The sequence below is a fragment of the Myodes glareolus genome, chromosome 12, assembly GCF_982192425.1.
Source record: "Myodes glareolus chromosome 12, mMyoGla1.1, whole genome shotgun sequence".
In the NCBI taxonomy this organism is placed as follows: Eukaryota; Metazoa; Chordata; class Mammalia; order Rodentia; family Cricetidae; genus Myodes; species Myodes glareolus.
In genome coordinates, this window is record NC_142037.1 from 36,022,713 (window position 1) to 36,165,889 (window position 143,177).

At 43.8% G+C, this 143,177-nt stretch overlaps 4 protein-coding genes and 1 pseudogene across 7 annotated transcripts; 1 reads left to right on the forward strand and 4 right to left on the reverse strand.

Moving 5' to 3' along the window:
- Positions 1 to 673: 673 nt before the first annotated feature.
- Positions 674 to 6,559, reverse strand: Fgf17 (fibroblast growth factor 17). Of its 2 annotated transcripts, none has more exons than XM_087912207.1 (5): positions 6,270 to 6,559; positions 6,073 to 6,109; positions 3,309 to 3,453; positions 2,945 to 3,051; positions 674 to 1,474 (listed from the first exon to the last, which is right to left on the reverse strand). In XM_087912207.1, the coding sequence occupies exons 1-5, from the start codon at positions 6,302 to 6,304 to the stop codon at positions 1,181 to 1,183; spliced, it is 618 nt and encodes a 205-aa protein (XP_087768333.1). In that variant the 5' UTR covers positions 6,305 to 6,559; the 3' UTR covers positions 674 to 1,180. The 2 variants fall into 2 exon arrangements, with proteins under 2 accessions (XP_087768333.1, XP_048277714.3); XM_048421757.3 differs by having other exon boundaries at positions 3,309 to 3,486.
- Positions 6,560 to 11,436: 4,877 nt separating this feature from the next.
- On the reverse strand, positions 11,437 to 19,530 carry Npm2 (nucleophosmin/nucleoplasmin 2). The gene is made up of 9 exons (XM_085698105.2): positions 19,068 to 19,530; positions 18,558 to 18,750; positions 18,360 to 18,442; positions 18,144 to 18,266; positions 15,676 to 15,769; positions 14,484 to 14,644; positions 14,253 to 14,293; positions 11,793 to 11,826; positions 11,437 to 11,689 (listed from the first exon to the last, which is right to left on the reverse strand). The coding sequence occupies exons 2-9, from the start codon at positions 18,613 to 18,615 to the stop codon at positions 11,645 to 11,647; spliced, it is 639 nt and encodes a 212-aa protein (XP_085554231.1). The 5' UTR covers positions 18,616 to 18,750; positions 19,068 to 19,530; the 3' UTR covers positions 11,437 to 11,644.
- An 8,686-nt stretch (positions 19,531 to 28,216) lies between these two features.
- Positions 28,217 to 97,140, reverse strand: Xpo7 (exportin 7). 3 transcript variants are annotated; one of them, XM_085698705.2, is made up of 28 exons: positions 97,105 to 97,140; positions 72,215 to 72,361; positions 69,379 to 69,472; positions 68,145 to 68,311; positions 66,934 to 67,026; positions 62,727 to 62,831; positions 60,979 to 61,144; positions 59,664 to 59,737; positions 57,848 to 57,967; positions 56,536 to 56,682; positions 54,950 to 55,122; positions 52,556 to 52,749; positions 51,831 to 51,936; positions 49,346 to 49,481; positions 48,766 to 48,839; positions 47,539 to 47,622; positions 46,609 to 46,669; positions 46,133 to 46,241; positions 45,146 to 45,252; positions 41,760 to 41,848; positions 40,374 to 40,481; positions 36,796 to 36,878; positions 36,210 to 36,424; positions 35,706 to 35,844; positions 33,741 to 33,901; positions 32,431 to 32,529; positions 30,666 to 30,793; positions 28,217 to 29,764 (listed from the first exon to the last, which is right to left on the reverse strand). In XM_085698705.2, exons 1-28 carry the CDS (start codon positions 97,123 to 97,125, stop codon positions 29,671 to 29,673), a joined length of 3,294 nt encoding a protein of 1,097 aa, XP_085554831.2. In that variant the 5' UTR covers positions 97,126 to 97,140; the 3' UTR covers positions 28,217 to 29,670. The 3 variants fall into 3 exon arrangements, with proteins under 3 accessions (XP_085554831.2, XP_085554833.1, XP_085554832.1); XM_085698707.2 differs by lacking the exon at positions 97,105 to 97,140 and adding an exon at positions 72,874 to 72,977 and having other exon boundaries at positions 66,961 to 67,026; XM_085698706.2 differs by lacking the exon at positions 97,105 to 97,140 and adding an exon at positions 72,874 to 72,977.
- LOC125392514 (small nucleolar RNA SNORA70) lies at positions 83,869 to 84,033 on the reverse strand (annotated as a pseudogene).
- A 21,119-nt stretch (positions 97,141 to 118,259) lies between the features above and the next one.
- On the forward strand, positions 118,260 to 122,453 carry Dok2 (docking protein 2). Its single transcript, XM_048422000.3, has 5 exons — positions 118,260 to 118,442; positions 119,395 to 119,676; positions 119,903 to 119,990; positions 120,698 to 120,882; positions 121,453 to 122,453. Exons 1-5 carry the CDS (start codon positions 118,371 to 118,373, stop codon positions 122,065 to 122,067), a joined length of 1,242 nt encoding a protein of 413 aa, XP_048277957.1. The 5' UTR covers positions 118,260 to 118,370; the 3' UTR covers positions 122,068 to 122,453.
- Positions 122,454 to 143,177: the final 20,724 nt, after the last annotated feature.

Genomic DNA, 143,177 nt, shown 5'->3' on the forward strand with positions numbered 1-143,177 from the left:
GCGGTTTTACGGCTTCCACCCTCGCTCCCCCCCCCCCCCCCGCACACCTGGAAGCCTCTGGGAAAGCCCACCCCAGAAGCTCGGTGGGGGCTGGGCGCCCTCCCCCTCCACTCCCAGCCTGCGACCGCCTCTAATTGAGGCTTGCCCTCAGGTGTGGCCCCCGCCTCCGCCCCCAGTGGGGACCGAGGAGAACAAGGGGACACATTCTCGCCCCCACCCGCTTCCGCTCGTCCCAGACCTCCTCCCCCTCCCAGCCCTGCTCACCGGAAAAAAGCAATCTTGCTCCCCGCGAGGTGACTTCTGGCGTCCCCGGGCCGCGCTCCTGCTACCACCTCCCCCCTCCCGCGGGCCTGGGCCCCACAGGACACCTGTCCCGGCCAGCGGCCGCTCAGGGAGGCGCCTAGGGGTTGGGTTTTCTTCTCTCCTACAGGTAGCAGGGACGCGTCGCCTGAGCCTGGACATCGGAACGCGCGGAGGGAGGGGCCGCCAGTCCCCGCGTCTGGGCCTCCCGGCACCGCACAGCGGGACGCGCAGGCTGCAGCACCTGTGTGCCCGGGTGCCCATCTTTCCCAGCTAGCACCTGGCTTCTCGGTGCCGCCAGCACCAGACACTTTGCGGTTGAGTTCTGTGGTCTGATTGCCCACCTTTCTTCAGCGGACCCGGTTGCAGGAAAATGGTTTTATTCTGGGGCTTGGGATGGGAAGGCAAGCCTGGGGCGAGAAATAGGAAGAGTGGCTGGCATTGGTTTCTCTCTTGTGTCTCTGGAAACAAAACCAAAAGTCCCTTCTTACTGTCTGGGCAGGAGTTTGGATATTTGGTTCAAACTGAGCGAGATTCTGGGAGCAAGATTTGAGTAGTTTTCTGTAAGGCCAGTAATCTGCTGACCTACACACTTGTTTAAGGCGGTCGCTGGGAGGCAGGCATTTTAGGTCAGGGAAGACCCTACTTCTTTTTCTAGGATCTGCCCCTGGCCTCAAAAGAGCCTGTTCAACAGTGTGGTGCCCACCCTGGGGTGCACAAGTGCTGTCTCTTCCCAGCTGGGAATCAGATGCCCTCTGGGTCCTTTTAGGGTCTGGCTCCCCACCTTCCACCCCAGTCCCCATCTTTGGATGAGTTAGAGAAGAGAGAGAAGGCTGCCGAGGGGGCATCTACCCAACACTGCTCACTATGGCCTCCCTGACTACGTTTGGGGCTGGGGCCTCCGAGTACGCTTGGTCCTGCGGGTGGGGGCCGAACCCACGAACTCGAACTGCTTCTGCCTGTCCGCATGGTTGGGAAAAGGCAGCTGGCCCTGGTAGAGGCGTTTGATGAAGTGGGCCTCACGCTGGTTCTGGCGGCTTCGGGAGGCCTGGCGCGGCCGGCCCTGCCGAGTGAAAGCCATGAACCAGCCCTCGTGCCGAGCGTTCTGGAAGGCTGTGTAGTTGTTCTCCAGCACGATCTCAGTGAACACGCAGTCTTTGCTCTTCCCACTCGGCTATGGAAGAAAGAAGCAGAGGAGGGGAGTTTGTCCACTCACCCTGACTGAGTTGTTCGCCTGTGGGTCTATTTGGGTAGGAGCCACGTGGGAGCAAGGAGCCATTTGTGCCCCCAGGAAAGTGTCTGGGGAGATGGGTACCTCTGCTAATGAGGCAGCTGTGAGCATTGCACACAGGCTGTGGTTGGTGGACGTAAACCATTCGGCATTTAGGTCCCTTGAGGAAGCGCTAAGAAAACATTGAATCTGTTTCTTCAAATGCTCAAGATCAGGGTAGTATGCAATTCAGGGCTGGGGGTGGGGTGGGGGGCCTGGACGTGGCTTGTGAGGATTCCATCGTGAACTGTTACAGGGTGGAGAGAGGGGTCAGAAAGAGCTGGTGGGACACCTGACCCCACATGCCTTCCTTGCCTTCTTACGGGTGAGAAGGGAGAGGATGCCTGGTGAGAACCAGTCAGAGCTGGAGGAAGTCAAGACCGGGCAATTCTAAAGGAAGCGCTGTGCTGCGTACCCACAGTGCTTTGCGGCTTTACCCGCAAGTGTATCTTGCGGGTCACATCCATGAAACCCACTGAACTTGGGAGAACTTCTACCATACGTGAATGCCCTGACTTGCAACCCTTATCACGGTTTAGCCCCCTCCACCCCGACATGGGTTGCCACTCCAGCACACCACGGTACAATATCATGTAGTGGATAGATTCTTCCTGACGGCCGCTGGGGAAATAGTCCCTACATCAGCACCGGGTTCCCTGTGGATCCTCTGTCACTTCAGCCGACCAGGAGCCACAAGGACTCCTTTAAATAGCGTCTGGGGGTGGGGAGGGAGGGCTGGAGAAAAGGCTCAGTGGTGAAGATCACTGGGTGCTCTTCCAGAGGACCTGTTTCGATTCCTTGTACCTACATGGAGGCTGAAAAGCGTAACTCCAGTTCTGAGGGATCAGACACCCTCTTCTGGACGCTGTAAGCGTGCGCTGCATAGACATCCATGCAGGCAAAACACCCACACACATAAGAGAAAAATAAATATCTTAAAAAATTAGTAGAGATCTGGAGAGATGGCCCAGTGGTTAAGAGCACTGACTGCTCCAGCAGAGGACCTGGGCTCAGTTCCCAGCACCCACATGGCAGCCCACAACCATCTCTACCTCCAGTTCCAGGGGATCTGATCCCTTCTTACCTCCATAGGCACACATGTGATACACAGACATGCATGCAGATAAACACTCATACACATAAAATAAAAATACATAAATCTTTAGAAAGATTAAAAAATGAAATAAAGATTGAGGGATGGGGTGGTTGTCAAGAAAATAAGGCCTCATTCTGTGGAGCAGGAGCCACCCCTCCCCCTTTAGCCAGATGGGCTAGGTCACTGGCAAGAGCAGGTCCATCTCTGCGACCTTGCCTGCCCTTATTCCAGTATGGGAGACTCATCTGTCTGCTGCCCTGTGCCCCGGTTCTCCTCACCTTCCCAATCAGCTTGCCCCTCTTGTTCATACAGATGTACTTCTCGCTCTCCGCCCCCTTGATGCGGACCCGGCTGCCAAATGTATCCGTCTCCACGATGAGCTTAGCTATGGTGAGGGAAAGGAAGAAAGGCCTTTGTCTATTGGCTGTTGGCTCACAGACTGTGCAAGGGTTACCCCCGCCCCCCAAGCAGTCTGCCCTTCAAAGTCAGACCAAAGGGATAGTGTACAATCAGGCTTGAAGGATCAAGAGACTTACTCTACCCACCCACCATACCTCAAATCCCCTAACCCGGGAGTTGGGAAGAAACCAGGAGGCCAGGCTGGGCAGGGTATAAGTGGTCTGGGCAAGGGTTAGGTCTTACCGAACTTGTTGCCATCCTCGGCGGTGGCGGAGATGCGTCGCCCGGTGACCTGCACGTGCTTGCCGCTGGTCCGGCTGTAGAGCTGGTACTCACGGATTTGCCGCCTGCTCAGCTGGTCGGTCATGGCGCCCTGGTCCCTCACGTACTGGTTAAAATTAGGAGACGGGTGATTCTCCCCCTTTGCGGTTACCAAGGGAAAAATAGTGTCAATTTGCTTTGGGTGACACCACCATTGGTCCATCTGGGGAGAGGGGTAAAGAGGGAAGTGAAGTGGGCTTGGCCCTGGGCCCTGCAGTGTAGGGTACAAGGCTAAGAGTGCCTCTGTCCATGATTGTCCCAGGATGCTGCATGAGCCAGCTGTGACTTTTGGGGACTCGTGGCTGGTAGTCTTGGGAAACACAGTGAGACAGCATACATCCGCAGTCATAACAGGCTGCTAGAAGAAACCTTCCAGGTTGCGTGTCCTGTCCCCATGTTCCATAGAACAGGTACATGGGACACGTAACCCAAAGCCAGAACTCCTTTCTCTTTCTCAGGGGTCTTGGTTCCATTAATCAGGACCACTAGATGCCCCTACCCCACCCCACTAGCCTGGAAAAGTCCCAGAGCCAGCACATCTGCACAGAGCAGATGTGTTAAATACGTGGGCTTTACCATTGGAGGGCGTTTCTTGGCCTCTTAGGTCCTTATTCATAGTGTCCTAGAAGATCTCCAGAGAGAGAGAGAGAGAGAGAGAGAGCAAGAAATACTTCCCTAGTGTAGGGGGGTAGAGGCAGCAGTAAATGGGGTACTAGTGACTGCTCTCCTGCTTCCCTGCTGGCCTGGGGCATTTTCCTAGGCATTGAGTGGCCTGCCTCCTTGGGTGGTAAATGGGGCCATTTTGACCATACACCAAGCCCGTCCGGTGCCACATTTCCACCCTGGAGCTTGCCCTAGCCAGCCTTACCTGAGTGGGACAGCAACATTACTTACTGCCCTGTTTCCTCCAAGGTGCCCTTGAGGGTGACGTTGCCGGCTGCTGGTTATAGCCTCACCTCAGCAGGAAACCTTTCCCTGTTCCTAATGCTCAGCTCCAAGTGTAATTATCTCAGGCCTGATCCAAAACAGAGCTAGGACCAGCTCTGTATGCATTAGGGGCTACTCTCTCTTCGACAGGGGGTGGGGTATATCGGGGTGGTGGTAGTGAAACCTTAACATCACGGCCAAGGTACAACCTACTCAGAGTTGACTCCTTCTGGCTCTTCTGTCTCCAGTTCTGAAAGGCCAAGAGTTGCCAGAACTCTGGGAGAATGGGAGCATCTTAGGGACCGACCATGCATCCCACCCTAGAGAAACGAGGCTAACATCTGTGGTGGAGAGTACGCTGCTTAACCCTCACAAGGCCTCCCTGCCAGGAGTGAGTTCCTGTCTATCTCAGCCTTAGCCTTCTGGCCCAGGTTCAGGATGTCCGCCCCACTTGGCGGGCAGCCTTCTCCTGGCAGTCTCTTCCAGGTCAGGGGCAGATAGCAGCCCCCCAAACCCCCTCCTCTACTTGTCCCCCTTCAAGTCTTTCACAAAAGTAGCCCACGCCCTCCCCCACCCCCCACAGCCCACAGCCCACAAGTCCCTCTCCCACAGGACCTTGCCTGTTCCTTTCATGTCCCCGCTGTGGGGGGACCTCCCCTTCCACCACGGTAGACAGCTGCTTGTCAGACAGCCCCTCAAGCATGGCTGTGGTTCAGCCTGTTGCCCCCCCTCCCAGGGGGGTGAGGGGGCACTTCAAGGGGGGAAGGACAGCCTTGCCACCTTCCCTCAGTCCTGAATGGGGCCTCAGCCAGGCCATAAACGCCCAGACCAGCAGCACCATTGTGCTAATTCCCTTTCCAGAACAGGTTGGACCCACCCCCAGCCCCCTCCCTGCCAGGCTGGGGGCTTTCTTCTTGCTCTCCCTAGATGTGTGAAGCAAAAGGGGGAAGGAAAAAGGGGGGTGTTGTCTCTCTCCCACCCCCCCACTGCTTCAAAGGCAGCCCCTTCCCACTCCAGAGAAAAGGCATTTACCTTAAAAAAAAAAAAAAAAAGTCCCCAGTGGATGGGAAGAGAAACAGGCCTCTGGCCTGGGAACGCCAGGCCATCTCTCCCCAGAGCGGTTCTGGACCAGTGCATTTTAATAGCTGCATTTTTATGGAGGATCACAAAAAAGGAACTGTGCCTTGTCTCGGGCTGGGCTGGGGGCTTGGGGGTGGGAGGTGTGTGTGGGGGGAGTGTGGAGAGGTAAGCCCCGAATTCCATCCCAAACAAACCCTTAGGCTTGACCTAGGAACTCTAGAGGTAATGAGACCCTGGGCACCTACGGCCCAAGCATGTAGGGAAGAGTGGATGGTGGGTGAATGGACCAAACAAGTGGTTTCAAACCCAAACCCTTCAGGTACCCGCGGCACACAAACCTCACCTGAGCAATCCTCTCCACTGGCTTCTAACCGCCCCAGGGCTCTATCCCTCAAGTCTAAACAACACACTGTCCATAACCATCCAGAAGTCCATCACAAAGGGATGGAGAGAGGGGAGACCCAGGAAAAGCCAGCAAGCAGGGTGGTTCCGAGGGCCCAAGAGGCAAACCTCAGTCTATCCGCCACCCTGTTTGTCTTTTGCCAACCCATCTTCTGACCCTCCAAACCCCAGCAGTTGCTGGGTTGGAAGAGGCCAGTCCTGCCTCCCCACCTCTGAGGTGAGGTGAGAAAGGTGTGTGTGGGGCGCGGGGTGGGGGGAGCTAGGCTGGGGTGCCTACCTGCGTTTGACAGCAGAGAGTCAAGAGCTGCAAGCACCTGTTTGAGGAGGCAAGGCAGTTCCAGGTGTGAACACCCCGGGCACACCCGTCCCCCACCTTTGTCTTGCCCCACCTGCCCGATGGTTAGTCCCAGGGAGGTATAATTTTCCTGGGGCTGGAAATGGCAAAAGAACTCCAGTCGCAGGCAGCACACTTACAGAGTAAGGTTAGGCAGCAGGCGGGCGGCTCCCATCGCCGGAGAGACTTCTTGGGGCGGTTGCCCCTCTACCCCCCAAACTCAGGAGCGGATGTGGGCAGACGCCTGGGGTAGAGTCCCAGAGAAACCCAGGTCTCTCGGAGCCACAGGTTTTCGGGGATGAAAGGAGACGGAGGGAAGGAGGAAGCTAGCGGAGGGGAATGCGGGGGAGGGGGGCGTAATTGGGAGACTGAGGTGCGAGGTGTCCACCTTCCGGGCCAGGGAGGCTGCGAAGCTGAGCTGGTCCGATTGGCGTACTCGCACCCTTGGGCTGCCAGCTTCGAGCGGGGGTCCCCGGGCGCAAAGGATGGAGCTGCGAGAGTGTCCTCTATCAGGAGGCTGGCCCCTGCGATCTCTTCTGATTTTTTCCTGACCCGCACGGACCTGCCGGCCTCGGTGAAGTGCGGGGCGTGGGGCAGGCACAGGGAGGAAGGCGCCTTGCCCTCCCCCTCTCAGGGTCAGCCGCTCCCGCCCTCAGGTTTGATGCCCCAATCTCATCTCTTTAAGAATGAGCTGCAGGTACCGAGCTGGGGCTGGGGTCTCGAGTTCTGGCTCGGGGTGGGAATTCCCAGAAGCAGCCTTTAAAGGAGGAGCCTCCCTCCAGGGAGCAGGGGTGGGCTTGGCTTGAGAGACTGCTGGCTTGGCTTCTCTGCTGTCACCCCTTGCCACCAGGAAAGAGGGGTAAGGCTACCAACAGTGGGTGCAACAGGTTGGGGCCAGAGGTGGGGCGTCAGGTGTGGCTAGGGATCTTGGAAGGTCACAAAAACTGGTCTGAGACGGAGACCCCAAGAAGTGGGAGTCACTTTTGCCTGGGCCTGTGCAGTCGCCTGTGGACAAATGGGACAGTCAATGGAGGGAGTACTGAAGGGCCAAATGCGATGACGGTGAGCCAGTGTGGAAAGCTCGAAGACGTGGAAACCCCTTACTTTGGGGTTGAGACTCAGCCTTAGCCTCCCAGGTCCCATCTACCAGTGTCTCCTAGCAGTTGCCCGGGATGTCGTGCTCAGCAGTATGGACATAGGACCCCTAGTCCCACGGAGCTGGGGTACCCAAGCTATTAACTGCAGTTTGCTGATAGGAAACAGGCCCACAGGGAGGTAATTTGTTCAGAATAAACCAGCTGCTGATTGAAGGAGCTGCATTTCCAGAATATGGTCTCTTTCTGTTCCCTGGAATTGTGACCTCATCCCCCAAGGTCCAGCCTTCCAGCGGCCTTATTTTCACTATAGGGCTCAGAGACCTTACTGGATTTCCTTTTCTTTCCTTCCTTCCTTCCTTCCTTCCTTCCTTCCTTCCTTCCTTCCTTCCTTCCTTCTTTTCTTCCTCTTCCTTCCTTTTTCTTTCTTTCTTTCTTTCTTTCTTTCTTTCTTTCTTTCTTTTTCTTTGTTTTCTTCCTTCCTTCCTTTTTCCTTTTTTTTTCTTCCTGAGACAGGACCTCACTAAGCAGCGTCAGCTGGCCTGGAATTCACTGTGTAGACCAGGCTTGCCTCCAGTTCACAGACACCCACCTGCCGCCATCTCCCGTGTTGGGATTAAAGGTGTGCACCACCGGATCTGACAGGCTTAACTGGATTGTAATGTGGCAGACAGCTGAGGTTCTGAGAGCTGCTGACCACTTCTCTTCTTACAGAAAGGTGGGCGGGTGGTGAGCTGGAAGGAGGAGATCGACCGGCTGAATGAGCTCTGGCTCCCTGGAGTTCAGAGAGCCTTGGAGGTGGATTTATTTTTGCCCTTGCTGATTGGTAAGGAAGGTGACACTCTTTCCCTAGCTCCCTTCTCACCTCTCTGAGTTCTAGCAATCCACAAAGTGATCTGGGCGTTTGCTCCTCCTCTTCCCCCACTTCCCAAGCAAGCTAGAAGATACTTTCTTTCCCCTGCTCCCCTCCCAGGGGCTCAGTTCAGCTCTATCTGGCTGGGTCCGTTAGAGTTCCACTTTCTCTTCTGCAGACTCAAAATGCCTCTGCAGGGGTCTGGGGGTGTATTTGAAGAGGAGTGTGAGAAGGTGGGAATTATCAGGGAGAGTCAAGGGATTTGGAATCAAATTTAAAGAAAATTAGAGCTGGGGGTTGGCGGGGGATGTAGCTCAGTTGGTAGAAGGCTGGTCGAATGTTCATGAAGTTTTGGGTCCCATCCTTAGCACTGCTTCAACCAGGTGTGGTTGCACACCTGCAATCCCAGTGCTCCAGAGGTTGAAAGCAGCTGGGGGATCAGTTCAAGGTCATCATCATTCTCGGCTACACAGCAGGTCTGAGACCAGCCTGGGACATGAAACCATATCTTAAAAAAAAAAAAAAAAGGTCAGAGCATGGTGATACACACACCTTTAGTTGGAGCACTCTCAAGCCAGAGGCAGGGGGATCTCCTGAGTATGAGGCCAGCCTGGTCTACAGAGCAAATTGCAGGACAGCCAGGACTACAAAGAGAAACCCTGCCTTCAAAAAAGAAAAGAAAAAAAAAAAGTCAAAACTAGAAGGTCAATGATACCTCATCTCTAACAGGATGTGTGGCTGGGTCAAGGGGCTAATGACCCAGTGTCTAGCACGGTACAGTGCAGCAACACAGTCTGATGTTCTTAGAAGCAGCTCCAGCCTGCTCACCTCTCGGTACCCGCTGGGCACACCTCCACCCCCACCCCATATGACCTCATTCTCACCCAGACCCGCTAGCTCCTGGGCAGGGTGTTTAAAGGCCTCTCCTCCATCTGAATTCAGTTCAAGGCATCAGGTGGGCTGATGCTAAAGAACTCAGGAACATGGAGGAGACGGCTAGAGATTTGGAATTCAACGGGGGTGGTGCCATCTGGAAGCAGAGGACAGGCACAGGCCAGGGCATCAATACCTTGTGTTCTTGAGTTCACTCACCAGGAGGCAGTGAGAATTCAAGGCTTCTGAACCTGAGCACCTGTTTCCGGTCACTGGGAATAGGGCCTGTTGTCACTCACTCACTGGCTAGCCCTTCGTGCAGCCGAAGTCTCCATGGTAACAGATGCCAGTAGTGAAATTTAGTCTTGAGGCTCAGCCAGAGTCTGGTACCAGCGGGATATAGGGTAGCCTGCTTTATGTGAAGCATCCTTGACATCTCATCCCTTGTCATTTGGCGCTTTCAGGCCTGGCTTTCAGGTTTGCTCTCCTACTGTCCTGGGGGAGGCAGTAGCAGGCCGAGAGAGAGAGAGAGAGAGAGAGAGAGAGAGAGAGAGAGAGAGAGAGAGAGAGAAAGAGAAAGTGGGGACTGGGTTCTGGAGCTAATCCCCATCCCTTGCTATGTGACTTGGAAAGTTCATTTCTCTGGCTCCAAGCTCTATTTTAGAAGAAGAAATGGCTGCCATCACGAATGTCAGTTGAGACAAAGGACTCCTGTTGCCAAGGAGGGGAAAGGGAGACAATGGCTCTCTCTGTGGTTCAGCCTCAGTTTACCTAAACTGTGACAGACTTGACTCCGCGGATGGAGGGCACTGAGAGGTGCTAAGCAGAGCGCTAGGGGGCTGCCAAAATTCTAGTCAGTCTCCACCCCTCAGTGCCAAGTCCAGCATCCCCAAGTCCAGTCGGGGCTGTCTCCCCCAGCTGCTGCAGCACCGACCATCCTCTGCAGACCTGCCACTGGCCTCAGCCTAGCCATCCTTCCTGTAGGAACACTGGGGTTGGGGATAGGGTCAGGGCCAAGGGCACCCCTAGCAATGTGGGCTGATACCTGACCCGACTACAGGCCTGCAGATCCAGGCAGGTGGTCAGTGCTGTACCTGTTGGTCAGCCCCATGTGTGGAACGGGTGTATTTAAGTGCCCCTACATGTAGAGCCTTGCCTGTGGCCGCAGGAGGGTGAAGTCCCTGCCATGTCCTCCCCTGGCCATGACTGGGCTTCCCTCACACAGAGGACTGCCCTCTAGCTCCCTCCCTCAGCTCACAATCTTTCCTGCACACTGTCAGGAAACCCTCACATGGCTGGAGTGGTCACGGCAAAGCTTCTGGGGCCGGGCAATCTCGCTCCTCCTCCTGCTGCTCCCTGACCTAGGTGCAGGCTGCTAGCCTCTCGGCTTTGCTTTTCTCCTTTAAGAAGTGAAGCTAATATCACCCACATGGGAGGATGGTTGTGATGGCTAACGGAGCAAGTCTGGGACAGCCTGTATACCCTGGGCTTGTAGCCCCTGTTGCCATGGCTGCCTTCCTTCTGGGTGGACGCTTGGAGCCGTCTTCTGCCTCAGGTCAGCCGGATTCACAGGAACAGTCTTGTTAGCTTCCTCCATTCCCTTCCCCATTCCCTTCATGGCAGCTGCCTGTTCCCAGGAACCTCCTCAGGTTCTCTTTATTCGCTGGGTTCCTCCCTCCAAAGCTTTTCCCAGGAACTGAAATCATGCTGTTGGCTTTGCGCCCCCACCAGGCTGCAGGTGATTTGGAAGGGGGTGGAAGTGGGCAGTTAGCGTGGCTTGCCCGTAGTTGTGACTGACACCAGCGAGCCGGCGGGATGAGCATCATCTGCACCAAGGGCCAAGGAGTGGAATAGGAGTCAAAACCACCTCCTGGGACGCATACGTGGGGACAGCTCTTCCAGCTTGTTTCTGACCCGGCTGATAGGGATGCCGGGGTGGGGCAGGAAGAGCACAGGTTCCCCCACAAGCACAGCCTCTGGGATTGTCTTGTGTCTCACTCAGATCAGGGATGAAGTCTTGACCACCCTCTGTGAACAGGCTCCAGAGCTACCTCTCCAGAGCTAACGAGGCTAAAGAGCCAGAGCCAAGCAGTAGCCACCCACTGGTTGGAAGCTGGCCTCACCTTGTGACAGGCCTGTGTCCTGCTAAGTGTCATATGGGCCTAGTCTCAACTGTAGTAGCCTAGATTGCCCCCCCAGTGGGTGTCCCATTGGTGACAATTGCCTGCTAAGAGAGAAATGGAGCAGTTTGCTACCTTCCTGTTAGCAAAAGCTGGTTGGGCCCCAGAGTTCTGTACTTGCAAACCTCACCTATCCCAGCTCACAGAGGACAGGGCAGAGGCCAGATAACTAGGCCTTCACCCAATCCTGGGGCGGAAACCAGGAAGAGCAACATGGGGCCAGTTTCTTGCTCGCGGTTGCCCTCTGCTGGGCACTTGAGCTAGTGCAGCGGCAAGGAGACCCACCCAGGGAAAAGGCAGAGGGAGGTTCTGACCGTGCAATTTTTATTGTGACTTAGGCATGCTTGTGGGGGTTCTTCTCCAAGAGCCTCTTGAAACAGAAAGGCCGGATTGTAGGGCTCCTGTGTGGCCCCCACAATACTATCACATTAGGTTCAGATGGAGGGGCTGGACACCTGCACCAGAGCACAGCGGTCGTCATCTTCCCTGGGACTTGGGAGATACCAAGGTGCTCTTCATTTCTTGGATGCTGACTTCCTAGGTTTGGGTGTAGCTTTCCCCTGTGCAGATAAGGGAGACTGAAGAGTCTCTCTCCCTCCTTCCCTCTCTCCTTCCCTCTCTCCTTCCCTCCTCGGCAGCCCCCCCCACCCCCCCGCTTCTCACCTTCTTCCAGGGGCTCTTTTCCTGAGGGCTGGGCCTGGAAAGGAATAAGGACAGAGTGGGCGAGAGAGAGAGGAATTTTATGCCATAGATGAGCCCTCTCAATAGCTGCAAGCAGGAGCAGAGCTGGGGCAGCTCATCTAGAGAGGGGCGGACTCAGAGAGCGAAAGGTGCCGATTGTCCCTCTACCTGGCCACCCCTCCTGCTGTTCTGTCCCCTCCTGTGCTGATTTTTTTTTTTTTTTTGTAGTGCTAAGGATTGAACTTAAGGCTTTATGCATTCAAAGGAAACACTCCACCACTGAACTATATACCCAATCCACATCTGAATCTAATTTTTGGCGGTGTTGCGGGAAGGGAACAGACAAGATTTCTCGCATGCTAGGCAAGTCCTCTGTCGCTGAGCTCAGCCGCAGCTTTGCTTCTTTCCTTTTCTCTTCTGTCTCTTTAAGAGTGTTTTCTTCTTAGACTTCTATTGTTTTTCTTTCAGGTATAAAAAAGAATATACCGTTATCGCCTGGCGGTGGTGGTGCACGCCTTTAACCCCAGCACTCGGGAGGCAGAGGCAGGTGGATCTCTGTAAATTCAGGGCTGGCCTAGTCTTTAGAGCGAGTTTCAGGACAGCCAGGGCTATAGAGAAAGAGAAACCCTGTCTTGGAAAACAAAACAAAAAAAGCCTTTTTTTTCATAACAGGAGGGGGATGGTATAAAAGGGATGGTTAGGGGGTATGGGGGTATAGGTTCAATAGGCAATATATATACTTAAATGCATTTTGTTTGAGACAGGGTCTATCAGTAGCCCTGGACATCCTTCCTATATAGAAGACCCAGCTGGCTTAGAACTGATACACCTGCTTCTGCATCCTGAGTGCTGGGATTAAAGGCATGTGTTACCACGCTCAACCTTAAAATGTTTTCGTCTTTTCTTTTTCTTCCTTCCTTTCAATTATAGGACAGGCAGATTGAGACTGTTTTGCTAGACTGTGTTGGACGGGATCTTGGTACAGTTGAGAGGCTTGTTGACATGATTGACGTGGGGGTCTCTTGGGTGGGGAATGAAGAAGATTCGTCCTCAGAGTTACAAACCAAAGAGAGTGCAGAACTCCCGGGGATTCTGAAACATGCCTGGGGTGTGTGTCATAAGTAGCTTGTCGATGGTCCTGCTTGCTGCGCCGCCATTCCTGGCTTTCATCCTGGAGATGGGTCCACTCTTGCCTCGGGACTGCAGTGCCGATGGAAGCAGAGAGGAAAAGTTTCCACCTTTCAGTTTTTTTTTTTTTTCTCAGAATTTGCCATCATTGCATCCAATCTGCCATTCACCCCTTTAAACAGCTCGAGTGTTTGATCTCGACAAACCTCAGGTACACCGATCTTCACACGCACCCTACCATCCCCCATGGCGCTGGCTGGTTAGCAGAGGGTGCCTCCACAGCCTTGGGAACCTCAGGGATTTGCCTTGGTTCCTTCTCAGGTGGAGGTCTCTAGTCTTGGTGGCTTATTGTTCTGTGTCCTGAGACTGGTGTTTTATTGAAATTGGTTTTGTCTGGATGAATAAGTAGTCCCTTAAATACACTTTAGAGAAGAGCTGATATATTACATTTTTTTTTACTATAAAAATAATGTTAACTTCATCCACTGCACATAATTTAGCAAACAGACATGAGGATAAATTACTTATGCTTTTCATTACTTTCCAATGTTAATCTTTTGTATAACTTTGGCCAAGCTGTTTCTAAAATACAAGACATCAAATGAACACAAATCCATGCTCTGTTCTCTTAATTCTGTCCCTTGCTAGGTTGTTAGCATGCTTCCAAAGACAACATATGTTCCATTTGCCTTACTCCACAGAGAAGAAAAAAAATAATGAACAGGAGACCATTTGGTCAACTCTCATTGGCTGACATTTAGAATGCCACTATTTCCAGGATGGTCAGGGAAGGCCAGTTTGAGTTTGATTGTAGATCTTAAACTGTTTCTTTTTCTTTTTTCTTTTGGGTGGGGGAGTTACCTCAGGTTGAGTCAGGTCAGAAGGATTATTCTTGTTTTAAGGGCTGTATCAGCCTCCAGAGCTGTTGGATCCCCACGTCCGCATGTGTGGAAACACATTGCCTATAGCTGCTCCCCAGGACTAGCTATCTCACGGAAGAACTTCTGCTGTTTCAGCTGGGCCTGGTACCCAGGCCTGTCATTCCAGTTCCCAGGGAGGTGGAAGCAAGAGGATCACATGTCTATGGCCTGCCAGGGCTATATAGCGAGTTCAAGGCCAGGCTGGGCAGTTTACTGATACTACTGATACCCCGTCTCAAACAAAACAAAACACCAAATGAAACAAAACACCAAACCAAGCCAAACACAAAGTTTGGGGCTGTAACTCAGTGGTACCCTGTTTGCTTAATGTGCCAGAAGCCTTGGTTGCAATCCTTGGTGGTGATCATGGTGGGAAATTAACAGTGTGAGTTACCTCTTTACTGCTTCCTCCTCTTCTTTTTCTACCTTTTTTTTCTGGAAATAAAAACCAAGTGTTATTTGGAGCGTTAACCCCAAGACCTAGAACCAGAACACACTCGAGCACTGAGCAGTCCCAACTCAGACCCGCAGAACTTGAGTGGTGGTGGCCTTAGCTGGCACCAAATGCCCAGCCTGGGAGGCCCAGCTCGGATCCTCGTGCCCCATCTCATTCCTTTCCCCCAACCTTAGCCAGGCTTGTCTGCTTGTGGGGAGCAGCCCTTTTGACTTGTTTGATAGGCGTCTCTTCTATTGATATATCCAAATCCACGTCTTCATCTTCCTCTTCCTCCTCCTCCTCCTCCTCTTCGTCCTCTTCCTCCTCTTCCCAGGGTAGGTCTGAAGTCTCTGTAATGGCATGGGAGGTAGGCAGGGATAGGGCAGGGTGGGGAGAAAGCAGAACATCTGAGTTGATGCCTGGCTCCTTCCCCACCATCCCTTCCTGCTCTGAGTTTATCCCCACGTGAGCATGCGACCACCTTCTGCAGCGAGCCATATCCTTTCTGTCCCTTCCTCCAGTAGGGCCCAGGGTGAAGCAGGGGACAGGAAGTCTCCATGCAGGCTAGGGGAAGGAGGGCAGGCAGGAGGAGGATGTGTATTGAGAACTGACTGGGACAAGGCTAAAGGTGGACAAGCAGGGGAGGGCGAGGTAGACGATGGGGTTACAGTATTGCTTGGCTCTCCAAGGTTCATGTACTAGAAACCTGGTCCCCAGTGTGCCATGTTGAGGTGGTGGAACCTGTTCAGAGGTGATGTCTAATGTGAGGTGGATCTTCTTGGGTTTTTGTTTGTTTGTTTGTAGCCCTGGCTGTCCTGGAACTCACTGTAGACCAGGCTGGCCTCAGACTCAGAGAGCCACCTGCCTCTGCATTCTGAGTGCTGGGATTAAAGGGGTGCAGTACTATCACCAGGCTGTGAGGGGGATCTTAAAAGGTGACAACATGGCAAGTGGCTTGTGTTGTTGACCATGCTACCGCTATAGCTTCATGCCTACTAGTAGCCAATCTTTGACATACTCCCAAATTCTAGTTCGAGTTAAGAGTTTCTCTTTTTGGAGCTAGGGTCTCGCGATGTAGCTCAGGCTGGCCTTGAGCTGAGATTCCAGGCTGTGTCACCAAGGCCAATCTTGGAAGACCCTGCTTATCCTGCAATATTCTCTGAAGCTGAAACAGGGGCCACACTACTCTCAGACACGGCTCAGGCCTGAGGCCCACAGCAGACATGGAAAGGCAAGCAAAGAGTTAAGGCTACAGCCTTGCCACAGCCTTCTAGTTTAGTTCACTGGCAGTCATTTGCCCTTGGAGGGGTTGTAAAAAAAAAAAAAAAAAAAAAGCCAAGACTCTCCTAAGGCCTCAGGTACCCAGGACACCTCAACTTACCATAACATTCCTGACCGCTGAGGAACACAGGTCCTGAACCAGCCCGGAGCCGGAAAGTCACTGGAGGGCAAAGCTCCACACCTGTCATTGTGACCTGTAGTGGGAAGGGACCTCAGAGCAATGTAGAAGGGGACCTCAGAGCAATGTAGAAGACACAGGTAACTCAACCTGGTCACACCATGATGTCATCCCAGCATTGAAGAGGCAGAGGCAGGAGGATTTTAAGTTCTAGCCGGTCTGGGTGACATGAGTGAGACCATCTCAAAACAAAACAACCCCAGACACAAAATGATCCTCTTCCCAATACAGCCACAGTGTGAATTAATCTCTTTTCTGTTTTTCACTGAAGAAAAGAGAGAGAAAAAAAAAAGCTGGTTGTGGCACACACCTTTAATCCCAGCGCTGAGGCAGAGGCAGGTGGATCTCTGTGAGTTCAAGGCCAGCCTGGTCTACAGAGCAAGTTCCAGGACAGGCAGGGCTACACAGAGAAACCCTGTCTTAAAAAACAAACAAAGAAACAACAACGTCGAAAAGGAATTCAGTGGTGCACACCTGTATCCCAGCACTTGGGAGGAGGGACAGCCAGAGGACCACTGATCGTTTGAGGCCATTTTGGACTGGGTCTCAAGGAACAACAGGAACAACAAAACGGAAACAAAGGAGAGGAAGAAGTGAGATGGCTCAGCGGGTGGATGTTCAGTGAGGAAAGGGCCCTGCTGAGTAAGCCTGGCAGCCGGAGCTCAGGCCCTGAACTCACAGCAGGCTTGAGGGGAGAAGAACTCCACGAAGCTGTTCTGATAGTCACATGTGCACTGTGGCATGTTCACGCCCCGCAACCCACCCCAGAGGAATCCTTAAGTAAAGAAAGATGTCAAGCTGGGCTCGGGTGGCAGAGGCAAGCAGATCCCTGTGAGTTTGAGGCCAGCCTAGTTTACAGAGCAAGTTTCAGGGCAGCCGTAGCTACACAGAGAAACCCTGTCTCCAATCCCTGCACCCCACAAAAGATGTCAACATATTAAAGTGAATCAAGAATATCAAGAATTCACATGATTAAGTAAAGGACCCAAAAGGCTCAAATGCTATTCTATCAACCTAACGGTATGTACAGAGTGATGGGATGTGGAGGAAGGACCTGGGATCAAGGGAGTCAAAAACATTTGAGGGGCTGGAAAGGCCTCTGTGGGAACCAGGTTCAAATGTGTGTGCAGACATATGCAGGCAAAACACTCACACAGGGAAAACAGAAATAAGTAAAAACATCTTCTTTAAAAAGCAGTTGATGACGTTTAAACTCCCTATTCATGAATAAAAATAAAAGCTTTTAAGTCCAGGAGGACTAGATGGAGGCTTCATTCATTTGGTGAAGGGTATCTGTCAATCCCCTCATGGAGAGTCATCTTAAATCAAGGAAGAGGAGAGGTCACCAGCTCACATTTATCTAATTACAGTTCCCAATTACTCTGGAGATTTGGCTTTACGGTGAAGCGAAAGTTAAACCCATTTGATGGAAAACACTTGAATTCTGAATTTTGATCTTTTCCTAGGCCAGTGATAATTGTGATACGATCCTGTGGAGTCAGGGCCGTGGCAAAGAGCTCCACGACGCCCCCCCCCCCCTCGCCCTGCTTTCTCAAAGGCGAACACACGATGCTTCCACAGCAAGTCAGGGGGCTGAACTAGGGTGTGTCATGGGGTGAGCATAGTACAGGCTTTGCCCAGTCGTGAAAGTTTTCAACTTACAAACCTAGTTTTAAGTCAGGGAGTATTTGTATTATACCAAAAGTCCTAGCCCATGGAGCAAGGCAGTGAGGTTTTCGGAGAGGGAAAAGGGCCCGGTGTCTTGGCACATATCTGTTATCTGTAATCCCAGCACCAGAGAGGGCGAGGCAAAGAAAGTTATAGTTTTGTGGTTATGAGAGCCTGTCTCGAACACACAAGGGCAGGCGAGATGGCTCAGCAGGTGAAAGCCCCTTGCTGCCTAAGTCTGGCAACCTGAGTTCGATTCCTGGAACCCACAGCAGGAGAGACTCAGCTCCTGGAAAACTGACCTCTGATCGCCACACGTGCTACGGAAACACACACTTGCCCCACCCCCGAGGAATTTTTAAAAACCTTCAGACTACAACCCGGCCATTATTCACGAATAATGATTCATTGTGTACAGCATGCGATTCATCGCTAGAAGGAAGAGCATCTCCAGACACACGACCCAAAAGCAGCTCCCAACAATGTCTTGCTGACTAGTAGTCAATCGCTCAAACGTGACACTATGGGAAAAGATATTTGGCTTGTTCCTGTTTGCTTCTGGGAAGCAGGAATTGGGATGGCTGTCCACTGTGGTCAGGGCCATGCTGCCTTCCTAGCATGGCTGTAAGCCCAGGGCATGAAGGCACCTACGTTTATGTCCAGGCCCCTTGGAGGGTGACGTTGAGCAGATAGCTTCCCTGGGCCCGAAGGGAGAGACTCACCATAGGCAGGACAGAGGCCTTCAGGGACGCAATGGTGACTGGCGATTTTCTGTCTTCCTGGCTTGCTGGGGGCAGGATTTCCACGCGATTCACCTCCTCTTTGGCTTTCTCCCCCAAGCAGATCTGAGAAGGGGATGATGGGAGAAAGCTGTTACCTCTTGAGACCAGAGAACCGCTCCTGTCCCAGCCTTCCTTCATTCCTGGGGAGACACCCACCGTGCTGAGCAACAGTTTACAGCTGTCCTTCTCCGCTTGGGGTTTAAAGGTGCAAATCAGCTTGTCCTGATTGAGCTCACCACCTACATGGAGAAAAAAGGCAGCGTGGGGTTGGGAGGCTCGTGGGCTCCCCCACATCAGGGGCACAGTTCACCAGCAACCCCATTCCACCTTTGCTGGGGACAGTCTTACCCTTACCCCAAAGTATGGTCTTTGATGTGTTTTCGGTCACACTGCTGGTGCTTTGGCGACTCATGGAGCTCTCCTGGGTAGCTTGATGCAGGTGTTGGGGGACAGAAGCGAGTCAGTGGTAAGGCAGGGTCCTGAGTCTCTGCTTCGGAACGCAACTATTTTATCTCCTGAGTAATGCAGAAGCTAAACTCACAGCCCTCTGTAAGGAAGACTTGCTTGAGACCTGGGGAATTATGGCTATAGCCGGTAGCCATTGAAAACCCCTAGAGGCCAAGTCGTCCACCCCTGCCGCCCCTCTTCCCCAGGGACCTGATCAGAGCATCCCCAGACCTGAGACAAACACTCAAAACAGCAGCGGAGAGAATGGTGATTTTGTCTAGCCCAAGTTCGGAAGCTTGCAGAGAGACTATCTGACAGCCTTGGGGTCCCTCCCAGAACCCCAGCGTGGAGAGGGAGCAGACACCAGGGTTGTGTCCAGTTGGCTCCAAGTCCAACTCATCCCCTGCTCAGGCTTACTGTGCTCCAGGCGTGTCCTCATCTGACGTCATAGATTCACCTAAGAGACCCGCTTCCCACACCAGGCTGTTAAGAAGCCTAGGGAAGAGGAGGGGAGGGACCCAATTAGCCTTAAAGAGGTAGCCCTTCTTCCTTCCTTAGTCCCCTCCTGAGCTGGAATCACCTGGCATTTGATTGTGGAGCATCACCTCCAGTGTTTCCCATTGAGCTGGTCTAGGTGGGGCCAAGAGAATTTGCATTTCCTACCAGTTTCCAGGTGAAGCTGCTGCTGTTGGCTTAGAAAGAGGCCCAACGCCAGAACCACTGTTCACAGCCAGTGGGGACTTGCTGAGCTGACCAAGAGAGAGGGTATCTTTGCTACTTGGGGACACTTGGTTTTCTGGCAGGAAGCACCGGCAATGACGACCATCCTACGTTTCTACCTAGAGGGTCTGAAAGTTGTAAGGCGCTCCACCTCTTTGCCAACGTGTGGCATTGCTGGCGTTCTTAAATTTCGCCATCCTAGAGGGTATATTTCTTTTTTTTTTAACATTTATTTATTTATTTAGTATACAATATTCTGTCTTTGTGTATGTCTGCAGGCCAGAAGAGGGTACCAGACCTCATTACAGATGGTTGTGAGCCACCATGTGGTTGCTGGGAATCGAACTCAGGACCTTTGGAAGAGTAGGCAATGCTCTTAACCACTGAGCCAATTCTCTAGCCCCTAGACAGTATATTTCATTTAGTTTTTCTTTCCCTCCAAGGAAATGTTCTCCCACTGAGGTTATCTTCAGCCTGGTGGTGGTGTTTCATTGTAGTTTGCCATTTGCATTTCCTTGATGATAAAGGATGTTGAATATTAGTGATTATTGGTTATGAGCAAACTGACGTTTTCAAAATGCATGTTCAGTTATTAAAATTGAGTTATTTGAGATTATTTTCTTATTGAGTTATAGAGGCTCTTTTTAAAAATTTATTTAACTTTATTTTATGTGCATTGGCATCAGATCTCCTGGAACTGGAGTTACAGACAGATGAGAACTGCCATATGAGTACTGGGAATTGAACCTGGGTCCTCTGGAAGAGCAGCCAATGCTCTCAACCACTGGGCCATCTCTCCAGCCTCCTAGAGGTGCTTTATATATACTGGATATTTGTTTTGTGTTAAATATATGTATTCCAATTTTTTTTTCACTCCAAATCATGTATAGTCTTTCTTTCTTTCCTTTCTTTCTCTCTCTCTCTCTTTCTTTCTCTCTTTCTACCTTCCTTCTTTCTTTCTTTCTTTCTTTCTTTCTTTCTTTCTTTCTTTCTTTGTTTGTTTTTGTTTTTTGAGACAGGGTTTCACTGTGTAACAGCCCTAGCTGTCCTGGAACTAACTCTTGTAGACCAGGCTGGCCTTGAACTCAGAGAGATCCGCCTGCCTCTGCCTCCCGAGTGCGGGGGTAAAGGCATGTGCCACCACCGCTTGGCTCCTTTTTTTTTTTTAAATGTGTAGCTGAGGCTCGCCTCGAACTCATGATTCTCCTGCCTCTGCCTCCTTCAGCAAATCCTACCACCATGCACCACCACAACCAGCTCTTTCCTTCCTTTTTGAGACAAGGTCTTGTTATGTGGCAAGGCTGTTCTTGAACTCAAGATTCTTTTGCCCTTTCCTCCCAAGTGTTGGGATTATAGGCGGGACCCACCACACCTGACTCTAATTTTAGCTTTGACTCTTAGTTGTATGATCTATTTTGGTTAACGCTAGGCATCCATCCTGGTATCCACTAGCCGTTTGTCTCTGACTCCAGTCCCTGGAAGATAAATTCCCAGGAACCCTGATTTAGTCACCCCCATGCAAAAATATACAATCTTGGCTGGGTGTGGTGGCACAGGCCTTTAATCCCAGCACTTGGGAGGCAGAGGCGGGCAGATCTGTGAGTTCAAGGCCAGCCTGGTCTACAAAGCCGGTTCCAGGACAGCCAGGGTAACACAGAGAAACCCTGTTTCAAACAAACAAACAAAAAAACAAGGATACATATATAGTTGTGCTATAACTGCTTTTATACTTCTGGAACCTGCTGCTGTAGGCATTCAGGACTATTTTGTGGTCACCTTGACTACTTGTTCTTGACAAGAGAACAGCTCCTGCCGCGTCTGTGCAGATGCTCAAGGTTGTCTTGTGGGTTTTACCTTTACAAACCCTCCCCTCGGGGCTGGGAATTTATCTCAGTGGTAGAGTGCTTGCCTAGGAAGTGCAAGGCCCTGGGTTCGGTCCTCAGCCCCGGGGGAAAAAAAAATTCTCTCTTCACCCCCTTTCAGGAAGCAATCTCAACATTGGCTCAGAGATTGTTGTCTCGCTAGCAGCTTTAATAAATTGAACCAATCGTAATCCGGATTGATTTCCCCAGAGGTCATGACCTCCATAACATCTCCCGATGTGAAGGATGGCCTTGAACTTCTGGCCCTCTGCTTCCAGAGTATCTGGGACGCCAGACGCGTGCTATTACATCAGCTTGAGTTCGTTTTTATTACTGTGGTAGGAAAGGTTCAATGTTGACGTCTCGCCTCCTGTTTCTCCCCCAAATGCATATCCAGCTCCTCTAACACCAATTCTGAAAGAGCCCATCCTTTCCTCTTCCCTTGGCATTTTTTTATTTTATTTACTTATTTATTTTTGGTTTTTCGAGACAGGGTTTCTCTGTAGTTTTGGACCAGGCTGGCCTCGAACTCATAGAGCTCTACCTGCCTCTGCCTCCCGAGTGCTGGGATTAAAGGTGTGTGTCACCACTGCCTGGCCAAAACTTTCAGATTTTATTGAATACAGAGATCAGGCCTAGAGGATGTAATTTCATGGTAAAGTGCTTGCCTAGCATGTGTGAAGCACTGTGTTCTGTCTCTATAACAACAAACCACCGAAAAGCCCACCATGAAGACAATCGACATCACAGTGATTTTGGAGTCAGCGAGTTATGAACACGTCACAGTCTAAATCCATCTTGGCATTATTCAATAGCTTTTAGCACAGAGATAAAATTATTCATATATATTTCATGTTCTTGGATGCCATGAAAAATTTAATATTTTTAGTACGTACCGATAACCTTTATTTACCCCATCAGTGATTGAAAACAAATTTAGGCAGATTGAGGGTCTTGGGAAGGTTAAACAAGCATGGCATAAGACTGGCTTTTGTAGGAAAGAAAGGGAACTGGAGGTTTTCGTTCCCTAGGTGATGTGGAAGCGACATGTGGGAGAGGAACAAATGAGAAGAAAGTGTTGCACGGAGAACCATAACGAAAGCCATTGTAGAATAGCCAGGAAATAAAAAAAAAAATCTGTGAGCAAACAACTGACTTTTAGGTATCTTTTGAGTTCCAGTGGGTTTATTATTATTATTTATTTATTTTTTGGGGTTTTTCAAGACAGGGTTTCTCTGTGGCTTTGGAGCCTGTCCTGCTGGAACTAGACCAGACTGGCCTCGAACTCACAGAGATCCACCTGCCTCTGCCTCCCAAGTGCTAGGATTAAAAGTGTGCACTGCCACACCTGGCCTACCTCCTTCCTCCCCTCTTCCCCTTGCTCTTTCTGTCCAAGACACAATATGTGTGTGTGTGTGTGTGTGTGTGTGTGTGTATATATATATATATATATATATATATATATATATATATATATATATATATATTTCTACATTGACCTTGAAGTTTGAAACTTCCTGTCTCAGTCTTCCAACTGTTAGAATTTCAGGTCACTATTACCACAGATAGTTTTTTGCTTTAAGGGGAAAGATTTCATTTTCACCTTCAAATATGCTGTTGGTAAGATTTTTGCATACCTTTTAAGTTAAGAATGTGTGTTGGGATTACACTCAGTACCACATAGAAGGCCCTGGGTTTGTTCCCCAATATTGCCACTCACAAAAAGATTCTATTCGTTCTTTGCTGAGTTATTTTTGAGATAAGGTCTCATATATTCCAAGCTGGTTTTGCACTCAGTGGGAATAATCTTGAACTTCTGATCCTTCTGCCTCCACTTCCAACGTGAATCCCTATGGTGGACTTTATGTTGCACTAGGGGCTGAACCCAATGCTAGGCTAGTACTCTGCCAACCAAGCAAGACATCATGAATTTAGAATTTCATAGCCAGGCAGTGGTGGCACACACCTTTAATCCCAGCACTTGGGAGGCAGAGGCAGGCAGATCTCTGAGTTTGAGGCCAGCTTGGTCTACAAGAGCTAGCTCCAGGACAGGCACCAAAAATTACCAAGAAACTTGTCTTGAAAATCCAAAAAAAAAAAAAAAGAATTTCATCACATTTTACTTCTATATCTGCTGAGATGATCTCTATTTTTTCCTTAGTTTATATGGTATTACGTTTGTGATTTTTATAGAATATTTAAAAAAATTATGTGGATGGTCTTATTCTTTTTTTAAAAAAATATTTATTTACTCATTCATTATGTATACAGTGGTCTGCCTGCATGTGTGCCTTCAGACCAGAAGAGGGCACCAGACCTCATTACAGATGGTTGTGAACCATGTGGTTGCTGGGAATTGAACTCAGGACCTCTGGAAGAGCAGGTAGTGCTCTTAACCTCTGAGCCATCTCTCCAGCCCCGGTATCTTATCCTTGAAAGTTAAATCAAACTTGCATCCTAGACTCAGTGGCACGTAATCATGTCGTATTATTCCTTTTTACAAATTGTTGATTTTGACACGTTTACATTTTGATAAGAATGTATCTAAATTCATATTACTCTAAAAGCTTTAGATTAAAAATAATTTATCTGGATGGATGTTTTGTAAGTCTGTGCACATCTTGGCTCGAGGTCAGACCTATTAAAGGTCCCTGAAACTGGAGGTTTGGACGGTTGTGAGCCACCATGTGGGTACTGAGGATTGAACCTGGGTCCTCTACAAGAGTCCCTAGTGCTTTCCAACTGCTGAATCATCTCCCTAGATTCCTAAACCTTCTTTTACTCTTTTATTATTATTTATTTTATTATTTATTAGATCCCTAAACGTTCTTTTATTTTATTCCTTAATGTCTTTTGGTCTTTGTATTTGAGGAATTTTTGCTTAGTAAAATGAAGTTTTCCTCTTCTGAATTTCTCTGATTGGTATTTACTTTGCACAAATGTTTTGACATCTCCAGGAGTGGGGTCTTCTCTCAGGTTCATGTACTACGCTCTACATTACAACCCGCACCTTGGTTTTTGCCCAGTGCTGCCTCTTTCCCAGTCAGCTGCGCTCCATTCTCGAAGTAGGGAATTAGAGAAGAATCATTCAGATCCAGGGCGTCACAAAGTTGTGTTGACCCGCCTCTCAAGATTCCTCCACTTCTCACAGTCCTTGTCTGGGCTCACACCTCCTCTCCGTTAGGCTGGTTGGTTAAGGAGACTGGTTATAGAGCTGCTTTGCTGAGGTGTCTTTGGAGGTTTAGAAGCCGGTCTTCGGATCAAAGCCCAACCTCTTGCAGGCCAATTCTTCACTGAGACAAAAGAAGGTTGCACTATCTCTCTGGCCATATTATCTCTGCTATTCAACAGAAGGTGTTTCACGCCTTTCTGTCGCGCCTTCTTGGTCTGGTCAGGGCAGGGCTTCCCTGGGAGCAGTACTAAGCAGAACACCCCGCTGAGCCTGCTACTTCCTCTACTGGTTCAGCACTCCAACTTTGGGACAGGGACCCTGGGACTACCGCTGCGGATAGAATGAGGACGATATGCAAATGAACTCAGATTTCTGCCAGCACAGGGCCCAGAGAAAGGTCTTCCCAGCGCTGGTTAACCCCTCGGTAGCGGCTAGAAACCACCGAGTGCATAAGTCCTTACTGCGCGTGCGCGGAACAAGGGCCGGATCTGATCTGGGGATTCTGCGCGGCCCGGTTGCAACCTAGGCGCGGCGTCTCCTTTTGACGCAAGGAACGCGCGGGATTACTTCCGGGGCCGCGCATCTGCAGGTTTTGGTTCCAGCCGCTCTGCTTGGTGTCAGGTGCGGCGGGTGAAGCTGGGCTCTCCGCAGGGACTTCACTCACTTCCGTACCCCTTTTCACCCTCTGCCTACTGTCTGCAGCAAACTGCGTCCCATAAGCCACATCCTCGTTATCCATCATGATGTGACCTGATCCTTTGGTCCTGGCTTGGAAGAAGCACATTTTGGTTGCTGGGACAGATAAGGGACAAGATTAGGATCATCTCAAACAAGCGTGCCCTGACACTTTAGGGATGGAGGACTTTTGGGGCTCTGGGCCTGCAGATAAGCGAAGAGCACAGTCTACTGGCAAGTTGGCTTTGCAGACAAAAAAGGCACGTGGAAGGGTATGGCTGTGAAGGCCGCTGTTGAACTTGTCTAGAGTGGAACGGTTCTGCTGCAGTATTTATAGCCTGTCAATAAAATTTGTAATTCAATATTCTTTGTGACTCGTGCCCCAGATTGGATTTAAGAGGTGGTTAATCAGATGAAGTCATGGCCGGCTGTGTTCCGTGTTTCTGCTTCCCCTCTCGTTATCTTCATCTTCCAGTTGAATTGGGCTTCGGACGATTTACCACTAACTGCTCTTGAGAACTGGAGGGAGGCATGTATTTTTGACTCTTAAGACTATATTCTCGCCCTTAGTAGTTGTGGGGAGTACCTATTGTGTAAGTGACTCTTTTAAGCCCCCCCTTTTTTCCTTGGTGGGAGTTTTGGGGTGGGCAGAGGCACTCATAATCACGGATCTAACTCTTCTACAGCTCCCTTACTGCGTGGATTACAGGTGTGCACCACCATGCTTAAGCTCCTCTGAGCTTTTCCTAAGACTTTGTCCATTAGCCATTTATTTGAAAAATTTGAACTACAGCCAGGTGTGGGTGGCGCATGTCTTTAATCCCAGCTCTTGGGAGAGAGGCTGGTGGACTTGAGTTTGAGGTCAACCTGGTCTAGAAAGCAAGTTTCAGAACAGTCAGGGCTGTTACACACACACACACACAAAACCGTCTCGAAAAAAAATTAATTACAAAAATTTACGTATATATGTGCATTTGAGTGCAGGGCCTGAAGTTGGAGCCTATGGAACTGAAGTTACAGGCAGGTGCTGGGCGTGAACTCGGATTGTCAGCAAAAGCAGTAACTGCTTTTGACCATGTCTCCAACACTGTTCTCCCAGGACAGGATATTTCAATTTGTAGCTGAGGCTGGTTTGATATTCATGGGAATCCTCTTTCAATTGCTGTCCTTACAGGCATGAGCCACCATGTCTGGCTTTTACTCTCTCTTTTTTAATCCTATTGGCTTGTCCTCTAGACCTCGAATCCCATTGCTTGACTGGCGTAACTTGTGGTTCAGTAGTAGCGTTAAGTGATTCTTTTCTGCTCAGACTGCACTCTTTTGTAATCCAGGGATGAGATGGATTAGATCATTAGGTGTTTCTGTGTGCTGAGTGCTTTATGAATAGTCTTTAATTCAAAGTGTAAATATGGGTGCTGTAGAGACGGCTAAGCAGTTAAGAGCCCTGGCTGCTCTTCTAGCAGTCCTGAATTCAGTTCCCAGCAATCACATGGTGACTCACAAACATTTATATTGGGATCTGATGCCCTCTTCTGTCATAGTCATATATGCAGACAGAGCACCTTTGCAGACTGTCCCTTTCCATTAGAAAACTGACACTCTGTAAAGTCATTACTTCTTAAAATTTCAAAGCCTACCAGGCATGGAGGCACATGATTATAACACCAGTACTTATGAGACAGAGCCACAGAGGCCCAGGAATTCAAGGCTGGCCTTGGTTACAAGTTTGAGGCTAACCTGGTCTACATGAGAACATGTATCAAAAACAAAATTTAAAAACCTAACATTTCAAGTCCGAGTAAGATCCCTTCCTTGGTTTGCAATTTAGTAGAAAAATATTACCTTTATTTCGGTGAACAAATACATATGCACACAATAAAATTTAAAAATCAAAGTACAAGAACACCTTTGTACTTAGGTGTTCATAAAAGCTGACTCTGGAATCACTATTTAGACACTTGCTCTGAGTGCCCAGGGACAGCACAGATACCCACGTAGTTTCTATGACTAAGATAGAAAGTTAAAGACAGCTGGATTTCATATTAGGTTGGATCCTATGAAACTATTAAAGTGTGTGTGTGAGAGAGAGATCGAGATCATGACCATGTAGCCCAGAATGGCTGTGCAGGGTAGCCTTCTTGGACTACCTTGAATTCTTCCTCATTTTCATTTTTTTTCTGTGTATGTTTGTGAGAAAGACGTCGTCCTGCCTTGATTTACTTGCCTTTGCCTCCCAATTGCTGGGGTTAAAAAGGCATTCAATACCACAGCAGGGCGGAAACTTTTGTCAGTTGAAGAGTAACAACCTTAAGGTTTACAAAGTTTGGTGGGGCTGTGGAAGATGTTAACCATAGACACTCTGCTGTGATACAACAAAGACACTATCATCCCTAGTGAGTTTCTTGCCTTTGGGATTACTTTGTGGGAAAGAAGAAAGGACACTGGGATTTTGTTGACCAACTGTTACCTCAAAATTCTTGCCACTCTACTTGCCTTATAAACATGACAACATAGGTTTTTGCCTTTTAGGAATAAGCAGGCAGTACCATCCTCCAAAGGCTCAAACAGCACGAAAGGCACTAACTAGGTACGTAAGGATGTGCACAGGATTGGCATTTGGGCCTGTGTAGATAAGATACACACAACTGTCTTGTACTTTCCTGACAAGTACATTTCCTGGCAATGGAGATCCCTCATACTGAAGGCACTGTGCAGCACAGCGCATAAACCCCAGAAACTAGTGTTCGTTATTTGCTTGATCTAGCCTGTGCATTCTGTGGTATTTCAGGGGAAACATCTGCACAGCCTGTATCAGAGAAGCAGAGGGAAGAACTAACAAAAAAGGAGCTTTCTTCAGCTACTGCTTATATGCAGGTAGTCATTTCATTACCTGGTAAGAGGAAGAATGGCTTCATTTGGACAACTCTGGAGAATATAACACTATATATCAAGTATGTCAGCTGAACCAGTCATACTTGTTAAAGAATTGAGTCAAATACAGTCTGAGTTAATTTTATAAGGCAGAGGGACTTCTGTATCCACTGCTTTTAGAAAAGAAAGCATGGTTGTTTAAATATCTCCACATGTTTAATTGAGACACATCCCTGGACACACTACACTTGACTGCTGAAACCATGTCAGTAGAAACCACTGAAGTTTATTGGCGGTCACAATGCTTACACTGTATGCAGCAAACACCCTTACAAGTCTATCCGCAACCTGATCACGCAAGAAAAGATTCACCACACAGTCGCCAGAGGAGAAGGAAAATCAACAGGCTTGTTTGTGAGGGTTGAAGAAAAGAAAAATAAAACCTAATTGATTAATGTCCCATGGGTAAGAGCTGAACTAGAGATGTGTACAACTAGCAGCAACAGTTGTGGAAAAGTACAAGGCATAGCTTTCTCCATTGAATTTTCCTCTGTAGGTTCACTTTTCTTTTTTAATATTCAAAACATTTATTATGTTTTTTATTTTATAAAAATGTATATTTTTCAAGGGAGAATGTTAAATACTTCATGCTAGGTAGACCTTGTTATTAAGAACCCCTCCTCTGTAGTAACTTCCTCCAGTTCATACATTCATGAGTGCAGGGTACATACATAAATATCCACACATACATCCACACACACTGCCTCAAGGGCTGGGGAAGACAAAGTTATGGCCACACACATCAGGCCTCTGGTGGACTCATGCAAATTGCTCAACAAGAGAGCAAATGGCTCAATTCTCCATCGTCTCCCTTACAGAGACCAAGAATCCTAAAACATAAATCCAACTTTTAACAGCAAGAGGCATCTGTCTGAGGATGAGGGTTAGTAAAATGGGAGAAAGGATGGAGATAAGCAGATCAGAAATTTTTATGGAATTATTTGTCACTGCAGGAGGCTGGGGGACCCAGGGCAGCATCCATGGATGGGAGGATGGTGCTCCCCACATGGCTCAGAGTTCCTAATAACAAGGGTTAATACAGCAACAGGAACGCATCATTGGGGATGGGAAAAGGGCATTAAGAAAAAATATACATTTGGAGTTTTTCCTTTTTTGCCTCTCTACACTGTGTCACTAAATATATCTCTGCACTTTCACACATCCTTGTCCAATAAAGCTTCAGGCCACCACAATACACATTTTCTTCACTCGCCACACATAACCCCTCACATCAGCATTGGTGCACTAGACTCTGTAAAAATTTTTCAGTCACACTTGTTTTTAAACTTGAGTCAATATAAACCTTGTTCAAAATGTTATGAAAAAATGTACATGTTTATACAAGGCAGGTTGTGGCAGGACACTGGGCTCTCCCTGCTTGGATGGCCCCAGGAGGGGGCTGGAGTCTCAGATGCTTATATCTTTGTCTCCTCCCACCACCCTTCCCACCCAGTCCCCCAGGAACCAGCAGTGCCCTGCCCCTTAGTGAGTGCACGCACACCCCTGTATTTCCTGGGGAAATAGCTAGTTGACCGTTGCCATTTCCCCCACACCTCTGGAGGAAGGAGCTAGGATCAGTCAGGCCCTCTCCCTTGCAACTGTTCAACCTCTGGACCAGACCAAAGGGACGCTGCTCTGTACAGGTAGAGTCCGAGAGTTGTCAGCTCATCATGTCATTGCTATTCACTCCGTAAGTGGAATTCTTCATTGAATCGTTGACTTCTCGACGGAAAGCTGACAGGTTCTGGGTGAACCTGCAGAGAGAATGCATGGGGTGGGGGGAGGAGGCAGAAATGAGGTCTTTGCCTGAAATGTTTTTTTCCTAGGCATAGAAATAGCTACTGAGAAGCAGAACACGGGAACTGTGTCTAATCAGTTAACTTTAGCCTTAAGACTATTAGGGAAAGGTGGCCTTGTTTATGCTTCTACTTTTTCCTGGCAACTTCACAGCAGGCCAGAGATAGTCAAACCGGAGCTGGGAGGGCCACACTGGGCTCACGGTAGCACCACAGGCAACAATAACTGTGCGACAGGAGATGGGAATTAACCTTAGGAAGCTTAGTGCTAAAAGACCAGGAACATAGAGCATGTTGTACAATATAGAAGCTGCTAACTACAGATGGCTAGTAAGCCAGTCAGACTGTGAGCCGAATCAAACTTAATAATATTTAAATTTGATTCTCCATTAGTCTAATGAATTTTATGTGAAAATATTTTCATTAAAATTAAATAATGAAGATAATCTAGATAATTAATTAAGTTCTTAGAAAACTTCGAAATATATTTGGCATTACCAGGGTACAGGAATCTATCAATCTGTGTCAAGTTTATAAAATGTAATTCAGATTAGGTGATTCTGACAAAAACTTAGCATCTCAGTTCAGGTATGTGTAATCTATATATGGCTCTAAAGATTTAGTAAAATAAAGTTTACATCTCAATTTCAACATATACTGACATAACTTTAGACGTTTTGGGTTAGTTGAGTTACTAACAATACTCGTCATGGAGAAATTCGACACGCAGTTTGCCTCTCTACTAGACAAGCATCGCTTTAGGTAGACCACATGTGGTGAGCAGAGATGTTTATGGAACTGTCCTTGTTTCAATGGTTTGAAAAACAACAGCACTTCTTGGCAAGATCCAGATAGTTACCTGTCTCTGTTTTTCGTCAGAAGATTCCGCTCAATGCCTTCCATCAAATTTTCAAAACACAGATGCATGGCCTGCTGTTTCTCTGGCGGTTGGCTATTGACAATGCTATTTCTTAGGTCAGAAAAATACTGTGGGTCAAGGAGCAAAACAGAAGGTGAGAGAAGGCAGATGAATGTTCTCCAAGGAAGGTAATGTCTACCACAATTCAATTTACATTGTAAAACTCAAGCCCTTGACTCATCACAACCCTGAACTTCTAGATCGATCTCCACTTCCCAAGTGCTGGGGTTGTAAGTGTGTGCTTACAGACCTGGCTTCAGACCCCCTTTCAGGGAAATCTCAGGGCTGAATCTAGAGCTTAGGTCTCAGCTGCTTTGATGTCAGGGACAACTTTCCCCTTTAAAAGGACGAGTCTCACTACTTAAGGAAAGTCTTCCTTCATGTAGTACAGACAATAAAAACTCAGAGATAGATACCAGGGTTTAACTTGAAAACCAGAAAAGCAAAACAGCTAGGCCACTACCGAAGTCTCACCTCTACCAAGGCTGGATGACCTCAGACTAAGCGGCCTAAGCCTCTCTATCCTCTCACTTTATAGTCCCTCTAGTGCTAGGATTAAGGGCGTATGACTCCCCAGTACTGGGATTAAAGTGAAGGCCACCACCACCTGGATCTGTTTCTGTATTGATCTTGTGTAGCCCAGGGTGGCCTTGAGCTCACAGAGATCCATCTGACTCTGCCTCCCAAATCCTGGGATTAAAAGTGTATGTCACCATTGCCTGACCTTCAGTGGCTTTAGCTTTGCCTCTGGTTTTCAGACAAGATTTATCAAAATACAAATAACATACCATTATACCTCCATCCTTTCCATTAGGGGGCACTTGTGGATTTTTTTTTTTTTTAAAAAAAAGACAGGGTCTTATGTATCACAGACTGCCCTCAAACTCACTGTGTAGCTATGAATGACCTTAAACTTTTGACTCTCCTGCCTTCACCCCCCTAATGTTGAGATTATAGGAATAGGCCACCAATCTACTGTGCAGACTTCAAGAGGCAAGTAGGAACAGGACATATTTAGTCAATAGCCCCCTTGCCAACTGACAGCCATGTGAAGACTTATTACTGTATAAACCTCTGGCTGGGAGAAGAGCTGGCTTTCCTACCTTTCTATTATTATTCTGTATGTGTATGTGTCCCGGTGCCCTCAAATAACAGGCAAGTATCAGATTCCTTGGAGATGGAGCTACAAATGGTTGAGTGCTGCCTGATGTGGGGCTGGGAGAACAGCATACACACGCATCACTGAGCATTCTCTGCAGACCCTTTTTCTTTTTGAGCCAGGGTCCTACTATCTGGTTGTCTTGTAACTTGCTGTATAGACCAGGCTGGCCTTGAACTCAGATTATCCTGCCTCTGCCTCCTGAGCACTGGGATTAAATTGTTCACTACTACATCTAACAGCACACACATACTCTCTCTCTTAAGAAGGGGTGGTGGCTGGAGAGATGGTTCAATAGTTAAGAGCACTGGTTGTTCTTCTGGAGGACCTTGGTTTGGTTCCCAGCACCCATATGGCAGTTTACAACCAGGTCCATGGGATCTGATACCCTCTTTTAGCTTCCAAGAGTACCAGGCACAAAAATGGCACATATACATACATGCAGACAAAATACCCATATACATAAAATAAGGAAAGACTGAACTTAGGCTGTCAGGGCTGGTGTAAGTACCGTATCTCCTGAGCCTCTTGCTGGTCTTTGCCTACCTTTTCATTAAGCAGTATCAAGCCAAGTAGAGGTCGAGACATAGACCACTGATTCCTACAGTCTTCAAAGATGATGATGTTCAGCACCGTGGACAGCATCTAGAAGCAAGAGGGCAGAGATCTAGTTAGTGTGCAGCTAGCTACTAGATGTAGGAGGACAGGTTCCAAATAAGCTTTTTCTATGCAGGGTAAACTAGCAAAGTATTTGTGAATTTTCATTTTGGTCTTTTGTTTCAAGGAAAATTTTTATGGTAAAATTTTATTTATATGTGAAGTCTTTCCCTGTTTACTCTGACTTATGGGGAATAGGATGGGGAGAATTTAAGCAAGCAGAAGCTCCCTGTGTATTATTTTCCAAGTACTGGTTTTAGAGAAGGCACTTTCATGACACTTTAAGAGTGTGATTAAATTGTGAATAATTTTACTGCTACTTTTAGAGAATAATAAATTAATAGTGAAACTGGCTTAGACATTATCAGCTTAAACATGTCATACTACTGACCTGATGCTACTTTATTATCTATTTGGCATTATTATTATTTTTCCCCCCTCTCGTTTTTCAAGACAGGGTTTCTCTGTATAACAGTCCTGGCTGTTCTGGAACTTGCTTTGCAGACCAGGTTGAGAGATCTGCTTGCCCCTGTCTCCCAAGTGCTGAGATTGAAGTGGTGGGCCACCGCTGCCCAGTTTGGCATTGTATTTTTTTCAAGTTGCTTTAAAAACTTATAAAACAGGAATAGATACACAGACTGATTTCTCTGTTTGCTAACTCTTTTGCTCTGTATTCTTTGTCAGTGCTGGGGACTGAACCCCAGGCCTTGGGCATCTTAGCCCCGTCTTGCATTTTTTTTGGGGGGGGATTTCTCTGTGTAGCTTTGGTTGTCTTGGAACTTGCTCTGTAGACCAGGCTGGCCATGAACTTACAGAGATCCCCTGCTTCTGAGTGTTGGGATTAAAGCTGTGTGTCACCACCACCTGGCTTTGTCTTGTATTCTTGTTCCTACTTTGCAAAAAGGAGCACATGCTCTAAGAAAGCTAGGTGTAGATAACTCAAGCTCCATTTCCCAGCAGTGAGGGAGAAGAGCAATGTCCATGGAAGTGAGTGCTCATGAGATAGGATCAAAGTGTGGGGTGGGTGACACTCAGATCATTTCTGATGTTTTCCAGATCAAGAAAATTCAAAATCCACTGCCATTTTAAGAATGTGAATATAGTGAGATGTACATTAGTTGCTTGGCCTTCTCTCTCTTGCAGAAGTTCATCCACTGTGCGACATATCACCACTGCCAATTAACCCTCAGGTTCCTTGCCTGCTGGATCATAGCTGGATGCTGCTGCATGATATGCAGAAAGCAGTCACTCTCCCGGTTCAGGGGTGTTGTCCTTTTCTTGGTGCTTCGTGACAGCTGTTTGAAGAGGTATGTCACAATATGGTCCAGGCAGGAACAGCAGCCAGTGCATACCATGGTGTCTGGAAGAAAGATGTAGGAGAGCAGGAATATTGAGCTGGTGATGACTTGGGCAAATAGATTAATACTGGCTGCACTCCCATAAGAGTACTCAGACTGGGACCTCAGCCAAGGTCTCTGTAATACAAATGGCCCAGTTTAACTTTGCAATGGAGTGTAATACATAATAGAAATATTAAATTATTGGTTTAATGTATTTTATTTCACTCAAAAAAATTCCTATTCAACGAGTGCTATATTTGTGCCAAACACTTTGTTAAATGCTTCCCCTACGACAGGGTTTCCTCTGTGTAGTCCTGGCTGTCCTGGAACTAGCTCTGAAGACCAGATTAGCCTCAAACTCAGGGGATCCACCTGCCTCTGCCTAATGGGATTAAGGGCATGGGTCATCACTAATTTACAAGTACTTTATTTAATATATGCTCTTGAGAACTCTAAGAGGTAAGTAAGTGTGGCTTCTGATAACAGAGACACCAGCCTAGAGAGATAAGGAGACTCATCTAAAACCATATTGCTAGAAACAGAAAGAGCTGTAGAACCCAACGGCCTGAAGTATGAGCCAGAGTTACTGGTGGAGGAGGGCATCATTAAATCCAATTTTATATGGTCTGTCAATATTGACCTTGGTTAAAATTGGCTATGTACTGGCCTTTATCTCTAAAGCATCTTGGGGAGGGTCACAGCTTATCTGAGAAACCCAGCAGTGTGTAGGCAGCCTCTCAAGGCAAGGTCTGATACCTTGGGGATGGACTGTCCTAGATATGACTCTGACCTGGAAAGAAGTATGGATGTATCATGGAAGTGGCAGTGAGGTGTGGATAGCTCACAATAATTTTTTTTTTTTTTGAGAGAGGGTTTCTCTGTGTATCAGTCCTAGCTGTCCTGGAACTAGCTCTTGTAAACCAGGCTGGCGTTAAACTCACAAAGATCCGCCTGCCTCTGCCTCCCGAGTGCTGGGATTAAAAGCATGCGCCACTCGGCCCAGTCAACGGTACTTATTTCTTAAAGCCCACAATTTTAGGTTCAGGTTCTGCTCCTCAAACAATGAGAACATTAAAATACAACCAAACAACAGGATGGTAGATAAAATTAACACTTTTAAATTCTCAAATTTATTAAAGGCGTGCACCACCACCACCTGGCTTCACAATATATAATTTAAAAGTCCTTTTTATCATAACTGTTCAGCCTAATACCAAAATGGTTGGACTAGGAGGGAATTTGGGGAAACTATCTGAGCAAACACTTCCATAGCTTCTACTATGCTCAAGAGAGAGTACTAATCCCCTAATGTGCCCAAGGGAACCTTGTCTCATGTGTACACTGTTTCTGCTCATTTTCAGTGTGATCTTATTCCTCTATAACCCTTCTGCACAGGCCAGCAGGAGCTCCTGGTTTCTTCTTGCCTATAAATGCTAGTGCTTGCTGTTCCTGCAACTGTCACAAACCTCCTATCTAGCTTTTACACATATACTTTGATGCCAGGCTTTCCCTGACCTCATCTTCTCATAACCAGGAGCTTACTTATTCTTCCATATTCACCCCTGTCATACTATGTAAGGAGTAATTATGGTGAATATCAGGTATCTGTCTTATCCACCAGATGAAAAACTCTAGAAGGAAAAGGAGTATGTTCTGTCACTGTATCCAGAATGTCCCAAGGTGGCTCTTGTGCCAGAATCAGTAAGCACTTGCTTGATGAGACTACACCATAAGTATCATATTGGGTTGTCAAGGTCAACATTTTACATCAGCAATGTTTTTAGACACTGTAAGTGGCACACACCAGACATCCTAGATCCTTACCAAGTGCAGTAAGTCCTTCAGAAATAGAAGAGAGGATGTACATGATGACATGAGGTTCCAGGCTTGCAATAAAGTTCATATGGTCCTGGGTCAGGACTTCCAGTAGTGAATAGTAAGACTGGCTGAGTTTGGGGTAATCCTGGGCAAAAGAGAAGGAAGAAAATCAGCTGAATTATTTCGTACTTTAGCACAAAGAGAGAAGGTCTTTAACAAAATAGTTCCTTCAGTTGGGAAAACCAAAAGATAGTTATAGCAGAAAGGAATGAGGTTGCAGTTCCTTGTTTGTTTGAGACATGATCTTTCTATATAGCCCTGATTGGCCTGGAACTTGCTATTAATCAGGCTGTTCTTGAACTCAGAGATATCTGCCTTCCTCTTCCTCCTGAGTGTTGGGATTAAAGGCATGAGGTTGTGGTTTCTTAGGAAAAACATTCAGTCATGGTCACAGGCATATAAAACTAACATGATCCGAGCATGATGCTGCCCAGGGAGCTGAGGGCTTACCAGGAGGTCACTGTGAGGAATAGAGAGGAGCAGTTTGATGAAAGTCTGTAGGGCGTTTTCCAACGCATCATCTCCATAGAGACGGAAGACCCCAAAATTGACATAACTTCCACTGAGAGCAGCTTTCAGCATGGAGAAGCAGATGGAGATACCCTTGAGCTTCAAAGCATAGACCTGATCCTTTGGAACCTCCCCTAGTGTCAGGATACGATTGCCTGAGAAAACATTGGGAATATTTATACACCCCTGTTCATAGTACTTTTACTGTAGTCAGGATTCTACTATGTAGTTCTGGCTGGCCTTGAACTCACAGAACTGTGCCTGCCTCTGCCTTTCTGAGTACTGAGATTAAAGGCATTTGTTACCACACGTGGTGTTCATAGATTTTAAGTCATCCCAACCCTCCCATTCTAAAGGCATAGACAAAATATATTTCAGCAGGCCTTTGGTGACATTTGGCAGTCTAATACTTTCGTATAAGAAACACAACACCCCATGGGAGTGCTCTCCTGGCTACTGTCAGTCTAACCTGAGACCACACACAGTTGGATTCACTTCCAGGGACATGCCTCTCTAAAGCACCTACCATACATTGTTATCATCTTGCTGGTTTCTCGGAAAAGTAAGATGCCATTGGGAGATGAGACATCAAACTGGAGTCGTTGAGATCTGAGCAGGAAATATAGAAGGACAAAAAGTCAAAAGTTTTTCTTGGCAGATCAGGTTCTCATTGGTGTCCCACAGGTGACTCAGCACTACTGCTGCAAACTGCTTACTCCACTGAGGGGAGAACCACACTTTTTATTCAGTGATGGTACTTATTTCTTTTCTTTCTTTCTTCTTTTTGTTTTTTGATACAGGGTTTCCCCTGTGTAGCAGTCCTAGCTGTCCTGGAACTAACTAGCTCTTGTAGACCAGGCTGGCCTCGAACTAACAGGGATTCACCTGCCTCTGCCTCCCGAGTGCTGGGATTAAAGGTGTGCGCCAACATGGCTCAGCCAATGGTACTTATTTCTTAAAGCCTGTAATTTTAGGTTCAGGTTCTGCTCTTCAAACAATGAGAACATTAAAATACAACCAAACAACAGGATGGTAGATAAAATTAACACTTTTAAATTCTCAATTTTATTTAAGGTATAGCTTTTATCAGTCATTTGTTGGTACAAATTCACAATCCTTCATTTGCATTCACCCACAGTTTTGGTGGCAAGAGAAGGAGGGGTGCAAGCATTGTTACTACTTTCTAAGAACACTAAGGGACTTGAAGTGCTCTAATACTCAAATATTAGGCAAGGAAGAATACATTTTAATATCTTAGTTGTGGTCCTTGACTGTTCTTGAGGTCAGAATCTTTTTTTGCTGCTCTCTTGGAGAGAAAGGCCTAGAGGTTCTTCTTGACACTCCTGTCTGTTTAATCACAATCAAGACCTACTTGTAAAATAAGTTCTGAATCCACCCATTTCCTACATGCTCTCCATTTCCACTCCTGCCTCTCTACAGTCTGTTCTGCACATGGCAGGTAACTATGGCACCCTTACATGATGTCACCAAAATCACTGACAAAGCTGCATAAAATGTTTAGTAACTTCCTATTGCAGTGCGGATAAGTGCCTGTTCTTCACTACCGCTGTACCATGGTTCCAGGCAAAGGCATCTCTGCCCACAAACTTGACTTCCTTTAAGTCCTCTGCTTACTCACTAGGATCCAGCCACAAGCTCTGCCTCAAATTACAGCAAGCTTGACCTACCTTAGGGTATCTGCACAGTATTAACTGTTTATAACAGCTTTTACCTGGAGTTCTATCAAAATCTTATCATTCAGATCCCATTTTAAATGTCAGCTTCTCAGCTGGGCGGCAGTGGTGCACACCTGTAATCCAAGCACTAGGAAGGTAGAGGCAGGCAGATTTCTGAGTTTGAGGCTAGCCTGGTCTACAAAGTGAGTTCCAGGGCAGTCAAAGCTGTTACACAGAGAATCCCTGTCTCAAAAAATAACACAGCAACAACAACAACAAAAATCTATCAGCTTCTCTGAGAGGTCTTCCTTGACCTCCCTCCTATTCCTTTCAATTCTATTACTTTTTAAAATAGCATTTAATCATTGCTAAAATTCTCTTCTGTACTTTGTACTTGGTGGTGGGGGTAGAGTCTATGCTGCAGCCCAGGCTGGTCTGGTACTGACTATAGCCCAGTCTGACTTTAAATTCATAGTAGTCCATCTGTCCAGCATTTACTCCTTTTTAGTGTCTTTCTTACTATATGCTACATGAGTTGAGGGCAGAGATTCTGTTCATAACAGCTAAGAAGTTGCTTGACAAATACTGGTCATTCTCAGAAACGTATTTTATAAAGAATTAACTCTTGAATGTAGGCTTCATAGGAGGTTATGTCTCCTCTGAGTATTTCATACTTCCTCACTATAGTACTTTTAAAAAAAAATCTTAGGAGAAATTGATGAATACACTCAAACACAAAGCTAAGGCACTAGTTACATTTTTTCTTTTTATTCTAAAATGTAAGACAAATCTAAAATTTGGTGTATTGAAATTTTTTCTTATCTTGCTACAGCTGCAGTTAGGCTAATAAACAACTATTTGTGTGTGTGTACATGTGTGCTTTGCCTATGTGTTTGGTGGCCAAAGGATCGGGATCTTGTTTACATTGTTCTCCACTTATTTTCCCCTCCCCCTCTCTGAGACAGGGTCTCACTATGTAGCTTTGGCTAGTCTTGCTCCTTGAGTGCTGTGACTAAAGGTATGTGCTGCCATGCCTGGTTCCTCCACTATATTTAGAGACAAAGTATTTTACTGAACTTCGGAGCTTAATGTTGTGCCTAGACTGGCTGGCACACCATAAGAATTTGCCTATCTCTGTCCTTTCAGTGTATGGACTATGGATATATAACCACAATTAACTTTTATATGGCTTCTGGGAATACAAACACAGGTCCTCCTGTTTGCACAGCAAACACTTTACCTGCTAAGCCAGCTCCCAAGCCCTTTTCTTGTTTTGAGACAGGAGCTCACTTTGTAGCCTAGGTTAGCCTGAAACATATGACCATCCTCCTTGCTCAGCTTCTTGAGTGTTAGGATAAGTGTGAGTCACTTGCCACCATTAAAAGGTTTAAAGAAAAAAATTAGGAGCTGAAGAGATGGCTCAGCAGTTAAGGAGCATGTACTGTTCTTGTAGAGGACCAGAGTTTGGTTGCCAGTATCGTTATCAGGTGGCTCACCTGATTCCAGGTGGAATGTAATTACATTCCAATTTTAGAGGGAGCCAATGTCTCTGACCTCTGCAGGCACATGTACTCGTGTACATACCCATACATATAATTAAAAATAAAATAAATTCTCAAAAGAAAGATACTCAAAACAGTATATCTTTCAGCCTAGTGGTGGTGGCACATGTCTTTTTAATTCCAGCATTTGGGAGGCAGAGGCAGGCAGATTTCTGTGATTTTGAGTCAGCCTAGTCTACAGAGTGAGTTCTAGGATAGCCAGGGCTGTTACACAAAGAAACTCTGATTTGAAAAAGTGAAAAAACAAAACAAAGTATATCCTTTTTATATATCACTATTCTAAAATATGATGGACAAAGTACCATTACCAAATGTCAACTTGTGTATGTTTGGGCAGGGAGAGAAAAACAAAACAAACCTGGGTTGCCAAGCCTACTTCTTATTAGAAATGACTATCCTGGTGGTGGTGGTGTGTGTGTGTGTGTGTGGGGTAAGGATAGAAACCCTGGGTTGGGGATCTACCTTGGCTAGTAAGAGTGTTTCTTAGCATGCAGGAAGTCTTAGTTTAAGCAAAAATCAGATATGCTGGCACATTCCTGTCACCCTAGCACCCAGGAGAGGCAGGAAGATCAGCAGTTTCAGGTCATCCTCAGTTATATATTGTTTAAGGTCAACCTGGGCTACTGAGACCCTGCGTTAAAACAACAAACAAACAAACGAACGTCCTGAGCTCATTTGGTGATTTATTTCCTGTAGATAGCAATAGCTTGGTGTGGCTGGCAGTATCCTTCTTTCAAACAAGAACATACACACTTTTAGAAGCTTTCAAATTTCATAGCAGTGCTCTACAATCTGCCCTGGGCACAGAAAGTGAATCAATCATCTTAGGGGTTCTCAAGCAGTTGAGCAGTTGCCATACCACTTACCTGTTATGAACTAATTCAGCCATCAGCTTGAGCACAGGTGTGGTACAGGCTGGATCATGGTACCAGAGCTCAATTGCCCGCTGGAGAATTGGCATGTAGGAGGGATAGCTACAAAGGAGATGCTAAGGAAGAAATTCTGAATCCAGAAGACACAGTTTAAATTACTTTTCAGTGCTCATCAAACACAAACTTACATTATAGCTCTTTACTTTCCTGTCTTGTTTGCTAATCTGAGGAGCTTTTCTATGTACACACACACACACACCTACACATACTAGGCATTGAGGGATACATTTCAATTCTCAGTGACTTTCTTCTGAAGAACATAGCATGTTCTCTATTTTTTAAAAATATTTATTTTTATATTATGTGCATTTTTGACTGTATGTAAGCTGCCATGTTGGTACTGGGAAGTGAACATGGGTCCTTTGGTATTCTCAATCACTGAGCCATTTCTCCAGCTCCTGTATTTGTATTCACTTACTCTTTACCACTTATGACAGGAGAGTAACTATTTCTTTTATGTTAGTGAAACTACTGGAAAAACAGGCCCTCAGATTTTGGTGACTGATTGTTTCAAGATCAAACTTCCTTCCTAGCTCTACAAGTTTTTATGTCTCCCTCCTGCCTGTCTTTTCTTTCATTAGAAGAAATTGCGACATAGCCCAGGCTGACCTCAAAGTCATGATTTCCTATCTAGCTCTCAAGCGCTGGAATTACAGGCATGGGAGACCATGTCTGGTTTTCTCTTTTTTCTTTTCGCTCTTCCCCACTCCTCGAGACAGGGTTTCTTTTGTGTAGTCCTGGCTGTCCTGAAACTTGCTCTGCAGACTAGCCTGGCCTCAAACTCAAGGATTCTCCTGTTTCTGCCTCCTCCCTCAGTGCTGGTATTAAAGGCATGCACCACGATGCGTGGCTTCCATATAGTAAAAACCATGTGCAGCAGTTCCACGTTGGTGCTTGGTTCCATTACTACTTTCATTTGGAGTTTCAATAAGGAACTGGGAGACAGTCTCATTGATGTACTAATCAGAGGGCAGCATGTGACCTAAGCCCACTGCAGTGTGGCTCATAGAAAACAGCAGACCACAGCCAGGTGGCACAAGTCTTTAGTTCCAGCACTTGGGAGGCAGAGGCAGGCGGATCTCTGTGAGTTTGAGGCCAGCCTGGTCTACAAGAGCTAGTTCCAGGATAGCTAGGGCTGTTACACAGAGAAATATCATATTGAAAAACAAACAATAAAACAAATAAACAAAAAAAGCAGACCTTTTGGAAAATCATTCTCTTGCCTTACCAAACTCCCTCCCACTTCTCCTTCCCACTCCTAACACACAGCTTCACTTCAGCTATTGTTTGGGCAGATGCTTCTAGTACGAGTCAGGATACATCCATTCGAAGAGCATCATGAAGCTGGTCTTGGCATTGAAGGCAAAAGCTATCCCTCTCAGGTCTCTCACCAGGCCAACAAGAGTTCTCTGTAGTAGGATGTAGAAACAGAAGAAACACCTCAACTATAACCCTCTGACAGGAATTGTACACAATTGCAATCAAATTCTTCCTTTTATAGCAACCCTCCCCCACGAATCCATTTCTTCATGCTAGAATGGAATCTTTTCACCTGGAAAATTAGTTTTGGAAACCTGATACATAGGTTCAAGTTTTCTTGCTACAAAATCCGAAATCTAAAATCCTCCAAAGTACAAAATAACTTTCAGCATGCCCAGTAAGTGGAGAATGCTGAAACTGTTCATATGGACTTCCTGGATAGGGGAGACAGGCCACAGCTCTGACCCCTAAGCTCCCTATTTCAAAACAGTAAGAAACTCCCCATAAACAATAGTAAAAACATAGAAGTATCTTCAGTACCTTCAGGCCAAGTGCACAGGTGTGTAAGAAACACAAGTGATTTTTGTATTTAGACTTGGGTCCCATTCCATTCTCAAAATATCTATACCTATCTTACACACACACACCAAAATCTAGAAAAAAACAAAAACCAAACCAAACAAACAAACAAACAAAAACAAACCAACCAACCAAACCATCCTTGAAATCTCAAAGATCTCTGGCCCAGATATTTCAGATAAGAGACACACACTCTATACTCAGAAAAATAGTATGGCTTATTATTGCAAAAATGAAGTTAAGTCTTTCTCCCCATGCTGGAGCTTGAACCCATGGCCTCATGTGTGCTAGGAAAGGACTCTTGATGACGGTAAATTTTAAGATATAGAGATATGCAAAGATCAGGAAATCAAAATAACAGTTTTTCAAAAGGGAAGAAAGGTTATATGAAGGCAGAAAAGGCATTTATTCTTAGTTCTTTCTCTTAAAGGAACTCAACTATGCACTCTACCAAGGGGAAAAGAAAGGGAGTATGCATAGTGCCTTCCCTGAGTCCTGAGTACCTAGAAATAAGGCTGAATGTGTGGAGCTGTAAAGTGTCATACTCTCCATCTATGGATGACATCATAGCGTTCTCATCGTCATGCTGCTTCTCAGAGTAGGGCATGTAGTTTACTTGAATCAAGATCCTGTATTGGGTGCTGGGAAGATGGCTCAGGGGGTAAAAGCACTCTCCGTGCAAGTTGCCGAGCTGAATTTGATCCCTTGACTATGTAAAGGTAAAAGAGAACTGGCTCCACAAAGCTGTTCCCTGCCTCCATGTACACTCTGTGGCATGTGCAATCACCCCCTGCCAACTATAAATCCAACATTCTCTTTCTCAATAGAATTTCTACTTGGGCATCCTGATTAATAGAACGACTGAGTTAAAAATCTATTGTATTATTGAAATCCCTAGAAATTTGAGAATGTTTTCTTGTTTAGCAAAAGTTACTGTACTATACTTCTTTAAGCAAACAATTCTCTCTGAGTTGATACCACTGAGCTCAACTTTCTAGCCTAAGATACATCAATATTAAAGACTTGTTACAAGGGTAATGGCAGAAATAATGGGTGACCACCGCAGTTTATGGACAGCCTGGCTTCTTTACTAATTTTACTTGCTTTGAACGGAACTAAGATTATGGAAAAGAGCTAGTACTCACTGATATTCTTAACTATGTTCTTGGTGGCTGACACTGTAGCCTAAATCACTGGTATGTTCTGTAATAGTGCACTCCCTTTAGAATGACTCAGATGCCCAAACACAAGTATAAAGTTGAGAAAGTTTTATAGAATGGTACTGTTCTCTGACTACCTAGTTGTAAAGTCTCTTAGAGTTCCATCTTTCAAAACTAAAAAAGTTCTCAAACAGCATTCATTCATTCATTGTGTATGTATGCACATGTGTGTTCACATCCATGCCACATTGCATGTCAGAAAACAACTTTAAGGAGTTGGTCCTCTCCCTTCACTATGTGGGCAATGGAGACTGAACTCAGGTTGTTGGCCTTGGCAGCAAATGTTCTTACCCACCTTGCTGGTTCCTGGAGGGTTTTACAAGATAAACCGTCAAGTAAAACCTCACATTTTCCCCCATCAACATCCTGTTGCTATTTGGTGTCTCTCTGCTCAGCCTGGGTGCTCTTAGGAATATTGCAGAAAGCACTATTACCAACATTAACATCCTCAGGTATTACCAGTTTGGTATGGGTATCTATAGGCCAGGAGATTAAGCATGTATGAACTAATAACAGGAGAGTTAACAATCAAATGACAGCTTTAGAGCCAGAAATCAAACTAAAAAACTGACTTGAAATTCTACACATAAAATAAAAAAATTCAAAGAATATTCTTATTGTGTTTGTTTGTTCTGTTGTGGTGCTGGGGTTTTAGCCCAGGGCTTCTAGCACCCTAGGTAAACACGCTACCACAGAACCACAATTCCTAGGCCCCTCAAAAGAAATGCTTACAGAAATAAGGAATTACAAAAAACACAATGATAATGAAAATGTCATAAATCAAAATTTCTGGATTTTGAAAATCTGTTTCGGGTGGGTGTGGGGAGGTGGGAGGGATCTGGAAGAAGCTGGGGGAGAGTACACTGTGAACAAAATATATGGTGTGAAAACATTTTTTTTCCAATTAAAAAAGAAAACCTGGCTGGGCAGTGGTGGTGTACACCTTTAATCCCAGCACTCAAAGGCAGAGTCAGGAGGATCTCTGTATGTTTAAGGCTAGCCTGGTCTACAGAGTAAGGTCCAGGACAGTTAGAGCTAGTATAGAGGGAACATCCACCCACCTACCCACCGCCCAAAAAAAGAAAGAAAAAGGAAGAAAAAGAAAAAGAAAATCTGTTTTGTGAATGATAATGGAGAAACACCTAAACTATAACAGGTAAAATAATTAAGATTATATAGTCTGTTGTCAAACTAAAAAACATTCAAACAGAGAAAAACTTTTGGAATATGCCTAGAAGTACTTATAGTTTTACAGCTTTACAATAAGAGCTAAAAAGAACTGAATTTACTCCAAGAAAGTAAGAAAACAACGAGTAGAAAACACAGATAAGTCTTTTTCTGCAAAGACTAATCACCTAAAGAATTGTTCTAGAAAAAGTGAAACTACTAATAAATACCATTAAAAATTAAAATGGGACAAAATACAAGATACAGCAGTGATTCAAAAGAAAACCGCAACCTCATGCCGATATACCTAAAAATATACACAACAATCCCTAATCACTGCTTAAGAATATACTTTATGACTACCAGATCTTCAATTTAAGTTTTAAGAACACAAGAGATTCATATGCCAACCAGGGGACAGTCTGTAGATAAGCTGTGCCCTTGCCCAGAAGCCAACTGGTTCATAGGTGGAGGACTCACCTTTGCCTCTTGTTCATTGAAGCTGTTAGTGCTGAACATCTGGGCCACAGCCTCAAACGCTGCTGTGAGTGGAAGCATGAATTGCTCATACTGATCTTCATCCTCTCCTACAAGGGAAATGACCCTAGGTGTGACTCTGATGTCAACAAGTCCAAGCTGTGAATGCTTGAGAAATAAGATGGTGTGGAAGAGAAGGTCCCAGGGCAATCCAAAGGCTCCCTTTACTATCCCAATGGGTGTTAGTAGTAATTAAAAAGTCAACTGTTAGTGAAAACATGCATGTGTACCAGATGCTACACACTGAATGTAGCAGCCCAAGGCTGCTGTGTTAGAACCAGGTTAGATGCTTCCGGAGGCTTTACTCACATGCACTTTCCTTAGCAGTGCTTCATAAACCTATGTCTCCGGTCATTTTAGTAGGATTAAAGTAGCTCAAAACCCACAATGACAAATGCCACTAAGCATCAGATGGACCACCAGTGCTACCCGGGTGACTAAACTTCCATGGCTCCTACGCACTGGAGACCCATATAACTGAGCCTCTGTTGACCGAGTAGGTGGATTCATTTATTACTGTGGGGTGGAGGTGGTTCTGGCCAACAAGATGCACTTACAAATCTCAATAATTCTCTTATTTTACAGATGTGGTTATCAAAGAGAGAATTTTATATTCTTCAAAAAAGTAATTTTAGACAAGTATCTCATTATATTGCTCTGGTTGGTCTCAAACCCAGACACTTCCTGTCTCAGTCTTCCAAATAGTGGAATAGCAGGTGCAAACTGTGTCCAGCTTGAGGAAGATGAAAACTTGACTGCACATTATCACACTATTCCAGTACAAGGAGCATGACAGCATGATGTGCCTTTTTTTTTTTAAACTGTTGAAATAACAAAGAGAGAGTTCCCCCATATTTACTACTCTGTTCTCAGAAAAAATTCAGTACAGGGCCAGATTACTTCTTGAGCCACTTGAGTTTATTGCAGTACCTAAATCCACCATGAGGAGACGCCCAAGTGCTGTGTAGAAGGTAGTTCGACACCGCATGTCTGTCAGGTTGGACTGATTGTTAATACCCAAAAATGAAAAGTGCTCGCTCTATTAAAAAAAAGAAAACAAGTTAAAAAGGTAAAAACATGGGTTAGAGATAGAGTGGAAGTCAGTAATATCAGAATTACTGAGTCCTTGCACACTAGCGGCCCAATGGTCACTTTTTAAGGATACACTGTTGTTAAATTATTTTAAAATTAAAATTAAATTGGCTGTACTGGTTTATCCCAAGTATATACAGCAGTAGATGACTTTAATATAGCTCAGGCATCCTGAGCGACTGATGATGGGAGTGTAATCTGGCAGAGATGCAGGGCCCAGGGTCTCAACTGAAGCACTTGCTTTGCAGTGCTGAGAAGTATATGTGGGTGGCTGGAGAACGGACAGGGGGAACAGAAGGACTGAGAGCACTTACCGTGTGATTGTTCAGCATGAACTGTACCGCGCTAAGCTTCACTAGCTTCCTTACACTACTGTATGTAAAGACAAAGGGGCACAGTCAAGGAAAGTGTGGCACAAACTAAGACATGTTTAGAGTTAGTACGCTTTCCCTAGAAAGTCTATCTTTTAGACCAAATGAGTGCAACACTGCCAAAGAGGACAAAGTGCTTGTTAGTGTTTAATCAATAAGAGAATACCCAAACCAAACTGCTACTTTTAAGAAAATCAATACCACAGCAAGCAATTTCTCTTTTGAGTCAGACTATCCCAGAGTAGCTCCTCCTGGCAGGATTTCAAGAGGGACTTTATGATTTAAAGCTCTGCATGAGTATCCACTGTGCAGTGACTAGACTCTCTCTTATTAAGAAAGGGACTAGCTATGAAAAACTTTGAAGGTGTGAGAAAGTTATTGAAGAAATGTACAGTGTTTTTTGCACTTAACTGGCTCCTAACTGTGGAGCAATCCAAACTTCACAGTAGATGTCATTCAGATCAATGACTGTAAGCCACCACTGTGGACAAGTTTAGTGTCAGGATGTTTACACCAAAGAGCCAGAGGCTTTGCTTTTCACCCCGGATACTAAGAGCTTAGCTACACAGAGCATACCAGTGAGCCAGGTCCTAGGTCTCCTGGTATTTATCAATCTTAGGACCAGTCAGGAATATATCTATAGTCAATTATTATATTGTGTGGTGCCTTACTTTTAGGGACTTGGAATTATTCTAGACTTTCTGCGTGTATTGCCTTTGGCTCCTAGGAAAATGGAAGAAGACACTTGAGTCCAAGCTACACCCAAGTTAAAGCAGCAGCAGAAAACAAAAACAAAAACAAATCAAAACAAACAAAAAAACAACCCAAAAAAACCCATGTGACTTGAATTTCCTCAGAGTCTAGCTTAAAGGATATCCAATGGAGAGGTCATTGAGAAGCTGCAGTGTCTTGGAGGTGATTGGTTCACAACGCCCCCAGTACTTCAAGTTGGTGATGCTGGAGGAAAAAACAAGAAAAAAAGAAGAGAAATTTTTGATGCACCTGATTTCCTTGAGGGACAAAAGAAGAAACTCATCAATCAAAAGTCACCACACATCTGTATCACCAATTCACAGACATCACGACCACATGAAAAAAAAAAGGGTATAAAATCTCTGTACTTACATTTGGTTGACTAGAAAAATTATCCTTCAGATAATCTTCACTACTTGGTTCCAAAGCTACACTGGCCCATACCCAGGCCCTTGGAATTCTGGGGCACTCCAGGGCTGATTTCTGCAGCAAGGGTAAGAGATTTCTGCGGCAGTGATAACATGCAGACGTATGCAACTCTGCACCTGCACCATCCACTGTCAGCTGCAGAACTCTAGTAGCCCTTGCTTCTGGATTCTTGGCTGGTAGAGTCCTTTAGACCCCCTTTGCTTTTTCCATCTTAAATTATTAACCAGCTCATGGAGATCAGTGTTTAGGCTGGGACAGTTGCAAGGAAGCAAAATGGTACTTTGCACACAGCCCTGGGTTATTAGTATTTGACTCCTAGAGTGTGCTTTGATAAATTGAACTCCTAAAAAGGGGAAAATGTAACTATGGGACATAACTTAAAAACAACAAAAACAAAAACAGGAAAAGGGCCAATTAGAAGCACCAACTTTGAAAGCATTCAAACAGCAGGAGCAGATTTTAGAGATCAAGACTCCTGGAGGGTATGATGCTTCCTGAGAAGAGTAAGCCCATGTGAGAGTGAAGCTCTCCCCTTAGGGGTGGGGCAGGCATTTCTAATGGAAATCAGCACCAGAAAACAAATGCCTACTCTGGGCATCCCGGACATCTGAGTGACCGAGAGTGAGAGGACAAATACCAATCACCGGGGAGGAGCTCCATTTTGTGAATGCCTGGCAGTATTTCAACTGGGATTCCAGAGGCTAAAGAGCAGATCTGGTAAAATTCTACACAAGCCTGGAATGCTCTGGGGCCGGGCCATATCTCTAAGCACAGCGCGTCACACACTCAAATGCACAATTCTCTGACGCAAACGATCAAGGCTGGAATAGCAAGGCAGTGGCAGCACAGTGCCTGGGTCACTGCACAGTTGCAACAGGACTGCAGGGCCTCTTGCTGACAGTGAGCCACAACACTTACACTTTTCCTATGAAGACACTCAGCACCATCGTCTCATCATTCAACCCCAGAACTTCTGAGAGTCGGCGGTACAGCTGGTGTCATGAAAAGTAAGAGAAAATAATCAGATGACATAGATTTGAAAAATCACAACCCTGGACTTTCTAAAACATGCCCACACTCAGGTGAAAGATGTAGGACAGTTCTGGGAAGTATGGACTAAAGGGAGAGACTAGCCTCAGTGTTCTAAATACTAGATGGAGGCTGTGTTCTCTTATCAGGCCCCTTCAATCCTGAAATTCTCCAAACACTGCCAAAACTACCGGCTGTTCTCAACATTAATTCATGTATAGAGACTAAGAACTGCCAATTTGGGGGAGTACAACAGATGTTTTGACTGGCCATTTGTTAAGCATATGGAGCACTAGAGAAACAGGCCCAACTCGTTGATGATTCTCAGAATTCTACAGACTAAGAAAAAAATTTGGATTATTCCAATACTGGAAATCTGGAGGCTTATTGTAACTGTGATCAACTGTTTTCCCTCCATGCAACTCCACACCCGAGAAGTGAGAAATGAAGCTAACAGTGAAGATGTTACCTTTGAGGATTTCTGCACCTGGTCCCCAATGTAGATCTTACGAAACTGCTCGAAAAAGCTCAGCATGGCCAATTCTAGCTTCTCATTACCCGCCTGAGCCAAGCGGGAATCTGTCAGGTTCATAAGCTGGAGCACCCTGGAGGAAGAAGAGTGATGATTCTCTCAACAGCAGGATATCCTGGGCATTCTAAACAATGTAAGCTACTTCAAAGTCACACATCTCTCTTCTTATCCTCCACTTTGGGAACTGTCTTCTCTGCAGGCTCTAAATGGTGGTGAGGAAACAAAGTCTCCACTTCTGCTTATAAACAGTGGTAAAACATGAATATAAAGGTAACTGTCTTTCTGGAACTTCTGTGAGATTGTGGATGGAGCTATCTTCTGCATGCAAATTCATCTATACAGATGAATAGGACTGGACTAGCCAGCCCAGTGCTTCTCAATCTTTTTTTCTCACTTAGCCATGAAAGGAAAGGAGACACGCGGTCAAAAGGTCATAGGCAAGGACCACTTTTAGGAACAAACAGCAGATGTACTACTACCTGTGCCTTTAATCCTTTGCTCCGAACCTTTCTCTCCCAAACAAAAGATGTGGCCAATGTTGAATGAGTAAGAATGGTATCTATCCTCTTTTGAGACAGGGTTTCTTTGTAGACCTGACTGTTTGTAGATACAGCTGGCCTTAAAGTCACAGAAATCTGCCTGCCTTTGCCCCTCCGAGTGCTGGGACTAAAGGTGTGCACTACTACCCAGCTAAAGAATGCTATTCTTACAAGTGAGCCTTTGGCATTTGACAGAATGAAGATACTAACTATTTGTGACATATTATGAGCCAACTAGACTCACTGTGTTGCAACATCCACAGAACAGCCTACAAGACATTGTCTAAACGGAGTTTATTATGACACACATGTGGTATCAGAAAGGTACTAGACTGCATTCTTAAGGAATCTTTGTTCACTACCTTTAAAAAGTGCTAGTGGGGTAATACCATGCACATTTTTGTCACAATTAGGGCACCCAAAGTCAAAAGAACATTTGATAAGCAACACAAGGGTACAAAGAGAAACAGGTCCAATTTGTTGATGATTCTCAGAATTCTACAGACTACATTTGGATTATTTCAATATTGGAAATCTGAAGGTTTATTGTAACTGTGATCAACTGTTTTCCCTCCACACCCAAGAAGTGGAGAAATAAAGCTAACTGTGAATCTGTTAGCTCCAAATGGGAATTTTTCAGAAAACTAAGATTTATAGACTTAGATGTCTGGGACCAATACAATGTAAAACACCAGGTTCCTTGTAGGTCATCCCTAGGGAAGATATCTGAAAAGTTCAGAAGTCCTAACAATGGCAGCTCTCTGTATGGTCCTACAACAACTTTAAAACACACGGCAACATTCTGGTTCCTTCTACTTGCACTTCTGCAGGAATCTACAGTAACTTTCCAGAAGCTGCAAGATGCATGGTATCACCACAGACTGATGCAAGGATGAGACTCCAGCTATCTTATACACGACAAAGGTTTGAAATTTTAGATAAGACTATTCTTCTCATAAACACCTTTCTTTTTTATTTCTTTCTTTCTGAGATGTAAAGCTCCTTTGGAAAAAGGGGCTATGGATACTGTTTGGTAGTAGAGAACGTGCATAAGACCCTGGAATCAATCTCTGAAACAAGTAAATAAATAAACAAGAAAGAAGGTTATGTTTGCATGCAGTGGGCTTATTAATATAATAGTAAAAAGATTTTTTTAAAAAAGATTTATTTATTACGTATACAACATTTTGCTTGCATGTATGCCTGCACACCAGAAGAGGGCACCAGATTTTATCACAGATGGTTGTGAACCATGTGGTTGCTGGGAATTGAACTCAGGACCTCTGGAAGAGCAGACAATGCTCTTAACCTCTGGGCCATCTCTCCAGCCCCTGTAAAATGAATTTTTTTTGAGGTAAGATCTCACCATGGCCTAGAGCTAAGTAGACAAGACTAGACTCAAACTCAGAGATCTGCTTGCCTCTGCTTCCCCATTTTAACTGGGAAAACCTTCAGTAAGTTTTAACACTCACCCAGTGGTTTTTAACAAAAAGAGAACACAGACACAAAATAATGTAAAATTCGGTGGTTGTGACAGGCTGCAGGAGTGACAACAACGAACCAGTTTCCTTTTAGATCATGTCAGCACTGCAAATACAGCCCATATTCTCCAATTCTTAGACACTGCCCCTGAATAGATCAACAGTTACTCCCCTCATTAGCTTCCCCAATCCCATACATAACATTTCCTTGTTTATTACTGATTAAAATTTAGTGTAAATCATAGGTAGAGTTTTTAGTGCATGCACAAAAGAGAGCTAGCTGGCTTAGCATAGTGGGTCCACATCCTCATGGGCATTCAGCTGCCTAAGAAGCACCAGAAGGGCCCCAACAGGAGCTGAGTTGTCAAGCAGAATAAAAGGCTTCCTTGGGGCCGCACTTACCGACAGACAAGTTCACCATCCATAGCATCTTGCTCATCAGTGCTGGCGAAAGAAACTCGGCCACCAATCACAGCTCCAATGATGTAAACCAACCATGTCAGTCGTCCTGGAGTAGGAAGAAAACTCCTTAGTGTCCTCTTGCTAATGTTGTAAAGATACTTCTCGCTAGCAGACTATTCAATTTCCTACCCCGCCCCCCAACCCCTTGCCACAGGGTTTTTCTGTAGTTTTGTCTGTCCTGGAACTCACTCTGTAGACTAGGATGACCTCCAACCCTCAGAGACCCACCTGCCTCTGCCTCCTGAGTGCTGGGATTAAAGATGTGCGCCACCACCACCTGGCAAGACTCCTTAATCTTAAGAGTATTCTAATGAAGCCATAAAATTTTACTTTTCTGATAGAGAATGGCTACCATTCTATTCTAGTAAGGTTGATACCAAGAGGGAAACTGATCGGATAGTAGTATTCCTGTATCAGACAAGACCATTATTTTTGGAGTGCAGTACTTCCTTGAAACAACTCGCTGCAGGTATGATTTGTTATTCTACCCTAGGCCCCTATGACAACTTATTCATTCATTCACTTACTCTGTGTGCATGAAGGGAATAATGAATAATCTTTTTTGTTTGTTTGTTTGTTTTTTGGCAGGGATGGGGGCACAAAGAGAAGAAGCAAGAGGAGAAGTCGCTGACAGTACCTCTGTGCTCCCTGGACATTGCACTTACCTTCCTGCACTGCGATGTCCATTGGGCTGGCGCTGGCGCTCTGCAGTAGTTCCTGGTAGGACTGGGCTGACTGGTCAAACAGCTGCACAAGGAGCGCACAGGTCTTCTCATACTCACAGCGCCCAATGGTGGACAACTGGTCCAACTGTTGCTGGACCAGACCTGTATCTTCCAGGGGATCTTCCAGGCCATCCCTACTCCCAAGAAAGAAGGCACCCTCTTAAAAAAATATGCCCATTAATTTCCCTGATACAGCAACTCTTTCTCCTCAACAATAGAGGATCAACATTAATTTTTGCTAGGGAAGGAAATTTAAAAAGTTTTTGTTGCCACAGAATCTTGCCAATACCTTAGCATTTGTCTGCCATTGAACCTGGCAGTATTATATTTCTACCTCTCTGAGCTCTAGGCACTCAGTGTTTTCTTTCACTCAAAAAAAAAAAAAAGGTTTTTCTGTGTCCTGGAATTTGCTCTATAGACCAGGCTGGCTTTGAATTCAGAGATCTGCCTTCCTCTGCCTCCCAAGTGCTAGCTTATTTAAAATTGTTTTAAGATTACATTTTTTACTGTAACTATGTATGTAAGCATGCATGCCAAAGGACACATATATGTAGGTCAGAGGATAATTTGTAGGAGTCAGTTTCCTCCTTCTACCACGTAGGCCTGGGAGCTGACCAGTAGTTAGGTTTGGAGACAAGCACCTTTATTCACTGACCATCTTGAAACTCGTAAGGAGTAACTTTTCTTCCCTCTTTTTTATGGGGCTGAGACAGAACTTGGACTTTGTGCATGTCCCGCAAGTACTCTACTGCTGAGCTACCCTAAGTGCCCCTGGCCAATCTTTCTGATTACTGTATACTTTGGGACTCTAAGTACATATCCTTCATTTGAAGTTACTATGGCCAAATGTGGTCAGGGAATTAATTCAGAAACTTTCATGAGGAAGGCAGTAAGTGCAAAAACTTTGATGAATCCCGTATTTCATCAAGCTCAATCTTTCTCTTTTTAAATTATTTATTTATTAAGTACACAGTGTTCTGCCTGCATGTATCCCTGCAGGCCAAAAGAGGGTACCAGATCTCATTACAGATGGCTGTAAGTCACCATGTGGTTGCTGGGAATAGAACTCAGGACCTCTGGCAGAGCAGCCAGTGCTCTTAACCTCTGAGCCATCTCTCCAGCCCCTCAAGCTCAATCTTGCTATACAGCAAACATAACTATAAGAATAATCATGCTAAATGGGATTTAAAAAAAAAAAACAAAGATTATAAACTGGCTTGGTTTATACCCAATTTTCCCAAATACATATTTGGTACCAAAATGATACAGTTTAGTTTCCCACCTCAGATTCCAGAATTGTGGCTTTGTACTAGGCCTTACCTTGTCTACACATTTTCAGACTTTAGGACACCTTGCTCTATGGCGAGATCTCTACTGCTCTACTGTAGCACACCAGTGCCAGAAGCAGTAGCAGTCAAGAGCTGGCTGCTGTATGTTTCCCACATGTTATGTACAATGCTAGGTTATATTGGTTCTCATAAGATTACAAGGTAGTCTTATTGTAGTTTACAAAAAAGGAATTGCAGGAACATACCCAAAAGTATACAGCTATTAAAACCAGTTTCCTGGGTCTAGAATCTTTATACACATTTCTCCACCCTCCACCATTGTCTCCTGGAAGCCAGATGAATTGAACACAGGCTTTCCAGTGAACTTCATGAATACTTATATTTTGAAATGTTTTGTCATAAACAGTGAGGCCACAAACTTGACTCTGTGAGATGGCTCAGCAAATAAAAAATTTAAAGAAACATTTAAAGAAAATCAGTGGCAAGGGCAAGCACACGCAATGAATTTCTGATGTAGGAGGATTATCTGTCTATGTGTTACTTTCATTGGCTAATAAAGAGACTGCCTTGGCCTTTGATAGGACAGCAGCTTAGATAGGCGAAGTAGACAGAACAGAATGCTGGGAGAAAGAAGCAGAGGCAGAGAGCTGCCCACCATGAAGCTGCCAGGTCAGACATGCTGAATCTTTCCCAGTAAGCCACCTCGTGGTGAGATACAGATTATTAGAAATGGGTTGAATATGTAAGAGCCAATAGAGGCTAGATATAATGGGCCAGGCAGTGTTTAAAAGAATACAGTTTCCGTGTAATTATTTCGGGTAAAGATAGCCGGAAGCCGGGTGGCAGACACAGCCCGCCGCTCATCACTACAAATTTCTATCACAGACACTCCTGGGGAAGGTGATACCAGGGGACATGAACATGGTATCAAAAGAAAGACAAACGAGTGGCCAAAACCAAACATAGCTTTGTTAGTTTGGGTCTGACTTCTAGAAAGTCTGACACAGGTTGCTAAGAAATGTGGTGGTAGCCCATGTTTCCTTACCTCAGAATGATGTGCACTGATTCCAAACGGGATGTGATATAGGCTTTGGTGACTTCAGGAGTATATGTTTCCAGCATATGGGGCTCTGTGGCTTTGACATATGGCACGGAGGCTGCCAGCCGCTGCCACAGGCTCAGGAGATAGTGCACACTATTTGGGGCAAATTCCCAGTGCTGAGGATCAACAAAAGAATAAAAGGCATGTTTTTCATTTCTGCACACAAAATCCCAAGCTATTTGATACAAAGGATAACAAAACAAGTAAGTTTCTGAGGGCCTGGATCCATGTATGGTAACTCATTTAAGGCAGCTACTAGTGGTGGCTTAAATGATAAATGTTCCCAGTGGGCTTGGATATTTAAACACTTAGTTCCCTGTGGGCGGTGCTGCTTGGGAAGGTTTAGGAGATATGGCCTTGTTGAAGGAGGTCTGTCATGGGCAGGGGTTTTTGAGAGTTCATAGCTTTGCCAAGTTCATTCTCTTTGCTGTTGAGAATGTGAATTCTCAGTTTCCTGACCCTGTCTATCATGCTTGTCCCTTGCTAACTGCCTCTCTACCATGATGGACTCTTTTTTATTGGTTTCTTTTGAGGCAGGGTCACGCTACGCAGCCCTTGATGACTTGAATTCATTATGTAGATGAGGCTCATATAGATCCACCTGTCTCTGCTTCCCTGGGTGCTGAGATTAAGATATGAACCACCATGCCTGGCCTATAATGGACTCATCCCTCTGAAAATAAACCCTTCTGTAGGTTGCTGTTAGTTATGGTATTTTATCACACCAACAAAAGAGTAACAAATACATTAATATTTCAGACTTAAGAGTTTAATGAGATAGAAGGTTGGTCTGTGCTGGCTCTATAAATCTAGATGACAAGAAAGATGCAGGGAGTGGGTCTGAGACATTAGAATGCAGGAGAATCACTAGTCTGTGAGCCAGAGCCTAGTGATGAGACCCAAGCCCTGTGTTCCTTCAAGCTCTCAGGTGATTGTGATATAAATCACACAGCAAGAAACCCTAAGTGTGCTGTGAAGAGGGTGAGGGCTGAGCTTCTTTCCTTCTTCAGTCTAGCCTCCCCGCCCCGCCCCAGTTCTATCTTGTGCTTTTCAGAGAGATAAAAGACTTCTTCTCACAGTACTGAAATAAACCCAAGGGGGTAAGCAAGCACTCTACGAGAGACCTATGCCCTTAGTCCTTTATAATTTCTACATGTTCCTCTAACCAAAGTTATTAAACTTGTTTTTCTTGTGATGCTGGGATCAAATGCAGAGTCTCAAAAATAAGAAGCAAGTGTTTTACCACTGAGCTACAACTCCAACCCTTTCCTTATACACTTATAAATTTAAGTAGTCTTCAATGGGAACTACTTTGCAGGGTATGCTATAGGTATGTGTGAGTATAATAAAATACTCTTTTTTGCTTTCTGTGATTCTGAGGATTGAAGCAGTACCTCATACATATTAGGTAAGTGCTCAACCACCAAGTTATATTCCAACTCCAATAATATTTTTATAGGCTTAAAACCAGTATGCAAGAGATGAGATCCCAATAATTAAACAGAAAGACACAGTGGTGAAAGACAAACCTGTAGGCTGGTCACTGTGAAGTTGGCTATCAACCGGATAACCTCAGGGTAGTTTTCCACTTTTACCAATTCTCCCAGTTGGTAGTTACTCTTTAATCGGGCCAGTAGTCTGCAGAACTCATGGTAATTGTTTGGGTCTGATAAACTCTGGCAACGGCATAGAAAGAAAATAAAAATGGACAATATGATCACCACACTCCAAGAATGCCATGTGCTTGGCACAGCACGGGGGAAGTCTATTTTTCAGCTTTTGGACTGCTAATCCGTGATTAAGAGCACAGGTATAGAAGGCTTCAACACAAGCCAAGTATTACTTTTAAAAGGCTTGATCACATTTATTATCACAACAGTTCAAAATATTCACTCATGAGATGGGATCATTAGCTTCAGCATGGAGTAAGAAATAGGACCTAGAAGGATCACACTACTTGCCTAAGGTTGTAAGGTGATCAATGGCAGAAATGGACACCATCTTTGATGTTTTTGCTTCTCATAGACCAAAGGGAATCTAGTTAATTTCAACATATGTCAAACGATCACTAAATGAAGCACCTTAGTTATTATAAACAAAAGTGGCACAAGTGCTTCCATGTTGTATCACAAGTATCAGATGTTTATTGTATACTAGTATATAATTATGTCAGTACTACAGGAATTTGAAGTCAGTATATTTGTATTTCCTTATGAATACTATTCTTTATTAATGATCAGGGCAGAAACTTTGTTTTATTCATATACAAAATCCTGCCACAAAGTAAATCTTAATACAGTTTGTTGAAAGAATAAAGGCATTATAAAAGAGAGGGACAAAGTTTAAGTATACTTTAAAGTACATTGCTTCTAGAATTTCTTTTCCCAACTATAGAGAATATTTGAAAGAAAAGTGGTTATTACATGAATTTGGGGGGAAAAAAAAGAGAGAAGAGAAAATTCATCAAATTATAGATTGTATCTTTGAAAAAGAAGTACTTCCCTTCCCACCGAAAGATAGCCTTCTATGTTAGGTTACTCATATCAATATTAAACACTGAGAAACAAAACCAATCTTTAGATTCTTAATTTCTTGAGGAAGTAAGAATTGCTGGTTCCATCTCTGCTGGCTTGCATCTGATGACCTCCTTCCCATGTATTCCAGAGTTATAGGACCCATGTTCCTCTCTGCAACAAATGCACCCCATAATTATCCATAGATCTTCAGAAGTCAGACTACGCTGCTTCCTGGGATTTCTGTCATGTGTAGCTCTTGATGATCTTCCTTCAGATTTCAGTCATACATGTATTCAGTGTATACATACGTTCTCAGAAACCTTACCTGTGGATTTTCCAGTATTCGTTTAACACCATCAACTAGATGAGAGAGAAACTTGGCCCTCTCGGCATTGTTAAATAGGGATCTCCGGACTGAGGCAATCTGAACTAAGCAGGACAATACCTGCAAGCAAGGTATAGCACAGAAACACTCAGTAAGACGGGCAGCCATGGCTTCCTACAATATTCATTAGCTTCATCAAAGAAAGAAACATCCAATCCAAATTCATCAGAGCAAGGCCCATGGCTACATTCAGTTTGGAAATTCTCCTCAGTATCTTAGATTATTCTAATCACTTCTTTGATTCTTTCTTATATATATTTAAGCTACAAAAATGCCAAGTAATTTATAGCTTCAATAAGCTTGAGGCTTAGATATTTTTGTTTTAATAAAAGCAAGCTCTACTTACAGAACTATATGACAAAATAATCAGGTGAAATCTATGCCCGGAAAAAAACAAAATAAAACATTTTCTTCTCTTTCCCACTGTGCTAATTTTTTGTTGTTCGTCTTTCTATATCTAGTTTCTGGTCTTTTCTGCATGCTGCATTCCCAGGAAGGTGAGTATTAACAGTAGCACAGCTGTTGCTTTTGCTTTGGGCTGGCTTCAGTCAGATGGAAGCACTAGGAGGTCAGAAGGTAGAAAGGCAAAGATGCTCTCCCTTCAACCCTCTGGCTGGACTACAAACAAGCAGTTCTATAAACTGCCAGTGTTTGCTGTATAGCTGTCTCCTAGTATATAGGCTGAGCTTTCCCAGGCCTGCATTCCCACCAGCTGCAAAGAGCACAAGTCACCAATCCTTGTTGGGTCACTGTGAGTTTGCTCAACTATAAACAGTGTTTTCACTGACGACCCCTCTGGACTGCGCTTCCTTTTTCTGAAGTGACTGAAAGATGCACATACACTAAATTTATATTTATGCTAAAGGGAAAACCTGTGTTAGTCTGAAAAAGTACAATGATCAGGAGAGTGATCCACTGCAGAAACACCATGCAGATTCTCCATTACTTGACTGTGTTCCTATGTATATTTCATGTAGAATAGTATTTAAGTCCAAAATCTCCAGACCAACGAGGCTTTAGAACTTGAATAATCTTGTGATTTAAGGTATGTTAATGCTAGATAGGATCCCAATGCTTTTTGGGAGAAAGGCATACTGGTCTTTCAGTTTATCATTTATCAATATGCAACTCTGGCCTCAGAGACTTTCTTTTCTTCTTTCCTTCAAATGTGGTATATGGGAGATAGGATGACTTTAAATCCCCAATATAGTGGTCTCCATGTGCTTGGATTACAGAAGTGCCTGAAGTATTTAAAAATCGTCCTATACCAGTCTCAATGTATAGCTAGACAAGTATCAAATAACTCCTCACATACTAGCCGTGGCATTAACTAGGGTTACAGATGGGACAGAAAGCTTGACAGTTAGCTATAACCTGACAAGACAGGAAGAGTTAAAAATAACCAAGACTTCGCTGCTAGAACTTTTAGGTTATGACCTCAGCATCAGCATACTGGGTACATAACATATATAATGTAAACCTATGCTATATTTTTATTACCATCCCCCCAAAATAAAAAAAAAAACAATAAAAAACCAAACCAAAACACCAAAAACAATCACAGGGTTTTTCTATATAGCCCTGGCTGTCCTTGAGTTTGGTATGCAGCCAAGGCTATCTTTGAACTCACAAGGATTTTCTAGCCATCATGTTTGGTTTATTTCTATGATTTTGCAAAACAAAACAGACCTAAAGTTTATTTACCAATGCTACTTTCTATAACAGGTTTGCTTTAGAAACCGTGCTTCTGACTTACCAAAGGTGAGAATGAGGGAGGGATGGAATGATACAGGTCAAAAAACAGCTGCAGAGTTGAAGAATCTAAGAATGCTAGGGGAAAATACAAAGGATATGACTTTACTATGGTTGCACAGGTCTACTTTTCCCAGCATTATATATTATGGGCCATAGTCTTCTGATTATCTGTCAAAAAATATCTATTTTCTTAGAAAGTGATAAACTAGTGAGATTTCTTTTCTTTTTCTCCCCCTTTAGGTTAAGCACTGATTTTGACTCCTCTATGAAGTGTTTATCTTTTTGACTCTGAAAGAACCCCTATTAATCTTAACCCACAGTTTGTCCTTAGGGAAAAAAAAAAAAACAACAAAACACATGTTGAAATTCTTTTGTTTATTTTATTTAAGGTTTATTTATTTACTTATTTATTATGTACAAAGTGTTCTGTCTGCATGTGTGCCTGCAGGCCAGAAGAAGGCGACAGATGTTACTACAGATGGTTATGAGTCATCATGTGGTTGCTGGGAATTGAACTCAACTCAGGACCTCTGGAAGAACAGACAGTACTCATAACTGCTGAGCCAACTCTCTAGGGATATTTTTTGTTTGTTTGCTTGTTTGTTTTTTTAAGATTGGGTCTTGCCACGCACATGGTGGCCTTGAACCTGGGATCTTCCTGCATCAGGTAGGATGACCAGAGGTAAGTGACACTTTATGACATCTTGTTTTTAAGTAACTGAAGTGAATGCTTGAGAGACGGCTAAGCAGTTAAGAGCACTTCTTCCAGAGACTTGAGTTTGTTCCCAGCACCCACATGGTGGCTCACAATTGTCTGTAACTCCATTCTTGCAAATCCAATATCCTCTTGTGGCCCCTGAGGGCACCAGACACTCAAGTGGTTTACAGATATACATGTAAGCAAAACACCCATACACATAAAATGAAAAAACAAACATCCCCCCAAGTGTCTGATGTTCAGTAATTCTAAGTTCTCTTATGCCTGGAGGAATCTTATAAGACTCTTCTATGAGCTGGGCAGTGGTGGTGCATGCCTTTAATTCCAGTACTTGGGAGGTAGAGGCAGGCAGATTTCAGTAAGTTTGAGGCCAGTCTGGTCTACAAAGCGAGTTCCAGGACAGCCAGTACTGTTACACAGAGAAACCCTGTTTCAAATAAACCAAAAAGACTCCTCTATGAATTCTTACCATGTTGTAAACAAAGGCATATAAACACTAAGTTTTGTTCAAAGTAAATAAAGAATTACAGGGCCTCTCTGGACTATCCTACAGACACAGGGCAGGCAGACTTAGACTTAGGTTGGAGTTCTCTGTTACCTGATCTCCAGCTGGTGGGGATCTGAACTGTACACAGGTCATCTGAGGACTCATCAGTAGATGTGCCGATGAAATCAAAGTTCAGACAGTTATGGGTGAGTTTGAGCAGCTGCATTAGCAAGCCATGCTGACTTTCATCATTCAAGTTCAGATTCTTTCCTGATGCCTGGAAAAATTGTCACACAATGAATGAGCTCTAAACACTTCTCTTTTCCCTGCTTCAGAAGCAGGCTGCTAAGCTGGAAAAGGAGGGCTCTATTTCAGCACAGCAAAATGTTTTCACTTCAGAAAGATGTTGCACTTTTATTAACAATGTTATCATGAAAAAAAACTACTCTTTTAGTATCAACACATATGTAAAAATATGAAGTTGATATTTAGAGAAATCCCCTGGTTAACACTTCTTTTTCATATGCTGTCATAATAGCCACTGAGAAAATCTGTTTGGGTCTGCGATCTTAGTATTTCTAGGCATGGTTTAAATAAAGCTGTGGACAGAGTTCAGAGTAAAATTTACAATTCCTTTCCTTTTTGTAAAACAATCATTACCAAACACTTTTCTAATGAGAATTAAAAAAAATTTCTTCTGAATATTACATATCTACAGACTTACAGCTAGATACTAGTCCTTAAGTATCGGTGGTAACAGTTTCCAAAGGTCTACTAGCTGGCTCTCAGTGACGAGCTGGCTAATTATTTCTGATAGGGTGAGGGAGAAAAATTTGATCCTTAGCTTTCTCAAAAGTTCTTTCTCTCAGATGTCAGAGCTTTGTCCAGCAAAGTGCTGGAAAATGGAACGTTTATAAATCTGGAGTATAGTCAAGAGAGTAAATAATGGGTGCTGTTAATGGGAGCAGCAGAAAGAATATGAATTTGTTTCTAGAGCTAAAATTGGGAAGTATCGGAAAATGAGAATAAAAACACATAAAAGTGAACCAAAAAAACCCAAAGGCTATCTTCAAGTAACTTCCCATGTTGAAAAAGCCACCTGACCACTGATACAAATGAGTAGGACTCTCCCTGCTCCCTTCCTTAATCTTTGATTCTGTAGCCTAGGCATATTGCATCAAGACAGGCTTGCCATTTCTGTGACACTGGGAATTGTACTCAGGCTCTTCCACATGGTAGGTAGTCTACCTAACTTTTTTGATTAAATTTAATGCTATAAATGGATGAAATTAAAATTAGTTCTCTATTTAAAGCGGATAATTCCCTTATGTGATACTGTCTATTCCTTTAGGTTATTAAATCTAAGTGGATGCTGAAAAATTCAATACCTACTCTTCTTTACAGATGTTGCTTGTTTATTTACTTCTTTTAACTTAGCAGGAGACATAGGTCACCTAGTTTTGTATGGTAACAATGTAGTCTGAACCTGCTTGCAGAACACTTAAGAATCTTAAACACCATAAAGCTAACAGGCTTCCATTCTGTATAGAGACATTTTATGTGGCCACAGAGTAACAAATTTCTAACTATGTAGTAAACTAGATTCCTTGAAGACAGGAACAAGGAATAAATGTTCACTTACTGCTTTTCACCTAGAGGAATAGCCTTTAAATGGGGGGAACCACACAATCCTCCCTCTTAGTCAGTGATCAACCTGGCTAATTGTTTTTCCTCCAGATGTGTGTTATGTGAGAGATAATGTTCTCAGTCAGATGATCTCTGTCAGATGGTCTCTAACAAATCCCACCCACTCTTACTGTTGAGAAGGGAACAGGAATTAGGACCAAATATAACCATACCTGTTTTAGTAAATTGCAGGAAAGTGTGAAGATATCAAACAGTGACGAGTCTCGAAAAGAAGAGGCTATTTTTCTGTGTTTGGTTAAAGGATGGGTGGTGTCTGCCTGTGTAGAAAAGAATAAGCCAATGCAAGTTTTAAAATTAATTTCCGGAGAGGGGGTGGTTCATGTAGACTTTAAATAAACCAGAAGGATTGCCAATAATGCAATATAAAAACAAAATTCATTTTATAGCTTAATTTATTGCTAAATCAGATTTAGGAAAATATGAAGAATGGGGTATGTGTGTATGGGGGGGTGTTGCTCATGGTCTTTATCTCTAGGGTATAGAGAAAAAGCAAAACTACACAAACTGTCAGCATATAGAGCCAGCACTTACTGTCATATTGTATTGTGGTTTAGCTACAAACCAGACAGAGCAGCAAGACTGGGCTTTGGTAAGTTAACTCACCAAGACTGAAGCAACTGCCCAATTACAAAACAGTCACTAATGGTCATGAACTTGAAAATAAATGAATGACCTGTGGCCTCACTTCATTCTCTAACCTATTTCAACATGGAAATGAGATTAAAAAAATTATTTATTTTATTTAATTTAATGTATGAGTGCTCTATCTACAAGTATGCCTTTTTTCCAGAAGAGGGCACCAGATCCCTCTGAGATGGCTGTGAGCCACCATATGGCTGCTGGGAATCTAACTCGGGACCTCTAGAAAAGCAGCCAGTGCTCCTTACCTCTGAGTCATCTCTCCAACTCTGGAAATGAGATCTTAAATTGTTCTAAGGGTCTCTCATTCCACTGTTTTTTCAGCTGCTATAGAATAGTATATCTTGCATTTTTAACATGTATTAGACACTCAACAAGTAGAATAAAAGAATTAAGGTCGTCTATAGTATTTGTAGTCTAGACATTTATTAAAACTTAAATTTCTTTGATTTATTAGTCAACACATCCAAGAGGGGTTCATTTGTTTCAGTCACATCGAAGAGGCATATAGCAAACCTTCAAATTTCACCTCTAGGTTCAAACAGGAATGGTAAAGAAAAGTATACTTTCTGATTTGAATGTGCCAACCAATAAATAATGGAAAATTACTTAGAAGTTGAAAATATTCCAATTCTACTGTCCATACCACTGTGCTGTGTATGTCTTACATGGTGAGGCTATGCTTTTTGCTTGTTTGTTTTTGAGATAGGGTTTCACTATGTAACCCTGGACGCTTTAGAACTTGTTCTGTAGACATAGCTGGCCTTGAACTTGCAGAGATCCACCAGTCTTTGTCTCCCTAGTGTTCGGACTACAGTCATGTGCCACCATGCCACATCATTGCTAAATTTTATACATACACAGTACTATACTGTTGTAGTGATCATAAAAACATCACATGTCAAGCCAATTTTCATTTACCGCCTCACCCCCCAACCCCCCACCAGTACTGGCAACTGAATTTAGGCCCAGTGCCTGTAGGTAAGCCCTCAACCATGAGCTATGTCCATCACTTCTGCCAGTGACCAGCTTTGCTGGGGGTTTAGGTCCCAAAGAGGATGTATGGAGTAGGAGACAGACAGGATCTGTGGGTGAGTCCAGACGGCTGCCACCTTTTAAACTCTATAGTTGCACAGAGAAATAAATGGGAGACAGGAAGCAAGTGAGCTGGGGTGTGGCTTTGAGGAATCTAGCATTGACCTTGACAATAGGCAGTCCAGCACTCACGGTAGGGCCACAAATTCCCCTTCCAGAGATAAGAATTTGTTTCCCTTTTTAATAAGCAGGTATCTTCTTTAAGCCCAAGGGAATTGGGATGTTTGTCTAAATACCTGACCTTGAGAAAAGAGCACTTTTTGGGATCAGACACTCCTTATAGAATATTGCAGTTTCTTAGTTTATCCAAATAGCTAAAAGTTTAAAAGTGAGCAAAGAAGCTAGACAAACACTACTATGAACCTGAGCAGGCTTTGGGAGTGTATAAATCTTGATCATCAAAAACCAAGCACGTGTTACTTATAAGCTGTTAACTTGAATGGAACTAGGCAAGAGTTATCATGCTATATGGTCCCAAGGTGTTGGGGATTTTTCCCAAAGAATTACTTTGTTTACCATTGTACATAGTATTATCCTTTACCAAAGCCCACACAAAATTTCCCAAAGGGAAAGGTATAATAGTGACAATCATTAAAAACAAAAGTAAAAGGGTGCTGGAGAATTAACTGTGCTCGGCAAAGTTGAAATGATAGAACTTCGATGAGCAGCAATGGTCACCATATGGTCCATGCCACATCCCAATCACTTAAGTAAAACACAGGAAAAATGTTTTTTTTTCATCTTCTTTTTTGAGATAGGGTTTCTCTGTGTAGCTTTGGGGCCTGTAATGGCACTTGCTCTGTAGCCGAGGCTGGCCTTGAATTCACAGAGACCTGCCTGCCTCTGCCTCCCAAGTGCTGACATTAAAGGTGTACGCCACCACCGCCTGGTGAAAACGACGAAAACTTTTTTGTTAAATACCAACCTTCATGTTATTTAGAGGGTGGGGAGCGAGTTTTGAGAGAACATTAAGCCTATGGTTTTTGTATTTGGTTAATGGATGCTCTCTTTAATGTACAGGTAACAGTGGTTGAACATTCCATTGTTAACAATACAGAATCTGGTATAAGATTATCTGGGCTCAAATTTAGATAGTAAGTGTGAAAGTAACTGTGAAACTGTAGACAAATTATCATGTATCATAGTCTCCTGATCCAGAAAATGGGACAGTTATAATACCCACCTTACAAGACTGCTGAGAATAAAATCAGCTAATTTTCATTTGAGAGCTTAGAATGGTGGCAGGCCTATCATAGCTACTTGAAAGTGTAAGCTATTGTACTTTGTAACTACTGCTCATAATGGCAACTCCATCTAATACAATATAAACTCCCAATCTGAACAAGCTATAATCTAGAGCATTAAAAGAGCACCAATTCATTCAGAAGTTCTCAGGGTTAATAAAACATCTGCATAATTATTAGCAATAGCAACGGCAATGCCAATGTAATTAATATGCTGGCAACTTAATGTGAGATGTTACAACTAATATCAATACTGACCTATTCAATAATTATAAAATTCTAGCTAAATATAGAAGCAAACAACCAAAATGATATTAGCCAGAGCAAAAATGGGAAAAAAGTGAAAAGAAAAAAAAGAAAAAAAAAAAAGGGAAGAAAACAACCACCGGTGTTTCCTCTGTAATACTTGGTGACATCAATGGCTATTTGAAAGAATAACTGGAAAAGGAACACTTTATTCACTCCAAAAGAACACCAGCAAGATCTTTAGTATTAACACATGGGAACTTATATTTACTTATATTTTAAAAATTGTACTTTGTATTATCTATTTTTTGGAGACAGGATCTCTAGTCCAGGCTGGTCTTAAACTCTGACCATCCTGTCTACACCTATTACGTGCTGGGATTTATAGAAATGCATCACCAGGCCTGGAGGGTGAGGCTTGATGCATGCCCCATAAAAGCACTTTACCATTGAACAACAACCCTAAACTTGGGGACTGAAATTTTTTGGGGGGGCAGGAGGGAGGGTGGTGTGGTGTGAGGGAGTTTGAAACAGAGTTTCTCTCTATAGCTTTGAAGCCTGTCCTGAAACTCGCTCTGTAGACCAGGATGGCTTTGGAACTCACAGAGATCTGCCCACCTCTGCCTCCCCTGGAGTGCTGGGATTAAAGGCAGGCACCACTACTGCCTGATTTTTAAATAGCAGATAATAATGTATACAGGAGTGGATGGGCCACAAACATGACACTGATTTCACTTTTAACATGCTATTTTATAATTAAACTCTTTCACTAGCATAAGGAAGTTATTATCTTTCTTTTTAATCTTAATACATAGCCCAGGCCAGCCTTAAACTCATGATGATTCTCTTGCCTTAGCTTCCCACATTCTGTTATAGCTTTAGATGACATTATTCTCATCCTAAAAAGTACATTGATATTTATCAGAAAAACTGATATGGGAGAGTACTGGTGATCTCAGAAGCAGGCTGATTAAAAAAAAGTGATGTGGATTGCATTTACAGAGGAAAACCAAATGGATCTATTTTGTTTCAAAAAGGCATTAATCACTTACCGCAAAAGCACACAACTGCCAAAAAACATCACCCCACACACAGCAGAAAGCACCAATATTAAGAAAAAAAAAGTGTCACTTACTTCAATAAGGAAGGCTGTAGCACTTACTTGATTAATTTCATTGGTGAGCTGAGATAAAATTGTGACGCCAATGATGCAGTACTCAACACTGTCCTAGTAAGCAAATGCACAGGAGAAAGTTGGCATGGCCTGGCTCTGCAATGTACACATACTATCTAATTACAGAGTCCTTGCTACTAGAAAACTGCATAGAGAAGGCAGCAAGAAAATAGTTTCAACCTGCTGCCTTATGGAAAATAAAAACCACCTTCCATAAAGAAAGACTGCTGCATTTAAACTTATTAATGTTTAAATGGAAGTGCTCCAAAGCATCACAGCATAAAAATTATTGAAAAGGAAACTACAAAACACATCTCTAGGCAAATCACAAATACATAACCAAGTTTTAAAGGAGATTTCTTTTATAACATTAAGAAACAGGTAAGAGTTTTCCAGAGAACCTGGGTTCAAATCCCAGCGGGAGTTCAAAGCCCTCTCTCTACTGGTCTCTGCAGTTAATTACCCATATATTAATACACAGTTATATCCTGTGTATATAACACAGGAAGAACAAATAAAGCTGTAAATTAACACAGTTTGTTCTGTCTCATTCATAACTCAAACAACGCTACTAATTTTTTTTTTTTTGGTTTTTCAAAACAGGGTTTCTCTGTAGACCTACTGAGTTACTAAAAACAAAAATGCTTAGCTTATAGGGATGAGATAAAAGAGGGTACTCTTAAAAACTGAACTCTTTTGAAGATTATTTGGAAATATCTTTGGAAGCTATAAATACTTTTATCCTGATTGATCAGCTTCAAGGTTAGGAGTTCACTGACAGATAAATCTATTCAATATGTGACAAGATGTGTGTGCTGGGGTAATTACTGAATACTTGACAGCCCCCAACTGAAGCAAACTAAATCCTCATCTGTAGAACACCAGTTAATTATTTTGTGGCATTTTAGCTTGGCACAGTATATAGGAATCTCCAGAATTTATTTAGACAGGAATTATTTATGCTAATATGCAAAAAAGGTCACACATAGGATAAAAAGATGGAGAGGAGTATTTCAGATATTTTATGCAACAAAAAATGCAGATAAGCATCAAATCTATTTCTGTTGCTTTCCCCATTTCTATAATAGTACGTGTGCATGCACACACATGCGTATACACACACACACACACACACAAACACACTCACTCTCTCTCACATAAGTACACTGTACCTGTAAAAACCTTGTGACATCTGTGATTGCATTTCTGAAGACATAGTCATCCTTCTGACAGTCAAACCAGCCCAGCTTTGTGATTCTGGCATATAACTGGATGAGTGCTTGTGTCACGAAAGTAGCCAACTTTGGCCGAGTAGCAAGGTAGTTGAGCACATAGTTCCCTACAAAATGAAACAGTCTGCATGTTAAGGAGGCTGTAAATACAGAGGATCAGTTCCCTCCCACCCCGAGATAGGGTTTCTCTGTGCAACAGCCCTAACTGTCCTGGAAATAGCTCTGTAGATTAGGCTGGCCTTGAACTCACTGGCTTGCCTCTGCCTCCAAGTGCTGGGATTAAAGGCGTGTACCACCTCTGCCTGGTTAAAATCATGATTTCCTTTTCAGAAAAAAGGTCTAAGCCCTTGAATTTAGAATTTTTACAACACCATAATGAAGAATCTTAAGTTATAGCAGCCTTAAATGTACTCTTTTTTTAAAAAAAGATTTATTTATTATGTATACAACATTCCTTCCATGTATGCTTGCACACCAGAAGAGGGCACCAGATCTCATTATAGATGGCTGTGAGCCACCATGTGGTTGCTGGGAATTGAACTCAGGACCTCTGGAAGAGCAGTCAGTGCTCTTAACCTCTGAGCCATCTCTCCAGCCCCTTAAATGTACTCTATATGGCTAAATACTGCCGTATATGCAGAACTAAAAAATCCTCTAAAAACTTTTTTTCTAGCCCGGTGGTGGTGGCACATGCCTTTAATCCCAGCAGTCAGGAGGCAGAGGCAGGCAGATCTCTTTGAGTTCGAGGTCAGCCTAGTCTACAAGAGCTAGTTCCAGGACAGGCTCTAAAAACTACAGAGAAACCCTAAAAAAACTAAAAAACAAACAAAAAAACAACCAAGCAAACAAAAAAACCCCAACTTTTTCCCCAAGGTATCAGTGACAATAAAAAGATGAAAGAGGTTGGGTGTGGTGGTGCATCACTATAAACCTAAAAAGTGTGAAGTGAGACAAGAAGAGTTGAGGTACACAGTGAGGCCCCATCTCCAAAACAAACCAAAATCAAAAGTGAATAAAGAAATGTGTTAGCAACCAAAGGGATGGTTTACAGAACTCTGGGAAAAACCTGAATCCTAGATACACTTAATTACATTAAACTATTTAACTATTTAGTTACTATCAGCACACTATGAAACAGATTTCTTTAAGACAAATCAGAAAGTTCTGTACTTACGGATATCTATTCGCTGTTCCAATGGTAGTGGGTTGTTTGTTCGTGACACAAGCTTGGTAAGGCATGTAGCTGCTAGCAACTGGGAGTAGGATGACTGGAAAGAGAGTGTACCGGATAATCAGCTGTAAGGTTTTTGTTTTGAGATGTTTTAATGATGTTTTACAAAGTTTCACCTTGTGACATTTCTGCAGTACTCAATCAGAATAAAAAGAAAACAACTATAGGACAGAATAGTCCACTACACTGCATAGTTCATATGTCCATCAGCACTGCTCTGGGGGAGTGCATATGACAGCTTTACAGTAAACTTCAGAAAACTATTGCTGAAAAAAACTATGTCCTTATAACGGAATAGTATCCTACGCTCCAGTAAGGCTTTTAAAGAATTCTAGATTCAGAGCACTAAAACATTCCAGCTGGTCATAACATGAGGAAGGATCATGTATGGTGACCTTACATAAAATCATGCAACAGGAACAGATTCAGAACCATTGAAAATAGTCTAGCTGAGGGTCAAAAATAATTGTCCATGAAACTAAGTCTCATCTATTCATGTTAATATTTGTATATAACACTACCAGGCAGAAAAAGATTCTTAAGACTAAGAAAAAAAATTGTTGGTGGTACACCCCCTACAATCCTAGCACTCTGGAGGCTGAGGCAGGAGGACAGTTGTGAGTTCAAGGCTAGCTAAAAGCTATATACATGGAGACCCCATCTCAAAAACAGCAAAACGAGTAAAACAACAGAAAAAAAGTTACAAAAGTGACTTGAATGTGATTTGTACTCATACACTTGAACACAGTTTACCATAAAAATATAAACTGTAAAGTTTTATTCATAATTTTAATAGATTTGCCAAATCACTGAGAAGTCTGCACAGATTAAATACAAGGAATCCAACATTACACTTTTCTGTACTGTACTCATTCCGCTTCTGTCCATCTTGTTAACTGTCAGTGAGAAACTAGAGTCAACAGTTCAGAGAGCATGTGGCTCTGGGAGCAAGGAAGGAAAGAACTGGTGTACTGTCTCCTGAGACACGTGCTCCACACCAGTTCAGTGATTACAAGAAAACGCAGATGCTATGTGCAGAAAGCTTCAGTCAGACCAGTGTTCAGTATGACAGGACTTTGTAATCTTCAAATATTTAGAAAAAGGGTTAGATCTGTTAGAAAAAAATCCTAAGATTCTGGCGCAAAGAAACCAAATTAGGGCAGATCAAACCAAATTAAAATGCCCATCATTTTATTAAATACAGTGCTGAGTGCATGGTGGGTAGACAGGAAAGCGAGGAGCACAAGCAAACCTGGAACCATATGTTTCTCCTCTGGGAACTCACCTACATACCCTGTGGGAGTGGTCCTGACCTCTCCCTGGCATGCTGGGATTTGGAGTCCAGACCAATGCAACTCTCAGGCCAGGGGGCTGGATGGGTGCCAGGGGCTGGGGCTATGCTCCAGACTTAACAGATCCCTGAACCGAAGGTTGTTTGAAAAAGGGTGATTTTTAACCAACTATAATTTAATTATATTAACACTGACAATACTAATGATAACTAAACAGTAAGTCAATTGTCAATTAGAATTTTATATTCAACAAATTGGCCATTTCATAATTTTATGTTCTTTTGGCTTGAAGGCTTTTTTTTTTTTGGACAGGGTCTAACTGAACTCATGGCAATTATCTCACTGCTATGATTACTGGAGGCACGAGCTACTCACTACCCTGAACCATTTATAATAAAATTTTTTAGGGATATACTGTTGTTCAGAAAACAATATTGCACCATCACTCCTATTTCCACCTCTACAAGGCTCAGAGTAAATATAGCTATTGTTTGTATCTTTTCTTAGTTTCTTCCCTTTTATCATGTGGAAAAGATAATACAGGTATGCATACCTAGAAAGCAGTTAGAGCATTAAGGAAAAACAAGACTCAACTGGGTGTGGCAGCACGTGCCTTTAATCCCAGCACTTGGGAGGCAGAAGTAGGCAGATTTCTGACTTTAGACAGCGTGCTCAAAAAAAAAAAAAAAGAAAAGAAAAAAAAAAAAGTTCTAGGATAGCCGAGACTACTAAGAGAAACTAAACTCTGCCTAAAAACAAACAAAGCAAAATTTTTGAAAAACAAAACAAAAAAATTTAAGTTCTGCTGTTCCTTTGTCTAAGGAAAGTCAGGCCAGGTGTTGACTTCCTAAAGCTGAAGTTACTGGTATTTGAGAGCTACAGGACATGGGTGCTGGGAAGCAAGCTCTGGGTCCTTTTCAAGAACAGTTTATGCTCTTAGCCACTGATCCATCTCTTCAGTCTCAGTTGGCAGGGATTCCAATTCTAAAACCTAAACTTCCTAGGTAGACGTGGTCACACTTTAAATTAGCGCGGGAGCCAGATGCAGTAGGATCAGGAGTTTAGCTACGTAAGCAAGTTTGAGGCTACCCTATACTGTTTTGAGACTGCCTCAAAACACTAACAAAACAACACCTTAATTTCCACTGTCATGGTCATGTGTCCTTAGAATTGTTCAGCAAGCAGTAAGAGCTGAGGAGAAAACAGTCTGTACAACAAGGACTTATGCACTCCCTTATATCCTACAAAAGACAGGAAGTGACACCGAAGCATAAACATAGAGAATGCATTCCAGGAATCTGGTGCAGGACAGAAATATATGTGTAAAGAGTTTATCAACTTGACTGATACAATAGTGTTCAAGAGTAAAATGGATACAGATACCTTTAGACTCAGAGCAGAGACTAGCACAGTCTGTCCCTAAAGTTAGAACCAGAGCATTTTCCTTAATTCTTGTTACCCTTTAGGACTTGTTAACGCTTACGTACACTTCCCCTCTCGAGGAGCAGCTGGCACTTGCTCAGGCAATCAGGGCTGTTGGTGAATTCAACCAAGGCTTTCTCCGCCTGCAGTCGAGTGGTTGTATCTGTTGTTTCATACAACTGTTTGCACAGATTCTCTAGTTGGGCCAGGCTCTGGAAAAGTTCAGGAAGAAATGTCAGTCTAGGCAATTACCCATCTATTGCACTCTCACTTGGAATTCCTGGACAGAGGTAACAATGCTCAGCGAAGCAATAACTGCCACTCATCAGATGTCAAGTAACCTTTATTTTATAACATGTAGCTCTAGTTAAAGCATTAGAAAACAAAATGATATAACGCCTAGAATATCTATACATTTTTGAGACATTCCTCTGGGGAATAAACACAAATGACATACTTTCCCTTGTAAATAAATACTTCCTAAGTTCTTCCAAAAAATTTCAAACAAAAATTCAAAACTTATTTTGTCACCAACTGTAGAAGTGCTAACAGGGGAATTGTTGCTAAAATCAAGCACATAAAACACAATTTAAATGCAACACGGTACTTTACATGGTTTTAAATATTTTTCTTTTGAGCAATAGTTGCTAGCTTGCAGCTACCTATATGGATAAAGACATCACCCCTACAAAGTTTCTAGAACATTTGAGAAAATGGAACACACCTTTCTCCCTGAGTCCCGCATGTCTCAAGCGCAGCATACACACTTCTGATAGATTTAAATTCTTGCTTCAGTTCCGCTTTTAAAGTGAAAGGGTCAAAATAAATTCAACCCTAGCGTCTGCTTTCTTGGAGATAAGACAAGGGAAACGCCCCCAAACAAACCCGTCTCTCCAAATCTTGAACCAGTTCCAGAGAGGCAGGAGAAGTTTGGGTGTGTGCTTTGTTTACAACCAAAGGGACGCAAACAAATCTACTTCCACTCTACTTGTGCTCAAGGAAACGTTGAAAACTAGTTAAAACCACACTTAATTACCCCCTTTCACTGCCTGAAAACAACAGCAAACGTGTAAGTCTTTAACAACGAATGGTTTGGACTTTAAGAACTTTCAACAGTAGTAAGCAAGGCTTGGGTTAAGTAGTTTCAGGAACCTGGCTATTAGAAGTGATCACTCTGATGAGAATAAAAAAATAGTGATATTGAAATAAGGTGTGGAAATTGCCTGAAATGCCTGTCCGAGGCTTTTCATGCCCGAGGCTTTTCATTAGGCTGCCTTTGGGCAGGATTCCTATTTCATTCAATGTGATGAATAAAAAAACCTTACCATTAAACAAACGGCAGTGAAGGTAGACACTAGCGTCACTCCAGGAAACCCTCAAAGGGTTTCATCCTCAAAAGGGAGCAAACAAGTGTCTCTGGTCTCAGTGAGGCTCACTTGTTTCTAACTTCCAGCTACTTCTCCCTAGCTTCTGCCCAAAGCAGAGACATTTGTAGCTGTGAAGTCAGATCAAAATCTAAAGTTCTAAGAGTACTACCTGATCCCATGATCCCCACTCTACATGGCTCACAAACACAGAGACAGAGGAGATACCTAACTGTATATACAACACAAAACACTTAGGAATGTCACTGCATGCTTGTCAGTACTGACCTAAGATCCCACTGAAAACGGAATCAGTTTATTTATAAATTCCCACATTCTTTTTTTTTTCTTTTTCCTTTTTCTTCTTTGAGACAGGGTCTCTACAGAGCCCTGGTTGCCCTGGAATTCTCTATGTAAACCAGGCTGGCCTCAAACTCAGAGAATCACCTGCACATGTGCCATCCTACTCAGTGAATCCACACATTTTAAAACAAAAGATAAAGTCTCCTTCACAAGGTTTTGTTTCAATATCAGACTTCAGTTTCCTCATGTAAAATGATTCCCTTATAACAAAAGGAAGAAATTATTTAAAACAGGCAACAAGGACAACATCAAGAAGACACCATTACTGAAAAGGAAAGTGTGGCTTTAAATTTGATATTAGGTAAATGCACACACTCTGAACAGATACCCTCTAAATAGACTTGCGGTTGCTTAAGGTATAATGAGGCTCCTTAAGGTCTGATCAATCAGTTCTAATAGCTTCCCCACATCAACTCTTCTTTATGCTTATTTCAACAAAGTTGTTCATGCTAGGATGGCTAAGCATCCCTTATTACCAAATCCAACAACAGGTCATGGTTGCTGTTTTGGTGTGCTAATTTAGCAGACAAAACACACCGAGGAGTGAAGACTGATAATGAATGAATCCTCAGTTCATGAAATAAGGCTGATTAAAAACAACAAAACCAAAACTGAAGTCTGAAGAACGACAGCTCCACCTCTATATTTCCAGAACAAACGGTTAACAGTTTGATCCCACAAAATCAGTGGCAGTGTCTTAAAAACACAGGGCTAACAGTCACTTTTCTATGTTGACCCAAGTACACATAGAAGGCAAAAAGAATGAGGCATGTAAGGTCTTCTGTTCCAAGTGTTTCCACAGCAAATCTAACAGCTAGGATGACTTTAAGTCTCTTGCTTTTACTTAACCTAAAATAACTTATCTTATTACTATCTGATTAGCTATCAGAGCTTCTACTTCCAACTTGAAGTGGCAACAATCCGCCAGGGCAGGAGAACCGAAGGTCAACTCCTCCCTACTGCTACTTGGTATGATGATACTCTTGCCACAAAACAAGCCTGGAGATATGAAGGACTATTTTCTGTTCCTGAAACTGTCATCCCTGTAGTCCACATAGCAACCTCTATCTGCTGCCACTGAAATAGAAAAGCAGTTACAAACTAGAAGGTAATCTTCAAACTGGCAAGGTACTGCTTTATTACAAGAACCTCAGACCATTAACCCTAGCCTAGAACTAGACTGATTTTGCCAAGTCACATGTTAAAAAATTACCTACATACATGCTTATGTGTATACACACATATAAAATACAAATTATAAAATGCTTCCCAATTATGCATATTTCAACAAAAGAACTAGTGCTGAGACCACAGTCCTCACAGTGTGATGAATTAGTTGAAGAGCTGATTCTACACAAGGAAAATAATTTTGCTTGTACACTGGATACTATATTACACCACAAAGCAGAAATAGCTTGGAATGTATCTTTTTTTTTGTTTTGTTTTTGTTTTTCAAGACAGGGTTTTTCAGTGTAGTTTTCGAGCCTGTCCTGGCACTAGCTCTTGTAGACCAGGCTGGCCTCAAACTCACAGAGATCCTGCCTCTGCCTCCCGAGTGCTGGGATTAAAGGCGTGAACCACCACTACCTGGCTTTAGAATGTATCTTAATTGGTTTGTATACTATTGGTTTTCAAATACCTAACAGTTAAATTAGCCTCACTGCTTTAAAAATCTACTTTGGAGATTTCCACTCACAGATTAGGATTTTTTTTTTTAAGACGAGCGAGCTCAATACTTTTCTATTAATTAAACGTAAGTATTAACTGGAAACAAGCATAACCCATGGATCAGACCTGTAGGTGATTTTTTTGAGTGTATCTTTGACATGACTGCTGTCTGATAGAAGTCACCATGACATTACAAAACAAAGGTGTAGGACACCAGTCTTAATGGGAAAATAAATAAATAAGCAAACAAACCAAAACCAGAGAGGATTTATTAGTAGTCAAACTTTCATAATTAGGATATTTTAACAATAAAAAAGAATTGGTGGAAAAAAATTAGGCCATGTCCAACCCATTTAGATCCTCCTCACTAGCATTCTGCACACTAAAAAACATTAGTGTTGGGGATATTAAAAGAGAAGATATTGAACTTCTGTCAGAAAATGGGTTACTTGGAGATTTATAAAGTAAATGGGATAGATGGATAAGAAAAAATATACTTAGAAAAAATACTGAGTCAAGATAGTATCTTATTGTTAATGAGTTATCCAGTCATTAACACAGGAATAACTAAAGAACTCTTAAAAACTGGCAATTATTATTGATAGGTTAGAAGAAGAGAAGGTCAGCAAGATGGCAGATAAAGGTGCCTGCCATGCAAGTTGATGCTGCTATCCATTACAACAAAGCTGTTCACTCTAGGATGGCTAGGCATCTGTCATAGTAAACCCACAGATCCCCAGATTCCACACAAAAGTGTAAGGAGAGAAGGGATTCTACAAACATGTCCTCTGCCTCCAACACACTCACTGTGGTTGGTACATGTGCACGAACGAACACACACCCCATATAGCAAAACAGAAGTATACTGTCGTTTGTATGTTTATTTATATAAGAAAATCTGAATCTAAACTAAAGTTAGTTACAACTGAGAAGTGAGACTATGGGAGATTTGAAACTTCCATAATCTGAAAAAAGTGAAGACTAGCCTTTAAAAACTACATTAACTTACTTATGCGTGTGAACTTGATGTGGCCCAAATGAAGAGAAGGACAACCTGACCTGCAGGACTTTGAGCCTTTCACCACTTAGGACCCAGTTAGAGAATGTAGGCTGTCAGACTCGGCGGTAGGTACCTCTATCTACTAAGCCATCTTGCTGGTCCTTGAATTTTTTCTTTTTTAATAGAGAAAACAGAGACTTCTATGTAGCCTTAATTGGCCAGGAACTCGCTATGCAGACCAGGCTGGCCTCAAACTTGCCTCTTCACTCGAGTGCAGGAATTACAGGAATGAGTAACTATATTTTGTTTATATTTTAAATTAAAAAATTATTATTTGTGTATGTGCCTAAGTGAGTTTATGAACATCATATTTATATGGGTGCCCACAGAGGCAAAAGGGTATTGGATCCCAGGAAAGCGCACTTATAGATAGATGGCAGCTACCCACATGATTTGGGTACTGGGAATTGAACCTAGCAAGGTCCTATGGAAGAGCAGTAAATACTCTTACCCAATGAACCATCTCTTCAGTCTCATGATTTGAAGTTTTAACTACAACTACGGGGGCAGAGAAGGTACCCAAGGTTATACAGAGAAACCCCGTCTTGAAGAAAAAAAAAAAGTACTGCCTTGCTTCATGGCCCAAAGTTATGGACTAAATCTAAGGAATATTTTATTTTTTAATTATGTGTATATGTGCACATTAATGCAGGTGCCCACAAAGACCAAAAGTGGGCACCAGATCTTCTAGGGCTAGAGTTATAGGCAGTTATAAGCTGCCCTATGTGGGTGCTGGGAACTCAACTCCAGTTTTCAGTAAAAGAAGTATGCTGTTTTTATTTCTTTAGTTTTGGTTTTTACAGTTAGGGTTTCTCTGTGTAGCCCTGACTAACTTGTCTCTGTGGACCAGACTAGCCTCAAACTCAAGAGATCAGCTTTTCTCTGCCTCCCAAGTGCTGAGATTCAAGGCATGTGCCACCATATCCCAAACAGCACACTTTCTTAACTTCAGGCATCTCTCCAGCCCCCATATCAAAGTTCATATTACTCTATAAGCAGGAAAAAAACATATCTTCTCCTGAGCAAATGGAGCATGGGCGCAAGAGGAGAGGGGAGAGGAAGAAAGGGACGGGAGCGGAGTGGAGAAAAATGTATAGTGCAATAAAAACAAACAAACAAACAAACAAACAAATCAAGAAAAAACCCAAAACCTTATCTTTATTTTAAGACAATTCATGCTATTCTTTTTTTTTTTCCGAAGTCAGCTCCTTTAATTAGTAATGATCTTATTTATTTAATTAGGGACAAAGACTAACTATGAAGTCCTGACTAGTTTGGATCTTATAGCAATCCTTCTGCATTTGCTTCCAGAATCTTGGGATTACAAGTGTGGACCACTAAGCCTGGCGGTAATAATTTATTAATAGTGATCAGAATTCATAAAGCTAAGGAAAACAGAAAGTCTTTTCCAGAAGTTAATTAAAAACTGTATTTGTAACTAGTTTCTATTTTGTTCTTAATATTGGTGGTTTTGACTTGTGTTGGCCTGGATGGCCCAGAACTCACAAAGATCTGTCTGCCTTGGTCTCCCAACTATTGGAATTAAAAGCATGTGCCACCAAGTCTAGCAACTATTGGTAGTTTAAATGAGCAGATACCCCCCCCAAAAAAAACCCCAAACGTCAAAAATCAAAACCAAACACTTAAAGTTTCTTCCTATTTATAAAATTAACAGAAGATAATCTTTTGGAGCTAAAGCCAGCTTGGTTTTATACATTTAATTTGATATATTTACATATTACCAGCCAAGTTCTCATTAATTATTTCAGAAAGGCTTATTACACTGGAGTCAATAGTCAGTATGAAAATTTACTCTGAATGTTTACATATGCAAATCATTTATTTTTTTAAAAGTTAGTTTAAGAAAAATGTTTATGAAACCATACACATTAGACATTAATATGTGTTTCAGAGGGCATCCAAACAACCAACAGCCAAAGATTTGTAATCTCTGGCATTTCCAGGATATGAGTTCAAATCACAAAGATAATAGAACTGGCTAAAATGGAAAAGCTAAGGTCACTGTTGGGCTGCACTTCAAGTAGATTCACACACTGTTAGTTAGGCTGAGCTGATTCAAACATGCTAAAAACCTGGTGGTGTCACTGTTCAACTTCCAATACCATAAATGGAATGGTTCCCAAATAGAAAGCCAAATGCATTGAAAGTTGTATGGATAAATATTCTGCTTCCTAGTCTGGGTGCAGGGTATTCATGAATGTCTACTTCATACTGATGGAGATGTGTACTTAACAATTTTTGCAGCTTCCTGAATGCACAGACAAATGACACAACCCTCCCCCAACTCTCCAAGTATTTGTTCTCTCCATTGCTTTCTTATGGTAATGGGGAGTGTTCATCAATGCCCTGAACTACACTGGAGACTAGTTACATTCTGTCATGCCACTGGAACTAGGCCTCCAATTTGCTCAGCAAATAACTAAGGCAAGGTTTCTGAATGCATTTGAGGACATCATACTTTTTTTTAAAGAGTACTGAGAAGGAAACATTTTTTTGCAGGTGCTGTGTAATGTCTACTGACTTAAAGCAAGATAAAATGCAAACTTCAGCATGTGATACTGTCCTGCAGAGGGCTGCATGCATTAGATAAGGATAGTAAGAGTGCTACCGTCTGAGACTGCAAAATTCCATACTGACTAAAAATATGAATCAATTCTAACATAGTAAACACACATGACTTTTGCATTGTAATAACATAGCCAAAACATGTTAAATTATTTTGAGATAAACAGTCTGACATTTAATGTTCTTTTTAATTTTATATTTACCACATCAGCATTCAATTAATCTGTCACTAGAAGTTGGCTTAAGTTCTTTGTCACAGAACAGAGGCTTACAAGTTGTAGCATTTAGATCTACTTATAAAAAGAGGTTTCACACAAGCAGTCTGAAATGACCCAGAGACATTTCTGGTTTCTGGCCTTGCAAAGCAGGTTTAAAGTTTAAAACTGTTGAACACTATCTGGTTTTTCTGCTTTCCACAAAAAAAAATTTAGAAAGTGAGGAAACACTGGCTCTTAGCCACCTGCTGCCAAGAAGGAAGAGCTTCCGGGGGGCATGCTCCTACACTTCCCTGAAAGACCTGGCTCTTTCCCTGTGCCCTACTGCAAATCCTGACTTAAGTGGTTCACTACAGGATGACAGATGGAACGATCCTGATTGCACAATAGACTTTGGTTTAGCTTTGGTTATAACTCTGACAAATTTTTGTTAATAGTCCTTTGAACATAAAACTTAGGTAGAGAATGATTCTAAATGTCAAGCAGCTTGGATACTGATCTTGTAACCGTGTGACTGGACAAGTTAATTACAAGAGCTTATTTCCCATAGAAGTGAGTAGATTTAATTATATGAGTGGTTTTTGTTTGTTTGTTTGTTTCTTGGGAGGGGGGGGTTGAGATAGGGGTTCTCTGTAGCCCTGGCTGTCCTGGAACTCACTCTGTAGTCCAGGCTGGCCTCAAACTCAGAGATCCACTTGTCTCTGTCTCCCAAGTGCTGCCTCTCCTATCAACCCCATTTACAACTTTTTAAGTTCTTTTTGTCTCTTAAAAACAAATTTTGACTTTCAAAGTTCAGAGAGTAATAACAAAAACAAAAAAAGACAAAAACAAAACCAAGAAACACAAACACACCCCCAAACCACAAATATGAAAGTAAAAATATACAAGAAAAAGACCAAAAGCAAAAAACAAAAACAAAAAAACTGAAGCAAAGCAAAATGAAACAAAAATATCAAATAATAATGAGTTCATTTTGCATTGGGTCAACTAACTATTCCTGCGCACATGGGCCTACCCTGAGGTGTGGTTAAAAGATCCAGTGAGACACCATTGGACTACAACAGTGTATACTGTTATGAAAATAGAAAAACAAAAAATTTTAAAAAAAGTATGTAAGTCAAGCAGGTCACCCCAAGAAAGGAAGCAGTCACCTAAGTTATCTGGGAGTCCAAACCTGTAGTTTAAAACAACCACATGCAAATACACTTTCCTGCTATTTTACTATTTGTTATGGCTTAAGCGTGCAAAGCTCCCCATATCTCATGTGCTTGAACACTTGATCCTCAACTGGAAACACTGGTTTGGGAGGTTATGGAACTTTCTAGACATGGTCCACAATGGTATATAGTCATAGAGGCTAAACTCATGATTAGAGGCTGAAGTCTTTTACTTCTTGGTCAGCTGCCAAGAAATATGAACCAGTTACCGCATGTTCTTCCACCACAGCCCAGAGATGCTCCCAATACCACACCCTTTCCACCACGATGGGATATATTCCCTAAACTGTGAGACAAAAGGAATACTTCTTCCTTTAAGTTGATTCTTTCGAGTGTTCTACAACAGCAACAAACCACAACTAACAAGTCAATCCTCTAAAACCTGTTTCTAAGCACAACTACAGGGAGAATGATAACAAGGTGTCACCCCACATCTCTAACTAGTGAAACTAGTGTGATATTATCTTGATATTACCAGATTTCAGATCTTTATTATGTAACAAGAATGGTTAAACAGTTGACTTTCAAAGTTCAGAAAACGATAACCTATTGGTTAGGCATTAAAGGAGTCAAAGTGAGAATGTTACATAAACTTTTATGTCAAGTAGACTTAGTTTTCAAGAGTTATTTGTTTTAAGTTATTAGGCAACTTACACTGTAATGGGATACTATTGGGTAGTTCACACTGATGATTTTAAATCTATGCTTTTTTTTTTTTTTTTTTTTAATTTGAAACAGGGATTCTCTGTGTAGCCTGGCTGTCCTGGAACTTGCTTTGAAGACCAGGTAGGCCTCGAACTTCACCTGCTTCTGCCTCCTGAGTGCTGCTGGGATTAAACCTGTGTCGCCACTGTCTGGCTTAAATCTATGCTCTTAATATTTTTTTTGCATATTCAAACTTTAGAGTATTTTATGCAAAATTCTATTAAAATAGTAAAAGCTCAATCATATACAATAAGCAAAGGGAGTGACCACACATCACCAAGTCTCCTCACTGTGTTGGAATGACTAGAAAGAAAGATTTCAGAAAACTCCAGGGTCAAGTGTTCTCTTTTTCTCCTTCCCTCCCTCCTTTTTCCTTCCTTCCTTCCTTCCTTCCTTCCTTCCTTCCTTCCTTCCTTTCCTTCCTTCCTTCCTTCCTTCCTTCCTTCCTTCCTTCCTTCCTTCCTTCCTTCCTTCCTTCCTTCCTTCCTTCCTTCCTTCCTTCCTTCCTTCCTTCCTTCCTTCCTTCCTTCCTTTTGAGATGGGTTTCATCTGTCTCAGGCTGGCTTTGAACTAACTATGTAGCCAAGAATGACCCTGACTGATTCTTTTTACACTTCTAGTCCTTACAGTTTCTCTGATTAACGTAAAATACACTTACAAAGGGAATCAAACTTACTTGAAAAAAATGAAAAGACTAGCAATACATTGGAAGAAAAATCTTTGCAAAAACCTGAAACCAGACTGATACTAGAAAAATATAGAAAGACTGCTTAAAACACAACAATTCCTTTAAAATTCTCACTCCCCAAATAAGAAAACACCCCAATTAGATAATCACAAAAAAGCTGGGCATAGTAGCTTGTAGCTATAATTCTACCACTTGTGAGGCTGAGGCAGGTGGACTGCCCTGAGTCTAAGGCCAGTCTGGGCGACAGAGTTCAATTCCATCTCAACAAAACAAACAAAACAAAAACAGAAAACAAACAACCCCCCACAAAACTCCTTAAACTAAATCAAACCAAAAACCTTCCCCAACAAAAATCCCCTGAAGATCAGAATGCCCACCTCACTAAATATACAGATGGCAGGTGAGAATGTGAAAAGCTGCTAACTTCAACATCACCTGGGTCCTGCCATTTAAAGAGTAGTGAGCTACCATCACACAAACACGAACAATACAGATGTTGGCAAAGACATAAACAATAAAGACTGCACAGTCTTTTAGAGGGCACTTCAAAGATACCAACTGAGTTCCTTGTTATATACCCTTCAAAACTGGAAACTCATGTCTGCATCAAAACTTATACACAAACTTTATAGTAACTTAAATTTATACAGTTAAAACTTGGATACAAAGACACTAAGAACTTAAGTACACACAAAACCAAACTGAAAAAAAAAATGACATACTGAATGATTCCAATCCTGGGAAAGGCAAACACCACAGGGTAGAAAAAGTAAAAACTTAGATCAGGGTTGGAAGGATGAAGAAGGAGAACACAGGTGGTGTTTAGAGCAGTGAAATGATTTGGTAATAACAAATACATAATATCACAGCCTAGCTAAAACCCAAACATGCAGGCTGAAGAGATGGCTTGGAGATTAAGAGCACTGGCTGCTCTTCCAGAGGTCCTGAGTTCAATTCCCAGCAACCACATGGTGTCTCACAACCATCTGTAATGAGATCTGATGCTCTTTTCTGGCCTGTAGGTATACATGTGGACAGAACACTGTATTCATAATAAATAAGTCTTAAAAAAAAGAAAAAGAGCACTGGCTGCTTTTGCAGAGGTCCTGAGTTCAATTCACAACCATTCATAATGAGATTTGGTGCCCTTTTCTGGCCTGCAGGCATACATGCAGGCAGAACACTATAGAAAATAAATTAAAAAACAAAATAAAATAAAAACAAACAAAACCCCCCAAACATGCACAGAGTGGACACGGAAAAACAGAGGAAACTGTGGCGGACAGGAGTTGGGAGGTTATGGAGAAACTGTACTTACTACTCAAATTTTCAGTAAGCTTAAGAAAAAGTACAGTAAAAACAAATTTAACAGTAACAATAAAATTAAAAACAGGGCTGGTAAGATGGCTTAGTGGGTAAAGGAACTACTCAGTGGCAAGCATGATGACCTGAGTTCAATTTGTGGGAACCACATAGTGGAAGGAGAGAACCAACTCTTGGAAGTTGTTTTCTGACCTCTACATGTGTAAGTAATTCCCCAATAAATAAATGTAATAAAAATAATGAAAAATCCAGCCAGGAAGTGGTGGTGCATGCCTTTAATCCCAGCACTCGGGAGGCAGGTAGGCGAATCTCTGTAAAAATATCCAATAAGAAAATCCACAAACTCAAAATCATTGCTGAGATCTGCTTGCAAAAGATATGAAAGAATGTTATAGATTATTCACTTTTTAGTGGGATATTAGAAACTATGAAATTCTTCTACATTTAAATATTGAAATGTGTAATTTGACTTAAGGTAAACTAAATTATATGACTGAATAAAAATTAAAAGGCATGAACATCACCCAGAAAATTGTCTCCAAGGCCCCTGAGGACAGCTCATGTAGGCAATGGGGTACATATACGGGTACAGCCCGTGTAGGCAACAGAGTACACACATTCCCAAGGAGGCTGCTGTTAACAGCCACACAAGGCTGCCATGGAGAAAGGATCCTGGTTGGTTTAAGTGGTTGAGCGAATATCGTTTTAAAATTTCTTTTTTGTATGTATGGTCGGAAGAGGGTGTTGGCTCACTTGGAGCTGGAGTCAGAGGTAGTTCAATGTGGGTGTTGGGAATCAAACTTAGAGGCCCCCTACAAGCAGTACATGCTTTCAACTGCTGAGCCATCTCTCTAGTCCCACAAGTATTTTCATTAATAAACTTGTTGTAGAAAACGTCTAAAGGTAATTTACCATCTCTTTACTTCCTAAACTGGCATTATGCTCTTTGAACTAATCCTCATAAAGAATGTGTCTGACATACTAGAAGGTGACACTATGAGGACGGGACTGGATGATTTTTACTTAAGTCTGATGAGACTGGATTGGATTGTCACCAATCCTATTGTGAAGATCTGCTCCAACTCTACCACTTCTAGGGTTTCCCACTGTCTTGACAACACTGGCACCAACATAATCACAGGACTCATAATCAGACACAATCTATTTATGTATATAATTATTGTCAAGAGCATACAGTGAGTTTGAGTACCATAAATATTCTTTAAAAAGGGATTTTTAAGCTACTAGCTTAGAACACAATGCTCTGAAAAGTAGCAGTAACTCAGTAACATGCCAGCTCTTCACATATCTAGGATGGCTAATTTTTTCAAGTGTGATCAAATGCTGAGGGCTGAATTGATATTTAAGCTAAATGGCCAGAACAACAAGCTAATGAAAAGAACACCGGCTTCAATGTCAAGAGGGTTTTGTAGTGGTTTATGTGTAGTTCCACTGTACTACATACATTGCATCAGAATCAGCATTACTCTTCAAAGCTCCCTTTCTATCACATGTAAAACAGGATCCATTTAGAGACAGCTGTTAAGTGCCTACTATGTGCCAAACACCACTCTAAATGCTTGGTAATGTTAGTGAGCAAACCAAAGATTTTGGCTTCCTGGTGTTGGCATCAATGAGGGAAGACAATACTAAACATACAATGTACATGTAGGAATTGAGGGGGTGATAAACACCACAAAACCAGAAACATCATAAGGAAGACTAAGATGACCCCCATTCCGCTGTGGTTTGAGACAAGGTTTCTGTGTCCTAGCTGTCCTGGAAGTCACGCTATAGACCAGGCAGGCCTTAAACTCAGAGATCGCCTGCCTCTTTAAAGCATGTGCTACCACTGCCTGGCTGGAAGTAAGATTTTATATGGATACACAGGGAGGTAATGGATGGTTAAGACAGATCTTAGAGAGAGGCAAAATGGCCTCTCTTCTTCAGTGGATATGAGAGCACATGAAGTCTACCTAAAAGGAAGATGGTATACTAGATGCCAATTATGTGCTAGGTACTTTATAGATGTTTTGTTTTCTGCATAAATTTAAGGTTTGTAATAATTCTCATTTAAAATAAAATAAAAGGCACACACGATTTTTACAGCAGTTAGCTTAAGGACAGTTTTCTGAGGAAGACAGAGGAATGTTCTATGTATACCACCACTTGAAACAAACCTGATGTAGCTGAAATGACAACAGTCATACTCCCAGAACACAGACTTGAGCTTCCTAAACACCTCAGCAGAACGTCACCAAATCTCACAAGTCAGACAGGGAGACAATCTGCTTTTCCTCAGATGAGCAGAAATGAGCTCCTGTACTTTATGAGCATGAAACACTCCTTCCACAAATGGCACTTTGCTAATTAAATCTTCAGGCAAGTATTTCTTTGGAAATGTCCTTAAAAGCCTAGAAATAAGTAAGATTAGCGGCATTTACTCTGAGGGATGAGGTAATTTTAGGTCCATTCAGTCCAACTGGATAAGAAAACATTTTAGGGTATGACTGTGAAATAACAAAATGAAACAAAACCAAATTACTTAATAGGCATAATTTTTAAAACCCCAAACAAACAAAACTTAGATCCCAACCAAATAAGAAATGATCCTAGCCACTGGTTAGTGGTGGTGCATGCCTTTAAATGGGAGGCAGAGCCTGGTGGATCTCTGAGTACAGGCCAGCGTGGTCTATGCAGCAAGTTCCAGGACAGCCAGGAATGTGGAAAAAACAAAACAAAACAAAATAAAAATTATTCTAAAACAGATTTTCTATCTTCAACTCTTATCTTTCCATTTGGTAACTAAAGTTGGTCATGGTTAGCTACAGTTTCTTCAGAAGCCCAGGACTTCCCAAACTACAGTAAACTGATACCTATTGTCAAGTCTCTAACAAAATTAGACAACAATGATCATTGTCCTAGGCATCACTGTTGTGGAGTAATCCTTTTGTACACAGTGTGAAGATATATTGCTGTGATTGGTTCAATAAAGAGCTGAATAGCCAATAGCTAGGCAGAAGTATAGGCAGGACTTATGGGCAGAGAGAGGAAGTGGGAGGAGATAATCAAGGTGCAGAGGACATGCCAAGGAAACAAGGAGGACATACAGAATGAAAAAAAGATAAAAAGACTCATGGTAAAACATAAATTAATAAGAGCAAGTTAAGTTATAAGAGCTAGTGGGACAATTGTAATCTAAAGCTGAGCTTTCATAATTAATAATGTCTTTGTGTCTTATTTGTGAGCTGGCAGCCTGAAATCTGCCTACACATGACCTCATTTGACTCCTGACAAGAGTTAAAGAACAGCTGCCATACCTTAAAGGTAGATTGGGGAAAAATTAAGCACTTGGTCTTTAACACAGTTCAGATTGCATGAACATGAACATGAACACACACACACACACACACACACACACACACACACACACACCCTTGCGCGCTCTTTAAAACTGTCCTCATTATATTACTTTTAACTAATGGATTTTTAGATGCTAGTTTCTTCTGTCACTTAGGAACAATTAACACATAAAATCAACTTCCACTGAGTGGCAGTCATCACACATCTCAGTTTCTCTCAGGGCCATGTTATCCAGTGGAAAGTAGCCATGCAAGCAGTGGCCTCTCTTGGGAAGAACCTGAGGCTGTCTGGATCAGTCTCTGATGGTTGCTGGAGCAACAACTGCATGCCAGAGGACATCAGATAGTTCTAATCTGAAGACTTGTACTACACCAGAAGCCACTTAATAAAAATGTGGAAATGGATAATAAACTAATCTGGCTTGTGTTAACCTCTGCAACCACTGCTTCAGGTTAGGAGATTTTGGGGAAGACGTGAGCCAACAGTGAAACAGAAGCTAGCAACAATGTATCCAGAGCTTTCTCCAGAGTCCAGCAAACCTTAGAACATTACTTGTGGAAACATCTGCCTGTTCCCATTTCAGGATCCTGGCTTGCTGATTTGATACTGACAGAAGCCCAGAGGCCTCAGCACAGCAAGTTTAGACCATACACATTCAGTGTCCACACTCACTAAACTTCTCACTGCTTTTTACAGGACACATTTTCACTGAAATAATCCCATACCCACTAGTTTGAGAATGTGACATTTTACTAGCTCCCATGATGCTTCTGGTGTGTAAAATATTAAACATATTCAGGAATATTCTGTTATAGATGCCTTTAGAGGGATGTTGACTATGGCCGAATGCTTATTTTCATGAGGATAGATAAGAAAACAAATCCGAAAAGGCTCAATCTTCTGTTAGGCTGAATCATATGGAAGTGTCAAAATGCCCACTCCTCTTGACCTGTAAAACGGTCATTTTTCTATGGCTCAAACTTAGTATTTATAAAAAAACAACAATTTAAAATTTTCTTAGAATGATTTTTAAAAAGAAAGATTTTTATTTTAAATTATATGTCTATGAGCACATGTAAATGCAAATGCCTTGGAGTCCAGGGTGTTGTATCCTTTGGGGTGGGAATAACAGGTGGCTGTGGGCATTCCAATGTAGGTGTTGGGAACGAAATTAGGATCTTCCACAAGAGCAGGAAGTACTCTTAACACCACTGAGCCATCTCTCTGGCCTTCTCTATTACTTTCTTTGTCTCTAGGGACTGTATATATTTAAAAACAGCAGTAGTAACAACAAAATAACAGGAATACCAGTGTTCTTAAAAAGATTTGATAATAACCACTGCTAGGGTTATAGAGTAGGTTAGGTACCTGCTGAGATTACAAAGGACAGGGAACTCAATGTTTTCTTTATAAATTTGGAGGACAGGTTTTATAGTTCATAAAAGATACCAAATAAGTATACAAACCCTTATCTAGGAGCTGGAGATGACGTGCTCAGTAGTTAAGTGCTTGCTGCTCTTTTGAGCACTCACACAGTGGATCACAACAGTCTGTAACCCAGTTCCAGGGGGGTCTTAGGGACTCCACGGGCACCCATATAGCACATACACATACACATTCAGGCAGGCGCTCATTCATATAAAATAAGTATTTTAAAAGCCCTTATTTAGTTACAATGAACATTTTTACATAAAACACACACACACACACAAACACACACATTAAACAAACAAAAAACAGAGACTTTGGCCAAAAGAGAGAGATCTTTTTCCCTCAATATTAATGAATCATTGATTGATTTGTACTCTTGGATACAGTACTTGATTGAGATTTTAATCTTAATCAAATACATTGCTGGCCCTCAGATAAATTATGTCTTACATGTTCTTTGTCTATCAACATTAGTGGCTTGTTTTAAATCTCATGAATATGGTTTGCATTTTTATGTTTTTCGAGATAGGTTTCTCTGTGTAGCTTTGGAGCCTGTCCTGGAACTCACTCTGCAGACCATGCTGGCCTGAACTCAAGAGATCCATCCACCTGCCTCTGTCTCCATAGTGTTGGGATTAAAGACGTTTGTCATCAGCACCTGGTGGTTGTGCATTCTTAAAACCCTAGTATTCCAAAAGCTGAGGCAGAATGGTGACAAATCTGAGTTAGGCCTGGGTTACATAATGAAAGGCTGCCTCAAAAACAAAAATAAATCCCTCTTGAAGTCCTTCTGAATATTTAGATCACACTGATCAAGACTCAGCAATATAAATGTTTACACCATACCAATGTTAACTTATCCTTTGTTTAATAAGTTTATAACACACTTGCTCACAATGTTCAATAATGTTGAACACATAAATTTTATATACACATATATGCAGTAAATAACAGGTACTTTTTGTCATTTTGTTTTGTGATACAAAGTCTCAATTCTTGCAGGTTAGCTGGCTGCTAGGAACACACTATGTAGTCTAGGCTTTGAACTCACAACTATTCTCTGCCAAGTCTTCCAAATGCCTGGATTACTGACAAGAGACACCAAGCCCAAATACAGACTTCTTTATTACAGAGCATGGATTGTCTGTGATACTTATGGAGAAAACGAGAACTCTCATTTAAGCCTTACTTCTCAAAACAGGAGGGAACAAAATAAGGAATATTGTCTGTTTACTAATATAACTCATATGTTAATACTATCAAAATTTGTTTTTCTATTCTTATATTTTTTTCTGCAAACATATGTACTACAGCAAACATACACTTGTGAAAGAAATGTGCTCAGTACAGCAATCCAAAGAGTAAAGGGGCTTACATGTTTCTCAGATGATGGGAAGGAGAGTGTTTTGAAACACACTGTCAATCACTCTAACACCACAGCCCTAAAGATTTTATTTAAGGAATAGCTATAAAGCATCAAGTTCTTAATTTTTGATGAGCCAGGGAAATCAATAGTGTGTGCCAGTTCCTTAAAAAAGAGTTATTTTCAATTTTATTTTTCTCAAAATACAACCATGAAGAGTGGCAAGTATATCAGTCGGAAAGAATATACAAAATTCTCCAGTTTATAGATCTTAAAAACATGGTTCATGGACCTCTACAGTTTCCTGAAACTTCCAAGAGGTCGGTTAAGACCCAAGCTATTGCTCACAATGGCACTAAATACTTTTTTTTTTTTTTTTTTTTTTGCTGTACTGATGCTTGCACAAATGGTAAAGCAAAGGCATTAAAGCAATGGCAGACAAATCCAATGGTACTTTAGCACAAATCATGACAGTGACTTCAAAGCATATGGACAGACTTTGAATTCTTGGCTGCCACCTACTCCTTTAAGGCAAAACAGAAACTTAGCCAATTTTACTTGAGATTAAGCTTCATGGTGAAAAATCAATTTTATTAAATCTTAACTGTGAGGATCAGAGAGATGATTCAGCAGGTAGACACTTGCTGCCAAGCATGATGACCTAAGGTTGATACCTGAGACACACATGGTGGAAGGAGAGAACCCACTCCCATTTATACTCTGGCATGCACACAATAAGTACATGCAAAAAAACCACTGAGATCTAAAAACACTGCATGCGGGGGAGCTAGAGAGATGGTTCAGAGGTTAAGAGCACTGCCTGCTCTTCTAAAGGTCCCGAGTTCAATTCCCACCAACCACATGGTGGCTCACAACCATCTGTAATGGGGTCTGGTGCCCTCTTCTGGCCTGCAGGCATACACACAGACAGAATATTGTATACATAATAAATAAATAAATAAATAAATAAATAAATAAACACTGCATGCGATGATAAGAGAATTATAAAATACTTCTGCAGACCAATGGATTTTCACTTACCAGAGGAAGGAAATGTTCAGAGAAGATTAGATTACACAATGCAACTAACTTTCACAAACTACCACTTGCAGACTAACCACAACAATCTCAAATGGCTATTAAAATACTCTTCCATTTCACTACAATATTTGTGTGGGACTAGATTTTGTTCAGACACTGTGTTCACATAATGTATCATCACAGGCTAAGTATGGAAACAAACATAAGAATCCAGCTATATTCTAGGAAGCCAGATCTAAAAGAAATTTACAAAAACTGAAATACTCAGGAGGCTGAGGTAGCTGACAGTTTAAAGTCAGTGTGGGTCATATACACTGGGTCAGTTTCAAAACCAACAGCCCCCCAGCACGCACGCACGCACACTTGCTCACTCACTCAACCAGTCAGGGCTATATATTGAATCAGTCTCAAAAACCAACAATCCCTCTTCCCATTTCCTCCAACACACACGCACACGCATGAACTCAACCTGTCTCTGAAGTACTCAGACTATATAGGTGTAAACCATCGATCCCAGCTTTGTTTTTCATTATCAGTTGGCTAGTTCACTGCAGTGTGTGAAGGTCAGAGGGCAACTTGTAGGAGAGCTAGTTCTTTTCCACCATGTGGGTTCTGGGGATGGGTGGTGGTTTGAAAGAAAATGGACCCCTAAGGGAGTGGCACTATGGCGAGGGCGGTCTTGTAGGAAGTATGTCACTGTGGAGGTGGACTTTGAGGTTTTATATATGTTCAAGACATACCCAGTGAGTCAGTGGATTTCTTGCTGCCTTCAAGTCAGGATGTAGCCAGCTCCATGTCTGCCTGCCTGCCTGCACGCTGCCATGCTTCCCATCATGGTGATAATGGACTGAACCTCTGAAACTGTAAGCTACCACCTCAATTAAATGCTTTCTTTGTAAGAGTTGCGTGTCTCTTCACAGCAATAAAAACCCTAACTAAGACAGGATCAAGATCAAACTCAGATCCATAAGATGCAATAACTAGTGCCTTTACCTGAGCTACCTCTCTGAAGGTAAACCTTAATTCTTTAATTTTATTTCTGTGTGTATGTATGTGGCTGTGTACACATGGGTGCAGGTGCCCTCAGAGTCCACAACAGTGTGTTGTTGGATCCCTGGGAGCTGGAGTTATAGACAGTTGTGCATCACCCATATGGGTGCTGAGAACAAAACCCTCTGCACACTTCCCATCTTTATTTTTGGATCAGAGTAAAGGCAGATTTATTAAGAAATAGTAAGAACTCCTAAGACTGGGAGGGGCTCAAGGAGAGAAAACTCACTGTAGATTCTTCTTAACTCACTGAGCAATCTCTCTAGGCCCATCTCAATTCTTTCTCTTGTCAACTTTTAAGACAATACGTTGATTTCCTACCTTGCTTGAAGATGACCAATTATTTTATTATGCCTTTAAAGTATTATCAAGAATTCACAGACCTTGACTCAAATGTTTAGACAACAAACTCAGAGCAAATGTGTTTCCTAGTGTTCTTAAAAATGCCTAAATAAGTACTCTGACCAGGCAGACAGGTAGGCTAACTGCAGATCTTCACCCCTCCCTCAGCTGCTCTAAATCCAACCCTCCAGTCTTATTCACTGTTTAAACAGAAAAAAGGGAAATGGTGTAAGAGGGTCTTCTTTCTATGGGTTGCTTTCATTGGTTGAATAAAGAAAACTGTCTTGGCCTTTTGATAGGGCAAAACTTAGAAAGGCGGAGTAGACAGAACAGAATGCTGGGAGAAAGGAGGCAGAGACAGAGAGCCGCCTGCAATGAAGCTGCCAGGTCAGACATGCTGAATCTTTCCCAGTAAACCACAAACTCATGGTGACATACAGATTATTAGAAATGGGCTGAATCAAGATGTGAGAGTTAGCCATTAAGGGGCTAGAACTAATGGGCCAGGCAGTGTTTAAATGAATACAATTTGTGTGTTGTTATTTCTGGGTATAAGCTATCCAGGCAGTTGGGAGCTGGGAAGTGGCCCGTCGCTCCTTTTACAACAAAAACCAGAAAACAAAATGCCCACCCAACAAAGACAAGACCAAATATCAGCTCCTAGAATTATAATTACCCCAAACCCAGATGTCTAGATGTCAGGGTAAAAACACAGTAACAGTCAGGACAGTATGCCTCCACTAGAGATCAGCAAACCTTACACAGTAGGCACTGAGTATTCTAACATGGCTGAAGCACAAGAAAAAGACCTTAGAATAGCCTTTATGAATGATGATACTTTATGATACTGGTCCTTAAAGAGGAAATGAATAAACCCCTTAAAGAAAACTATGAAACAAAAACAGAGGAAGGAAGTAAAGAAAATAGTTCAAGACCTGAAAATACTTGCAAACTGAATCCAAGAAAACACAAAAAAGATCTTCAACTATGACGAAGTAGGCTTCATCTCAGAGGCAGGAATGGTTTGACCTATGAAAGCTGATAAATGTAATCTACCATATAAACAAATAGAAAGACAAAAACCACATAATCATCATTAAATGCAGAGAAGGTCTTTGACAAATTCTAACACCCCTATATGACAAAAGTCATGAAGTACTGGGGATATAGGGACATAACTCAACATAATAAAGGTAGTTTACAGAAAGTCTATAGCCAACATCAACTAAAATGGAGAAAAACTCAAAGCAATTACACTAAAACCAGGAACAAGAAAAGGTTGTCCATTCTCTCCATAACTATAAAAAGGAACAAGTGAAGTCTTAGCTAGAGGAATGAGAAAATGAAGGAGGTTAAGGGGAAACAAACTGGAAAGGAAGAAGTCAAAACATCTTTATTTGCAGATGATATAATAGTATACTTAAGTGACCCTAAAAATCCAACTTGGAAACTTCTACAACTGATAAACATGTTCACCAAAGTAGGTGGGTACAAAATTAATTCACAAAAATCAGTAGCCCTCCTATATACAAATGACAAACAGATTGAGAAAGGAATCAGTGAAATAACACTTTTTACAATAGCCTCAAAACTACAAAATTTTTTGGGATAACTCTAACCAAGCAAGTGAAAAACTTGGATGATACAAACCTCAAGTCATTTAAGAAAGAAACTGAAGAAGATATCAGAAAATGGAAAGATCTCCCAAACTCATGCATCACTTTGGATTAATACAGTAAAAATGGCCATCCTAACAAAAGCAATCTACAGATTCAATGCAATACCCTTTAAAATTCCAACACAATTCTTCACAGACCTTGAAGGGGCAATTTTCAGCTTCATATGGAAAACACAAAAAATTCAGGATAGTTAAAGCATTTCTGAATAATGAAAAACTGTAGGAGGTCTCACTGGGTTTCAAGTTCTACTACAGAACTATAGTAATTAAACAGTGGTATTGGTACATAAAAAGACACGGAAAGCAATAGAATCTAATTTGAAGACCCAGACATAAATCACCCGATTTTTGATAAAGAAGTCAGAAACACATACTAGATAAAGACAGCATTTTATGAACATGGTGTTCTATTTGCATGGACACCTACATGACAGAAGAGGGCACCAGATCTCATAACAGAAGGTTGTGAGACACCATGTGGCTGCTGGGAATTGAACTCAGGACCCCTGGAAGATCAGCCTGTACTCTTAACCTCTGAGTCATCCCTCCAGTCCTAAAAGTTGGAATTTAATGCAAAATTTATATTTCCTTTATAAATTACTCCAAGGCCTTTGAATTTTCTTTATCCACATAACACTCTACTGGCAAAAACTGCGTATCATAAATAAAAGATTCCAAATATTTAGCTGTAGATAAACGAATTCTTTGCAATGAATGCCCACATGTAAAAATGGAAAAAGGGGTTCACTGTATCTTGCTGCAGCTTCCATATGAGGTTTTCCCCCTTCCTTCCTCACCCCCTTTTTTCTCTTACATTTTATTTTGGGGGGTTGGAGGGTGGGATCAAAAGGCAAGATGTGAAAGACACAAAGAATAAATAAATAGAAAGTTGAGCAACTAGTGCTCTTTAACTGAGCTATTTTTCCGGCCCCATCTCTGCTTAAAAATAAAGATCGGGCTTGGTGGTGGTGGCACACGTCTTTAATCCCAGCACTCGAGGCAGAGGCAGGCAGATCTCTGTGAGTTCGAGGTCAGCCTGGTCTACAAGAGCTAGTTCAGGACAGGCTCCAAAGCAACAGAGAAACCCTGTTTGGAAAAACCATAAACAAACAAACAAACAAACAACCGGTCAGGACAGCATTCCAACACATACATGTGCCTGGGGAACTAATGATTTAAATAGCTTTGAAGTCTCAAAGTACTGGAATTTTCGAATTATAGTACGTTATCTATTAGAGAACAGTAAAAAAACTACCAAAGTCCAGAAAAAGAGGGAGTTGGAGAGATAGTTCAGTGTTTAAGAGCACTGGTTGCTTTTCTAGAAGACTGGAGTTTGATAGCTAGCAACTACACGGAAACTCACAACTTGCTCTATGTCTAGTTCCAGGGGATCCAATGTCCTCTTTGGGCCTCTGCAGGCTCCAGACATGCATATAGTGTAGAGATATACATGTAGGTAAAATATACACCTAAAATAATAATAAAAAATCCACAAAAATGAGAGGGCCATTTCACTTATCTTCCAAAGTCCTAGAAAGTGACCTGTGCCTACTATCTGGGCAATACAGTATGATAGGATATCATACATAAAATAATTCTTTCTTGCTCCATAGACGCATGTCCTTGATTCCCTAATAGAGGTTAACATACAGTCAACTTTCCTTGAATGCTCTCATTTTGAATTTTATTTCTTTAGACTCATATAATGAACAGCCTATAGTTTTGAGACTAGTTGCTAGTATTTTAAGACTTAGATCTCCTCTGGCCTACTTACATGTAGTCTAACTCTTGATACAAACATTTCAAAGTTATGAAGAATGAGAAAGACAGGAGATATAGGCACAAAAAAGGACACAGAGTTCTTACTGACATAAAAATCCACAAGAAAGCTTTTCATCTCTCCTTATCTCTTCCCATGAGAAAACCCTGAACACACTCTGAACTCTTTTAGAAGGCTCAACAAGGCAGAGGCATAAGAAAATCCAAAACAGAACATTAAAGAGAAAAAGATAAAAGAAACCAGAAATACTTAATCTTGGAGTCCTGCACTTAGATTCTGAGGAAAAAAAATCATAGTTCTGTATTTACTCTCAGAAAAAAAGTAAAAGAATTGTAAGTGGATATTTCTTGAAAGGCTTTGGCATGCACACCCCACACACTGCTGGTTTTTCCCAGTCTCTGGAATTCTAAATCATTTTTAATTTATTTTTCAAACCTATACTGCTGTATAAATTATGAAAATACTTTTCAGAAAAATTAAGTCAGCAAATAGAAAAGACAGACACACTGTGATCTAAGATTTAGAATAATCTTCTAACAGAAGAGCGTTAAAAAGAACTCTTTTCTGAATATTCCTAAACAAATTGATAGGGAATAAACAGATGAGGAGAATATAGAAAAGGGAAACTGTTTTCCAAGAGGCTTGATAGAGTTCTTGCCTAGAATGTGTAAGGCCTTGGGTTCAATCTCTAGACTCCAGAAATAATCACATCCATTTATCTATGAAAATAAATCAGGGGTAGTTTAATGTTGAATTACTTTTAGTTGCTGGGCATGACAGCATAGAGGCAGGAAGATCTCTGTGATCTGTGAGGTGGTGGCTATCCTGGTCTCTTACAAGTTACAAGTCAGTTAGGGCTACACACTGTGAATATCTTGCAAGCAAACTTACTCAAAACAAAAATTGCTTTCACTTGTCCTAACATAAAAAGAAACCTTTAAGAGGTAGTAGTGATCACATTAGTCAATGCTGTACAGTTCACAAAAGTCCCTAAGAATATGAGCTCTTCTTGCATAACTGCATGCCAATTTCAATACTGACTGTCACAAAGATTTTGCTCTTGCCAATGTTAACAGTATCTGAGTTTAATTGTGCTGGATAGTTTTATATCAACTTGACACAAGCCAGAGTTATCAGAGAGTAGGGAGCCTCAACTGAGAAAATGCCTCCATTAGATCAGGCTGTGAGAGGACATTTTCTTAATTAGTGATCGACGAGGGAGAGCCCAGCCCATTGTGGGTGGTGCCACCCCTGGGCTGGTGGTCCTGGGTTCTATAAGAAAGCAGGTTGAGAAAGCCATGGGGAGCAAGCCAGTAAACTGCACCTCTCCATGGCCTCTACGTCAGCTTTCTGTCTCCAAGTACTTGCCTTGTTTGAGCTCCTGCCTTGATTTTCTTCAATGATGAATAATGATATAGAAGTGTAAGCCAAATAAACCCTTTCCTTCTCAAGTTGCTTTGGTCATGATGTTACACTGCAGCAATGATAACCCCCAACAAAGCAAAAATTGGTACCAGGACAGTGGGGTACTGCTGCGACAGACCTGAACATGTTTTGCGGAGGACTGTGGAAGGACTATGAAACTTTTGGCTAATAGAGCCATCAAGTGTTCAAAGCTTGGTGAGCTGTTTGTTCTGTGGAGTTTGGAAGACTGTTGAGAAAAATGCACATAAAGGCCTGGCTTGTGAAGTTCCAAGGGGAGCAGGCGAGTTACTTACAGACAACTGGGGCTGTTGCATATTTTGCGTTAAGAATGTGTGGTTCTGGTTAGCCGAGGTTGAAGAATCAGCTGTGATTAACAAGATGCCAGAATCACTCAAGTGAAACCTTTGCTTTACTGGTACAATTGATACTGGTTAGCTGGAGTTAAGAAATCAGTGGTGCTGGGTGGTGGTGGTAGTCCATGCCTGTAACACGAGGGAGCCGGTTTGTTGGGGTTTCTGTCCCTCCCAGTACCCCAACAGCCGGCAAGCAACAAAGAAAATCACACACAAGACTCCATAAGGTTATACACTGATTGGCTCATTAGGTCAGGCTTCTTGCTAACTCTTATAACTTATATTAACCCATTATTCTCATCTATGTTAGCACATGGCTCCATACCTTTCTCAGCTGGGCACGTTACATGCTGCCTCTTCGGTGATCTGCGCAGGAGTGGCTGAGAGAGAGCTTCTGCTTCCAGAATACTCCCAGTCTCTTTGCTCCACCCCTACTTCCTGTCTGGCTTTCCCGACTATACTGACTGCCTGGCCAATCAGCGTTTTATTAAAATATGATTGACAGAATACAGATAATTCTCCCGCACCACATGCCTTTAATCTCAGCACATGGGAGATGGAGACAAGGGCAGGCAGATCTCTGAGTTTGAGGTCAGCCTGGTCTACAGAACTAGTTCTAAGATAGCCAAGGCTACACAGAGAGCTCCTATCTTAAAACACACACACACACACACACACACAGAGAGACACACACACATCAAATCAGTGGTGATTAAGAGGCAACCAACATCACTGAGGTAAAAATGAGAAGAGTTTCTTCAGAGTCAGCACAAAAAGCAGCCAAAGCTGTACTACACACCAGCAGCTAAACTTGGTAGTGTAAGAATCACCTACATGGTACAAGGTTTTGAAGGTATAAAGGGGTCATGGAGACTTGGCATTGTGTGGCAGGGCTGGAGTCGTTGAAGAGAGCCCAGAAAAGGATACTGATGAAAGCACAGTCCAGTTGCAGCCAAAGATCCCAGCACTTAGGAGATGCCAGAACCATGGATGACCACCAAGAACAGTCAACAGCAGAGGACTGGAGCCTGCTGGGGCCGAGAAACAAAACTGTGTTTGCTGTGGAAGGCAGAGCCAGAGAAGTGACCCAAGCATTTGAAGAAGCCTAAAAGATCTCGAGTGGACCCCAGACAGAGTCATTCACACAGTTGGGGTTTGGTTTGCTTTATTCCGATTGTGACTGTGCTCTGATTCTTTGTTCCTGAAGTAAGAAAGTATTTAACTTTGATTTTACAGGAGCCCATAGTTAACTTCATGGTTCTGGTCTCTTTGATCTTATAGGAGTCCACAGTTGTAAACTTTGGATTTTAAGAGACTGAATTTTAAAGTGTTTGAATTTGTAAAGACTGTGGGACTTTTTAAGTTTGTAAAAAGTTTTATATTGTAATGTTTATATTAATGTGTGATCTTGGAAACGAACAAGAAAGGAAAGGCTATGGCTTAATAGTGATGTGTTTGTCAGGCTGACAGAGTCAGTTGTGCTGGCTAGTTTATGTCAACTGACATAAGCTAGAGTCATGAAGTGGGAGCCTCAGTTGAGAAAATGCCTCCATAAGATAAAGCCTGTAGAGCATTTACTTAATCAATGATTTATGGGGAGGGCCCAGCCCATTGTGGGCTGGTGAAGCAAGCCAGTAAGCAGCACCCCTCCATGGCCTCTGATTCAGCTCTTGCCTCCAGGTCATGTCCTGACTTCCTTCAACAAAAAAGCAATGATATGGAGTATAAGACAAATAAACCCTTTCCTCTCCACGCTGTGTTGGTCAAGGTGTTTCATCACAGCACTGACCACCCTAAGACATTACTGTTGCAAAATAAACCATCTTTCACTCAAATTCATTCACTGTCAGCAATTAGCTAGGTAGGTCAGGTGCGGTGACGCATGGATGTAATCCCATCACTTGGGAAGCAGGTGGATTTCTGAGTTCAAAGCTAGCCTGGTCTACCGAATGAGTTTCAGGACAGCCAGAGCTATAAAGAGAAACACTGACTTAAAATACAAAACAGGCCAGGCTGTAGTGGTACACGCCTTTAATCCCAACACTTGGGAGGCAGAGGCAGGAGGTGGGTGGATCTCAATGAATGAAGCAAGTTCCAAGACAGCCAGGGCTACAAGAAAAAACCCTGTCTTGAAAAACCAACCAATCAACCAACCAACCAACCAACCAAACAAACAAAAACACCCCCACAAAGAAAACAAAGGAAATACAACAGTTATACGATGTGATCCGCAACACTTAACATATATGACACCTAAGATAACTAAAATGCCCTTTCCTACGAAAATGTGGGTTTTAAGCTGAACACAGGTTGAAATTACAGAAACTAGAAGGCTGAGGCAGCACCATGAGTTTGCAGCTGGACTGGGCATAGTGAAAGCCTCTCTCAAAAGCACAGCAAAACAAAACACACATAGAGAAAATATGGATTCTAACTCAATATGGTAATGGAGAAACATAATGCCAACTCAATTTCTTTGTGCTCAAATTATGAGAGCACCCCAAACTCCACTCTTTTTTTTTTGTTTTTGTTTTTTGAGACAGGGGTTCTCTGTGTAGTCCTATCTGTCCTAGAACTAGCTCTTGTAGACCAGGGTGGCCTCGAACTCACAGAGATCCACCTACCTCTGCCTCTTGAGTGCTGGGATTAAAGCCGTGCGCCACCACTGCCTGGCTTCAAACCCCACTCTTAGGACTCGTCTTACTCCCTGCTTCAGTATTTTATTTCTTTTTCCACTCAGTGGCCCAGAAATGTGGAAGCTTGTTTTCTTTCCACATTCGTAACACCATTAACTGGTTTCAGAGAATGTTTTAAAGAACAAGGGAATGAGGGATTGAGAAGCCTATCTGGCATCGACCACTGGAGTACAAATACCTGCAACATACACATGCACACACACAAACATGCAATACACATATGCTTGCGAAATGACTCCTACCTGATTTAGCCTCTATTTTCTACCCCCACAGTTACTAGATCCTTCAAGGTCTCTTTGTTTCTAGCATATACTATTGCTTTACTTCTTCATCAATACTAAATCAGTTTTCTCCACATCTGCTAGAGTAGTTTTTCTGTCACCAGGTTTCTTCATGTTCTGGTCTCCTACCATCTGCCTCATCTTCACCTTCTCTTAATTTTCCTGGAATGACTGAGGAACATAACTGCAGATAGTCCTTCCTCTGCAGGTATGTATTTATCAACTTGGAGAATGCCAGGCATTATTAGAGCTAGCTTGACCATTCACCATTTTAGAAGAAGCCTCTCTTGGCTCTGTGGAGGAAAACTGACACCTGTGTCTCGTGTTCCATGTGTACATGTCATATTTCTGATATCACTTTATAACCATTAGTGGCATACAGGTCTAGCTGTTAAGGTCTTTGAGCTATATCTTATTCACATTTATATCCTCGAAAGCCTTGCAATCTTGATGAAGAATATGATTTAAAAACTTGATTAATGAATGTTTACTAATGACTTTATTTAGCTACCATTTTTTCACCTTACCAAATCACCAATATAGTAATACTGTCCTAAACAATGTCAGTCTGTTACTTAGACGTCAGCTAATAATGTGACAAGTTATGTTTGAAATCACAAGTGGCAGAAGCTCTTTTAACATGTACCTTTCTAGAAGCCTCTAAGATACCCCTAAGTTTGTGACATACTTTTATTTTCACCTATATAAAGGACACCACCTAAGTTTGCTTTTGCTCTAGGCAAAACATTGACTTTTTTCAAGCTATTACATTTTGTTTATATGTACACTGCTTTTTGTCATCATTTGGCCAAGACAACAGAATGCAGGGTAAGGAAGTAATCTTTTTTTTTTTTCGTTTTGCTTTGGTTTTTTGGAGACAGGGTTTCCCTGTTTAGCTCTGGCTGTCCTAGAACTTGGTCTGTAGACCATGCTGGCCTCCAACTCATAGATCGACCTGTCTCTGCCTCTCAAATGCTGGGATTAAAGGTGTGCACCACCATCGTCTGGCTGGAAGTAATCTTAAATAAGTCACCCAATATGTCTACCTCTATCACACCTATCTGAAAAGATAATCTAGCTTATTTTTATTGGCATGTCAGAACACAACTTTATAACCTATGTTTCATTTCTGCGTGTTACCTCTTTGGTTCAAAAGCGTACTTATTCTAGATTAACACTCTAAAAAGAAATGTATATGATAAGGCTAGGGAAGTGGTTCAGTTGACAAAATGCTGTCATGCAAGAATGAGGACCTGAATTTGGATCCCCAGCACACACATAAGAGCCAGGTGCTGTGGGGGGTATATATAATCCCAGTGTGGAGGCAAACACAGGATTCCTGGGGCTTTTTGGCCAGCTAGTATTGCTAAAATTGGTGAGCTCCGGATTCAGACTTTGTCTGAAAAATAAGATGGAGTGATTGAGGAAGATACCCTATGTCTACCAGACATACCAGAAAAAGTCCATGATAACATAAATATTTAATATCATGGACCATTACTCACATAATATGACAAAAAAAACTTAATTTTTAATTTAATTGAAACAGTGACTTGTTGCCAGTCATTATCATTGGGACAGCGCAGTAGAAATCCCAGAATGGCACAGCAAACAAAACGTATCAAATAATTTCTGAGTCTGGTTCCTGCCAATTTGGGCTTTGGTTAGAACATGCTGGGTTAGTATTCACCTTTCCCAAAATTCAGGCAATGGATGAGAGGCGTGACATTTTTTCAAAGAAGATATATTAGAAGTCTACAAACTTCTGTGAAGGGCCAAATGATGCTATCCTCCTTTTCCTAACCCCATTAAGTCTGATAGTTACAACCACCACACTCATATCTAAATCCTCCAAAAGTTTCTTCTAGGGATAGCAGTTCTTTAGTCAACCCGTTTCTAGGAAAATCCTATTACTAACATCTCTACAATACCTATCTTACAGAATGGCTCTGAACCTTAAATGAGAACACTGTAAAATAGCAAGCACCTAAAAGTCCAATTAGTGTTAATGTGTAGTTTCTAATTCTATTTTCTCTCAAATCTATTCTTTTCATTTTTGTGGCAGTAAGAGTGTGCTTTTGTTGGCACACATAAGAGCACATGTGTGTGTGTGAAGTGGTCAAGAACCAAGGATGCAGGTATCATAATAACTAAGGGTCTAGTGTTTATGGTTAACAATTTCTTTCCCTTCCTTATGACTGTACATGCCTGTCCTGGATAGTTTTGTTGACTCGACACAAGTTAAACTCATCTGAGAGGACAGAACCTCAACTGAGAAAATGGCTCCAAGAGGCTATAGGTAAGCCTGGAGGGCATTTTCTTAGTTAGTGATTGATGTGGAAGTGTACAACCTGTTGTGGGTAGTGCCATTCCTGGGTGGCACTGAGTTTTATAAAAAAGCAAGCTGAGCAAGTTAGTAAACAGCACCTCTCTGTGGCCTCTCCAGGTTCTTCTGTTTCTTGCCCTGATTTTCTCTGATAAACAGTGATCAGGAAGTGTAAGCCAAATAAACCCTTTCCTCTCCAGCTTGCTTTTTGGTCATGGTGTTTTGTTGCAGCAATAGAAACCCTGACTAAGTCAGCCCCTTCATATCATCCTCATTCTATTAAGAATTTCCCGTTTTTTAAGAGGCTATAAAGAAGAGACAACTACATTTTCAGAAGTATTATAATGTGAGAAAAGGTAAATAATAATCCCGTATTTAGGGACATATGAACAAAAGCATGGCCTCTCATTACAGAGGCTTAACTCTAGAACCCAGGCTTCTGTTATCTCTCCAATCACATGGAAAGCCCTGAAGGTAGAGTCCACATCTATGCATCCTTTCCTGAGTCCCTAAAACAACACCACATAGGAGATGGCTTCTGGTAGTCACTACAAATCATTCAAGAATGTAACTCAGTCTTACTTTGTTGTACATGCCTGTAATTTTACCTTCTTGAGAGGCTGAGGCAGGAAGACTCAAAGTTTAAGGTTACCCTGAACAACTTATTGAAAAACTGCCTCAAATTATATTTATTTATTTCTTTGGTTTTTTGAGACAGGGTTTCTCTGTAACTTTGGAGCCTGTCCTGGAGCTAGCTCTTGTAGACCAGGCTGGCCTCAAACTCACAGAGATCTGCCTGCCTCTGCCTCCCGAGTGCTGGGATTAAAGGTGTGCGTCACCACCGCCTGGCTGTGCCTCAAATTTTAAAAAGTAGTGGCTGGAAAGATTGTTAATGGGTTAAAAGTGTATAACAAAAATCAAAAAGACAAAAACCTGGCTTCCAAGTTGAAATTCTCAAGTTACTCAGCCTGAACTGTGAAAGTATGTTTAAAAACTAAATGGCAGGATAGGAGCTATCCTGGGGATGGGGGCGGGGTGACAGTATGAGCAGAGGCACCAGGAGGGCTTCTGAGCACTAACAATATTAATTTGGGAGCTGCATACAAAGGAATATTCACTTGATGAAACTTCATCAAGTTGAAAAATGAAAATTTCCAAACCTGTCTTTAGGTAGATCATATTTCAGTAAATTAGAAAAAAAAAGGGATTAAAGGGGGTGGTGGCACTTTCCTCTAATCCCAGCACTGGGGAGGCAGAGGCAGGTGGATCTCTGAGTAAAAGGCCAGCTTGGTTTACAAATCAAATTCCGGGACAGTCAGAGCTGTTACACAGAGAAACCCCATCTTCAAAGACCAAAGAAAGAAAAAGAGAGAGAGAGAGAGAGACAGACAGACAGACAGACAGACAGACAAGTCACTTACACTGAATGGATATCAGTGGAGAGTTTAAAAAGGAAAACTCGTAAAGAGGGTAAACTGGGTGAGGCTGGTGGTGAACTGAAGCAGCTGGTGAGGAACCAAAGCCCTCACACCAACCAACAGCCTGCAAGGAACTGAGCCTATCAAAGAAGGTGCATTTGAAAGCAGATTCTCCATTCTCGGTCAAGTTTTGAAACTGCAGTCCCCGCTGACAGCACAGACTGTAAACTAGACCCTGAACCAGGACCATTTGAGATAAGCCACTCCCAGGTTCCTGACCCTGAGAAAAATCTGTGAGATAACAAATGTCTGGCTTTAAAATAAGAAAAAAATAGAAAATAAAACCACTATCTTCTGTACACATTGACAGGAGCAAAGTAGCTGTACCTAGAGGGAGATACTAGCTTCTTGAAGGGTAATGGTACAGTATTACTTTCAAAAATCCAACCAGGACAGAAAACCCAGCTGCTAACTATGGAAGCTATTTCCTTTAAAATATAGACACGGATTTTTTTTGATGCTTCTATTACCTTACTCTAAATAAGAGATTCTTTTACCCTAGTCATATACTTTCTGTTTTACTGCTTAAGTGTTTGAATGGTATCACATGCATATATACATTCCTTAATTGTTCTCAAGGCTTTTCTCACAAGAGGAAATCTACAAATCTAAATTTACCAAGTAAATATAAACAGATGATTTTTAAGATGGACATATTTGCCTGGTAGAGCAGCATATTTCTGTAGTTCCAGCCATTTAGGAAACTGAATGAGAAGCACTTGAACCTGGGAGTTCAAAGCCAGGCAGAAAAACACAGATCCCATGACAAAAATAAAATAAATCAGACATTATTTTGTAAATCCACATCTGAGAGGGATTTGGAGAGCCATGCATGGAAATAATGCATTCCCTCTGTCTATATCTTTGTGGCTGAAGTTTGCTTCTGATTCTGGGCAAAGAAAACATGAGGATCCAGTACTTCAGCTTCAGACTCTGGAGTCTTTCTCATTCTGTATCTTTTGCAGAGTAGACAGTAAGAATTTTGGCAATTTTTTGTTTGTTTGTTTTTCGAGACAGGGTTTCTAGGTAGCTTTGGAGCCCGTTTTGGAACTAGCTCTTGTAGACCAGACTGGCCTTGAACTCACTGAGATCTGCTTACCTCTGCCTCCCGAGTACTGGGATTAAAAGCTTGCACCACCACTGACCAACTAGAATTCTGGCAATTTGTTTAGTTGAAAAAGTTACTAAAGTCAGGCCTGTAATCCCAGCACTCAGGAGGTAGAGGCAGGTGGAGCTCTGTGAGTTAAAAAAAAGTCAGCCTGGTCTACAAAGTGAGTTCCAGGACAGCCAGGGCTACACGGAGAAACTCTGTCTCAAAAAAATTGGTACTAAAGTCATTGTTTATTTTTTATTTATTTTTATGTAAAGTTCTCTCAAAATGGACTAACTGTTCCTATCATTTCCTTACACATTTCAAAAACCTGAAACAACAATCACTTTTGCTATATAATCAGGCTAAATTTTTGGACTTTGTTAAATTTTAACTTGCCAGCTGTAATGATTCTTCATAACTCTCTAGAGTTACACTGGCAGTCAATATTTAATTACTGTACCTGAAATTAAAAAAAAAAAAAAGACTACTTTGCAAAGTCTTTCCTATTATAGAGCAGAGCTCAATAAATAACCTGTCAACAAAACTCTGGAATGATTCTTTTTATTAAATTTATATGTCTAACACATGTACATATACTCAATTAATTATACTGGATTCCTTCTTTTTCTTCTCAATTTCTTTTTTAGCAAGATCCTCAATCTTTTTTTTTTTTTTTTTTTCTTTTTTCTGGCTGTCCTGAAACTCACTCTGTAGACCAGGTTGGCATTGAACTCAGAGATCTGCCTGCCTCTGTCTGGGATTAAATGAATGTACCTCCTCTGCCTGGCCCTCCTTTGCAATACCACTGTTCTCTGACTTACCTTTATTCCTTTGCATTCACTAGCCAGTAGAAGATACTGAATCACCATCACCTTCATTTAGCTTTATATAACACTTCTCTCTCTGCCTATCTATTGCGATCGCTAATACATGAGTTTTAGTCTATCTGCCTACCCACCTACCTATCATGATTGTTTAGTTTTATCCCCCCCTCCCCGTATTGCTTTGTAACTATACTATTCAAAGTGAGATCACACTTTTCTAGTAAGAAAACATACATTAAAGGTCATTCTTGTAAAGACCCTTGACTATGACAATAACAGGGCTCACAGACAAACCAAGTATTATAATTTTTCCATGACTAAAGTTTCATGGCACTTAAAATTCTCCATAAAACACAACCTGAGTTGGGTGTGGTGGCAAACACCTATAATCCCAGCACTTGGGAAGTGGAGGAAGGAGAACCAGAAGTAGGAGGAAGGAGGATCAGAAGTTCAAGGCCAACACTGACTAACATAGGAAGTTTGTGGTCAGCAGGGTTCTAGCTCCACCACCAAAATAGAACCCCAAACTGCTACCTACTTTAGAAAAATAACCTCTTAAGTCTGAGACGATCTAATAATCAAAACACTTACTTGGCATTAAAAAAAATTGTTCACCCTGGTGGTTTCAGAAAAGTACAGATAGATACTCAACTACCTAGTTCTACACAGGCAGCTTCCAATCATCAGCTGTGTGTGTAACAGTGTTAACAGGTACCCCTTTCAGTGTTCTGCAGACTAGCTTCTAACCAACCTGGGGAAGAAAGCATGTTTTTCATGGCAAGGTTTTATATTAAAATACCACCATAAAGGATCAAAATATTCAATACTAACACAGCTTGGTGGTCTTAAAAAAAAAAAAAAACTCCAAAATCCAGCATGTCTCAGGACTCCAAATTAATTCAGAGTTACACATTAGTCTTAAAGTAAATGAAGAATTAAAAAAAATACCTAAGACTGTTTTCCTTTGTTTAGAGAAGTTGATTAATCCTTTCTTTATTCTATGTATTTTTGGGTGGGTGGGAGGAAAACAACCCACTAAAAATGAGACCTTCCTGTGGCAAAAGGCTCTTAGAAAGATGGCTTTGATGCTTCCTGATATTCTAATGCATAATGACAACAGTATTGCTTAAAAAAATATTGGTTTGGACATGGAGAGATGCTTCTTTTAGAGACAGAACCCACAGATGTACTCCTGTTAAAAAAAAATTTTAAAAAAAAGCTTACATGTATGAATGCTTGCATGTATGTATGTATTCTATGTGTGTGACTGCTGCCTGCAGAGGTCAGAAAAAGGTGTCTGATCCCCTGGAGGTGGAGTTCTGGATAGCTGGAGCCCTCTGTGTGTGTGTAGTGTGTGTGCATACAGTCTTAAAAGTAATGACGTCTGCACCCCCTAAAGCAGCATTCAGGAGATCAATTCTCAAAGTCCTGGATTTGATCCCTAGCACAACCAGAAAGTTCTGGAATATTCATTGCACGTTTTCCCCTTTTAGCAAAGAGACTGAACTCAAAAATCAAAAAACTGAGGTTCATTTGGGTTTACCTCTCCCTCTCCCCCAACAAGGCAGGATTTCTCTGTGTAGCCTTGGCTGTCCTGGAACTTGCTCTGTAAACCAGGGTGGCCTCGAAATCACAAGATTCGCTTGCCCCTATCTCCTGAATGCTGGGATTCATAAAGGCGTGCACCACCACTACCCAGCTCACCTGGGGTTACTTGAAGAAAGTCTCACATCAGTTCTGTGCTTTGGCACTCTTCCTTTAAGGGTAAGAGTAAATTCTGACCTACCTACTTTCCTAAGATGCCAAAATTTAAAAAAAAATCATGTGACCATCTTCATGCCTTTACACCAGTGACAACTAGTACCGTAGCTTCTACACTATCATTAGTACCACTCTGTCATGTTTTACTGCTCCTTCTGAATTAGGCCACCACACTGCTGCAGAACACGAATCTTGTGGTCTTCCATTTGTGGTTAAGTTTTGAGATATAATTCTATCCTGATAAGTTCCGCCCACTCCAGAGTGCAACTCCACCAATCTTAAGCCTGCGAAGCAAGTCTTTAATCAGTTTCTTCTCTGTCAAAGACACGACTAGAAAGTCCCACCATCCCACTTTCTTTGAACACACTCAGAGGAAGATTAGTCTTTCAACGTGGGGAACGATGCCACACAGTGTGCAAAATAAAGCCGATTCTGTTCTCTAATCTTAACGTCCCATAACCCCAAACCTGTGGGGCTTGTTACAGAGCAAATCAGAAACTGTCGTAGAGGATCAGACACCCCAGACAGCAAAAACTTTACCTAGTTGGCAAGAAACAGCTTGCACTTGCTCCAGCTACTACTGGGTTAGGTGTGGGCTATCCTTTTTCTCCCCACCCCCCCCCCCCGGGTCTGGCTGTATCTATGAGGAAAAAGTGGCCTGGCCCCAAAGTACCCCCAGTCAGTTCTGGAGCAGAATCAAGACCCTCCCGAGAGCGGTCTGCACATAACCCTGCAGCTCTGGTTTCAGACACACCCCCCTCTACCCCGTGTTTCACGGGAGGTGTGGGCGCTCAACTCCTAGGCTGTAGCAAGGGGGACGCGAGGGGAGGCGGGCCAAGGCCTCAGCTCCCATTTTGGAGAACGGGGTGCTCGGGCCTCCCGGCTGTGCCAATGGGAAGTGGAAGCGGAGGACGCTTCGGGGTTGGGGTATTGGGCCGGACGGGGCAGGGGGGTCTCTAGGATTCGGGGGCGTGAGGAGGAAGGCGACAGGAAAGAGTAGGGAGAGAGGGGTTCGCGAGATGAGGCTCTCTTTTTGTTGATCACGGAGGGCCGGCGGTGTGACCTGGGGGCCCCCTCAGGACAGTCAGCGAGGGGTCCTCTCCTTCCCGGTTTGGCGGAGGTGGGGGGGCAAGGGCTGCGCGGAGGCCTCGGGCCGCTGCTGTGCGCGCCAGCTGACCACTCTGCCCTTCCAGTGCCTCGCGTGAGGCGTGGGGCCGGGTGGGAGGGGATGGCGGAGGCCCCCGGTCCGGGAGGCGGGAAAGGCCCCGAGCTGCGGGACGGGCGGCGGCTCGGCCTCTCCGAGCGGCGGCGACGCGGCCTGTCGGGCCCCGGGCGGGCTCGAGCCCTGGGACCCGCGTGCGCCACGCACTCCGTGGCCCCGCTCCCACGGCCGTCCCCTCCCCTGCCGCTCGCTCACCTGCACATGATCCGCCATTTTGCTCCATTCATGCTCCTCTCAGGCCCCCCCTCCCCCCCAGCGCGCACCTCGGCCGGGGCCGCCGCCGCCGCTGCCGCCGCCGTCGCCGCTGCGCCTGCGCGCTGGAGGCTCGGCGCTCTACGCTCGTGGCGTAGCGCCGTTCGGCTGCGCAGGCCCAGGCCGGCGGGCCCAGGTTGGAGAATGCGCAGCGCAGCTGGGACGGCGTAGAGGCGCGGGCAACGTCAGCGGCCCGGAGACGCCGGGTGGGAGGAAGCGGAGGGCCGGGGGAGCGCAAGGGAGGGGAGCAGGGGGAACAAAGCTTTGTTTACATGGGTTTTAAAGGGGCCGCGCTCGATCTCGCGCGCGGGAGGGCGCCGCGTGGAAGTGGACCACACTGCCTGCAGCGCCGTGGGCTGTCAGGGCGACACCCGGAACCCTGCACACGGGGCATCGCCTGTCCACGTGCGGCCTGCTTGACTTGCGACTGGACGTCCCTGCCCCAGGGCCAGAGACCTCCACCTGAGATACCTGCACCATTCATGACTTCCCAGGACACTGGTCCCCCCCACCCCCACCGGGCCGCGTTTGTGCTTTTCTAGCCTGTTCTAGTGGACCAGGGTCATTGTTTTCTGATCCGGGTTTCATCAGCAACCCCAGTAGCGATTGCCTTGTTTTTATTAATTCCTTTTTTTCCTCCATAAACAGCCATGGATATAGCCTCCAATTAGCGATGAGCAAAAAATGTAAAAAGCCGCCGTTTAATCTTGCACAATCGATTGCTATTTTAACCAGTGCTAGCTAGGAGGGATCAGATGCTGGGAGAGGTGCTTAGGATCCCCTGGCTCAGTCTGAAGGGGAAAGCTATTCCTCTTGGGTCGGGTGAGATGAGTATCTGCACGCCGAGGCCGAGTCCCCACAAACAGTTTTCTCTACTAGATAATATCTATTCCTGTTTTCTGTTGGATTCCACTCGCTCTTATAGCCAAGGCCCCCAGATTAAATCAGCAGGATTTCGACAGCATTAGTTATTTTAAGTTTGCTAACAGCTAAACCTGCCTTGTTACTGGGGCTGCCGCTTGCGGCGCAAATGAGGATGGTAATGAGACCCACAGTATTCCTGTTGCGGATATCTTGGGCTGGTTTTCAGCAGTCGTTTCAACCTCCGTCTTCCTCCTAGTGTGTCTTCTGGTTCGGAAAGGTAGAACAAGTAGGAACTACATTACCCAGACTTCTCTGTAGCTGGGGTTCTGCCTGCAAAATTGGCCCAGTGAATGAGACTGACTCAGAAGATTTAGAAAGCAGAAGTAAGGCAGAGCTTTTGACTGTGGTTTTTTTTTTTTTTCCTGGCAAGCTTTCCCTGTTAATCTTTCTCGCCCTCTTTTTTTCCCCCTCTCTTCCCCTTTTTCTTCAACCTTCCTGTGGCCAATCACTAGTTCCATGAGTATCAAGAGGCAAAGGTGTGTGTGTAGGGGGAGCTGGTGTCAGGGGCTTCCTGACTTTGTGTTGCTCTAGGGTCGTAGATTTTTGGGGTCTCGGTGGCAGTGACATTTTTTGGCTTCCCTATGTGACTGATTGGGTAGACATTACAGCTTCCTGGTTAGGCTAGACTACTCAGGTCTCTGTCTAGTCTCCCCTGATACATTTGGTTCTCCGTTTCTCTTACCCTTCTAATGGCACCTCATCCAGTTTACCTGGTTTCTCAAAATAAGCTCAGTAATGATCTTGATTATCCAGCCTCATATTCATCCCTCCACAGTCTTTCCTTTCATGTCCAGTTGAACATATATCTAATTCACACCCCACTCGACTCTTGTCTTAACCTCTGAGCTCCTGGTCCAAGACTTACTTTTCTTCTAAGCCCTACTTTGATTCTTGTTATAGCTTCCATTCTTCCCGTACTTCTCCTTGGTGGTTCAATCTCCATACCTCTGCAAAATTAATCCCACAATACAGATAATTTGCTCTCTTGTTTAAAGTCCTTAAGGGGGCTCTCATTAAATATCTGTGTGGCCTTACGTCCTCTCCCCTGGACCCCCTTCTCCCCCACAATGCTCTAATCATTTCTGGCTCCATTCTGGTCAGTTTGCTCTTAAAATTACTCAGTGCTGTTCCTCGTCCAGGGTGCCAAGAACTAAACCCTCTCTTTTCTTAGTACAATATGTCTCCCTTATTCTTGGAGGATACATTGCCTGAAACTACACAGTAAGAACATCTATATGTTGTTTTCCCCATATATACCTAAGATAAAGTTTATATTTATAAAGTAGCTACAGTAAGAGATGAATAATAGGGGGACTGGAGAGATGGCTTAGTGGTTAAGAGCACTGACTGCTTTTCCAGAGGACCCAGGTTCAATTCCCAGCACCCAAATGGCAACTAACAACTGTCTGTAACTCTGACACCCTCACACAGACATGCATGCAGACAAAACACCAGTGTATATAAAATAAAAATAAATGAAAAAGATGAATAATAATAGATAATTAAGTAGGACAATGAAAATGTGGCTATATATATATATATATATATATATATATATATATATATTTAAAGGATTGCTTGTTTCAGGAGTGTTCCATTTGGCAGTTTTGAATTATTGTCTATGAAACCATAGACACAGGAGGACCACTGTACACCCTTCATGGGGAAAGGGCAGGGGCCAGCAATGAATCCAGGGCTATGTATTATCCCGCCACAGTCAGAAACTGTAGGAGCTGAGGTTAGCAGGCACCAGAGCTGTTCTCATCCTCAGTTACTTCTTAGCCTAGTCCTTCATCCTTCACATGCCCACATCATCTCTCTACCCATTTTAAACCTTTCTCTTGTGTGCCCAGAGCTGCCCATGGGGTAGCTGCCCACACCTAGAAGAGCTTTTGGAGTTGCCTGATCCCTGAGTAAGGAAATCAAGTGCTAGCCCCAACCCCACCTTTCTCTCAGTCCGAACCTTGGGAATCCGTTTTTTGGGGACACTTTTGCTTCCCAACGCTGGTGCCTGGAGACCCCAAAGTCCTTTAATTCTCTGCACCTTTGTTGTATATAGGAACGGTGCCTTGATTCGTGCTCCTGTGGTTCCCCAGAGGCCAGACAGAAGGTACTGTGACTACTATTCCCGCTTCAGAATTCCCAACCTGGCCGGGTGAAGTTGAACTTGATGAAAGACATGTATTCCTTTTAGCTCCTTACCTCTTTCAGACTATGGCTGTGGGAAGAGTAACCTCTCCAGCTTCAGTAGGCCAGCGATAGGATGGGGGTGCCTGACACATGTGGGGCCAGGTTTAATAGTTTCCAAAGAATCTGGTTAACTTGGGCGCCCCCCTGTGGTTCTCAGTGGAATATATTTGGTTTACCTTCAGGTTGGAAGGTAAGCAGCTTGGTTTAGAAAGTGCTTTTTTTGCACTTCTGTGAGGCTTGTGCCAGCCTACTCCATAGCAGTGCCACACCAGAGCCATCTAGTAAGGATCTGTATTCTTTTTTGGGTTGATTTGCTTTTGATACTTTGAGACACAGTCTTGCTGTGTAGCCCTTGTTGGCTTGGAACTCACCATTAAGACCAGGGTGCTCGTAAGCTTTATTGAAGCCTTCTTGCCTCTCCCTCCCAAGTGCTGGGGTTATAGACATGTGCTCCCACACTGCTCAGAACCTGCTTTTTTTTTCTTTTTTTCTTTTTTTAAGACAGGGTTTCTCTGTGTAACTCTGGCTGTCCTGGAATTTGCTCTGTAGACCAGACTGGCCTTGAACTCACACAGATTCGTCTGTCTCTGCTTCTCAAGTGCTGGAATTAAAGACCTCTACCACCATTGCCTGAACCTGTGCTTTTGATAAGATGGGTCCATTTGACTTGGAAGGCTATTGCTCTGCCTGCACTCAGGATGACTTGAAAAACCATTTTTCTCCGAAAGGCAAAGTCAAAGGCCACACAGGTTCCAGGTAGACCAGACTCTTGAGAGCCTAGGGTCTTAAACTTTTTTTTTAACAGTTATTAAATATTTTTATTGATATTTATTGAGTTCTACATTTTTCTCTGCTCTCCTCCCTGCCTCTCCCATCCCCCCTTCAGCCCTCCCCCAAGGTCCCCATGCTCCCAATTTACTCAGGAGATCTTGTCTTTTTCTACTTTCTACTTCCCATGTAGATTAGAACTATAAGTCTCTCTTAGTGTCCGCATTGTTGTCTAAGTTCTCTGGGATTGTGGTTTGTAGGCTGGCTTTCTTTGCTTTATGTTTAAAAACCACCTATGAGTGAGTACATGTAATAATTGTCTTTCTGTGTCTGGGTTACCTCACTCAAAATAATGTTTCTAGTTCCATCCATTTTCCTGCAAAATTCAAGCTGTCGTTATTTTTTTCTGCTGTGTAATACTCCACTGTGTAAATGTACCACATTTTTCTTATCCATTCTTTGGTCGAGGGACATTTAGGTTGTTTCCAGGTTCTGGCTATGACAAACAAAGCTGCTATGAACATAGTTGAGCACATGTTCTTGTGGCACGATTGAGCATCCTTTGAATATATACCCTAAAGTGGTATTACTGGGTCTTGAGAAAGGTTGTTTCCTAATTTTCTGAGAAATCGTCACACTGACATCCAAAGGGGTTGTACCAGCTTGTATCCCCACCAGCAATGCAGAAATGTTCCCTTTTCCCTACAACCTCTCCAGCATAAGTTGTCAACAGTGTTTTTGATCTTGGCCATTCTTACAGATGTAAGATGGAATCTCAGAGTTGTTTTGATTTGCATTTCTCTGATGACTAAGGATGTTGAACATTTTCTTAAGTGTCTTTCAGCCATTTTAGATTCCTCTGTTGAGAGTTCTCTGTTTAGGTCTGTACTCCATTTTTTTTTTTATTGGATTATATGTTCTTCTGGTGTCCAGTTTCTTGAGTTCTTTGTATAGTTTGGAGATCAGACCTTTGTGTGATGTGGGGTTAGTGAAGATCTTTTCCCATTCTGTAGGCTGTCGTTTTGTCTTATTGACCGTGTCCTTTGCTTTACAGAAGCTTTTCAGTTTAAGGAGGTCCCATTTATTAATTGTTTCTCTCAGTGTCTGTGCTGCTGGGGTTATTAGGAAGTAGTTCCCTGTGCCAATGCATTCAAGTGTACTTCCCACTTTCTCTTCTATAAGGTTCAGTGTGGCTGGCTTTATGTTGAGGTCTTTGATCCATTTGGACTTGAGTTTTGTGCATGGTGATAGATATGGGTCAATTTTCATTCTTCTACATGTTGATATCCTGATGTGGGAGAATTATCTGTAATCTGTCAATCATATTTTAATAAAACGCTGATTGGCCAGGCAGGCAGTATAGGTGGGAAAGCCAGACAGGAAGTAGGGGTGGAGCAAAGAGACTGGGAGTCTTCTGGGAAGCAGGACGCTCCCTCCACCATTCCTGCCCAGACCACCGAAGAGGCAACATGTGAGCTGCCATGCTGAGAAAGGTACTGAGCCGTGTGGCTAACATAGATAATGATAATGGATTAATATAAGTTACAAGGACTAATAAGAAGCCTGACCTAATGGGCCAATCAGTTTATAACTTTATGGAGTCCTGTGTGTGATATTCTTTGGGATTTGCCTGCTGTGGGGTACTGGGCAGGCGGGACAGAAACCCCAACAAGCCTGCCCTCATGTTACAATATCCAGTTATGCCAGCACCGCTTGTTAAATATGCTTTTTTTTTCATTTGATATTTTTGCTTCTTTATCAAAGATCAGGTGTTGGAAGATGTGTGGACTGATATCCGGGTCTTCTATTTCGTTCTATTGGTCCTCCTTAAGCCAGGTCTTAAACTCTTGAGTCACAACCCTATATGGGATCAGGAAACTGAACATGGGGGAAGGAGTAGCAAAAACAAAAATTGGCAACTGTAAAAGGTTTCTGAGCATGCAAAACGAAAAATTAACTGAAAGCCGAATGTGTAACGAACCTAAGGGGCTTCTGGCCGTGTTCTCCCTGCACTGCTCTGCAAGACTTCGTTGTAGCCCTGGCTCTAAACAGACACCATGCACACTGTTTGCTGTGGATAATGTCAAACCATGCAACGCCAAGGACTGCCTGGAATAGCTTAGCTCAGATCCAGGATGATTATAAGCCACAAACTGCTGTATTTTTACAGCGCACACCAAGTTTTCTGCTGCTGTAGAAACATAATGGGTTGATAATAGAAAGAAACCAATATTTTCCTACAATTATTCCTCAGTACCTATAAAATTAGTATGTCCTTGGATTGTATTGTTAGAATATTTGATTTTAAAAGCTGCTCTTCGAGCTGGGTGGAGGTGGTGCAGGTCTATAATCCCAACATTTGGAAGGCAGAAGCAAGTGGATCTCTGTAAGTTTAGAGGCCAGCCTGGTTTACAAAGTGAGTTCTAGTGAGCCACAGTAAGAGACAAATAGTAATAGACAATAAATAGAGCAATGAAAATGTGGCATTATACCTTTCTTTAAAAAAAACTGGAGTGTTTCATTTAGTGTTTTTGAATTATAGTCTATGAAACCATAGACACAGAAGGACCAGTGTACATACTTCATGGCTGCACAGAAAAACCCTGTTTAGAAAACAAACAGCAACAACAACAAAACTCAACCAAAAAAAAGTCCCCCAAACAGTGACAAAATACTGCTCTTTGAGTTGCTGACTTGTTTCACAAGAGATTATTACATATATTTTGGTTTGGGATTTGCATAGGATTTCTAGCAATTTCTGAAATGACCCTAAACATACTACTGCCATTTTATACTGTATATATATATATATGCATGCATCATGCATGTATGTGATTTTTGGGAGAGGGATCTTTTGTTTCCAAGGCTTACCTTGTGAACTAGCTGTGTAACTAGGATGACTTTGAGCCCCTGATCCTCCTGCCTCCACCTCCCAAGTGTTAGGATTACAGGTGTGTGCCACCTGTACATGCCCAGCTATGTACTATGTGAATGTAAAGTGAATTCACAGCATTGATGATTGCAAAACCAGAATATCAGGGCGCTCTGAAGAGAACTGAGGTGGTACCAGTGTTATTGGTACTGTAGTAACATCTGCGATCCCTGCAGGCAAGATGGGAGGCAGGCAGGAGAATTTCAATATGGGGTATGTGCCTCAGCTTTGCCCGAGTTGGGAGACTTAGGTTCTGGTCTGGTGGACTTGCAGGAGCCCTTCAGAGCCCTTCAGTGTCCCTCGTTTTCAATGTGTTTGTTGTGGGCCTTGATTAACGGAGTTTTATGTCCTATATTATCAAATATTCGGTAAGCATGTAGTTATTTGTGTACAAATGAGCAAACGTACTTATCTCAGTATGCACATTTGCTTGTCTTTAATAAATAGTAACACATACACCAAAGACTTCCTTTTAAAATTGTTTCTTTATGTTTGATTATCGGTAAATGCTTGAGTTGTATGCCTGGGTTCGAGTAGACGTTCTCAGGTGGAAAAGGGAAGTGAAGAGTCTGTGATGCTCTAGAGACAGAGGAGGCCATGCCCCATTTCCTACTCCTAGCCACTTCCCGAGTCAGTGTTCCCACCACGACCGTCGTGGTTCTCCTTGGTGTTTGGCCCAGGCAGCAGGGCTGAGGGTGATGAGCTGGAGCAACACACTCCCAAGCCCCAGAACTGTCCCATTTATCTCTCCGAGCTGCTTTGGTCTGCACATGGCGTCTACAGCAGACCGGACGAGCAGTGAGCAACCCAGACCCCGTGCTAGAAGAAACGGGCTGTGTTATCAAAACACCCTTCATGGGATTATTTCCAAGAGGATGGTCTAGTTCTCAGTTTACCCAGCTACTCCAGACTGTTTCTTCAAGCCATCTGGCTCTAAGGTGAATTCCTCCACGGACCCTGTCTTTTCCCAAAAGAGATTCTCTTTCTGCATCGGCATCTGCCTTCTGATTAAGGTCTGAGAGATGTTGCTTTGCAAAGGTTGCATTAGGACAGGGAAGATGAGTCAGTGGGTATACCACTTACAATGCCGGCATGTGGACCTAAGTTCAGATCTCCAGAATTTATATTAAATTAGCATCTGCAATCCCCGCAGGCAAGACGGGAGGCAGACACAGGGACCTCCAGCAGCTGTCTCTCATGGGCCAACTACTCTGGCTTATGAGGAGCAAACAGCAAGAGATCCTATCTCCAGAAGATGGGAGGTGAGAACAGATACCTGCGGTTAGTCTCTGACTTCTACAGGCTTGCTTTCACACACACACACACACACACACACACACACACACACACACACACACACACACACAATCACACACACACACACACACACACAATCACACACACACGAGATTTAAAAAAAAAAGGTTACATTAGCTACCATGATGACACATGTATTGGAGATCATCCCAGGCTACATGAGATCCTGTCTCAAAACATCAAAAACCAACCAACCAACCAACCAAACAAACAAACAGATAAATAAACAAAATTCCATTGCATCAACAATCTGCTTGCCTCCATCTCAGTTCTGCGATCTCAGGTAAGTTGCAAACAGGTGTGCTCATGCCTACCTGCCTTTGCCATGACTAGTAAAAGAGAATGGGGAATTCTGAAGCACCTGTGATTTAAGGTAGGTTCGACCTGAAACCCAAGTGTCAGGAACCCTTGTGAGGAAGAAAGCCCGCGGCTGAGATGTACTTGGGGACTAAGTCTTCTCTAGAGGGGATGTTCTTATTTCTAGACTCTTTGCAGGGCTGTCTCTTGTTGGCAGGTAGTAAATACTTTCAGGGACTGGTACATGTATGTGCATGTGTGTATATGTGTGGCTGGCTGGGGGTCCCCTATTGCCAGTCATGTGTCTGTCTCTATACATTACTGAGTCTATGGCTTATCTTTGCCTGAGTTGGGAGATGCCGGATCTGGCCTTGTAGGCCCTTCAGACTATCCCTACCTTTAGTCTTCTCTTTTCAATGAGTAGGTTGTGCGGACTGATTCCCAAGGTCTCTTTCAGCTTGATATAGTCAACATCCTGTCTGAACTACAGAGCCCTCATTACCGATTTTCTTGTACAACTTAATTTTTGGGTCTCTTTGCTCTTAAGTTTCAGTCCCTCACACCAGCTTCTGCAGAAGTGTGAAATTTTGCCCTTTTGGAAATTGTATGTTGCTCAGTGGAAATGCAGGAAGGAAGCTTCAGCATGAAGTGTACTCATAAAAAAAAAAAAAAACGCACACACAGAGCAAGAAACCACAGGGCCTATCAGCCTGTCGTCATCAAGCAGACTAGAATAGTGTAAAAGACTCTAGGCAGAGAGGAAATGAACTAGAGAGAAGGGGGAACAGGCTCAGAAGAGAGAGGAGAGAGGTCAGAGGCAATGGCAGTGCGGCGCTGAAGCGGCGATGGTCAGGATGGAGGAGGCGGTCGTGAAGCAGGGTTTCCTGCATCTTCAGCAGCACCAGACCTTCGGCAAGGTGAGAGAGCAAGGCTGGGCTGGGCAGAACAGCTGTGTGGAGGAGGGTGGTGAATTCCCGGGGCAGAGGGGCTCTTTATGTCCCTGACCCTCTTGTCACCATGTGCTCCACCGGGTTAGCCGAGAACCTGGGGACGATGCCTCCCTTTTTAGGGTGCCTTGCCTCCTAACCCAGGCCCCAAATGGCCCTCTTGGCTGAGGGCTGTTTGTCCTCATGGGTGGGGTGGAGAAGGAAGCAACTGCTGACTTCACCTCTTTTTTTGTTTTCTTGCTAATTGTTGGACTGGGGGGTAATGTGGAAGGGTGTGGAAGGGAAGAGTTAGGGGCCAGTTTGGGACCACAGTAGAAGTAAGTCCCTTTCCCCTTGCCAGCTAAGAAGCTGTGCCCCCAGGCTATTCCAACCCACTCCCCTTCCCTAGCCTCTTTGAAGATAATCCTCTGCCTCCTGCCATTTAGCCCAGCCCCCACCTCTCCCTGCCTTGGTCTCTACCTCTCTGGGTGTCTCTCCTGGTCCAACTTGTTAATTGGTGAGACAAAAAGGGAAGTTATTGGAAGTGTTGGAGTCAGAACCTTCCTAAGGAATGAGGACTTGTTCTCAGTCTAGGTTGCCCACTTCTAGTTCCAGTCTGGGTTTCTGTGACTCAGGCTTTTCTCCCCAGTACCTGACAGATGGGCCTGTTGTCTTCCTGCACCCTGCACCCATAGGCCATTGACTGTGGTCCTCGCTGCTTGCCGATCCTGGTCTCCTGGCTAACCTTCAGCTCTCTCGTTCTCTCTGTTGTCTTCACCGGCTCTCTGGTTCTTCTATGACATGCACCTCTTTCTCTCCATCCTTGTGTTGCTGCCCCAACCCCCCACTGTCTCCCACGGTGGTTCCTTTTCTCCCTTTTGATGACTGTTTCTCCATCTCTGGTGACTCCCTTTTGGCCTCTACCTGTCATGCCCGGCCTCAGAAGTGGCGCCGGTTCACAGCCGTGTTATATGGAGAGTCTGGCTGTGCCCTAGCCAGACTGGAGCTCCAGGATGGCCCAGAGAAGACGCGGCGAGGGGAGGCCACTCGGAAGGTTGTCCGCCTCAGTGACTGCTTACGGGTGGCTGAGGTAGGCAGTGAGGCCAACAGTCCCCGGGACACCAGTGCCTTCGTCCTGGAGACCAAGGAGCGGCTGTACCTGCTGGCAGCCCCCTCAGCGGAGCGCTGTGACTGGATACAGGCCATCTGCCTGTTGGCTTTCCCGGTGAGGGGTACAAAGCAGCCCATAGGCACACAGGGGAGGGCGGCGTTAGATACTTCCTGCGGGCAGGTGGTTGAAGAAACAAAGCCCTTTTTAGGAGCGTTCTTCCTGACGGGAACCAAAGTTAAAGTGCAGTCAGAGCCTGCAGGCTGGGTGTACACTGAAACTGTGGGTCAGAGGGAGGCCTTGGGGTGGGATTTGGTGGTAAGACCTGGGACCACTTCTTCAGGGGCAGAGGAAGGAGCCTCCAGGACTGGAGGAAAAGAAAGACAGGCCCTGCATGGAGGAGAATGAATTGTACAGCAGCTCTACTGCAGGTGAGGGGTAGGGCCCGAGGGGCACTCTCTCTGTGTGGGTGGGAGGTGTGGGCTGGCTACAGGGCCAAGTCTTCCTGTCCTGTGGTTACCGTGGGCCCTGCTTATCAGCATCTCTTCCTGGCGTCTTGGTGTGGCCCAAAGGTGGTTGGCGCCCAGCCTGCCCCCTGCGTCACCTTTGGCTCACCCTGTCATGCCTGATGGAGGCTGAGGGTCTTGATCTTGACTTTCTCTTTGTGGGATCTGAGTGTTTGTCTGGGGGAACGAAATGCTTTCTGTCGGGGCGCCGCTGTGCAGGTGTCCTGTGAATGGGGAACACAGTGCTGATAAGAGAGGCCCCGGTCTTGCTTTGAGGGCTGGTGATGGAGAAAGAGGAGAGAGAGACTCTTCCATTTAAGCTCCACACATAGGGAGCTTCATCCCTAGCTTTAACTGCAGGGGCTGTGGGGAGAGACAGGGCAGAAAACCAGGCTGTGGCTCTGGCAACACCGGCAGGAAGGATGTGGCCCAGAATTAGTTTGAGGTGGCCAAGGACACGAATGGCACTTTCTAGGGGAGGAGGTGGGGTCAGCAGCCCAGGCTTTAAGATCCGCGGTGTGGTCATAGGTAACACGGGGCAAGTTTTACCCTGAGAAACTCTGGCATGCTTACCTCAGATGGGTAAACACTGTTTCCTGTAGCTGCCTCTTTGTTTCTCATCTCCTCCCCAGGGGTCTCCTGTAAGGAATACGCTGTGACCATGAGACCTACAGAAGCCAGTGAGCGGTGCCGGCTCCGAGGGTCCTATACTCTCCGGACTGGGGTGAGCGCCCTGGAGCTATGGGGTGGCCCTGAGCCAGGCACACAGCTGTATGACTGGCCTTACAGGTTTCTTCGGCGCTTTGGGCGTGACAAGGTGAGTGAGGGGCTGACTGAGCAGGATGAGACCAAAGCTGAGCTATCTAAGGGGGACAGTCAGCAAGGGCCAGAGAGCCACTAAAGAAAGAGAGAATGGGAGAAGGCCAGCCAGAGAGACAGCAGAGGTGGGAGAACCAGGGAGGGGGAAGGGGTGGGTGAGGAGAGAGATGAGAGATGAACTCTGGCTGGCACTTCTTGTCAGTCAGTTCATTCGTGAGTGAAAGGGAGGGAGAGAGAGAGAGAGAGAGAGAGAGAGAGAGAGAGAGAGAGAGAGAGAGAGAGCGCATTCTTGTCAGGAAGAAACAGTTGACCATGCGTATCGCACACAACTATAATGTCAGCAGTAAGGAGGCTGAGGCAGGAGAGGGTTGGAGGCTCGGCCTGGGCTATGTAGTGAGAGCCTTTTCCCAAATAGACAGCAACCAACCCCAACAAACAGGGGCAGAGGGACAAGAGCTTTAACAAAAGTCTCTGATAGAGGGGAACTAGGGCTAAAACATCTAGGACATATTTGGGTGGGGTCCAGAAAAAAATGGTGCCAAAAATATCTCTCCTGCCCTTACCACAGGTGACATTTTCCTTTGAGGCTGGCCGACGCTGTGTCTCTGGAGAAGGCAACTTTGAGTTTGAAACAAGACAAGGCAATGAGATCTTCCAAGCCCTAGAAGAGGCCATTGCTGCCCAGAAGAATGCCGCCCCTTCTGGGCCTCCAACCCTGCCAGCCACAGGGTCCATGATTCCCGCTGTATTGCCTCGGCCTGAAAGCCCCTATTCCCGGCCCCACGATTCTCTGCCTTCTCCTTCCCCCGGCACACCGGTGCCCGGTGTAAGGCCAGGGGGCTCTGAGGGGGAATATGCTGTACCCTTTGATACAGTGGCTCTCTCCCTGGATAAGAGCTTCAGGGGCATCCTGAAAGGGCCTCAACGGCTCCTTCCTGACCCACTATATGACAGCATCCAGGAGGATCTTGCGACTCCTCCACCCGACCATATATATGATGAGCCCGAGGGCATGGCGACTCTCTCCCTATATGACAGACCGCGGGAGACCCTGGGGGAGACATGGAGGGAACAGCCTGCTGCTGACGGGGGTCCCAAACCCCTCCAGCAAGATTCCTCTGTGCATGGCTGGCCACAGGTAACAGAGTATGACAATGTCATACTTAAAAAAGTCCCAAAGTAAGGGGGTGGCCAAGAGCTGGGAGATGTGGTCCCCAGGGAGGTCTTTGGAAGCGGTGGAGGCTTCTGCTAGAGTCCTCTGGTCTTGAGGCCCAGGCTGTTTACTGTTTGAGTCACTGGTCCTAAGCAGGAAGAGGGCCCTGAAGGGACCCACCCTCCTCCTACGACTTTTCCACTTCCTCCGCCTGCCTTGGTTCTAAAGGGAACTTGGGTTATTTCTGCTAGGAGACAAAAGGATTTCCACAGATCCCCTGGTTCCTTGGTTTGTACAGGCCTCCTGGGTACAGACACTCCCGTCCTGGGACAATCCTGGCTTCCAGTTAGCAAGGAAGGTGACTGTTGTCCCTCGGTCTCCCAGAGTTTTCTAGACATTAAACTAATTTTGAACTACTCTGTTGTGGCTTGAGTGCTGTGGGGGAGGGGGGCGAGTGCTTTGGCTGACCCGCTGACCGCTTCTTCACCTAGCTGGGAGGCCTTCCCTGGACCTAGGCTGGGGGCCTCAGCATTTGTCCAGAGTCAGCGGCCCAAGAAGGTCTGGGTGCCTTGGAAAAATGTTTATTTTAATGTTGCTATAACTGGATGTCATAGGCTAGGTAGTTTAAGAAGAAGAGAGATTTTGTTTGTCTGTTTGTTTGTTTTGGTTCATGGGTCTTCAGGCTGGAGAGTCCACAAAGTGGGCATCCAGTCAGGGCTTCTTCTTCTTGCACGGTAATACCACAGAGGGCACCATGTGCCCAGAAGACGACAAGTATACTAGAGAGAGAAAACGTGCTAGCGCATGGATGGCTCAATTCATCCACGACGCCAGTGCCCACATTGCCCAGTCGTCTCCCAAAGGTCCCACCTCCAAACCCACAAGCATTTTGGAGACTTTGTTTCCAACACATGAAATGTGAGGCTCATCTAAAGCATGAAAATCTTCAAACATGTCTACTTTTCTTAAGGACAGAAAAATGACAGGGGATGTACCGAGGGTTGGTGGAAAATCTGGATCGCAGGGTACACTTGGCATTTTTTTTTTACATTTATTTACTTATTTTGTGTGTATAGGCAGGCACACGTAGAGGTCAAAGGACAACCTGCAGGACTCAGTTCTCTCCTTCCATCATGTGAGTTCCAGGCCATTGAACTCAGGCCATCCATCTTGGTGACCTTTACCGGCCTAACCGTTTCATCAGCCCCAAGACTTGGAATTCTTTATTGTGTCCTTTATGCGCTAGGAATAAGACTTATCTGTTGTGTGGCCCTGCATGGATGTGTACCACATTCATGCCTAGTGCCCACAGAGGTCAGAGGAAGGTGTTAGATTTACAGATGGTTGTGAACTGCCATGTGGGTGCTGAGAACTAAACCTGGGTCCCCTGGAAGAGCAATCAGTACTTAGCTAGCTACTGCCCTTTATAATTTGAGGATGTCTGTGACACCATGGGAGACAAGTGCCCTTCCAGCCCTGTGCTTTCCCTTAAACTCTTAGGGCCCCAGACCCTCTGGATCCAGTTTCTCCATAGATTTTGTGTCCTTATGCTTTCTCTTGTGCAAAAAACCTGAACTGGTGAAGAGGGGAATGGTCAGGTATTTCTCATCTTAGTCCAGCCAGCACATTCAATGAAACACCAAGTACGTGAAGCAGGGTGTGAGACGCTCAGAGAGACAAGGCACAGATGTCTGTCCTTGAGAAGGGGACAGAAGTGCCACACAGTGAATACGAGTTGTGTGTGAAGTCGCGTGCCTCAGAAGAGACAGACTGGGAAAGGCTTTATAGCAAAAGGTGGCATGTAAGACGGGCCTTTCTGGGTTGGAAGGAGTTTGATGATACTTGAGGGGTCTGAGGAGAGAGAGTGTCCTGAAGGGGAAGAACGATGATGCAGCTCCAGAAGGAACCAGAAAGCAGTTCGAGACTCAGTGGAGGGAAGGCATGCCACTGTCGAGTCCCCGGTTCATCACCATTTTTGACTCGATGATAGATTGAAAACCATGTGCATCCAGTAGAAACCACAATTTTGAACCTTGAATTTTGATCTCTTCCCTGCTCACCAATATGGGTAGGTTCCTTTTCCTCAGTGCTGGGCCTTGGCAATGACCTCCGATCTCTCTGTAGGCCGGGTGGGAGGCATGCAATTTTGACTTGGGATAGCTTGAACATTGTGAGGGCTTATCAACTCAAAAACCGATTAAGAATATGTTGTGGGAGACTTGTACCCAGTGAGAGAAGAAGGTGGGTGGGGTCAAGGCTTTTGGATAAGGAATCCCATGGGGACAAATCTTTAGGACGTAACTTCAGCAGCTCCGGGAAGGCGAACTTGGGGCTGAAAGGTAGAGGTTAGGTCTTCCAGCGGAAGGATTCCCTGGATCCAGAACGTGTTACAGAGTTAGCTCCGGTGAAACAAGGGTGTCTGCTGGATGTGGCCCATGAAGAAGGGAGGGGTCCAGCGACAACTTGGTTCCTCACACACTGGGATTAAGATGGCCGCAGTATGTCCAGCCAGAGCGGGGCTGGAGCTAAAGGAGGTTCTAGAAACCAGGAGAGCAATGAGCAACAGGTACACAGATCAATGCCCTCAAGACCTCACCTAAGTTTTGCTTTCCGATAGCGTTTGCCACTTAATGAAGGAGTAAGTAAACAGGAGTGGGTGTGAGAGAGGTTGCTCTGCCTCTTTTGTCTGTGCCAAGGTTGGCATCCAATCTGAGTTCCAGGATCCGTGTGAGTCCCATTCTGCAAGGGGTCCGGCTCCTCAGGTTATGGGCGACAGGACTGATGCGGGAATGGGGTAGACCTCAAAGCAAAGGAAACCACATTACTAATTTCCTCACGAGGCACTTGACGTGGTCATCCTGGGTATGGCCAGCAGAGGGCAGTGTCAGTCTGTGGAAACTGCAAGCAGGGGCTAAGCTTGCCAGGCACCGGTGGGTGTCTAGTCCTGAGGGACGAATTTCTCTGCCTGAAGCATCTGGGGGCAGTTTCAGGAGTCTGCTTTTTAGAGAGGGTCCCTTCAGACAGTCAGGATTCCACTCGGGAAGTGTGGACACGCTTCCAGGATACGGTGATTCTGAGCCGATCCCTGTCCCATTGCGCCCCTCACCTTCAAGAAACAGAACTTTCTGGTTGTGCTACTTGAGATCACGTGATCTTATAAGGGGAGGTGGTGAACCGCTTGGTTGGGGAAAACTGGGGTGAAGGTTGCTAGCTGCGGAAGTCGCGCGCGTTTAGGGAAGCTGGGAGGGGCAATGAAAGTCTTTAGAGGGCTGCTGGGGAAACGCTGACTAGGCATTCAGCGCCCTCTGAGAGGAAATGAGCCAGTGGGTGTGCCCCATTCTGCAAGGGAGCCTTGAGTGCCTCCTAGTCAGCCTTAGCTGCGTCTGGGTCGCCATGATGTGTGCATCCATTCATTCAGCAAGCACCACAAAGCATTTCCCACTGTATGTTCCCCGCACCCAGAAGTGGGGATTCTGGAAGGCTCCACAGCCCCAGACCCAACTCAAGGAGTTCACAGGGGAGAACAGCGAGCAGAGATGGCTCCTAATGGGTCAGTGAGACAAGAAGCTTGAGAGAGCTCAGACAGACACAGGGAGACAAGGCCTCCTTGAAGAACTGCTGAGCCACCTAGGCTGCTAGGGGCGAGTTCGTAGGTAAGGAAACAGGTCTACCTTTGTGGGCCAGGGCAATGGAATCGCAAAGGCCATCAGCTGGGAGAGGGTCTCTGGGCTCAAGGCAATCTGCTTGGTACCCATTGATACCACGAGAAACTTAGCTGTATCTAGGACACTTGTAGATGGCCTTAATATTTTAATTGCAATCGTAGGTTGCTTAATGAAGGGACTTGCTCTGAGAAATTTGCCACTACCCGTTGACACCACTGAATTTTATACCTAGATGACATCTAACTGCATACCTAGGGTATATGATATGTGTGTATATATGCTTATATATGTCTCTATGTTAATATAATTGTTATATAGTAGATGACATAGATACACGTATATATGCACACATTGTATACATTATATATTCTATATAATATTTTCATCATATCTAGAATGTTTATATTTTATATATATATATATATATATGTATGTATGGCATAGCTTGTTTCACCTAGGATTCAAACATGTGGAGCTTGTTTATATGTGAAATACTACATGCAATGGTAACACAGTGGTACTTGTGTATACAAACATCCAAGAATAGAAGAGGAACCACAAAAATACCAGGCAGCAGTGTGGTGGCTCATGCCATTAAGAGGCAGAAGCTGGCAGATCTCTGTGAGTTCAAGGCTAACCTGGTCTACAGAGTGAGTTCCAGGCTAGCCAGGCTGCACAGAGAAATCCTGTCTTGAAAAATCAGCCAACCAAATAAACAACAACAACAACAACAAAAACAGGCAGGAGAAATTTTTTTCATCTGCTTTAATCTTACCGGTTTTATATACAGTTTGCCGTTGACTGAGAAGTCATTGTGTGACACACAACTGTGCAGTGGCATCAGGGCAGTGAAGGACGCAGGTCCCCAGCTTAGAGGTGGGCGCTCACATTCATGACTGCTAATGTGCTGTGCCATTCTCTCATTTCTTCTCTGACTCTCTCTTTCCCTATTGTTCCTACTTTCTCCAGAGTGTACCTGCTTGTGTGTGTGATGTGGTGTGATTTGCACAAACCTGCCCCAATGCTTACAGTGGGGGTATCTCAGGAGGGTCCACTACGGACTTTCAGCATCTAGGAAGGGCCCAGATTGCTTGGGCCTCTCTGGCTCTTCAGGCTCCTCCCTAGCGACTCCACTCGAGCTGTTGGTGCCGCCGCCAGTTTTCATCGGTGATGCTAACCAGCCTCCTGTCTCTTGCCTCCTGGGTGCTGATTCGATTAGCCAAGGTGCCCACCTCCTGCAAGGGCCATTTATAAAATCAACCGGGGCAGCTGCAGACCTCAGGCAGGGTAGGGCTGGTGGGGGGTGGTGAGCTGAGAGGAGGAGGTACAGGAATGAGGGCCTGGGAGGGGTGTCTGATCCGATTAGGTGTTAGGTTGGCTTGCCCCTGGCAGGCCGCTGTTCATCACTGCTTGGCTCTGGCCCTCTAAGACCCAGCGCAGAGCTGAGTCAATCAATCTTCTAGCTGCAGCCAGGGTTAGTGAGGGAGAGGGGAGTGGTATGCAGACCGCCTGCCACACTTCCATGTTTGTAGAGAGCTTGGGACAGCTTTAGTGCTGTGCTTTGGGCACAGAGGCTGCAGTGTGACTCCCCGGGTTCAAGTTCCACTTCTGCACAGTGGCGGCTGTGTCTTTGGCACACACATCGGTTTGGCACACATGGAAAAGGAGAGGGTAATGCTACTCATTTCTGAAGCTTATGGCAATGATTCAAGGAACAGGTGAAAGCGTAGGCTCCCAAGACAGTGCCTGGTCCACATAGTGCTCTGGTGTCACCCTCTTGTAACAGGAAATAATTACACAGAAACTGTATTCATTTAAGCACTGCCTGGCCCATTATTTCTAGCCTCATATTGGCTAACTCTCATATATTAGTTTAACCCAACTCCAATAATGTGTATCGCCACTTGGCTGTGGCTTACTGGTATGAGTCTAACCAGTGTCCATCTTGGGCAGGAGAATCATGGCATCTGCCACACTTCCCTTCTTCCCAGCTTTCTGTTCTGTCTACTCCACCCAACTAAGGACTGCCCTATTAAAAGGCCAAGGAAGTTTTCTTTATTCAACCAATGAAAGCAACACATAGACAGAAGACCCTCCTACACCATTTCCCCCTTTTCTGTTTAAACAAAAAAGAAAGGCTTTCACTTTAACATGGTAAAATTACATATAACAAAACAGTTATCAAGCAAGAATTATAGTTACAATATTTAGATCTGTTTTATCTTTTATCATAATAATGAAAAACTATCTGTCTCCTTTTCGCCCTTGACAGCTCCCCAAAGCAGCAGACAAGTTATTCTCATCTTATTGAGGGTCACTAGGTCGCAGACAGACAGATTGCCTCTGGTCTCTGCAGAGTAGGCTTGGACTTTGTAGTGGTGGAAGAATTTGCTTAAGAGAGATACCTGCGGTTCTAAAGAGCGAAGAAAAGAGGAAGAAAGGTCAAGAAGAGGTCAGGAAAGCGTTGTCAGCGGCCTCTCCTTTATGCCACTAGAGTGGGGAGGGGGGTTCCTTTGGGTGAATGCGCATGGTCTGTTATAACTAAGAATGGTGGAGTGGGGCAAGCAGGCTGCTGCACAGCCCGGAAGGCCTTAGCTGGCAGCAAGGCTGGAGACCATGCAGCCAGGGGTAGCCCTCCTTCCACACTCTCAGCCTATGCTCACACCAAGCATGGGGGGAGGGAAGGGAGCTGGCCTCTGGCTGCGAAGAAGCATAAGGGGGCCCAGCTAGTGTCACTTGTTAACTGGTGTGGTCAGCGCAGATCCTGGGACCACTACCCTGTAGCCAGAAGGAGGAACAGGGAGGAATGATTGAGGAAGTTGAAGAGGAGCGGGTGTAAGCCCGGAGACTGTTGGAAGCCATGCATGGCAGGTAGGCTCACAATCCCAACACATGGGAGGCTGAGGCAGGGTGCTTAGTGTGAGGCTAGCCTGGGTCACATAGTGAGAACCTGTCTCTAAATAAATGCATGGATGAATGAATAAATTAGAATAAGTTGTCCAGAAAACACTTAACACAATATAGCTTCTCTCTTTTTCTCTTTCTCTCTCTTCCCCCCTCCATCCCTTCCAACCTCCCTCTCTCCCTTTCTCTCTCCTCTTTTCTCTTTTCTTCTCTTTCTCTCCCCACCCATTTCTTCTGATATGTTTGGAGTGTCCAACTCCTCAGTGTAAATGAGGCCCCCAGAGCTGCCAAAGGTGAGGATGGCATTTCCTGCTTCTGGAGCCAGAGTGTGACTGGTTTAAAAAAAAAAAAAGCAGCCTTAGGAGGCACACACAGATAGACCCGTGGAACCGTGGGCACTGCTGGCTGTGATCCCCCTGATGCCTTCTCTTTGCCTTATGCCTGCAGAGGCTAGAGCTCTCTGAAGGCCCCTGGGGTTGAGGAACACCTTACCCCTGGAAGTGCAAGGGACCACATGCCTGAACCTGAAGGGACCTTAGCAACCCTCTGGCCTACAGCCTCATTTCCCATCTAAGGAAACAGAAGCCATGTGGACTTTTCCATCTCTCAGCCATGTTTACATTTTATGAGAATCTGTGCTGGGTGCAGAGGACCGAGTCTTTATTGTGGTGGCTTTGGACATCCATAGGGAGCTGGTTTGTGACTTTGCACTTGGATAGGAGAGGTACCATAAGCACGGGGACTCCTGGTCCCCTATTCCATCTTCCTAGCAAGAATTTCTTCCCTCGGCAACATCCCCGCAAGTCCCTAAGCAAATGCCCGAGGGTGCGCATGAAGCTCGGGTTAACGAAGGGGAGCTGAGACCCAGACTCCTCATTTCCTGCTGGCCCCTCCCTGCTCGGCACCAAAGACAAGCTCTATGAACAGGTTTCCTCTGGTAACGACCCCACCCTTTCACCCTGTGTTCTGGTCCCTGTGCAGCTCTGCTTTGCCACAAACTTAATCACTGAGTCCGGGGGACGTGCCACCACATTGGCTTGGTGGAGAGAAGGCAGAGGGTAGAGAGGTGAGTCGGGACGAGTCCAGTTGAGAAGGACAGTGTGAGCTCATGAGGAATGGGCTTGGATCAAAGAGAGGAGGAGGGGGCTAGAGGTGCCCGGGCCTGGGGGTCATCCCAGGAAGCCAGCGAACGACCCAGAGAGTCTTTCTCTATCCTCCTCCTCTTCTGTCTCCTCTTCCTCCTCTACCTGTGTATTCTTATGTTTATTTTTATTTGTGTGTATGTGTGAGGGGGTAGGGAGGGGCGTGTGTCAGAACAGGAGTGTGGGAAATGACTTTCAGGGGTTGGTTCTGTCTCTGCTGTTGAGATAAGATCGCTCTTGTTTTTTGCTGCTAAACTCTGTGCTCTGGGCTAGCCTGCCCTTCAGCTTCCCTTTTCCCTGGCTCCCATCTCACATGGTATTAAAGATGCTTGCCACCGCATCTGGCCTAAAAAGAGTGTAGTTTCTGGAGATTAAATTGGGGCCGTTATCTCCTTGACACCCCTTCCCCCTGCCCAGTCCCTTCCTTAGAGTAATAAAACGGTTCCTGCAGCTACCAAGTGACTGGGGAGGTTGGATTGTCTGAAGCTGAGGGCTATACTTGTGAGGGAGCAAAATGGTCCTGATGTCACTGTGACCAAAATAGCCAACAGGAACAACATACAGGAGGAAGAATATACTTCAACTCAGAGTTTCAGAAGTTTCAGTCCATGGGGGTGGTGGAGTGGGTCAGAGGATAACAGCTTACATCATGGTGGGCCTGCAGCTAGAGGTAGAGGGATACTCATGGTGTTGCCCTTTTAATCTGTAGAAGCCTTGGGAGGGTGATGCCACCCACTTACAGAGGAAGGAGAAACCACTTAAAAAGGATATGAATAAATTTCTTCATGAAACCATGACCACAAACAGAGAGTTATTTCTCATGGTCAAGGGATAAAACACAAAGCCTGGGACGTCTCTTTCCAGCCCATCCCCCATCCCCTAGGGATTTTGCCTCTTGGCGTGGTCCCAGGATTTCAGAAGTGCTAGTCTATGGGGGTGGTGGAGTGGAGTCACTGTAGTTGGAGACTACTCTTTCGTTCCCAGATGCCCAGACCCAAATAATCACACAGAAACTGTATTAATTACAACACTGCTTGGCCAATAGCTTAGGCATCTTCCTGGCTAACTCTTACATCTTAAACTAACCCATTTCTATTAATCTATGTACTGCCACGAGTCTGTGGCCTATCTACCGACCACAGGTAGGTTGTTGGACGTCTTCCTCCTTCAGCAGCTACATGGTGTCCCTCTGATTCCACCTACTCTCTTCTCCCTATCTCTTCCAGCCTTGCTCTACTCTTCCCTGCCATGCAGAGGGGAATCACACTTCAGGTCACCCTCCACCTCCCCGTTTCCCTCTCAGTTCCTTCTGGAAATGTTTCCAAGGACAGACCTGTGGTGTGCCCCCATCTCTTAGGTGATACTAAATTGGGTTATTTGTTTTTAAAATCTTTTAGTTCTTGGGGGCTGGAGAGATGGCTCAGAGGTTAAGAGCATTGCCTGTTCTTCCAAAGGTCCTGAGTTCAATTCCCACCAACCACATGGTGGCTCACAACCATCTGTAATGGGGTCTGGTGCCCTCTTCTGGCCTGCAGACATACACACAGACAGAATATTGTATACATAATAAATAAATAAATATTTAAAAAAATCTTTTAGTTCTTTATATATTTTAGATGCTTTTATCAGATGTATAATTGTTAAAGATCTTTTCCCACTCTGTGAGCATCTCCTTTGTCGGAACGATGGTGCTGGCCTTTGTTGCACAGAAGCTTTTCAGCATTACAAGGTTCCATTATTAACTCTGGTTTTAGTGCCTGCAGTGTTGGCGTCCTGTTAAGAAAAGCCGTGGGGCAATTGTTTTCTCTTCCGGTCTATTTGGTGGTCCATATTTCTCTTATACCTTGATATATAGAGATAGGCATCTTTTCCTTTAAGCTGGGGAAAATTTTCTTCTATGATTTTGTTAAAATTACTTTCTGTGCTTTTGACCTGGGTTTCTTCCTCTAGAGCTATTGTTTGTAGGTTTGGATACTTTTTGCCTGGATTTTTTTTAGAGTTTTCATTTTCTTTGACTGAAAGTGTCCATTTCTTCTGTCTTGTCTTTAAGATCTGAGATTTTCTCTTCCATGTCTTTTACTCCATTGGTTAGGCTGACCTTTGAGGATTTGTTTGATATATTGAGTTTTTTCATTTCTAGTTGAGTTTAGTTTGAGTTTTCTTTAGTGATTGTATTTCTTTGTTAAATTCTATATTTATGTCTTGAATTGTTTTCATTATTTCATTTAACTCTTTGTGATTACGGTCTCATGAAGAAATTTATTCATATCCTTTTTAAGGTCCTTAACATAACCCTAATTGCTGTTTTGAAGTCTTTGTCATGTGTTTCAGCTAAATTGCTTCCCCCTCCCCCAGGACCTATCACAATAGTGTTCCTGGCTTCTGGAGGAGAGATTTTTGTCTTGGCTTTCATATTGTGTTTTTTTTTTTTTTTGTGCAGAAATCTGGGGATCTGGAGTTGGGTATTTGGAATGTTTTATTGGGTGGGTGTTCTATTCTTCGGTTGCTTGTTGCACGCTTGGATCCTGACTAAGTGTGATGGCTGTGGGGTCCTTGATAAAGAGTTTTTTTTTATGAGCCAACAGGAACCACAAAGGACTGGAGATGTGTTGGAAATAATGTCTGAAAGGGGTGGTGGAAAAGAACTTAGGGGGACTCTGAGTCCACACCAAGAGGCAATATCCCTAGGGGGTGGGGTAGGCAGGGAAGAGAGGTACCAGGCTTAGTGGTTTATCTCTCAGCTATGAGTAGTAGCCATTAATCAACCTCCACGAGGTTAAGTAAGGCGAGTGGAAATTATGTCCCTTTATTCAACAGCAAGTCGTCATTGTTTCCCAAAGCACCCCATGGCAATCAGATGCCAATGTTCTCGATCTCAGGATCATCTCCATGAGTCATCAAGTAGAACAATGGAGAGAGAACAGGAGGGACCCACAAAGGCATAAACAACTCAGGTTCACTGGTTCTCTTTTGTTTCTTCCTCCACGCTGGCCTCAAATGTGCAATCCTTCTGTCCGGGGTGATAGGCACGGACCGCCTTCCTGGATAACTCATCTGTTCTTGGCTCCACTGACTCTCTCTGGGGCTCAGCCAGAAGCTGCAGGAATAGACAAACACTGACAAAGCCTCCGGCAGCTAACAGGTGCCTGAGGGCTAGGCTCTGGCTCCTTTAAGAGCTTGCCCTTTCCTGTTGGCCCAGGCAAGGAGATGGATGATGGTCTCAGGAGAGGGATTGGAGCTGGAAGAATTGATTGGAGAACAGACCAGTTGGCAAAATCTCTGGCAGATCAATGGAAACCATCTGCACAGTGGGCTGCATTTAGGGACTAAGTGGGCAACTGGATTCTGGGCCTGGTATCTACTGCCCTACCCCCGCAGAAGGGAACAGTGCTGTCTCCAGCCCTTTCTCGGACTCTAGGAAAGCTCAGGAGCCCTTCCCATAGAGCCCGCAAGATTCCAGACCTGAGCATGTGGGTAGCTATGATCCAGTGTTCTGGTAGCCTAAGAGATAGTCTACCCATACTGGGCAGGATTATGAGGGGATCCTCATACTGTTTTGTCTAGCTAGGATTCAGTGTCTGGTAGTTAAGAGGTGTTTTGCTCTACCAGGTAGGATTTTGTGGAGGTCTTCACACCATAGTGTCTGCGAATAGACAACTTCTGAATGTCTATAGGTGTGCCATTGCCAGGATCTGTGCACACCCGTGGGTCTCTGCTAGATGTAGGGTGACATCCTGCCACCTTACCAGCTCCTCCTCTGGGAGATGTGTGTGGATCTAGGTTCTGTTTCGTTTACATTGTTTCCAAGGTGGGGTAGCATTTTGCCAATCAGGCTGGGAGTCACTAACCAAGGGGAATGTCTCATAAAGAGGGACAATCTGCAGCTCCCCTCCATTTTTTCAGAGGTGCTCCTGTCTGGATTCAGTGCTCTGCCAAGATCAGAACTGATGAGGGTAAGGGGAAGAAGGCAGTTATTACAGGGCCCTCTTCTGTGGGATAAACTCACTGGCTCCTTTTACTGGTCGGCATGCCAGATTTGTAGCTATAAATGCAGCCCAACACGCAAAGCCATAAGCTTAGCAAACCACTGGGAAATTTTTCTACCTTTTTGTTCTCATTTTTTTTTTATTGAGCTCTATACTTTTTCTCCACTCCTTTTACTTCTCCCCGTCTCCCCTTCCACCCTCCCCCTCTCCGGGCCCCCATGCTCCCAATTTACTCAAGTGATCTTTTTCCTCCTTCCAAGGCGGATCCATGTATGCCTCTCTTAGGGGTCTCTTTGTTGTCTAGGTTCTCTGGGGTTGTGGACTGTAGGCTGGTCATTCTTTGCTTTATGTTTAAAAGCCACTTATGAGTGAGTACATATTATATTTGTCTTTCTGGGTCTGTCTGGGTCTGGGTTACCTCACTGACATCTATCTTTTTTTTTCTTTTAATATAACTTGATTGGTTAGTTCTACAGCATGAACTTTGTAGGTAACCGTGGTATGCCATGGTGTTTAAGGTTGGATAGCCCTGCTAAAGTCTCTCATTTCACCTGTCAGCACTGTAGCCCTTGCTGTGCGACCTACTGATCTGGGACAGTGTGCTCATTCTTCTGTCTCTTATGAAGCCTAATGACATCCCACTGGAATACCAGGAGTTTTAGAAGCTGGGGACAAGGTTGCTCCCATTAGTGAGCCATACTTCCTGGAATGCCAACTACTATGTAGTAGTAGTTTTGAACAAAGACAAAACAAGTCTTCATATGGGGAGGGGGACAGACTGTGGAGGGGTAGCAGTCTGGGCTTAGAACTGAGATGTGTCTTTTCCAGGAGTTTGAAGGGCTAAGTGATTCCAGCATGGCAATGAGGTTGGATGCTGTGTGATGTGGGGGGCTGACTCCTCTGTGTAGATCTTTTTGAAGGCACTTTGAGGTAGGGGATGAAAGGATTAAAAAATACCCCTGGCATATAATTCATCCATGATGGCTTCCATCCATGGGCTCATAAAAGATTTTAGCATTTCTAAAAGCCTACCTTATAAAAGGCAAATGCCCCATAAAGCGGCCCTGGCTGGTGTTCATTATCAACCAACACCCCAACTGGGGTCATTTCGGTAGGAATTAGGTGGCTCCCAGAAATCTGATCCTAATAGTTTCCATGTGTGCATGTGGGCATGTGTATTTGACATGTCTTTGGGTATGTGTATGCATGTTTTTGAGTTGAGGGCAGGAGATTTTTTTTATTCATTCAACAAATATTGATCAAACACTAGTAGAATGCCAAAAGGTGGTTTTGCAGGATTGGAGAATGACCAAGTAGGGCTGCTTGTTTGTCCCGGCCGCCCAGAACCAAAATAACCACACAGAAACTGTATTAATTAAATCACTGCTTGGCCCATTAGTTCTAGCTTCGTATTGGCTAACTCTTATATTAATTTAACCCATTTCTATTAATCTGTTTATCACCATGTGGCTGTGGCTTACTGGGTAAAGTTCCCAGCATCTGTCTCTGGTGGTTCCATGACTTCTCTCTGACCCTGCCTCCTTCCCCCCCCCCCATTCCATTTAGTTTTCTCCACCTAGCTCTATTCTTCCCTGCCATAGGGTCAAAGTAGTTTTTTTATTCATTAACCAATAAAAGCAACACATAGACAGAAGGCCTTCCCACACCATTTCTCCTTTTCTGTTTAAACAAAAAGGAAGGCTTTAACTTTAACATAGTAAAATTACATGCAACAAAACAGTTATCAAGTAAGAATTATAGTTACAGTATTTATATCTACTTTCTATCTATTCTTCAACTCCATAAAAGACTCCAGAAGGATATAATATTACCTAAGTAAACAGGAAATACATTGTAAGCAACTTCCAAAACTCTAGAATTGACAGAGACATCGCGCTGCCTGGACAGTCACCCAAAGTTCTTCTGTACTGTTTGGGCATCCATCTTCAGCCTACAGGCCCATAGTATCCAGTAGACTTTTCCATGAAGCAGGAAATTTCAAAGACAATTCAATCTATATTGACAGTTTTCAGTCACTTTCTTCTGTGTCCTGCAGAATGTCTAGCAGACTCTTTCATGAAGTAGGAACCCTGAATGACCATCTCACCTTTAGGCAAGTTCAGCAGTCATTTCTCTGTGGGTCCTGCATGTCCAGTTCATGAAACAGTCCAGGCAAGAGCAGTTTCTTGCCCAGCTGGCTAACAGACTTCATAAGGAGCCTCTTCAATGCCCATCTTCCTCTTAAAGCTATTGGTGCTTCCAGGAGCAGATACGTCTCATTGTTATGAAAAGTCCTAAGTTCTTAAACATTCTGAATGTTATATTCTGTAGTCTTTGAAAGGTTTGAAAAATGCCTATCCATCTGAAATACATCTCTGTACATCTAGAAAACCTAACTAACATGACCACAAACTTAAATATTATAGATGACTATCTATTACATTACATTTTTAAATGAGCTTCACAAACACAATAGCTTAATCAAGAGCAGAAATATATATATATATATATATATATATATATATATATATATATACAGTATAACAAAATTGACCTTAAATTTGTATCAATAAACCAAGATCCATACTCATGCAAAATCTCTATAGCATATCCCTCTTTAAATGTAAACAAACATTTATAGGCAATCTTTGAGTATGTGTGCATATTTTTGAGTTGAGGGCAGGAGATTATTTTTATTCATTCAGCAAATATTGATCAAACACTAATAGAATGCCAAATGGTAGTCTTGGTTCTGCGGGATTGGAGAATGACCAAAGAAATAAAACGCCTCTGTCCCCGTGGAGCTTACTCTCTTTCACAGTAGAAGGGTAAGAAACAAAGTAGAACGAGAGCTGAAGGTGAGTCAGATTGCAGGAAGAACTATGGAGAAAAATGTGGCAGGGAGAGGAGAGGCTACGGGGAAAGAGGTGCCAGCTTCCTGGCTGCACTTGGCTCTGGGGGAAAGGACGAGCCTGTGACTATAAGTGCCAGGATGAGGAGAAGGCCTGCAGACTCCTGGGACATGGCGCTGAAGGAGACCCTTTCTCCACGTTCAAGGCGCTTGCCTACTGAAATCTGCCTCCTCCACGCATGCTCTTTCTCCACGCAGTGTTCCAAGAATCAGAGAGCTCTCAGGGCCCAGCAGAAGAGAAGCCACAGAAGTGGTGTTTCCTGACCAGACCGAGTAGCTGGGTAAGCTCCTTGTCAACCAGTTCCTGGATATATTTGTTACTTTTCTAGCTGTGACCAAAATACTAGTGAACAGAGGAAAGGTTTGCTTCAGGTCACATGTTCAGAGGGCTCAGTTCCCAGCCACTTGGTTTTTTGGCCCCATGGTGAGACAGAACAACATGGCCACAGAGGCTGTTTATTTCCCTCATGGTGGACAGGAAACAGACAGGGAGTAAAAGAAGGAGCCAGGACAAGATGTAGCCTCAAGAACACAACCCAGTGACTTAACTTACCTTCTTCAACTAGACACCATCTCCTATTTTTCACAGTTTCCAATAATGCTGCCATCTTATGAATCTGTCGAGAGACTGATGAATTCATGCATTCAACCTGATGACACGACCATGAATTCATTCAACCCTGGTGACGTGATCATCTCTGGAAACACCGTCACAGATGCCATTCAACCCTGGTGACGTGATCATCTCTGGAAACACCGTCACAGATGCCATTCAACCCTGGTGACGTGATCATCTCTGGAAACACCGTCACAGATGCCATTCAACCCTGGTGACGTGATCATCTCTGGAAACACCGTCACAGATGCCATTCATGGGTGTGTGCTCTGCCAGTGCACAGTTTTCCATCCCATCAATCGAATAATTCAAATTTGCTACCACACCAAGGAATGAGGTACCAGCTTACCTCTCATAAATTTTTTCCCTCCTGTGTGACAAAACTTCTGGAGAGGCATAACACACATGTCTACTCAACCCAAACAGGGATTCCACAACAGACCACAGTATGGATACCACTAAAGTTCAACTTCTGAACCAATGAGTTTTATTGGACTTACTTTACAGGTGTATGGTGAAGAGTTCCTCACAGGATTATAAATGACTCAAAGACAGCTGTGTCACTAAGACCCACTCCAGTGTGAATGACAACTCACAAAAACTGGGAAATCTGAGCACTCTGCACAGCTTATAGGCAGCTCAACAGGTTGGAGTGTCCTTTCCAGGTCTGAGTGGTCTCTCTTTCATTCCTACCCTAACATCCACAGCTTTTGGGGAGAATTTCCAAACTGAGATGGTGTGAGAACAGTTTGAAGACAGGCTGGGTAGGTGAGGGCTTGTTTCATACAGTGCTTGGATTCCTTCCTTACTTCATTTAGCTGTTGAGAGTCTTCTTTAGCTAGGTGAGGGGGCACAGAAGAAAACAGCACAGAACTGCCCAAAGAATCTAATGTGGGAGGTTGACAGCACCCCAGGGTGTGATGTGATGCTACTAGAGGATGATGGAGAAAATAGCTCTGGCGTACTGTGGTCCAGAGGAAGGAGGCCCAGCTACCTGAGCATCGCAGGTTTCCAGGGATGGTGACATAGAAGCATTCTGAAGATAGGGGAAGAAAATATAGCATAGGCGGAGAGGCCCATGTTTGGTCATTATAGTATGTTCTTTGTGTGTGTGGTGGGAAAAGGAAGGGCGCCAAGTCCCAGGAGAGGCCACTGTGGAGTAAAAAAGGGAAGAGGATGCTGTGGTCTGCTGTGAGAAAGGCAGAGGTGGCCTGGGGAGGACATTCTATTCAGAGTGGTGTTCAATGTGAGTAGCACCCATATGATGGAGCAAAGGACCTTGGAACTACAGAAGGAGAAGGCTGGCTCCATTTAATCCCTGTGTTTATAGACATAGAATCAGGCATAGAGGGGAGAAGATAATTGCCCAAGATCCAATGGTTACATGTGGACTGAAACCCTCACGCTTCAGGACTCTTATCTCAGTGTAGCTGTACATATTGCTGTTGTAAGAGTTCACTTGTTTGTTTCCCGGCTGCCTGGCAGCTCAGACCCGAAATAATCACACAGAAAACTGTATTATTTAAAACATTGCATGGCCAATGAGTCTAGCGTATTTCTGGCTATCTCATAACTTAAATTAACCCATCTCCACTAATCTGTGTATCGTCACGAGGCTGTGGCTTACTGGGTAAATTTCCAGTGTCCGATGGGGCTACATTGCTTCTCACTGACTCTGCTTTCTTTCTCCCAGCATTCAGTTTAGTTTTCCCTGCCTAACTAAGTTCTGCTTTGTGGGTGATGACTGCAGACTGAGCCTTTCCTCTTCCCAGAATTCTTCTAGTCTGGTTGCCTGGCTACTGGCCAATCAGCATTTTATTAAATCAATTCAAGTGACAAATCTTTACAGGGTACAAGACCATTGTCCCACACACTATCATTTGCAGCCCTTGCTCTGTGCTGTGGTGTAAATATTTCCACTGTGGCCGGATTCCCTCCATGGCCAACTTTAAGCCCTCAACTGAACATCAATCATCTCGAAACACTGCAAACTCTACAATGGACTTTAACCTATACATCTGGCTTCAGAATATCACCATAGCAGCACCCCCTTCCTCCCAAACTCTTCCTGAAGCCCCCTTTCCCAGGGACCTCCTGCCTTCCCATGTCTCATCTTTGATTAAACTAAGTTTACGTAAATGGCTATGATTTGAAAATTCTCATCTTAGGATGTTTATTTCCTCAACTCAAAAAGAAATAATAATAAAAAATTCATCGAGTTCTGCCTACTATAAACATTTCCTAGAAGGGGCTTTGGTAATTTAGTTCAAATCTTGGTTTTACAGATATGGAGAGTCTGCTTGGAGAGGCAAAAGACCCAGAGGCACACAGCCAGTAATTTACCATGTAAGAAGCCTGAGTTCTCCTGGTCCCTGACTTGCTTTTCTAACACATCTGAGCATCCTTCTGCTATGTGTGTGTGTGTGTTAATCCAAAAGCAGGTAAAAATTTGCACACCTTAATTGAGAAGTTAAGATGGAAAGGATAAAACTATTGGCATGGAGGAGGGAACCCTACAAGGTATTTTGGATCTACCTCCTCAACCTGTAACTTTGAGTCAGAATCTTAAATGCTTTGAGCGTTAGCTTTATCCCTTTAAAATGCAGATATTATGAATATTTGCCTCACGCATCTCACAGGGATATTACGAAGATCAAAGGAGATAAATGGCTAGCAAAGTGTGTCTACTGTAAGGAAACACAAATGGCTCTTAAATGCAGATGACGACTCACTACCCCATTTAGAATAAGAGAAATGTAAATTAAAATTACACCGTGGTAAACAATTTTCCCACCTATCAGATTGGCAACAGGCCAGAAAGTTGATACCACACTGTAATGGCGATGCTGCGAGGAAATAGGCACCCTCATCTTTCTCATGGGAAGAGAAATGCGTATAACCTCTACAGAGGGTAATTTGGCAATGTCTGTCAATGTTTTAAATACATAGCTCTTCTGACCTAGCAATTCCACTTTTGGGAATGTATCTTATAAATATATTTGCATAAGTGCCAAAGATCTGCTTACAGCTCTTTGTTATGGTGATGTTTGCATCACTATAACAGGCAAACATTTGAAATGTTCAGTGCTCACCGAGAGAGGTGTTTCTGGGTCGGGGGTGGGGCTCAGCTGTAGAGGAGCCTTTGACTACTATCCTGGAGACTCTGGGGTCCACTCCCAGCAGTGAATAAAAACAGATGTCTCTTTAAGATGCTCTCTCTTCCCATCCTTCCCTGATTAGGAGCCATTAAGACACCATGTGACTTGCTGCCTGGTCAGAAGTAACTGTTTCCAATCAGGAGGGACCATGTGTCTTTTGAGAGCGCTGTTTGTGTGGTTCCTCAGTCCACTGGATTTCTTGCTTTTGGGGGACCCTATTCTGACGCTTTCCTGCTCCTCTCTGAGGGGCATCAGCCTATTCCACCGACATCTTGACAGCCCAGAAACAAATCCTAGCAGACAGAGGCCTATCATCAATTAGAGATAGGCAAGGGACTTACTATCTATAGAGAGATCTGCAGGAGGCGGGCTGTTGGTACAGGGAAGCATCTTGTCTCCAATTAAAGTTCTAAGGATTCATCTTCCACTCAGCCCCCCTCAGAAATTGACATTTATTAGGTTGTCAAGTCTGATTTTCCTCCTGGCCCTTTCTCGCCCTCAATACTCTCTCTCTCTCTCTCTCTCTCTCTCTCTCTCTCTCTCTCTCTCCCTCTCTCTGTACAGACACTCAAGTGAATAAAATACCTGTTTTTCTGTTTGAAGATCAAAACTGCTGCATTCGGCCTGGCTTCTTGGTTTTTGATAGATGGGAAGGTGAAGCCTGAAGTGGGGGTACAGGCCCAACTCTGCTGAGGAGGTAGTGGTCTGAGACTCATGGTAGGCCTAGAATCTGAGGTGAAACAGGTCTCGTGTAGAGTCAGATTGCCAACTGTGTGTTGGGAGAGTCCCCCCCATCACCCTAAAAAAAAGTCCCCCATGTGCCGTTCAATCTGAGTTTCATCCCTGGATATTCTTCCCTGTGCATTTGTGGAGCTCTGTTCTAGGTCGCTCTGCCGGGAACATATTCCTCTGGGAGGGAAACTCACTAAACCACTGACATCCTAGGAACACTGAACTCTGAGCAAAGAGACTCTGAATACAGTCTGAACTCTTGCAGAAAGGAAGCCGAAGAGGAAGGGATTTGCCCAGCTTCACTCAGTGCGCTGGTGACAGCGATGTGGTTGTCACCTGGGTCCTCTAACCTGAAGATCAGTGGACTTCAGTTTATCACAGTGTTTTTCTTTGGTAACAAGAGGAAGCCTGGCTGGATGTGAGCTCAGAGCCTCCAAGTGAGAGAAGACAAACAATAGACACAAACAGACAAGGCTAGCCTAGTGTGGAGGCAATTCTTCTCCTCCTCCCCGCCCCCCGTTTTGGTTTTTCAAGACAGTTTCTCTGTGTAACATCTCTGCCTGTCCTAGAGCTTTCTTTGTAGACCAAGCTGGCCTTAAAATCACAGAGATCCACTTGCCTCTGCCTCCCGAGTGCTGGGATTAAAGGTGTGCGCCACCACCGCCCAGCTCTGAATACATTCTTTCTTGTGCTCTTATGGTCGAGACTGTCTGTCTTTCTCCTCGGTCTATACTATTCTTTTAAGCATCCTGTGCAGTGCTGACTTGGGGGTTATGAACAGTCGTAGTCTGTGCTTGTCTTGCAATGTCCTTATTTACCCATCAGTTTTCAAAAATGGCTTTGCTGGAAGAAGCAGTCTTGGTTGGAAGTCTTACTTTCAGGCCTTGTCATGTATTGTTTTATGTTCTCCTGGCTTTTACAGTTGCTGGAAAATAAAATAGAGGAAGCAGAATGTTGGAAGAGAGAGAGAGGTACAGAATTCATAAAGGAAAACTCCTTCAACCCTTCCTTGTGGGTCTTTGAAATTTATCGACCGACAGCTGCATGAACGGGGATGTAGAGGGGCGGTTGAATTTGTGGATTCTTGTCTTTTCCTGTGGTTTATGATGGTGTTGAGCTTGTATTGGACAAGTGTCTGATGCCTACCAGAATTATTTATTATCCTTACTTCTTTGCATAACAGGGGCTTCGGTTGACCACGCTCAGCTTTAGTCTGTGAATTGGGCTGGTTCTCTTATGCTCTGGAGATTCCTAAACTCATTGTCCTTGGGGGTTGACTAATATATAACAGAGGCTATTTCCCAAGTGGAAGCCACTGTAGTACTGTGATCTGTACAGGTAGAGGACATAGCTTTGTGTTTTCTTTCTTTCTTTCTTTCTTTCTTTCTTTCTTTCTTTCTTTCTTTCTTTCTTTCCTTTTCTTCCTTCCTTTCTTTCTTTTTTTGTTTTGTTTTTTTTTTTGCTTTTTGAGACAGGGTTTCTCTGTAGCTTTGGAGCCTGTCCTGGAACTAGCTCTTGTAGACCAGGCTGGCCTCGAACTCCCAGAGTTCGGCCTGCCTCTGCCTCCCAAGTGCTGGGATGAAAGCTGTGCGCCACCACCGCCCGGCTTGGCTTTGTGTTTTCAAAATGCCCTAAGTATTAATATCCTTGATGGAGAGAAGGGGTGAACTCTAGAGTTCTGAGCTCTGCATCAGTCAGTGGCAGAGGGATGACTCCAGAGATTGATTCTCTCACCAGCTTCAGGCTCAAGGCTACCACATTCTAAGGTTAGCTTCAGTTGACAAGGTCTGTTCCCAGCCACTGAGGACAGGGATGTGCACTACTCTTTGTGAGCTGAACCCCCTGCCGTCTGCCCTTTCCGGCATGTCTGTGTCTAGCCCCTCTGCTCTTCACAACTGCCTCTCAGGACTGTCTCTGTGGCAGGATGGATTTGTGCTTGTCTCTGTTCATTGGTCTCTCAAGATAGCTTAGTTTTTCAGTTTCATATATTTGGACCCCCCCCCCCCCCCCGAAGATGATGCTAGGC

Bases quoted from the DNA above. Each gene is read 5' to 3' on its own strand.
- Fgf17 (XM_048421757.3), bottom strand. From the start codon at position 6,304: ATGGGAGCCGCCCGCCTGCTGCCTAACCTTACTCT. The intron at 6,110-6,269 runs GTAAGTGTGCTG...CTCCTCAAACAG, and splicing joins CTGCTGCCTAACCTTACTCT to GTGCTTGCAGCTCTTGACTC. The intron at 1,475-2,944 runs GTGAGGAGAACC...TTTCTTCCATAG, and splicing joins GGGGCAAGCTGATTGGGAAG to CCGAGTGGGAAGAGCAAAGA.
- Npm2 (XM_085698105.2), bottom strand. From the start codon at position 18,615: ATGAGTCGCCAAAGCACCAGCAGTGTGACCGAAAACACATCAAAGACC. The intron at 18,267-18,359 runs GTGGGTGTCTCC...TCCCCTTCTCAG, and splicing joins GTAAACTGTTGCTCAGCACG to ATCTGCTTGGGGGAGAAAGC. The intron at 14,294-14,483 runs GTTGGGGGAAAG...TTTTATTTCCAG, and splicing joins AGCAGACAAGCCTGGCTAAG to AAAAAAAAGGTAGAAAAAGA.
- Xpo7 (XM_085698705.2), bottom strand. From the start codon at position 97,125: ATGCAACAGCCCCAGTTGTCT. The intron at 33,902-35,705 runs GTAAGGATCTAG...TCTTTCTTCCAG, and splicing joins TGAAGGACTTACTGCACTTG to ACACCATGGTATGCACTGGC. The intron at 30,794-32,430 runs GTAGGCAAAGAC...CTTGACCCACAG, and splicing joins TGATACTGCTTAATGAAAAG to TATTTTTCTGACCTAAGAAA.
- Dok2 (XM_048422000.3), top strand. From the start codon at position 118,371: ATGGTCAGGATGGAGGAGGCGGTCGTGAAGCAGGGTTTCCTGCATCTT. The intron at 118,443-119,394 runs GTGAGAGAGCAA...GCCCGGCCTCAG, and splicing joins AGCACCAGACCTTCGGCAAG to AAGTGGCGCCGGTTCACAGC. The intron at 119,991-120,697 runs GTGAGGGGTAGG...TCTCCTCCCCAG, and splicing joins GTACAGCAGCTCTACTGCAG to GGGTCTCCTGTAAGGAATAC.